This window comes from Homarus americanus, unplaced genomic scaffold (assembly GCF_018991925.1).
Source record: "Homarus americanus isolate GMGI-L3 unplaced genomic scaffold, GMGI_Hamer_2.0 scaffold34921, whole genome shotgun sequence".
In the NCBI taxonomy this organism is placed as follows: Eukaryota; Metazoa; Arthropoda; class Malacostraca; order Decapoda; family Nephropidae; genus Homarus; species Homarus americanus.
The window spans coordinates 17,539,186-17,661,296 of NW_024741901.1; the positions used below are offsets into that span (position 1 = coordinate 17,539,186).

At 45.7% G+C, this 122,111-nt stretch overlaps 2 protein-coding genes across 2 annotated transcripts; one reads left to right on the plus strand and one right to left on the minus strand.

Annotated features, from left to right (window-relative positions):
• Positions 1–19,966: 19,966 nt before the first annotated feature.
• Positions 19,967–72,660, minus strand: LOC121876137 (mRNA decay activator protein ZFP36L3-like). The gene is made up of 3 exons (XM_042381074.1): positions 72,511–72,660; positions 36,472–36,771; positions 19,967–20,644 (listed from the first exon to the last, which is right to left on the minus strand). Exons 1-3 carry the CDS (start codon positions 72,658–72,660, stop codon positions 19,967–19,969), a joined length of 1,128 nt encoding a protein of 375 aa, XP_042237008.1.
• An 18,767-nt stretch (positions 72,661–91,427) lies between these two features.
• Positions 91,428–102,218, plus strand: LOC121876139 (cell wall protein DAN4-like). The gene is given in 7 exon segments (XM_042381075.1): positions 91,428–91,448; positions 92,655–92,755; positions 100,061–100,133; positions 100,390–100,587; positions 101,415–101,738; positions 101,740–101,943; positions 102,075–102,218. Coding segments are annotated over 7 exon segments (1,065 nt in total).
• Positions 102,219–122,111: the final 19,893 nt, after the last annotated feature.

The following is a 122,111-nucleotide window of genomic DNA, read 5'->3' on the forward strand; positions in this document are numbered from 1 at the left end:
CCAGGTGGCGAGGAAGGTTAGGGGCAGGTGGCGAGGGAAGGTTAAATAGGTGTGAGGAAGGTTAAATTGCAGTATGAGGGTTAACAGGTGTGAGGGAAGGTTGGGGGTCAGGTAAGAGGAGAAGTTAAATAGGTGGTGAGGAAGGTTAAATAGGTGGGTAGAGGGGAAGGTTAGGGCCAGGTGAAGAGGAAGGTTGGAACAGGTGGTGAGGGAAGGTTAAAGGTGGCGAGGGAAGGTTGGGGTCAGGTAGGAGGGGAAGGTTGGGGTCAGGTGGTGAGGGAAGGTTGGGGCCAGGTGTGAGGAGAAGTTAGCCAGGGTGAGGAGAAGAATGGGTGGTGAGGGATGTGGGCCAGGTGGCGAGGAGAAGTTGGGGGTCAGGTGGTGAGAGAAGTTAGTCAGGTGGTGAGGGAAGGTTAAATAGGTGGTGAGGGAAGGTTAAATAGGTGGTGAGGGAAGGTTGGGGTCAGGTGGTGAGGGAAGGTTAGCCAGGTGGTGAGGGGAAGTTAGGGCCAGGTGGTGAGGGAAGGTTAAATAGGTGGTGAGGAAGGTTGGGGCCAGGTGAGGGAAGGTTAGCCAGGTGGTGAGGGATGTTGGGGTCAGGTGGGAAGAGGGAAGGTTGGGGCCAGGTGGTGAGGGAAGGTTGGGGCCAGGTAAGAGGGGAAGGGGCCAGGTGGTGAGGAAGGTTGGAATAGGTGGTGAGGGGAAGGTTGGGGCCAGGTGGTAGGGAAGGTTGGGGGCCAGGTATGAGGGAAGTTAAACAGGTGGTGAGGGAAGTTAAATAGGTTGAGGGAAGACAATGGGGTGGGAGGGAAGGTTGGGGCCAGGTAGGAGGGAAGGTTAAATAGGTGGTGAGGGAGAAGTTGGGGCCAGGTGGTGAGGAGAAGTTGGGGGTCAGGTAGAGGGGAAGGAAGGAAAGTCAGGTGGCGAGGAGAAGTTGGGGGTCAGGGGTGAGAGGAGAAGTTGGGGTCAGGTGGTGAGGGAAGGTTGGGGCCAGGTGAGGAGGGAAGGGTTAAACAGGTGGTGAGGGAAGGTTGGGGCCAGGTGGTGAGGGAAGGTTGGGGCCAGGTGGTGAGAGGGGAAGGTTGGGGCCAGGTGGTGAGGGAAGGTTGGGGCCAGGTGGTGAGGGAAGGTTGGGGCCAGGTGGTGAGGAAGGTTAAAACAGGTGGTGAGGGAAGGTTAAATAGGTGAGGAAGGTTAAATAGGTATGAGGAATAAGTTGGCAGGTAGGGAAGGTTGGGGCAGGTGGCAGGGAAGGTTAAATAGGTGGTGAGGAAGGTTGTTGGGCCAGGTGGTGAGGGAAGGTTGAAATAGGTATGAGGGAAGGTTAAATAGGTGTGAGGAAGGTTAAATAGGTGGTGAGGGAAGGGTTAAATAGGTGGTGAGGGAATAAGTTAACAGGTGGTGAGGAAAGGTTAAATAGGTGGTGAGGGAAGGTTAAATAGGTAGGAGAAGGTTGGGGCCAGGTGGTGAGGGAAGTTAGGCAGGTGGTGAGGGTTAGAGCCAGGTGGTGAGGGAAGGTTGGGGCCAGGTGTGAGGGAAGGTGTAGGGGCCAGGTGAGGGAAGGTTGGGCCAGGTAGAGGGAAGGTTGGCCAGGGGTTAAATAGGTGGTGAGGGAAGGTTGGGGCCAGGTGGATGAGGGAAGGTTAAATAGGTGGTAGAGGAAGATTGGGGTGGGTGGTGAGGAAGGTTAAATAGGTGGTGAGGGGAAGGTTGGGGCCAGGTGGTGAGGGGAAGGTTGAGGCCAGGTGGTGAGGGAAGTTAGACAGGTGGTGAGGGAAGGTTGGGGCCAGGTGGTGAGGGAAGGTTGGAACAGGTGGTGAGGAAGGTTAGCCAGGTGGTGAGGGAATAAATAGGCAGGAGGGTGTTGGGGCTAGGTGGTGAGGGAAGGTTAACAGGTGGTGAGGGAAGGTTGGGGCCAGGTGGGAGGGGGGTTAAAAGGTGAGGGAAGGTTAGGACCAGGTGTGAGGAAGGTTAAATAGGTGGTGAGGGAAGTTAAATAGTGTGAGGGGAAGGTTGGGGCCAGGTGGTGAGAGAAGTTGGGGTCAGGTGGGAGAGAAGTTGGGGTCAGGTGGCGAGGGAAGGTTAGGGCCAGGTAGTGAGGGAGATCATTTACTAAGGGATCAACAAGAGTCCCAAACACAATACGTAACAAAGGTGCCACAGACAGCATCAATTATATTATCCTACAAAGAACAACAAAGGTGTGTCAGACAGAGGGGGACGAACGAAGCCCTCATCCGTGTACCTGTAACAAGATAACTTCACACCTGGCTACATCATAAGGCCAGGAGAACTTTCCCAGGGTCAGATACCATGATGCCACACCTCCCATGGGTCCTACCATACACTTAATAACTCACAGGGGGAAGCTTACTTTCAGAACGGAAAATAAATGTAATGCGTCTTGGACATACAGGTATTAGTATACATAATTTGTTCGGATCATATGAAGATTAGCCCCCTAGCTTATTTCATCTAAAGATTAACCTCCTTAGCACTACAGTAATTTAACGTAACCGAATCTAATCTAACACAATCAACCTAACTCTCCAAGCAGCATTAGGGTTTTCATTCATCAAGTGATAACGACTGGGGGTCTAATCTTCATGTGATCAATTTCTTATTATTCCGAACTGAAGGAAACATCAACAAAACACCCTCCCCCCCTCCTCCCACCCACAAAACCTGACTCATATGTGTTCCAGGGCAGTATTCCAGCCCTGACTTGACCCTGATACAAGGGTTTTATGCGACTCTGCACAAGACTTTCTCACTTATCTCTTTTCCCCTTCTGGTGTCCTGTGCTGTCAACCCGGATTTATTGTCGGTGTCAGGGTCATATCCCAGCTCGTCCGTCAAGTTTAAGTGTCATCGAGAGAGCGTGCTTGAGTTATCGAGGGCAGCCACACACGTCCACACAGACACAAATACGATGGTAAGGTTTCCTATCCACCCACCCCCACCACTTCCCTCCAAAACACGTACGTATATGCACGGGGTGTACGTACGTGTACACTTAAGTCTTTGCCGTAAATAAACGTGTAAATTAACGAAAACACGACACACCTTTTTTTTTCAACATAAGAAGTACACTACACTAACTGACCGACAGATACAACTTCACCTGTCAGTGTTACCTCTTAATCTACTTCCTCTTCAGTGCTGCCCTCTTCTTTACGTCTATACTTATCACGTCTACTGTACTTCTCTCACACCGCCCCAGGACCTCCACCAGGCGGGTCTCAGATGGTCGTCAGGGGGTGTTATCAGGGGAGATCCTCTTGAGTGATGCTGGCCTTTTACTGGCGTGAAAGGGACACATGGCACTAGCGTTAAGGGGCCACCACCGCTCAGCAACACCACCGCTCAGCAACACCACCTCTCTCCAACACCACCTCTCTCCAACACCACCTCTCTCCAACACCACCTCTCTCCAACACCACTCTCTCTAACACCATCTCCATCATCACCTCTCCAACACCACTTCACCTGCTCACCCGGCCGGACCATGCCATCGTACCTGTAACAACAAAGCGTACATTAATACTGAACACTGAGGTATACATAAAGATATATACAACCAAACTATGTATATTATTGTCATACTTATACATTATAATGATAGTCTGTATAATTTGTGAATTTATACATTTAAGAGTACATGCTGAAAGACCTCAGTTATTGGGAGACAAATAGAAACAAATAAAACACAAACATCTTGGTTTCTCACACAAAAAATAAACACAAGCACACACAAACATGTACCTTAGCTGTTGGGACACAAGCACACACAAACATGTACCTTAGCTGTTGGGACACAAGCACACACAAACATGTACCTTAGCTGTTGGGACACAAGCACACACAAACATGTACCTTAGCTGTTGGGACACAAGCACACACAAACATGTACCTTAGCTGTTGGGACACAAGCACACACACATAAACAAACACAATAACAAGAACAAACAAATTTATTTTACTTTTATTTGCGCCCCACAGGTGAACAGGTGACACGCTAAAAATTAATAACCGGAACTCACTCAGCGTCCAGTAGAACCGCTGTCTCGCTCAGTGGTTGACATTTAGCGACGGCCACAGAGACCATTGGACTGTACTCTTTTTTCACGGAGAGAGAGAGAGAGAGAGAGAGAGAGAGAGAGAGAGAGAGAGAGAGAGAGAGAGATGAGTAAAGCGAAAAAGAAAAATCAGAAAAAGGAATAAAAGATTAAAGAGGACGACTGGAACGAAAGAGTGTGGTAGAGGGAAACAGCTGACCGGAAGCTTGGGAGAATGTTCCTCTAAGTCAGTCAGCCAGTCAGTAAATCAGTCAGTCAATCCACCAACCACGGAAGCATGGGAGAATCGGTGGTGGGCTTGGGAGAGGCAGGGGGACGTACGGGAGTCATGGCGGGCGTGGGAGAGGCGCGGCGGGCGTGGAGAGGCGCGGCGGGCGTGGGAGAGGGGGGGGCGGGGAGAGGAGTAGGTATTCCGCTATTTGGTACATAGAGGAGTAAGACGAACGAGGTTGTTTGCTTGAGGGACGATGACTAGGTGGTGTGGAGAGGGCACACACTGACCTAGGGGTGAGGGGCAGTGACAGGGGTGAGAGGAAGAGGGGCAGTGACAGGGTGAGAGGGAAGAGGGGCAGTGACAGGGTGAGAGGGAAGAGGAGGGGCAGAGGGGTGAGGGGGAAAAATGGGCAGTGACAGGTGAGAGAGGGAAGAGGGGCAGTGGCAGGTTGAGAGGGGAGAGGGCAGTGACAGGGTGAGGGGGGAAGAGGAGCAGGACAGGGTGAGGGAGAGAGGGCAGTGACAGGGGTGAGGGGGAAGAGGGCAGTGACAGATTAGAGGAGGAGAGGGCAGTGACAGGGTAGAGGGAAAATGGGCAGTGACAGAGTGAGAGGGAAGAGGGGCAGTGGCGAGGTGAGGAGGGAAGAGACAGTGATGAGGAGGGAGGGAAGAGGGCAGTGACAGGGTGAGGGGAAGAGGGGCAGTGGCAGGGTGAGAGGGAAGAGGGGCAGTGACAGGGTGAGGAAGAGGGGCAGTGACAGGGTGAGGGGAAGAGGGCAGTGACAGGATGAGAGGGAATAGGGGCAGTGACAGGGTGAGAGGAAGAGGGGCAGTGACAGATTGAGAGGAAGAGGGGCAGTGGCAGGGTGAGAGGAAGACGGGCAGTGAAGGGTGAGAGGGAAGGGGGTAGTGACAGGGTGAGAGGAGAGGGCAGTGACAGAGTGAGAAGGGAAAATGGGGCAGTGACACAGTGAGAGGAAGAGGGGCAGTGACAGGGTGAGAGGAGCAGTGACAGGTGGGGAGAGGAGTGGGGGAGAGGTTAGGTTAGATTATGGATTGGTAAGGTTAGTTAAATTAGTTCACGAGGTTAGGTTTGGGTTAGTAACAAGGTGGATTAAAGAGCATTACCTTGGATCTGGTCAATGTCAGGTCAGGTCGAGGTCGGAGTAGAGCCAGTCCCCCTCCCGTCTCCGCTGCCAACTCTCTCCAACTCATAATTACCCCAAAGATCCGCCGACGTGTGCTATCACCTCCTTGGCTGAGAACCACGTCTTTGGGTCCCCTCTATAGCGCTTGTAGGAGCTGGCAACTTTCTCGAGAGACTTTCTTCTTTTTTTTTTTTGGCCACGAGGGAATTTGAAAAGTCTTCCCCGGCTTCAATGGTTTCTATAACCCGGCAGCTTAAGACTCGGCAGCAAACTCGGATCAACTCCAAAACTACCGACTTGGGCAGAAACTTAACCTAATGGAGACAGTGTGTAACTGACTCTTGGTGTTGGTGAGAGACGTCAGGTGTGTTGTTACCCTTTTCTCATTGGCCACATTCAACCCCATCCTCCTCCCATTGGATGCTTTAACTCATTAACCTCAAACCCTCCTCCCATTGGTCACATTCAACCTCATCCCTCATCCCATTGGATACTTCAAACCTCTCAATCACAAACCCTCCTCCCATTATTCACATTCAACCTCATCCCTCCTCCCATTGGATACTTCAAACCTCTCAATCACAAACCCTCCTCCCATTGGTCACATTCAACCTCATCCCTCCTCCCATTGGATACTTCAAGCCTCTCAATCACAAACCCTCCTCCCATTATTCACATTCAACCTCATCCCTCCTCCCATTGGATACTTCAAACCTCTCAATCACAAACCCTCCTCCCATTGGTTACATTCAACATCGTCCTTCCTCTTATTTAATTATTTTTCATCCTAAGGGGCCATTTCCACTCCCCGAACCCTGACCCCCCTAACCCCTCATCCTGACCCTCTAACCCCTCACCCTGGACTCCTAAGCCCCTCACCCTGGCCTCCTACAACCTCTTACCTCGGCCTCATAATCCCTCACCCTGACTCCCACTCCACCCTTACCCTGGCCTCATAACCCCTCACCCTGACCCTCTAGCACTTTCACTTTAACTTTACCTGACAAATAATTATATACTGAACTCCCCTTTTTCCCTCTTCTTCGCTAGAGTATTCCCCTCTTTTATCATCTTTCCTTCCCCTCAACCACTACGTCGTCAGTCACCCGTTTCCCCACTTACTTGTCCTAAGGTTTTAAGGCTGCCGTGTCTCCCCTCTCCATGTCAGTGACCTCCTTCCCTCATCCGCGTTCCTCTCTCTCTCTCTCTCTCTCTCTCTCTCTCTCTCTCTCTCTCTCTCTCTCTCTCTCTCTCTCTCTCTCTATACCATTTATTTTTCCTCCCCTTCCTTCACATCTTCTTGATCCTTCTCATCATTAGCTTCTTTTACTTCGTTTTACTTTCATTCCACGATCTTCCCCTTCTTCCTCCTCCTCTTTCGTGTCAGAGTTTTCTTCGTCTTTATCCTCCTACTCTTCTTCTTTCTTTCTATTATTATATTTCTCCCTTCCTCTTCATCTTACTTCTTCCCCTCTGTTACATTTTTTCTTCTTCATTCTCCTCTTCTTTCTCCTTCATCTTCGCCATCCTCTTCCTTCTTTTCTTTTCCTTCTTCTTCGTCTCATCATGTGGGTAATGTCACATGATGGGACGATATATAGTGTCAATGAATATGATGCATTTCTTTGTGTATGAACCTCTGTCCTGCGTGGCAGTGAACAGTGACATTACCCATATGAATCTGACCTCTATACATTTATAGCTGTTAATGAATATGATGTATTTCTTTGTGTATGAACCTCTGTCCTGCGTGGCAGTGAGAAGTGATACCACCCTCAGTGTCAAGACCTGACTGAATTACTCAGAATAGACAAACTGTACTCCAAGCTTTGTCAATAAATTTGTTAAACTAAACTTCGTCCCATTTTCTATGTAAACTTCCTCAACCCACTGAAAGTCATCATTCACTCTTCTTATTCCTCCTCTTCTTCCTCTTCCTCCTCTCACCTTTTCCTCTTCCTCCTCTCACCTTTTCCTCTTCCTCCTCCTCCCACTTCCTCCTCTGTCTCTTTCCTCTCCCTCCTCTTCCTTTGTCTTTCTTCTTCCTCCCCTTCCTCTTTCTTCTCATACTCCTTCTCTTCCTCCTCTCACTTTTCCTCTTCCTTCTCCTCACACTTTCCCCTTTACCTCCTCCTCTTCTCTCTCTTTCTTTTCCCTCCTAGTCATCCTCCCTCTCTCTTTCCTCTCCATCCTCCCCCTCTTCTCTCATGCATCCACTCATCCATTTCCCTCTCCCCACCTCTCGGCTCCATTTCCCCTTCCTTATTTCTGCCCCCACTCTTCCCCTCTTCCGTTTAATAGATCCTCATTTGTTTCCCCTTTACCATCTCCCCTTTTCATCAGGTAGTGAGGGCAGGTAGCCATCACCCCCCCCTCCCTCTTGTCCAGACCTTGGTATCACTGTCAGAGTCAATTACAGAAGAATAGTCTACTTTCCCTGTCATGCTTCCTGTCATGAGCTGTCTGTTTAACCTCACTGGGACGACATGAAGAGAGAGAGAGAGAGAGAGAGAGAGAGATTCTTCCAAGCGACCAACGTATCCACACACACACACACACACACACACACACACACACACACACACACTCTCCCTCAACCTTATTAACTCTCACCTCTCCTCCCTTAATGTTCTTCTCACTTACTCCCTCTCTCTCTCTCTCCTCCCGTCTCTCCCTCTCATCATTTTTCTTCCCTCTTTAATGAACTCTTACCTCACTTGTGCCCTCCTTCTCCTCCTCCTTCCGTCCATCCCCATTTTATTATCCTTCTGTCCATTTCTTGTTTCACTATTCTCTACCCTATTTCTTCCTTCCTCCTTTTCCTCCTCAAATTCTTCCTGACCCCTTCTACTACTACTCCTCTTCGCTTCCCCTTACTTATCTGTCTCCTCATCTCCTCTCTCGTCCCCTCTTTTACCGCTACCCCCTCACCCCACCCGTTCTCTTTTCCTCCTCCCTCTTCCTCTTTTCCTCCTGCTCCCCTCGCTACCTACCAGCCCACTCTCCCCTCTCCACCTCCCCTCTTCACCTACCTGTCCACCTCCCCTCTCCACCTACCTGCCCACTCCCCCTCCTCTGCTAATCACATGTCAGCGGTATGGTTGTCTCCCCGGCCACCTGGGTGACACTCCCTTCACTCTCCTCTCATCCCTCGCTCTCCATCCTCCTTCCTTCTCTCTTCCTCCCTCGCTCTCCCTGCCTCCCTTGGTCACCCTTCATCTCTCACTCTTCCTTCCTCCTTCACTCCCCTCCTTCCTCAGTATCCCCTCCTTCTTCACTCTCCCTTCTTCCATCGCTCTCCCTTCCACCCTCCTTTCCTTTCTTTCCTCACCTTCCCTCCTGTCCTCCTCTTTCCTTCCTTCTTCTTCTTCTTCTTCATTTTCCACTCATACACCCAGTTTTTAATTGTCTCCTGTGGTCTAAAAAGCTGACAGTTCTTGAACCATATGAAGATTTATCACCCACACGCTATCTGGGGAGTTGGTTAGGTTAGGTTTGCGAGGAAAAAATGCGTAATATAACAAAAACAAGTAAGAGCAATATAAAGGATTTTTTTAACGCAATTTCAAATTTTTTGCCAAACAGTACACAAATATTTTTAAGTCATATATCAGCGTATTATCCACGCGCGCGCGCGCACACACACACACACATACACACTTCGTACCTCATAACACCATCTGTGAGGGAATTTTACACCACGTCAGGCCCCACATAACACCATCTGTGAGGGAGTTACTACACTACATGTCTGCTGTTCAACCCTCAGCGAGGGAGTTACTACATGATCTACGTGACCTGCTGTAAACATTAATCTGTATGTTCACTGTATGTTCCTTTACCTTTCTCTAATGAAGGCTTTTGTTAAACCACCAATGTATGTAATAAGTCATTTATGTCCAATGTATATTTTCAGCCTTCGGGCTGCAGAAATTTATCAATAAACCGTTAATTAATTATTATTATTATTATTATTATTATTATTGTTATTATTACACACACACACACACACAAAGTGAGGGGGTACAATAAAACTCGTCACGTTAAAGAAATTTGAGTACAAACAAAATTTGAATTAAATTTGTTCGTAACAGTCACCCCTCCCCCTCCCCCCCCCCAAAAAAAATGTACGTAATAAACCAAAAATGTGTAGATTGAAAAAAAAATGTACTGGTAATGTTTTTGGTTAATATAAATCACGCTACTACATGTTACGTCATTAATAAATTGTCTCCCAATAAAAATAATAAATCAAGATTTAAAATAATACAAACAACAACAACAACAACAACAATAATAATAATAATAATAATAATAATAATAATAATAATAACAATAATAATCTTAATAGTAGTAATAATAATAATAATAATAATAATAATAATAATAATAATAATAATAATAATAATAATAATAGTAATAATAATAATAATAATAATAATAATAATAATAATAATAATAATAATAATAATAATAATAATAATAATCAGCAGAAAAATAACCTTTATAATAATATATAAGAACAATTAAAATAACAATAAATAACATAACAAATAAAAACATCAATAAAACAAATGACAAAACAAAAACAGGACATGATAATAAAAACAAACGTAATAAGGACAAACCAACAGATGGCGACCATTCCCGGCCGTAATGAGCAGCGAGGGGTTTAATAAACACAAATAAAATAAAAGGAAAGTTCCCCTTTTTAAGCCAGTGTGAGGGCAGGGAATGTGTGGTAACGCGGGGACGAGGGGAGACACACGCCACTATTATTGCATGGTATGGTGAGGGTGAGGGGAGGTAGGTGAGGTGTGGGTGAGATGAGGTGAGGGGGAGGTGAGGGCAGGGTGATGGGAAGGTGATGGGAGGGTGAGGGGAATCCCCCCTACAAAACCCACGCTCCCTGCAACCATCCAGGTGCACTATACCAAGCACGACCCCTACACTCTCCCATGCCCCCAACCCTACACCCTACCCTCCCATGGTATGGTGAGGATGAAGGGAGGAAAGGGTAATGTGATGGGAGGGTGAGGGGACTCCACGCCCCCTACAGCTCCTCACCCATAACCCCCTCCACCTCCCCACCTACGCCCCCTCCACCTCCTCACACCACGCCCCCTCCACCTCCCACCCACGCCCCTACACAGCTCCCCCACCCACGCCCTTCCTACAGCTCCCCACCCACGCCTCCTACAGCTCCCCACCCAACCCCCGAGCAGCTCCCCACCCACGCCCCCATACAGCTCCCCACCCACGCCCCCACAGCCCCCACACGCCCCCACAGCCCCTCACCCACGCCCCCCACAGCCCCCACCCACGCCCCCCTACAGCTCCCCCCACCCACGTCCACCACAGCCCCCACCCACGCCCCCCCACAGCTCCCCCCCACCCACGCTCCCTTGCCAGCCCCCATCCACGCCTCCCTACAGTTCCCCCCCACCCACGCCCCCCCCCCCCACAGCTACCCACCCACGCCCCCACAGCTCCCCACCCACGCCCTGGCCAGCCTCAACTCCACGTCCTCATACAGCTCCACCACCCACGCCCCCTACAGCCTCCCCCACCCACGCCCCCTACAGCCCCCCCAATCCACGTCCCCCACAGCCCACCAACGCACGCCCCTCTACAGCCCCCCACACCCACGCTCCTACAGCCTCAACCCACGCCCCCACAGCCCCCCCACCCACGTCCCCACAGCTCCACCACACCCACGCCCCCACAGCTCCCCAACCACGTCCCTACAGCCCAATTCACCCACGCCCCCCAAGGCCCCCCAACGACGCCCCCACAGCCCCCAATCCACGCGTCTCCCGCTGTTCCCCAACCACGTCCTCACAGTCTAATTCAACTAATCGTCCTCTACAGCTCCACCACACCCACGTCTTCCCCACAGCTCCCCACCCACGTGCCTACAGCTCCACTCCACCCACGCACCCTACAACTCTCACCAACGCCTTCCCTACAACCCACACCTCCACCTCCCACCCACGCCCTCCACCTCCCTGACCCACGCTCTCCTTACAGCTCTCATCATCGCTCCTCTTCCACCTCCCCCACCCAACGTCTCTAGACTCCACCTCCCCACCAACGCCCCCTACAGCCACTAATAAGAACTGAAACTAATTCTGGTAAGATCCGGCGATCACTGAGGAGGGCCGCCTTGATGATGGGTACGGAGGCCACGTGTGTACACTCTCACGTACATGAGTATTATTTGTACACACACGCACACGCACACACACACACACACACGCACACACATTTGCATTCCCAGTTCACATACACACACTTGAGAGAGAGAGAGAGAGAGAGAGAGAGAGAGAGAGAGAGAGAGAGCATACACCACATCATCTTCTAGTTCCTCCTCCCTCCCTCCCACCAATAAAAATAATAATAATAATAAACATCGATAATAATTCAAAACAGGACACTGAAATTCGATGTTTATTAACGAGATATGAAGTGTTGTCGCTGGCCAGTAATTCACGATGATGGCGCCATTAACTAACCAATTTATGGACTCGTGGACGGTGATTAAATAGAAAAAGGAGACAAATTATATTATTTATGTTATATTTATTTGATGTATAGTAGTCATGTAAAGGAAGATGATGGCGGGAGGAGGGAGGAGGAGGAGGAGGAGGAGGAGGAGGACGACGAAGGAGGAGGAAGAGGAGGAGGAGGAGGAGGAGGAGGAGGAGGAGGAGGAGGAGGAGGAGGAGGAGGAGGAGGAGGAGGAGGAGGCATTGAAGAGGAGGAAGAGGAGGGAGGAGGAGGAAGGGAGGAGGAGGAGGAGGAGGAGGAGGAGGAGGAGGAGGAGGAGGAGGAGGAGGAGGAGGAGGAGGAGGAGGAGGAGGAGGAGGAGGAGGAGGAGGAGGAGGAGGAGGAGGAGGAGGAGGAGGAAGAGGAGGAGGAGGAGGAGGAGGAGGAGGAGGAGGAGGAGGAGGAGGAGGACGACGAAGAGGAGGAAGGAGGAGGAGGAGGAGGAGGAGGAGGAGGAGGAGGAGGAGGAGGAGGACGACGAGAGGAGGAAGAGGGAGGGAGGAGGAGGAGGACGAGGGAGGAGGAAGAGGGAGGAAGAGGAGGGGGAGGAGGAGGGAGGAGGAGGAAGGAGGACGAAAGAAGGAGGGGAGGAGGGGAGGGAGGAGGAGGACGAGGAGGAGGAAGAGGAGGAAGGGAGGAGGAGGAGGAGGAGGAGGAGATGATGGTGGCAGAAGGAAGAGGAGGTAGGAGACGAGCGGTGAGAAAGAAAAAAAGAAGAGAATGAAACCAAACGAAGAATAACAATAAGACTTATAAAAGAAATCAGGAAACTTATTACCGAACAGACAGAACTTATTACGAACACACCCGAAACTATTACGAACCGCCAAAACTTATTACGAACACACGAAACTTATCATGAACTCACGAAACTTATTACGAACACATGAAACTTATTACGAATACATGAAACTTATTACGAACACACGAAACTTATTACGAACACACGAAACTTATTACGAACACATGAAACTTATTACGAATACATGAAACTTATTACGAACACACGAAACTTATTACGAACACATGAAACTTATTACGAACACACGAAACTTATTACGAACACATGAAACTTATTACGAATACATGAAACTTATTACGAACACATGAAACTTATTACGAACACATGAAACTTATTACGAATACACGAAACTTATTACGAACACACGAAACTTATTACGAACACATGAAACTTATTATGAACACACGAAACTTATTACGAACACATGAAACTTATTACGAACACATGAAACTTATTACGAACACATGAAACTTATTACGAACACATGAAACTTATTACGAACACATGAAACTTATTATGAACACACGAAACTTATTACGAACACATGAAACTTATTACGAACACATGAAACTTATTACGAACACATGAAACTTATTACGAACACATGAAACTTATTACGAACACATGAAACTTATTACGAACACACGAAACTTATTACGAACACACGAAACTTATTACGAACACACGAAACTTATTACGAACACACGAAACTTATCATGAACTCACGAAACTTATTACGAACACACGAAACTTATCATGAACTCACGAAACTTATTACGAATTCCTCACGAAACTTATTACGAAAACACGAAACAAATTAGGAACTCCCGAAACGTATTACAAACTCAGGAAACTTATTACGAGCCCCTCACGAAACTTATAATGCACACACAAACTTATTACAAGCACACGAAACTTATTACGAACTCCCCACGAAACTTATTATGAACTCACGAAACTTATTATGAACTCACGAAACTTATTACAAACTCACGAAACTTGTTACGAACTCACGAAACTTATTACGAACTCCCGAAACTTATTACGAACTCCTCACGAAACTTATTACGCACTCACGAAACTTATTACGCACTCACGAAACTTATTACGAACACATGAAACTTATTACGAACACACGAAACTTATTATTTAGCCGGAACCCTCGACGTCCAACTCCCTTCCAATCATCATTCTCTTCTCCCCTCTTCTCTTCTCCTTCCCCCATTTCTCCCTCACTATTTCCCCTCTTCCTTTTCTCCCTGCCCCTCCACTTGTCATTAAGGAAGGATTACTTTTAATGAACGAAACAATTTGCGATTCTGGGGAGTGAGTGAGTGAGCGCGTTCCAGTGTTCACCTTAGTTTTATCTGGATACTGTAGTGTTCGAGTGTTCACCTCCGTTTTACCTGGGTGGTGTTCACGTGTTTCAGTGTTCTCAGTTTTACCTGAATTCTGCTCTATAGATTTTCCCAGACACTCATAACTCCTGTTGTCTGATAAAGGTATTCGCTCGTATAAAAAAAAAAAAAAAATAATAATAATAATAATAATAATAATAATAATAAAGTAGAACTAAAAAAAATGATAAGTTGGAAAGAGAAGAAAAGATATTGAACTAATATGGTGTTCACGAGAAGAGGAGCCCAGGTAGGTATATGTGTGGGAGTAGTGAAGTTTACAAATATTTACACTCGAGTCGACCACAACAGCCTCGGGTGTGGACAAATGTTAGTGTGGCCAGAACAGCTCACTCCTCAACACCTGTATCTCCTCACCTAGCCCTCTCACACCTGTTCTGGCCTCTCTACCCACACACCTGTTCTGGCCTCTCAACCCTCACAACTGTTCTGGCCTCTCTACCCTCACACCTGTCCTGGCCTCTCTACCCTCACCTGTTCTGGCCTCTCTATCCCCACACCTGTCCTGGCCTCTCTACCCTCACCTGTTCTGGCCTCTCTATCCTTACACCTGTCCTGGCCTCTCTACCCCCACACACCTGCCTGGCCTCCCCCCACACCTGTCCTCCCTCTATCTCACACCTGTTCTGGGCCCCTCACCACACCTGTCCTGGCCTCTCCACCCTCACCTGTTCTGGCCTCTATCCCACACCTGTCCTGGCCTCTCTACCCTCACACCTGTCCTGGCCTCTCTACCCACACACACCTGTTCTGGCCTCAACCTCACAAACTGTTCTGGCCTCTCTACCCTCACACCTGTCCTGGCCTCATCTCTGTTCTGGCCTCTCTACCCTCACCTGTTCTGGCCCCTCATCCTACACCTGTCCTGGCCTCTCTACCCTCACCTCCTGGCCTCTCTCCCCACACCTGTCCTGGCCTCTCTACCCTCACACCTGTCCTGGCTCTCTACCCTCACACACCTGTCCTACCCCTCACACCTGTCCTGGCATCTGTTCTCTCTATCCCTCACACCTGTCCTGGCCTCTCTACCTGTTCTCTATCCTTACACCTGTCCTGGCCTCTCTACCCTCACACCTGTCCTGGCCTCTCTACCCTCACACCTGTTCTGGCCTCTCTACCCTCCATTATTATTCTACCCTCAGCCATTATCCTCATCTCACCCATTACCCTTCCTGTACCCTCCTCCGACAGAACCAGACAATGTGATGTAGTCGTGGCCAGAATTAGGCTAGGATACAGACACATCTGGCAAGTTAGTAACGCTGTACCCATACCGGAACACTCAGCATGTAAACTTTGTGATAAACCTTTAAAGCATACACTTGAACACTATATTATTGAATGTGACACTGTCAAAGACTTCAGGCCACCTGACTTATTGTATCATGAACTTTGTAATTAATACATTGAATCAGGGTTGCTTGGGGAAATTCTTGCTGTTTATCCCCAAATTTGCTAGCCCACACTGATTAGTCTTCAATTAGAACATGACTCCTAATGTACATGAACCACTGTCCTGCATGGCAATGAACAGCGACATCAACCCACACGAATCTAACCTATATATACTGTTAATGAATAAAATATATTTCTTTGTGTATGAACCTCTGTCCTGCGTGGCAGTGAGAAGTGATACCACCCTCAGTGTCAAGACCTGACTGAATTACTCAGAATAGACAAACTGTACTACAAGCTTTGTCAATAAATTTGTTAAACTAAAAAACTCTCCCCTCGTCCCTCTACCTTCTGTGTCCACTCGACCACTACGCATCTTTTCCAAATCTCCTCTCCTCTGCCCTCTTCCACAAGCCCCTTCCTCCCCATCACTTACCTCAGGTGACCCCCCTACTCCTCCCTTTCCTGTCGTCTCCCCACGCCATCACCACCACTACCACCACCTATAATAATAATTACAAACCACCAACAACAACTACATGAACATCAACTCTACCAAACACCTCCACTACTATTACCACCCCCTCAACGACCATATCCATCCCTACCAACACCATCACTACCAACACCATCACTACCAACAACAATAACAACAACAATACAACACCACCACCATCAACAACTACCATTACCACCCCCTTCACAATCACCACAACCACCATCTCTCTCCCTACCACCACTACCACCATCTCCATCCCTACCACCACTACCACCATCTCCCTCCCTACCACCACTACCACTTGTTGAACCTCAGAGTCGTAAAGTTAAAAAGTTGAGGAGGTGACCATTAAATATAGCCAGAGCTCGACGTTAAGGGTAAGACCTCTAAATATCACTGCAAAAATTCCTCTCTTTCACACACGCACACACACACACACACACACACACACACACACACACACACACACACACACACCTTAAGCGGCCTTTACGTCATAACCGTAGGTAAGAGGACAGAGTTAACTACAAATAATATCTATTATGAGACTAAATTTTCCTGTTCTCAGTAACAAGTACAGACTTTTATGAGTTACAGGTATAATTCCAGGTAAGATTAATTACAGGTACAGTTAAGATTAATTGCATGTACAGGTAAGATTAATTAGAGGTACAGGTAAATTTTGTCTATATGTATAATTACAGGTACGATTTCAGGTGCAAGTACTACATGTAAAATCTGTCTAAAATTCGTTAATGTTCCAATATATCTCTTAATTTATCCTCAGTCACTATTATGTTCCAAAAAGTAAATAAACGTATACAGTTAGTCAATAATAAACATATGGGACAAATATCCTATCACTTTAAGATCATCAGTAAAGTCAGGAGGGAGTGGCAGGAACACCGCCTTGGTCACTTTCTATAAACATACACGACACCAACGCTGACCCGACCAGACCAGACCAGGAAAGTATGCTGGGTATGACACCACAAACCCGGAAGTCACGACTGGTATGCCCCGTAGGTCGCATACCTCAGCCACAGTATGCCAACGGGTCAAATACAATCTCACTAACGGTGTATATTTACTCGCATACAACTTCGCCCAGAGTATGCAACTACACATAACTCACATACCTCCTGGACAGTATAATAATAATGGTTGCCCCTCGTGTTCGAGGATGGCCGGCCCAAGGGCCACCTAGGCGTGAATTTGTTTAAGTTGGAGAAGCTGTCGCCAACGCGACAACCACACCCTGAGTTATCAAGTTGCATGACCCAGTGTCAAGGAATAGTCCGAGAAGACCGGACAACTTGCCAACTGCACTGGTTAACCTTTACCCCGGAATACGATCCGCAAATCGATTAACATCCAGGTCCCCAATTACTTCTGGGTAGACAAAGGCAAATGGCGTAAGAAACTTGCAGATAGTTTCACCTTGTCAGGGTATCGAACCCGGGTCCACTCGCTTACGAGGTGAGCATGCTGAACGTTACAATACACAATATACTCAACCTAACGCACACACAACACCTCCTAAGAATATACTCAACCTGAAACATAAAATAATGAAGACAAATGAAGTTGTCTTCCTTTATCACTTCTATCTAACGGTGAGTGTGTGTGTGTGTGTGTGTGTGTGTGTGTGTGTGTGTGTGTGTGTGTGTGTGTGTGTGTGTGTGTGTGTGTGTGTGAAGTGTGTAGTGTGCCAGTGTGTGTGTGTGTGTGTGTGTGTGTCACCAATACCCCAAGTTGTAATTCTTCTCGCCCCTTAATGTCCTGATAAAGACCAATAAAAATTCTTAAAAGTAACTGCGAAATTCTACTCTCTCTCTCTCTCTCTCTCTCTCTCTCTCTCTCTCTCTCTCTTTCTCTCTCTCTCTCATCTGCGTCCATTTTTCTTGTTCTTTCACTTTTATTCTTTCCCCTCTACATCTGCACTCTATCTACCTTTCCACACCTGTTGAAATAACCTCAAACACCCTGTCCACCTGACCTCACACACCTGTCCACCTGACCTCACACAGTCTTTCACCTGGCCTCACATACCTGTTCACTTGACCTCAAACACCTATCCACCTAACCTCACACAACCTGTCCACTTGCCCTCAAACATTTGTCCACCTGACCTCACACACCTGTCCACCCACACTTGTTCACCTGACCTCAAACACCTGTCCACACACCTGTTCACCTGCCCTCAAACACATGTTCACCTGGCCTCACAAACCTGTCCACCTAACAACACACCTGTCCACCTGTCCTCAAACACCTGACTACCTAACCACACCTGTTCACCTGGCTTCACACACCCTGTTCCTTGGCCTCCACACACCTGTTTCACCTGGCCTCCACACACCTGTTCACCTAGCCCACACACACATACACACACGCACACACACACACACACACACTTGTTCACCCTAGCCCTCACACACCTATTCACCTGGCCTCACACAGCTGTCCACTTGGCCCCCAAGCACCTGTTCCACCTGGCCTCCACACCTGTCCACCTGGCCTCACACCTGTTTACCTGGCCTCACACATCTGTCCACCTGGCCTCCACACACCTGTTTACCTGGCCTCCACACATCATCCCCACCTATTTACACACCTTCCTTTTCACCTGGCCCCTCACATCTGTCCACCTGTCCCCACCTTTCACCTGGCCTCACACACCTGTCCACCTGGCCTCCACACACCTCATTTACCTGGCCTCACACATCTGTCCACCTGACCCCCACCTTTTCACCTGGCCTCACATCCTGTCCACTGGCCTCCACACATCTGTCCACCTGACCCCCCACACCTTTTCACCTGGCCTCACACATCTGTCCACCTGGCCCCACACACCTCTTTACCTGGCCTCTACATCTGTCCACCCCTGGCCTCCTGTTTACCTGGCCTCCACATCTGTCCCTGGCCTCACACACCTGTTACCTGCCTCACACATCTGTCCACCTGACCCCACACACCTTTTCACCTGGCCTCCCACATCTGTCCACCTGGCCTCACACATCTATCCACAGCCCCACACCTTTTCACCTGGCCTCACACATCTGTCCCACCTGGCCCACACACCTTTACCTGGCCTAACACATCTGTCCACCTGGCCTCACACCTGTTTACCTGGCCTCACATCTGTCCTGGCCTCACATCTGTCCACCTGGCCCCACACACCTTTTCACCTGGCCTCACACATCTGTTCACCTAGCTTCATATACCTCTTTGCCGAACACAAAACCTCTCATTCCTCTCATTAGTTCACCGGCGCCACAGCTCCATCTGGCGCCACAGCTCCATCTGGCGCCACAGCTCCACCTGGCGCCACAGCTCCACCTGGCGCCACAGCTCCACCTGGCGCCACAGCTTCACCTGGCGCCACAGTTCCATCTGGCGCCACAGCTCCACCTGGCGCCACAGCTCCACCTGGCGCCACAGCTCCACCTGGCGCCACAGCTCCTGGCGCCACAGTTTTCATCTGGCATACAGCTCCTGGCGCCACAGCTCACCCCGGCGCCACAGCTCCCATCTGGCGCCACAGCAGCTCACACCTGGCGCCACAGCTCACCTGGCGCCACAGCTTCACCTGGCGCCACATCTCCTGGCGCCACAGCTCCAGCTGGCGCCACCAGCTCATCTGGCCTGGTTCCACCTGGCGCCACAGCTCCACCTGGTGCCACAGCTCCACCTGTCGCCACAGCTCCACCTGGCGCCTGGCTCACCTGGCGCCACAGCAGCTCCTGGCGCCACAGCTCCATCAGCGCCACAGCTCTGTCTGGCGCCACAGCTCCATCTGCCGCCACAGCTCCACACTGGCGCCACAGCAGCCACCTGGCGCCCACAGCTCTACCTGGCTTTTAGTTCCATCTGGTGCCTGGCTCTACCCAGCGCCTGGCTCCACCTGGCGCCACAGCTCCACCTGGTGCCACAGCTCCACCTGTCGCCACAGCTCCACCTGGCGCCACAGCTCCACCTGGCGCCACAGCTCCACCTGGCGCCACAGCTCCATCTGGCGCCACAGCTCCATCTGGCGCCACAGCTCCATCTGCCGCCACAGCTCCACCTGGCGCCACAGCTACACCTGGCGCCACAGCTCCACCTGGCACCACAGTTCCATCTGGTGCCACAGCTCCACCTGGCGCCACAGCTCCACCTGGCGCCACAGCTCCACCTGGCACCACAGCTCCACCTGGCACCACAGCTCCATCTGGCGCCACAGCTCTATCTGGCGCCACAGCTCCATCTGGCGCCTCAGCTCCATCTGGCGCCACAGCTCCATCTGGCGCCACAGCTCCATCTGCCGCCACAGCTCCACCTGGCGCCACAGCTCCACCTGGCGCCACAGCTACACCTGGCGCCACAGCTCCACCTGGCACCACAGTTCCATCTGGTGCCACAGCTCCACCTGGCACCACAGTTCCATCTGTCGCCACAGCTCCACCTGGCGCCACAGCTCCATCTGGCGCCTGAGCTCCACCTGGCACCACAGTTCCATCTGGCGCCACAGCTCCACCTGGCGCCACAACCCTCCACACCTAGCCAGCCGAGTCTTCAAGAATTATCAGCAGGCGGCGTGGGAGGAGGAGCAGGAGGAGGAGGGTACTTAACAGTCACAACAGCCAGCCATAGAGCACAGAAATAGCAAGTATGGGCCTTCCACTCCAAGTTCCTCCTACCCCTTACCACTATCCCCTTCCCCTACCCCCTCCTGCTTAACCCTCAGCTAATCTTTTTCTTCTTAACCCTTCTCTCTCCCGCTCTCTCTCTCCTCCCCTGGATCCGCTTAACTCTCCTCTCTCCCCTTTTTCCGTTTCACCCTCCCCTCTCTCTCTTTCTCTCCTCCGCCCCTTCTTCTTAACCCGTCTCTCTATATCTGGTCCTTCGTTTAACCCTTCTCCTCTTCTGTTTAATCCTCCACCTCTTCCTCCCAGCTCTTCTCTCGTCTTCCACTTAACGCTCCTCACTTCCTCTTTTTCATCTTCGCCCTTCTCTCCTATTCCTCCTTTTCTTTTTAACCCTACTCTCTCTCTCCTCATCCTCCTCCTCTCTCCCTTTCTCTTCTGTGGGCTCATTTATTCACTGTCATTTCTTGCCCCGTCCGTGTGACTCTTACTTCATCTGCCAGACAGTTTACCTGGCGCCGACTGCAGGAGTTTGCTGCCATATTTTCCGGCTGATAACATGATTCACCAGACTGTTGGCGCCAGCAACCTGAAGGCCAAGTATGATAGCTAAGAAGGGTGCAGTGTGAAGGAACATGTCAACTTTTCTTTTCAAAACCTCTATTGGCTCCCCTGCTATTTTTTTTTTAATATATGTTGGTACTGTCAAGGAAAGGTGTTATAATATCCGTAGTTACGATACGTATCATGCATGAATCCATATCCATATACGATTGAAAGGGATGACTCAAAGCGCGATCCATTACTCATAAGTCGAATCTTCATTCATCTCCTCTTCTGTTTGAGTTATATACTGAACCTCTTACGTATCTTTTTATGTATATACCGTATTATAACTAATGCGTCTGTGTTCCAACAAGGAGTACACAATGACCAGCTGAACTTAACTGATGTTTTAGATTTTAAGAACTTCGTCTGTCTCTTTACTTCAGACTTGTTGCTCCCTCCTTTAGGTCACATAAGGACGCTGAAGTAAACTACAACACCAATGATCTTCGAATTTTTAACCATTTTCCTCCTCAACATCCATTCCATCTCCCCCAATACCTATTCTTATTCCCTACGTGCTCCAATAACCCAACCCCTCATGGTCCCCACGCCCTTCCCCCAGCATACACAACTCTTTTTCCCGTTCACCAAAACACCTTCGTCTCCTTCCTCCTCCTCCGCCTTCCTCCTGCCCTTCCTGATGGCTGTGTCAACCACTCGTGACCAGGATAACTTCCGCTGCCACCCTCACTCCTCTCCTACCTCCCCTCGCTCATTATTCCTCTCCCCCTCCCCCCTTTCACACACACACACACACACCGGCCAACAGCTTCCTCATGCCTCACCCCATCAGGACACTTCCTCACTACCACACCCCGCCACATACCCTCCACCCCCTCCTTCCCTACACATCCCCCAACATCTTTCCCCATCGCTGCCCTCTTATCATCGCTCTTCTTTATCACTAGACATCTCTCCCAACCACATCCTCCTTCCCCACTCTTTCCTTCCTTATTCCCCAGTTCTCTCTCCCCATCACATTCTCCTCCTCCCCCCATCACATAACCTTCCCTTTCCAAAACATATTTTACTCCCCACCTCACATCACTCCCCACCTCACATCACTCCCCAACATTATGTTCTTCCTTTTCCCAGAGCGCACTTTATTTTCCCTCCTCATCACCCACCCACACGCCTCTCACACCCACCCCACGCCTCTCACACCACCACGCCTCTCCACCCACCCCCATGCCTCACCCACCACACGCCCTCCTCCACACCCACCCACCGCCTCTCCACCCACCCACACGCCTCTCACACCCACCGCCTCTCCCACATCCCAACCCCCGCCTCTCGCACCCCACACCCATGCCTCCACACCCCACACCCCGCCTCTCACACACCCCACACCTGACTCTCTCACCCACACCCATGCCTCACCCCCCTCTACGCCCTTTCGCCACCCACCCCCACGCCTCTCTCATCCACCCCACACCTCTCTCACCCACCCCCGCCTCTCATCACCCCCACCTCTCTCTCACCCCACCCCACACCTCTCCACCCACCCCCACGCCTCTCACCCCACCCCCGCCTCTCACCCCACCCCCCCACGCCTCTCCTCACCCACCCCCACCTCTCTCACCCACCCCGCCCACTCCCGCCTCTCACCCACCCCCGCCTTTCACCCACTCCCACACCTCTCTCACCCACCCCCACGCCTCTGTCACCCACCCCTCCCCGCCTTGTTTCCGGTATAGGTCAGGAATTTTAAATTACTCGGCCAGTTGGGTCACCCCTTGAAGTTTGTGTTGTGGAAGAAGAAGAAGAAGAAGAAAGAAGAAAGAAGAAAGAAGAAAAAGAAAAGGGAAAAGGAAGGGAAAGAAGAGAAGAAGAGGAAGAGGTCGGATATACAATTATAGCAAGTGGATGAGAGAAAACAGATAGAGAAGAAGAAACAAGAGGAAGTAAACAAGAGGAAAAGGAGAGAGGAGGAAACAAAGAAAAGGAAGGAAGGAAGGAAGGAAGGAAGGAAGGAAGGAGACACAGATCAACACCAGACTTAGTGGCGGCCCTCTCCTCCACCTTGACTGTGTATATCTGTAGGTATTATAATATATCAACAACAATCTATATGTCTTTAACTTTTACGATGAGCACTGAGCATTAGGACACGGCTAACATATCACACACACACACACACACGCAGACACACACGCAGACACACACGCACGCACGCACGCACAAAAGACAACCACAACCATAGACCAAAATAACGAGAGGGAACAACAGCCTGGAGCCAACCATAACAAGAGTTACCACCATCCCTACTACTACTGCCACCACCACCATCAGTACTACTTCTGCCACCACTTACACCACCACTACTACTACTACTACTACTACTAGCACCACCACCACCACCACCACTACCACCACCTCCAACACCACTAGTACTACCCACTAACATTATGGCAGGGACATCAAGTTTCTGCGATGCTTAATTTATTCTTCACATTAAGACAGAAACTGTGTGTGTGTGTGTGTGTGTGTGTGTGTGTGTGTGTGTCTGTGTGTGTGTGTGTGTGTGTGTGTGTGTCTGTGTGTGTGTGTGTGTGTGTGTGTGTGTGTGTCTCTGTGTGTGTGTGTGTGTGTGTGTGTGTGTGTGTGTGTGTAAAAATAATAATAATAATAATAATAATAATAATAATAATAATAATAATAATAATAATAATAATAATAATAATAATTAACGGTTTATTGAAAAAGTTCTGCAGCCCGAAGGCTGAAAATATACATTGGACATAAAAGACTTATTACATACATTGGTGGTTTAAGAAATGCCTTCATTAGAGAAAGGTAAAGGAACATACAGATTAATGTAGGTGTTGAACAGCAAACATGCAGTGTAGTAACTCCCTTAAAGATGGTGTTATGAGGGACCTCACGTGGTGTAGTAATTCCATCACAGATGATGTTATGAGGGACCTCACGTGGTGTAGTAATTCCCTCACAGATGGTGTTATGAGGGACCTCACGTGGTGTAGTAGTTCCCTAACAGATGGTGTTATGAGGGACCTCACGTGGTGTAGTAATTCCCTCACAGATGGTGTTATGAGGACCTCCGTGGTGTAGTAATTCCCTCACAGATGGTGTTATGAGGGGACCTCCGTGGTGTAGTAGTTCCTCCACAGATGGTGTTATGAGGGACCTCGTGGTGTAATGTTCCTCACAGACGGTGTTATGACCCGGGCATCGCGTGTGCAGTAATTCCCTCACAGATGGTGTTATGGGGACTGCCTCATGTGGTGTAATGGTTCCTCTCAGATGGTGTTATGAGGACCTCACGTGGTGTAGTAATTCCCTCACAGATGGTGTTATGAGGGGCCTCACGTGGTGTGGTAATTCCTCACAGATGGTGTTATGAGGAACCTCACGTGGTGTAGTAATTCCCTCACAGATGGTGTTATGAGGGACCTCACGTGGTGTAGTAATTCCCTCACAGATGGTGTTATGAGGGGCATCGCGTGGTGCAGTAATTCCCTCACAGATGGTATTATGAGGGACCTCACGTGGTGTAGTAGTTCCCTCACAGATGGTGTTATGAGGGACATGACGTGGTGTAGTAATTCCCTCACAGATGGTGTTATGAGGGACCTCACGTGGTGTGGTAATTCCCTCACAGACGGTGTTATGAGGGGCCTCACGTGGTGTGGTAATTCCCTCACAGACGGTGTTATGAGGGGCCTGATGTGGTGTAGTAATTCCCTCACAGACGGTGTTATGAGGGGCCTGACGTGGTGGAGTAATTCCCTCACAGATGGTGTTATGAGGGCCTGACGGCTGGTGTAGTAATTCCTCACAGACGGTATTATAGAGGCCTCACGTGATGTAGTAATTCCCTCACAGACGGTGTTATTATGGGGGCCTCACGTGTGTAGTAATTCCCTCACAGATGGTGTTATGAGGGCCTTACGTGATGTAGTAATTCCCTCACAGACGGTGTTATGAGGGGCCTCACGTGTGTGTAGTAATTCCCTCACAGATGGTGTTATGAGGGGCCTCACGTGATGTAGTAATTCCCTCACAGACGGTGTTATGAGGGGCCTCACGTGGTGTGGTAATTCCCTCACAGACGGTGTTATGAGGGGCCTTACGTGGTGTAGTATGCGTGTGTAACTCTGACCTTCGTCTCTGGCGGACCTCTGCCGTAGATATCATAATACAACAGTTATCACCCAGCTCTTTGATGACAACACTGTCAGCAAGTTCATAGATGCCAACACTGTCAGCAAACCTATCTCTCCGCTACGAGGGATAACACAACACACATCTTTAGGGAAGAGTCTCAGTGCAATTCTACGCTACTGTTGCCGCTATAGATGAATGTGCTGTGCTGCAGATGGCTGTCTGGGCAACGGAGATGTATGTTTCCTATCAACAATCAGAATTAATGTTTTTATTTTCTAAGTCTATCGGAATATATGATACAATTAGGTTACTAAATAAGCCTTGGGTGCATTGATCAAATTAGTGGTTGTGTACTTTTCATTTGCTTGAAATCTCTTATGTATGTACGTGTTTCTGTACGTAGGATGTCGTTTTTGAACCAATGTTATGAAACTAAATGATTAATGTTCGAATCTGTGTGTGTGCATCCGGCCCCTGCAAGAGAGATGGTGCGTGGGGTGAAAGTGTGGCTGTCTCCCCCAGGGCCCGTAAACTGTGTAGGGGCGTTTGAGGCTGTGAGGAACTATACTGTAGCATCTCTCTCTCTCTCTCTCTCTCTCTCTCTCTCTCTCTCTCTCTCTCTCTCTCTCTCTCTCTCACCCTGATCAACCAGATTGTTGTAGTGATGCAACACTTGTGGACTGCTGGCAACAACATACAGGTGTATCAGGTGGTCGCTGCCAGGTGAGCTCAGCGGCAGACGAAGGTGCAGGGCAGGAGGAAAAGGCCCTGGCGTCACCACAGGTAAAGTTCATCTTCTTCAGAATCTACACTCTTTATGTATCTACCTACACTCTAATTTATATCTCTACACCACAATATATCTATCTACACCTTAATTTACCTAATTTATCTAGCTATGCTTTAGTGTATCTATCTACACCCTAATCTCGATCTATACTGTAATGTATCTATCTACACCCTTATCTATATCTTCACCCTAATATATATAGTCGCACCCTAATCTATATCTACACCCTAACGTATCTATCTACACCCTAACGTATCTATCTACACCCTAATGTATCTATCTACACTCTTACCTATCTGCACCCTAACCTATCTATCTACACAGTAATCTATCTATCTACATCCTAATATACCTATCTACACCTTAATCTAACTATCTATACCCTAACCCAACTATCTACACTGTAATCTATCTACCTTCCACCCTAAAATATATATTTACACCCTAATCTATCTACCTACACTCTAATGTATCTATCTACAATCACTACACCCTTGTTTAATAACTCTACACCTACCCTACACCCTCACCTAGCCACCTACACCCAACCTCACCTACACTACACCAGCACCTAGCTACCTTGTACCCTCACCTACTCACCAACGTCGGGGTTCAAAACAGCAGTATGGAGGGAAGAAGAAGGAGGAGGAGAGTTACAGACGTCGGAAACCAAAGCCAAACGGTATAAGAGGCACTTCTGACCTCCTGCTGCTGGCGGTGAGGGTGGTGAGGGCGGTGAGGGTGGTGGTGGTGGTGGCGGCGGTGGGTGGGTGAATTCTGAGCCGCGGTGTATTCATGTATTCATGTGGTAATTAGTAAAGTTTTGCTGAGGTAAACATAAGCAAACAGACAGCTCGGGGAGGGTACGGGGCGGGTACGGGGAGGGTACGGGGAGGGTACGGGGAGGGTACGGGGCGGATACGGGGAGGTGAGGTGAGGTGAGGTTGCGGGGATGCCAAACCCTGATAACTTCACCCCGAGTCACAAGTTTTGGTCGGTGTGCCTGGGGGGACGGGGTCTGAATTGAGTGCGACCCGACCTGTGTGGTTTGGCTTCAACGCACTCTAACTCGTCACAGGGTACGTATACAACACACACACTGCAGCATACGTCACACTTGCCGCAACACACAACACACCTTCTCTGAACTGAACTCTTTGCAACATACAATATACTCTCTGCAACATACAACACAACCTTTGCAATATATAACACACTCTACAACATACAACACTCTACAACACATAACACTCTCTGCAACATGCAACATACACTCTGTAATATACGAGACTCTCTGCAACATACAATGCACTGCAACATACAATACACTGCAACATACAACACTCTGCAACATACAACACACTCTGCAACATACAACACACTCTGCAACATACAACACTCTTTGTAAAATACAACACTCTTTGTAACATACAACTCTCTCTGTAACACACAACACACTCTGCAACATACAACACACTCTGCAAAATACAACACTCTTTGTAACATACAACTCTCTCTGTAACACACAACACACTCACTGCAACATACAACATATTTGTCTGAAATATACTCAACTAAACTGACAAAATAAAAACATGGAATGCAAGACGAACGAGTTCTAAAAAAAAATAGTAATGCTGAAGATAACTGTTATCAAAATTTAAAAGAAAAATTAAAATTACCTGCCAAAATAAATTAATTACCTTCACATCGAAAGCAAAATGACTGAGAATCAAGACAAAGTTACACACACACACACACCTACTACTACTTTGCTGTCACTCGGAATCGAGTATGACGATCATCCAGCTATGATACAATGATATGAGTAATTAGGGATGTCACCTTCATTGGGGAATTTTAAGGTGACTAAAGAGGCCAATACGAGACCCGCAGAGTTGTTCACAGATGTTGCACATGTGGAGGGCTACATCAAGTGCGGGAGGGAGGTGGCAGCGTTTTTCCAGCGTTGGCGCTTGTCTGCCTCGGTTTGCAGTCGGGCTAACTCGAAAGTATTGACACCTTCTCGTGTGGTGCTCCTCCAAGCGTTACGACGTAGAGTAATCGACTCCCAGGTGAGGGGGTCGACTTGACACTTTGTCAGGTTTGTCTTAAGACTATCCTTAGAATGTACCTTTTCAGTTGCCCGACGGCGTTACGTTTACTATCCGTTAGGTGACTGTAAAGTAGCTGCTTTAGCAGTCTACTGTCGTCCATGCGGGTAACCTGGCCAGTCCAGCGTAGTTGTTCATGTATAATGGTATCCTCGATGCTCCTACAGTTGGTGTCAGCAAAGATGCTGGAATTTGTTCTCTTGTCTTCCCAGCGAACTCGGAGGATGGAACGTAGACTACGTTGGTGGAAGTTTTCAAGGGCCTTGAGGTGCCTCCTGTATGTAACCTATGTATCACTGCCACATAGCACGGTGTGGAGGACAACTGCTCGATATACAGTACGTGTAACTTTGTAGAGAATTTCAGTTCCCAACAGCTGAAAACACGGTTTCTGAGTCTGCCAAAGGCTTGAGATGCACATCTGATCCGATGCTGAATCTCTTCATCGATGTCCGCGGTGGTGAACAGGTGGGAGCTGAGATACCGAAAGTGAGTAACATTAGAGAGAGTAGTACCGTTAAGATGGATGGATGGATGATGGGGGTGTGTCTGAGACAGGACCAAGTTGAAAGAGAATCTGAGTCTTACGTACATTCACCTCAAGGCCGAAGTGTGCATACGCATCTGCGAAGGTTTTCAGGATCTCCTGTAGGTCGCGTTCAGTGTGAGCAACAAGAGTGAGGTCGTCTGCATACTGAAGTTCAGTAATGGAAGCTGCCGACACCTTTGTTCTTGCCTGGAGTCGTCTTATGTTGAAAAGACCCCCCTTCACCCGGTACTCGATGTCCACCCCGCCGGTCTAAATTGGCACTGGCACGAGTAAGGAAGGCAGGCAAGAAAATGGAAAAAAAGAGTTGGTACCAGTACACACCCTTGTTTAACCCCCATTTGGATGGGAAAGAACTCAAAATGGGTGCCATTGTGAAGGACACTCCCGTTCATGCCATCGTGGAGTTGCCTCACAATGGCGATGAATTTTAGGGGGCAGCCAAAGAGGCTAAGGGTCCACCAGAGGGCTTCCCTGTTGACCGAATCGAAGGCCTTGGTTAGGTCGATGAAAGCCAAGTGCAGGTCACGACGTTGTTCTCTGCACTTTTCCTGTATCTGGCGGGCAGCAAAGATCATGTTAGTGGTGCCATTTGATGGTCTAAAGCCACATTGAGAGTCTGGGAGGAAGTTTTCCGCCTCAGGAAAAAGTCTGTTTAGGAGGACTCTGGGAAAACTCTTGCCAGCTACGGACAGCAGCGAGATCTCGCGGTTGTTGCCACAGTTTTATTCATATAAATATTGAGAGCTTGGGGGAATTTCCCTCTTTTCCCATATATTCTCCAAGAGAGAGTGGAGACAGCTGGTAAGCAGAGGTCCTCCTGTTTTATACACCTCGGCTGGGATTCCATCAGGCCCTGAGGCTTTATTATTTTCCATCTACTTGATGGCAATAGCTACCTCATCCAGGGATGGAGGAAAAACTGAGATGGGTCAGCTCTGGATGATGAGGGACTTGCTGGATAGTCAGGACATCCACAACAGTGTTTCGGTCGAGCAGTGAATGGTAGTGCTCTTTCCAGCGATGAAGGAGGCCTTCATCTTCTTTTATTATGGAGTCACACACACACACACACACCTCAGTGACCTCCACCACCAAGCACTGGAAGGGTTTGGCAGTGGACTACTGCACCACCCTCGTCATCGCCACCTTCTGCCACCTGCAGCCCCCCACCCAACTCGCGCAGTCCGCCACTACAACAAAATTCAGCCCATAAGAGCCCTCACCGATAGACATAAGAATAGCACCATCCCATCTATTGTTAAAATAATAAACAACTCCTGATTTATGTACTGTACAGCCCTGTAAATGTATTCAATGCATATTATATCATTATGTCTAAACCAAATGTAAGTCTGTATATTTTCAGCCACCGGCTGCAACTCTATTGATAAACCGTTTATTATTATTATTATTATTATTATTATTATTATTATTACACACACAAAGGTAAATAAGCTCCATTTCGTTACCTGTGCGATTACAAATTCATGTAAGATTTTTTGGCACTTTATATTCAAGCCGCAGCTCGATAACTTCTGTGGGAGTAAACAACCTCAAGGAAGGAAGGAAGGACGCACCTCAAGAATATACTTTCACGTGTAATAATAATAACAATGACAGACAGAGGACGTTAAAGGTATTACCACTATACTACACTCTAATCCCTTAACGCTAAACTAACCTAAGTTAAACAAACCAGACTAAACAACATAACATAACTTGACCTGGAGGAGGGGAGATTAATCTTCAGGTGATCCATACATTTTATAACCTGAGTCACCCACATGTACTCATCTAATTCTTCGTGAATAGTGTGTCAGTATCCCTCCCGGTAACCTTCCTCCCTCGAACTATAAAGAGCGTGATACAAGCACACTGATCACATGCACAACCCTCACGCTTGTATGAAAATGGCTATGTTTTTGTTTTTTTCTGGAGAGACATGTGGGTGGGTGGTGAGGTCATGGGTTAGTGATGAGGGCTATCGGTGGGTGGTGAGGATCGTAGGTGGTTAGTGATAGCTATCGGTGGGTGGTGAGGATTGTAGGTGGGGAGGAGAGTGGGTGGGTGGGTGGGGAAGAGCGTGGGGTGAGTGGTGGTGAGGGACGTGGGTGGGTGGTGGTGAGGAGCGTGGGTGGGTGGTGGTGAGGGGCGGGGTGGGTGGTGGGTGAGGGGTGGGGTGGTGGTGGTGAGGGGCGGGTAAGTGGTGGTGAGGGGCGGGTGAGGTGGTGAGGGACGTGGGTGTGGGTGGTGAGGGGGTGGGGTGGGTGGTGGTGAGGGGTGGGTGGGTGGTGGTGAGGGGCGGGGTGGGTGGTGGTGAGGGGCGTGGGTGGGTGGTGGTGAGGGGCGTGGGGTGGGTGGTGAGGGCTGTGGGTGGATAGGTGGACGGTGCTTGGGTGGGTAGTAGGGTCTTGGGTGGGTGGTGAGGGACGTGGGTGAGTGGTGGAGGGGTGTGGGGTGGAGTGGTGGGTGGGAGGGGGAGTGGGTGGTGAGGGGCGGGGGGGTGGTGTGGAGGAGTGTGGGGTGGGTGGTGGTGAGGGGCGTGGGGTGAGTGGTGGTGAGGGGCGGGGTGGGTGGTGGTGAGGGGCGTGGGTGGGTGGTGGTGAGGGGCGTCGGTGGGTGGTGGAGGGCTGTGGGTGGATAGGTGGTACGGTGTGCTTGGGTGGGAAGTAAGGGTCTTGGGTGGGTGGTGAGGGGCGTGGGTGGAGTGGTGGGTGAGTGGTGGTGAGGGCGGTGGTGGAGGGGCGTGGGTGGTGGTGAGAGACGTGGGTGGGTGGTGGTGAGAGACGGGGTGGGTGGTGGTGAGAGACGGGGTGGGTGGTGGTGAGGGGCGTGGGGTGGGTGGTGGTGGGAGGGGCGGGGTGGGTGGTGGTGAGGGGCGTGGTGGGTGGTGGAGGGGCGTGGTGGTGGTGGTGGGAGGGCGGTGGGTGGGTGGTGAGGGCGGGTGGGTGGTGAGGGGTCGTGGGTTGATATAATAGAGAGTCTCTCACTCTCTCTACGAGGAGACAGAGTTCACCCCGCCATACCTCTCACGGCTACCTCAACTCTCCAAACTCTGTACACATCTCCTAACTTTTCCACGTCATATACACACATATCTGTCTCTGCCTCTACACACACACATATCTCTCTTTCTTCTAAACACAATAACGATCAAATAAGACTGACAGGATGGGGTAGTAATCTGTAATTAGATAAAAAGCAGATTATCGAACTTATGTGAGGTCTTGTCGAAACACATCCACCAACCAAGCTTCGTCGAAATCCATCAACAATGGCTCAAGTTATCGCGTGGACAAGATCCCCGAATCGACAGACGGACGGACGGACGGACGGACGGACGGATGCAAGCACAACCACACCCAGACAGACGCGCGGGTTTTAGATCCATATACCCGATGGAGGCGACGGGCACTAGCGACGGTATTGTAGGGAGGGGGGTTAGGGGCGGGGTTAGGGAGTTGGGGTAAACGGTACTGGGGATTGGAGAGAAAAGTATTGGGAAATGGGGAGAGGAGGTAGAAGGAATTGAGGGATGATGGGGAGGGAGGACAATATCCCCTCCAGGCAAAACTGACAGAAAGGTTTAACTTAATAAAGAAAACCAAAAAAGCTACAACAAAAAACTGGGTTATTTTTCAGAGCCTCGACTTCCAGTGCACTTTACCTGTACTAAATATTTAGACACCCATTTGTTGTTGTGAGGTTGTTGTTGTTGGTATGGTGGGTGGTGGTTTTGCTTGGTTGTTGTTGTTGTGGTTGTTGCTGTTGGTGGTGGTTGTGGTGGTGTGTGGTGTTGTTGTTAGTAGTGTGGTGTTGCTATGCGGGTGGTGCGCTGTCTGTAGTGGTGGGTAGTGCTGGTGGAGGTGTCATCTGGTTTGGTGGTGTGTTTTGTGTTGGGTTTTGGTGGTGGTTGTCGGCTTGCTGCGTGTGTTGTTGTTGATGGTGTTGTTGTTGCTTGGTGGTGTGGTGGTGTCGTTTGTGTTGGGTGCTGTTGCTGTTGAGGTTGGTTGTTGTGTGGCGGTGTGTGTGGTTTTGTTGTTGCTGTGTGGTGGTGTTGTTTTGTTGGTGTTGTTGTTGTTGATGGCGTTGTTGCTGGTGGTGGTGGTGGTAGAGCGTTGTTGTTAAGGATGTTGTTGTTGATTTTGCTTTGTTGGTTGGTGTGTGGTTGTTTGGTTATTATTTTGTTTTGGTTTTGTTGTTGTGATGGTGTTGTTGTGTTGTTTGCGTGTTGTTGTTATGAAGTTTGTGTTATTGTTTGGCGTGTGTTGTGTTGTGTTATTGTGTGTCGTGTCGTTGTTGGTTGTTGGTGGGTGTTTGTTGTTGGATTTGTGGCGGCTGTTGCTGGTGGCGGTGTTGTTGTGTATGGTGGTTTGGCTTGTCGTTGTTGTTGGTGGGTGTTGTCTGTTTTTGTTTGTTGTTGTTATGTGGTGTGGTGTTGTTATGGTGTTGTTGTTGGATATGTTGTGTTGTTGTTATGTGGCGGTGTTGTTGTTGTTTTTATAAAGTGCTGTTGTTGATGTTGGCGTATGTTGTTATGTTGGTGTTGTTGTTATTGGGCGTTGTTGTTATTGGTGGCGGTGTTAGTTATTGGTGTTTTGTTGTTGTTGATGGTGATGGTGGTGGTGGCGGCGGTGTTGTTGTTATTGGTGGCGGTGTTGTTGTTGGTGGGTGTTGTTGTTATTGGTGGCGGTGTTGTAGTTATTGGTGTTGTGTTGTTGTTGATGGTGATGGTGGTGGTGGGCGGCGGTGTTGTTGTTATTGGTGGCGTTGTAGTGGTGTTGTTGTTGATGGTGAGTGATGGTGGTGGTGGCGGCGGTGTTGTTGTTATTGGTGGCGGTGATGGTAGTGGTTCACGTACACACATTTGGATACGTCAACTTCTTCCATCAGGTTTCTCTCATTATTCTTTCTGCTCTTACATTATTATCTCTGCCTTCAGTATCTTATTCTTTCTCACTATCTACCGTGTATTATAATTATTTAGATGTACATTGTTTTGGTCTCTCTCTCTCTCTCTCTCTCTACTTAATAAACTCTACCTAATTACCTCCTTCTCTCCCTTTCTCACTGTTTATCTGTATACCTATGTAGTCCCTCCCCACTCCCCCCATTCTTCCATCCCCATCCATCAGAACACTCAAAATGTTCATACGTAAATTCCTTCCTCCCCGCCCAGTCCCGCCCCGCCCCCACAGATAACTGAACACATCCAGTTAAAGTAAAGACTCAGCGTAATTTCGACTCCCATCTTATTCACTACGTTTTATGTTAGGTATGAAAGCAGTCAGCGAGGTGTGGTCTTTGAATCGGCAGGCGAGAGGCAAAGAGATGCAGCGGGTAGTCTTGAATAGGTGTATCGAGGATCTCACTTGAAGTAACACATCTCTTCAATCTGGTTCCAATTTAGTGTGATTGAGTCGAGTCTTCAAGTGGTGGAGATTTTGGGTTGCGATTCGACATTTTTTTTTTTTTTATCGGCGTTTTGGGTAGAGTGACGGAGATGAGTTACCAGAGAGTACAGATTACTCATATCAATATTCATCACACGAGTAACAAAGTTAGTAATTAGTTGTCAGTTATAGCGTTCAGATGCGATTAAACAAAAATATTAGCCAGGTTAAGATGAGTGAAAATCGGACCTGACTAAACGTAGCTCAAAACTCATCACATACCTAGCAAGTCTACTACTGGGCTAAATCTTATTTGGGTACTAATAATGACCTTGACCTTTGAACTGACCCCAATACCAAAAGACATATGACCCCGAACGCAGAAGGAACAGAACTCGCGTTACATGTTGACAACCCGTGAGGACGAAGGTAAAGCCGTGACCCGCCCAGGAACTACGTGGACCAGGTACAACAACCACACGAGGTGAGGCACTGTGTTGACACCTACCAGGCCAGGTGACACGCTCCCCTTCCTGGCTCACGGGTACAGTACTGCCAACACCTACCTGAAAAAAGAAAGACAAAATCAGTAAACAAATAACAATATATACAAGTAAATAAATAATTAAATAAACCGTTGCAGGAATAAATACATTAATGATATAAACTGTTATATGAATCTAAATAACACACAAGTAACCCAAAATTACCCAGTACAGACATTAATCTTAAAAAAACATCCTCAAATGGAAAAATAATATTCAGTAAGGCAGTAAAGTAAGGAAAGCACGGTACTGAACTGACTAACTCAGTCAAAATAAATCAGTACAAAAAGTAAAAGGTAAATATAAATACCCAAGAAAATATTTTGGTTCCCCCACGACAGGTGACTCAACACGGCCTGGGGGAGGGTCGCCCGAGACTTACAACCAAGTTAAATTAAACCCAACTTTGTTTTGAGAGTGTATGTGTGTGTGTGTGTGTGTGTGTGTGTACTATCAACCGTCACCGCGCGCACACACACACACACACACACACACCACACCACACCACACACACACACACACACCACACACACACACACACCACACCACACCACACCACACCACACCACACACACACACACACACCTGTCAAGAAACATTCCAGGTCGCTGAGTTGCCCCAGCTTACCGCCTACGACACAATGGTAATGAACATAGGGAGGCAAGGGAGATGGTGTGGAGGTAGGGTGGTAGACGGTGTGGTGGGAGATGGTGTGGAGGTAGGGTGGTAGACAATGTGGTGGGAGATGGTGTGGTGATATGGTGGTAGACGGTGTGATGGGAGATGGTGTGGTGGGTTGGTGGTAGACGGTGTGGTGGGTTGGTGGTAGACGGTGTGGTGGGAGATGGTGTGGTGATATGGTGGCAGGCGGTGTGATGGGAGATGGTGTGGTGGGTTGGTGGTAGACGGTGTGGTGGGTTGGTGGTAGACGGTGTGGTGGGTTGGTGGTAGACGGTGTGGTGGGTTGGTAGTAGACGGTGTGGTGGGAGATGGTGGTAGACGGTGAGGTGGCATGGATAATGATAATAATAATGATAATAATAATAATAATAATAATAAAAACTAAATAAAGATAGCATGATGTTTCTAGCTGCCCCAAATCCATTACAGAGGAGTTTTAATTAAAAATGTTAGCGCGAGGGGAACTACATGTGTGTGTGTGTGTGTTATTAAAGTAAGTTAATTCTTCAAGAGGGAACTCCAGCAAGTATGCCAACATTGTCTACCCACTGGAGCTCCTAGCCACTCAAGTGTCTACCTTCGGGCTAACCTGCACAGTCTAGACTAAATTATCCTAACTAAAGCTCGCCTAACCTATGAAACAAACTGACCTGGAGCCTAGCCTAAACAATTCTATTTCTAACTAAAGCTAAGCTACCCGCCTCACCTAACCTAACCTAACCTAACCTAACCTAAGTAAACCAAACCCTAACTAGGCTTAACCCTAATCCATCCTATCACCCTTAACTTACTCTTAACTAAACCTAACCTAAACTAATCTACCCCTAACCAAGGCTAACCTAACCTATCCAGCCCACAAACCTAACCTTCCCTATTCTTAACTTAGCCTGCTCCTAACCTAACCTAACCTAACCTATGAAACCCTAATACTAGACGAATATTGAGCGGGTCGGGATACGGGCCGTATCGGGATACGGGCCGTGTCGGGATACGGGCCGTGTCGGGATACGGGCCGGGTCGGGATACGGCCGGTCGGGATACAGGCCGGGTCGGGATACGGGCCGGGTCGGGATACCTGGCCAGGTCCGGGATACAGGGGCCGGAGTCGGGATACAGGCGGGTCGGGATGGGCCGGATCGGGATACGGGCCAGGTCGGGATACAGGCCGGGTCGGGATACGGGCCAGGTCGGGATACGGGCCGGAGTCGGGATACAGGCCAGGTCAGGATCCTGAACCAGGTCAGGATACAGGCCGGGTCAGGATGCGAGCCAGGTCAGGATACAGGCCGGGTCAGGATACAGGCCAGGTCAGGATACAGGCCAGGTCAGGTCAGGACTCCTGGTAGATCAGGATACGGGCCGGGTCGGGATACGGGCCGGGTCGGGATACGGGCCGGGTCGGGATACGGGCCGGGTCGGGATACGGGCCGGGTCGGGATACGGGCCGGGTCGGGATAAGATTAACATTTTCGTTCTGTCCCCTCCATGCTTTGTTGAGCTGTGTTAGTCTGATATTTTTACTTGCCATTATTAATTTGGTGTGATAGCAGGTTAAGCACGTGCACACTCACTCACTCACTCACTCACGTGTCTTCACTCATATCTCCACTACAGTATCTCTCTCTTCCTCACTCTCTTACCCTTCCTACCAACATCTCTCTCTCTCTCTTCTTTTCCTTATCAAAACTCTCTCGCTTCCTCTCCACCTCTCCCTCCCTCTCCTGCTCACCCTGCCACCTTCCAACCTTCACTTCATTCGTCTCTTTATCATCCTCTCTCTGCTGTCTCTCAATAGAACCATTACCTGTGCCTCGAGGATTCTGCCTCAAGTCCCACCTCAGAGCTTCAAGGACCACTCCAAGGGTAAACGTATTTTCATAATTATAACCCATAGATGTCAACCTTGATGCTAACAACTATAATGTATTTTCTCTCACAAAAAAAGGGAACATGCAGCAATACTTTCATGACGTAGCAGTGATGACATCAAGGGTATCAGTGACGTCATCAAGGGTAACAGTGACGTCATCAAAGGAAAAAAGATGACTGTTATCCATAATTCATCCTAGAAATAAATCCTGTTTTATAATACCAATCTCCATGTGCTGAAGGTAATCATAATACAAGACACCCAAGGTGCAGTTAGTTTAAATTAAAAACTGCTATTTAAATTATGTTATCAAATTATAGTGAATTTTTTTTCTTCATATTAGACGATGTAACTTGGAGCCAAAAATTAGTTTAATACTTTGTCCAAGAATAATATTACAGCGTACGTTTTTTTTTTTTTTTTTAACTTTCTATCGTTCATTAATAACACACTTGACTACTACTGCATATAGATCGTATAAAGTTACTATAATTAAATGTTGATCTTTAACTAAACTGAAGTTCGACGTAAAAGAAAAAAATACGTTATTTATATTCTTGTCCAGGGAAAAGGATCAATGTATTACAGAACAATTTTCAAGTCTTCAAAACTAACCAATTCAACGAAGCTTCGAAACATTACAGCTTTAGTCTCCCATTTTCACCCAAAGATCTTAAAACATTAACCAGAATGAGGTGTTTAACATTTAAATGAGCTCTTCTTACGTTTTAGCCTCAAGCTACAGTTTCCTCACTCACACATCTTAAACGGTAACCAGTATTAGAGTGTTCATGTAAAAAAATTTAATAGCCAACAAGAAGCTTTTCATCCTGACGTCTAAGATCTTCACCAAAATTAAGGTTAAATTTCCCCCACAAAGGAATAAACCCTTAATAAAACATTTGTCAATAACCTAAAGTACTTCCTAAATACGAAAACAAAAATATTAGTAGTTTAATCTAAGTTTTCGATAATCAGTAAGAACCTTGAACACAAACCTGATGTCTGGCCACACACTCGATGTTCTTATAGACGAACTAATTTATTTTTATAGAAGATAAAATAAACAAAATCTTAGGGACTCTACTTACTGTCTCAGCTTCAATCTCCAGCGACAACTAATATACTGCCTGGAACCAACCTGCCTGGAGCCAACTTGTCTGGAACCTACGTACCTGGAACCTACCTGCCTGGAGCATACCTGCCTGGAACATACCTGCCTGGAACCTACCTGCCTGGAACCTACCTGCCTGGAGCCAACCTGTCTGGAACCTACCTGCCTGGAACCCACCTGCACAGACCTACCTGCCTGGAACCTACCTGCCTGGGACCTACCTGCCTGAGACCTACCTGCCTGGAACCTACCTGCCTGGGACCTACCTGCCTGAGACCTACCTGCCTGAGACCTACCTGCCTGAGACCTACCTGCCTGGAACCTGATCGACAAAATCCACTCCCAACAGGAACCGATTGAAATTTTCGCCTCCAACCACTTCTCCTCCAGCCATTTCACCTCCAGCCTCTTCTCCTTCAACCACTCCTCCTCCAGCCTCTTCTCCTCCAGCCTCTTCACCTCCAGCCTCTTCTCCTTCAACCACTCCTCCTCCAGTCTCTTCACCTCCAGATTATCCTCCTCCAACTACTCCACTCCAACCGCCCCCAACTATCATTTCCGCCTTCAGCCACTCCTCCAACCTCTTCTTCTCCAGCTTCTCCTCCTTCAACCACTCCTGCTCCAATATCTCCGCTTTCAGCCACTCATTAATTCACGACTTCCATTTACGGGAGCGGACGTCTCTGTTCCGGAAAGTCTCGGCTACAGGACGGACCTGTGCAAAGTCCCACCTCGGACGTACAGGGTTTCGAGAGAGTGTGTATGTGTGTAAATAAATAATAATAATAATAATAATAATAATAATAATAATAATAATAATAACAATAATAATAAAAATAATAATAATAATAATAATAATAATAATAATAATTATAATAATAATAATAATAATAATAATAATAATAATAATAATAATAATAATAAATAATAATAATAATAATTATTAACGGTTTATTGAAAGAGCATGGCAGCCGGAAGGTTGAAAATATACAGTTACATAATTTACAAATAATATACAAGTAACATAAGTGATATAAATATGATATATAATAACTAGGTGGGGAGAAGCTCAAACTACAGGGCATTTCAACATAGTGACAGTGCAAAAAGTAAGATTGAATGGGAGTAAGTACACTGGTTGATTACAAGTTATAAATAATTTTTACAATGATTAGGACTGAACTGTTCTTATAGCGATCAGTTCATGCCCGTATGGGCTGGATGCGGTTGTGGTGTCGAACAGTAATTTTCGGACGAGGGATCTCGGGTGGTAGTAGGAGCCGGTGTCGAGGATGGTGCAGAAGCTTCTCACCAAATTTGCAGATGAGGTCGTGGTGATGGACAGTGAGAGCCGAGAGAGTCGGTGTGTTGAGCGCTTCTTGATATGTGGAGTAGGAAGGGGAGAGAATAAACTGGCATGCCCACTTTTGCACATTTTCTAGGTGTATACGTTGTGTGGCATTTAGGGAGGAAGACCAGGTAGGGGAGGAATAGGTGAGCTTGGGAAGTATGAATGTTGAGTAAACACTGAGGAGCTCGGGTGCAGGAACTCCGAGGGACTTGAGTCGGCGGAGAAGGTGGAGACGGAAACTGGAGGATTTGACAACTTCACTGACGTGTGGTTTCCAATTTAGTTTGTTGTCTATGGTGACGCCGAGGAGCTTAGTGGAATCTATAACCTGGAGTGTGTTGGGACCTAAAGTAATGGAAGGGGGTGGGACAACGTCGGGGGAGAGGTTGATGTGCATAACCATGGTCTTGGTATGGTTGATGGTGACGTGGTTGTTGGTTGCCCAGTTTGTGTGTGTGTAGGGGGGTTGTTCTTCAGATTTATGCGTGGTTAAGCAAGTGAGCCATGTACTCGAGGTCCCGTTTTCTGCTGTGACTGCCTCTGGGTTACCTGTGGCTGATCCTGGGGTTAATTAGTAAAGGGGGTAGTACCTGGACTCAATGTTTACTGAGCTGTTTGTATTTATCCACTTGTTATGGCAGATAGATAGTGGGGAGGGAGGGGATGGGGACGGTCCTATTAAGTTCAACTAACCTTTAGAATTGGGTCAAGACTAATGGCGTCAGTCGTAAGAAAAACTCATTTTATAAGACTTTCATCCTTGGGGGCTCCGTAATAATGAAGAGGAGAGGAGAGATTAAGTAACACTAAATTCTAAGATGATTACTTACTATTCGATTGATTTAAATTCCATCAATCTTGAGAGAGAGAGAGAGATGATGATGATGATGATGATGATGATGATGAATGAGAATGAAGAAGAGAATGAGACAGTGAAAGTGAGAGATTGAGAAAATTATAATGAGAGAGAGAGAGAGAGAGAGAGAGAGAGAGACTCGCCCTATTTTGCCACAACAGAAGGTGAACGAACGGCTGTGGCGGACGTGCCTTGAGTTCAGTAGTTTATGGATTTTTCTGTGTCTGTGTATGGCTCTTGTTAGTGTGTGTATGGCTCTTGTTAGTGTGTGTATGGCTCTTGTTAGTCTGTGTATGGCCCTTGTTAGTCTGTGTATGGCTCTTGTTAGTGTGTGTATGGCTCTTGTTAGTGTGTGTATGGCTCTTGTTAGTGTGTGTATGGCTCTTGTTAGTGTGTGTATGGCTCTTGTTAGTGTCTGTGTATGTGCTCTTGTTGAGTGGCTCTTGTTGTGTCTGTGTATGACTTTATGTGTCTGTGTATGGCTCTTGTTAGTGTCTGTGTATGGTGTCTGTGTATGGCTCTTGTTAGTCTGTGTATGGCTCTTGTTAGTGTCTGTCTCTTGTGTGTCTGTGTATGGCTCTTGTTAGTGTCTGTGTATGGCTCTTGTTAGTGTCTGTGTGTGACTTTATGTGTCTGTGTATGGCTCTTGTTAGTCTGTGTATGGCTCTTGTTAGTGTCTGTGTAGTCTGTATGGCTCTTGTTAGTGTCTGTGTATGACTTTATGTGGCTCTGTTAGTCTGTGTATGGCTCTTGTTGGTGTCTGTGTATGGCTCTTGTTAGTGTCTGTGTGACTTTATGTGTCTGTGTATGGCTCTTAGTCTGTGTGGCTCTTGTTAGTGTCTGTGTATGACTTTGCTCTCTGTTAGTCTGTGTATCTGTGTATGGCTCTCTTGTTAGTGTGTGTATGGCTCTTGTTAGTGTGTGTATGGCTCTTGTTAGTGTGTGTGTATGGCTCTTGTTAGTGTGTGTATGGCTCTTGTTGTGTGTGTGTATGGCTCTTGTTAGTGTGTGTATGGCTCTTGTTAGTCTGTGTATGGCTCTTGTTAGTCTGTGTATGGCTCTTGTTGTGTGTGTATGGCTCTTGTTAGTCTGTGTATGGCTCTTGTTGTGTGTGTATGGCTCTTGTTAGTCTGTGTATGGCTCTTGTTGCTCTTGTTAGTGTGTGTATGGCTCTTGTTGTGTGTATGGCTCTTGTTGTCTCTTGTTATCTGTGTATGGCTCTTGTTAGTCTGTGTATGGCTCTTGTTTAGTCTGTGTATGGCTCTTGTTAGTCTGTGTATGGCTCTTAGTCTGTATGGCTCTTGTTGGTGTCTGTGTATGACTTTATGTGTCTGTGTATGGCTCTTGTTAGTCTGTGTATGGCTCTTGTTAGTGTCTGTGTATGGCTCTTGTTAGTGTGTGTATGGCTCTTGTTAGTGTGTGTATGCTCTTGTCTGTGTATGGCTCTTGTTAGTGTGTGTGGCTCTTGTTAGTGTGTGTATGGCTCTTAGTCTGTGTATGGCTCTGTTGGTGTCTGTGTATGACTTTGCTGTGTATGGCTCTTGTTAGTGTGTGTATGGCTCTTGTTGTGTGTGTATGGCTCTTAGGCTCTTGGCTTTATGTGTCTGTGTTATGTCTGTGTATACTTGTGTGTCTGTGTATGGCTCTTGTTAGTCTGTGTATGGCTCTTGTTAGTGTGTGTATGGCTCTTAGTCTGTGTGGCTCTTGTGTCTGTGTATAACTTTATGTGTCTGTCTCTTGTTAGTGTCTGTGTATAACTTTATGTGTCTTGTGTATGGCTCTTGTTAGTGTGTGTATGGCTCTTGTTAGTGTGTGTATGGCTCTTGTTAGTGTGTGTATGGCTCTTGTTAGTGTCTGTGTATGACTTTACGTGTCTGTGTATGGCTCAGTTAATGTGTCTATATGGCTCTGTCATTGTTTGTATGTTTCAATATAATAAGACCATATAAACAATTATTTGACATGTGCACATCATCACTCATCTACAGAACAGACACAAAACGGCCGACGACGTGTGTGTGTGTGTGTGTGTGTGTGTGTGTGTGTGTGTGTGTGTGTGTACCTTCTTGAGATAAATGATGGCGGAATGTTGATGTAGAGACCAGACCTCCCTCCCTCCCTCCCTCTCCCCACGTCACCAGGGACACAAAATATGCGGGCTATATCCTGCCTTAGTCTCGTTTATTTACATCCTTCTCTACATCCTATTCCTCTTTTTCCTATTCTATCCTTCCTGTTTATAGACTATCCCTTATTATTCTTCGTCTCTTCATTACTAAACCATCAGCCTATTATCTCATTCGTCCTTACGTTTCTTCTTTATCATCATCTATCCATTCATTTCTCTCATGCTTCTTATTCCACCTATTTTTATTTCCCTCCCCTTATATTCCTGTGTTTATTCTTATTATTCCATTTCCTTCCTTTATGGCTTATTCATCATCTTGCATTAGTCTTCTATCCGCTTCTCTATCCTCTTTCATACCTCTATTCTCTTCCTTAATCCACTATCCTTCCCTTATTATCTATTAACCTTGGTATTATTCTATATTCTATCCCCCCATTCCTTCTATTCTTATTCCAACGTGTTTACTGCCTATCCCCTGTTCCATGCGTCTCTCATATCATCTTTTCTCCCTACCTCCTCTTCCGTTTATCTTCATCTTCCTTCTCTTCTTCCTCTTCCATCTATATATAGCTACATCTTTTTTTATCTTCTTCCTTTCTCCCTTTTCCATTTTCTCCTAAACAACTTCCACCTCCCCCCCCCCCCCCAACTTCCCAGTGTGACCAGCTGACTCGGTGTCAACAAACCGCCTGGACGCTCCATCTGTCACTGACATGTTTGGTCGTGTTTGGTGGTGTTTGGACATGTGTCGTGGCTGCAGTCTGCTTGTGTTTGCATGTACGAGTTTGTGTTGTGTCTGTACGGGTCACTCCTTTGTAGTGTGTTACGGTCTCTTTACATGTGTTTGTTGTTGTTTGTTTGTGTTCTTGTTGTTGTTTGTGTGTGTTTGCTGTTTGTTTGTGGCTGTTGTTGTTTGTATGCTTTTGTTGTTGTTATATGTATGGGTTTGTTTGTGTTTGTTGTTGTTTGTTTGTGTTCTTGTTGTTGTTTGTGTGTGTTTGCTGTTTGTTTGTGGCTGTTGTTGTTTGTATGCTTTTGTTGTTGTTATATGTATGGGTTTGTTTGTGTTTGTTGTTGTTTGAATATTTTTGTTATTGTATAATACAAGTAAAGTCAGCCTGAGCCAATATGTACTAATTAGGCACAGTTTACCTTGATTAGTATGCATTATCTAATATTGGGGATAGATCACTATCCTCTAACTACCGCCCAATCAGCCTAGCATCAATAGTAGGTAAATTACTTGAATCAATTATTTCAAACTCTATTCGAAACCACCTGGAGAAGCACAAGATGCTCAATGATTCCCAACATGGCTTCACAAGCGGGCGTTCATGTCTAACTAATCTATTAACATTCTTTTCATCAGTTTCCGAATCGGTGGACGAGGGGCACAATTATGATGTGGTATATCTCGACTTGAGCAAAGCCTTCGACAGAGTCCCCCACGAAAGACTAATTAGAAAGGTAGAAGTGCATGGCATCAAAGGTAATATCCTTAAATGGATTACGGCGTGGTTACAGGACAGGAAACAGCGAGTGAGCATAAACGGCACAAAATTGCATCGGAGCAACGTCACTAGTGGAGTTCCCCAAGGCTCAGTACTTGGACCATTATTATTTATTATATACATAAACGACATAGATATCGGCATAGACAGCAACATAAGTAAATTTGCTGATGACACTAAAATAGGACGTGTTATTAAATCTGACGAGGACTCTGCAAATCTACAGGAAGATCTAAACAAATTTTTCGAATGGTCGGAAAAATGACAGATGAAATTCAATGTGGACAAATGTAAAGTACTCAGTATAGGAGATGTAAACAGGGAAACCAGTTACCAGATGAACAACGATGCCATTGTGGAATCCGACTGCGAGAGAGATTTAGGAGTAATGATAAGTAGGAATCTTAAGCCAAGTAAACAATGTGTTTTTGCTCGTAACAAGGCCAATAAAGTACTTGGGTTCATACAAAGGAGTGTTAGTTACAAGACTAGCGAGGTCATCTTAAAATTATATCTAGCGCTTGTGAGACCACACCTGGATTACGCAGTTCAGTTCTGGTCACCGTAGTACAGAATGGATATAGAATCCTTGGAAAGAATCCAGGGAGAATGACAAAGACTAATCGGGCATTAGGAACTGGCCAGATACCGAGACAGGTTAAAGCATCTTAATTGCACTCCTCAGCGAGGAACGTAGAGTGAAGAACGACATGATAGGAATTAATATAAATGAAGTCAGGGTTAAACTAGGGGGACATTACAAAGGTATAAAACAATCCAAGCAAACGAACTCATCAGCTAACAGTTTTAGAAGATTAGACAAATTTAGATTTCGGCGTGAAATTGGTAAACACTGGTTTGGAAACAGAGTAGTGGATGAATGGAACAAGTTACCAAATATCATCATTAACTCGAATACGCTGGATAGCTTCAAACATAGGTTGGATGCTTATATGAGCAATAGGGGTTGGGTGTAAACGGGACTGCCCAGTATGGGTCAATAGACCCGCTGCAGTTTCCTCCATTCTTATGTTCTTATTGGTGATCTAGTTCAATCTATATTTACACCTGTATATCTCATTTAATTACCCTCAATTAACTACCCTAATTTAACTACCCGCCCTTAACTACCCTCAATTAACTACCCTAATTTAATACTCTTAATCCATCACCAAAACAACTGACATATATCGTTGAGGTAAAGGAGGTTCTCTGGTGAACCAATTGGTTGACTAATTGCGGTGTCAGGATTGTGTGGTTGTTGGTCGTGAATTACTCAGTGTTATGCTATCCTAACTATATATATCATTATGTAGTAGTTATGTCACTTATACAACTATTTTCAAGTTAGAAGAATATTTAACAAGGTTACCAAGAAAATCTCAGATCTATCTTGGGTAAATTTAAAGCTAACAATACAAGATTACTTATTGCAATTGGTAAATAGCCAAATATTCCAAGAGAAGAGAGAACTCGTATTAAACGTGGTTATAATGCTATTGGGGAAGAATATCATGTAATTCTAGAGTGTAATAATCAAGACATCAAGGAAAAGATGCCAAGATTTTAAAGAAGTCATCCAAGTCGTTTGAAATTTGCCAAATGAATGTAACAGACTAATGTAAGAACCATCCGTAACCTGGCTGTGTATGTCAAGTTTGTTACAGATATGTTTAGGTAGATAATGAGATACAGTACTCTAGTTCATATCAACATGTGTAAGAAATTACTCAAATATTTATAATAATTTCTGATAATGTAAATGTATTGATTGTAAATTATTTTGATATGTGATTGTTGTGATAAGGACTTATGCTCTATACTTTATAAAAGTTTGAGTCAAATAAATTGTCTGTCTGTCTGTCTACCACTACTATCACCCACCCGTCACTAACCCACTAACTCCCTCACCCATCACTCACCCACCAACTACTACACGTCACTTGTTAAACTTCAGTTGTCAGGCAGCAGAAGCATGGGTTGTGGTCCTCCCCCAACACCATCACCTGCAGGTGTTGTGGGCAGCCTCTAGTCAATACAAAGTGAGTTACAAAGTCCCTTCCCGCACGCTAACGCCCCCCCTCCCCCTCACCCCTTAGAAGACATCCTATATGTATGGTACAAACAAAGGGTACACTGACAAAAACTCTCTTGGACAAAAACTCACCTGGCAGATTAAATGTCACAATAATAACTTTAGGTTAGGATACTTTAGTTCGGTGAGTTTTTGTCCTAGTCCCCAGATAAAGACGCCTCATAGAACACACAAGCTATACTCGTTACAACTCATGTAAGAAAGAAAGAAAGAAAGAAAGAAAGAAAGAAAGAAAGAAAGAAAGAAAGAAAGACACACACACACACACACACACACACACACACACACACACACACACACACACACACACACACACACACACACACACACACACACACACACACACACACACACACACACACTAAAATTTCTGGCAGTCAACCATCACAACGCCTGGATAACGTCAACATAGGTCACGTGATCAAGACAAAACTCCATTATTTGTGCTCGTTGTAAAGCTACACAAGAGTCCGCTCCCAAACCTCCGTAACTGTTCTCCGCCATGTTTACATTTACCTGAGGTTGGCGTCACTACTCAGGTGTTCAGCTCAAACTTCACCTGATGATGTTAGTCTTACACATTGACTTACTCGAGTGAGTTACAACTATTCTTTAAGTGACAAATACATGAGATAAAATAAGTGTGGTGAAAAGTGACGAGTGTTTTATAAGTGTGGTGAAAAGTGTGACTGGTGTTTTATAAGTGCGGTGAAAGGATTGATGTGTTTTATAAGTGTGGTGAAAGAAGTTACTGGTGTTTTATAAGTGTGGTGAAAAGTGACTGGTGTTTTAAAAGTGTGGTGAAAGAAGTTGATGTGTTTTTATAGAATTAATGGTGAAAAGAGAAGTTACTGGTGTTTTATAAGTGTGGTGAAAAGTGACTGGTGTTTTAAAAGTGTGGTGAAAAGTATTTGGTGTTTTATAAGTGTGGTGAAAAGTGACTGGTGTTTTAAAAGTGTGGTGATAAGTGACTGGTGTTTTATAAGTGTGGTGAAAAGTTTATAAATATGTCTCAGTCATGTACTGTACGTATCTTAAGGTGACAAGACTTAACATGTCTCCGCAGAACGAAGGCGTCACCCAAACATATCCACGCTAACGGTACTAAAGCGTTAGTGACACATCAACAACATACAGTATAATACACATGATAACGACTCGGTATATAGCTGTTCAGTACATTACTCTGAACGGTATCTACCTATAGTTACAACCTACAGGTAGTAGGTATTAGGCAGCTACCAAACAAGGAGGTCCTACCGCCTGGGAAGATATTGGAAGCATAATGTGTTGTCTAATGGTAGACCCTGCTGCCATATGGCATCACGAAAATTGTGACCCAGTCCCAGGTTGTTGATCTGACTTTCTGCCTCATTTACACACAATTGCAGGGTCTCAATTGTTTCTCTTAATATTGACAACACAACATACTGTACATATATCGTTTCTCACTATTGATCTTTTTTTAATTTTTTATAACTTTATGGTTCTTTTTTATTATTATTATTATTATTATTATTATTATTATTATTATTATCAGTGTTATTATTGATATTAATTATTTTTTAATTTTGTATTTATTATAAATTTTAAATACTTTGAACTTATTATTATTATTATTGTAATTATTATTACGTTTTCGCCCCCTAGACCCCGATGTGGGTCAGTGACCTGTGCTCGGGTGGGCTAATCCCTGTAAAAAAAATAAATAAATAAAAAATAAATAAATAAATAAATAAATATTGTAATCCGCTGTAGCTGTATCTATGTTATTATTTCGGTATAATAAAGTGTAATTAAATAGCATTGTGTGATAGAGAACTTCACCTTGTGGTTTATTACAGAATTATATCTGTTGTCCTCGAACCTGGACCACCAAGGTAGCCAAATTTAGATAGTAAGATAGGGATTGAGGAAGGAAGACAGAGGAGGGTAACAGAATGAAAGATAAAAACGGAAGGAATAAAAGGAAACACGAAAAATTGAGGATTAAAGTGTTATAAAAGGGAGGATGGGATTGAAAGAAAACGGAGGAAGGGACAGAATAAAAGAGAACAGTTTTTAGACATGATTTTTGTTATGTCTCCCACAGGGCGTCTGACCCACACATATAGTGAACACCGTCACGGCAGGTAAAACTGTTCTCCACACCTGGTGGCTGACAAAACAAAAACTCCATCATGAAAAATTTAATTGTGAAAAAAAAATACGTTTGTAAAAAAATACTTTGTAAATACATTACGTTATGGTCGGCACAGCGTGGGTTATAATGTGGCTGGTTAAATGGGCCCCAGACCTAACGGACCCCAGTCATCATTATTCGGGACCCTACCTAACCATTAGCATTGGAGCCAACTCTTCACGAGGCCCTACACCTGATGGCCCGCGATCCTAATAGAAACATTGCTAATTAGTAGCTCAGGGCCCCTTATATATATATATATATATATATATATATATATATATATATATATATATATATATATATATATATATATATATATATATATATATATATATATATATATATATATATAACTTGTACAGTAAATCGGACAGCCATGAACGAGTGCCACAGTAACTTAGCCAGTGTTGAAATATTACCGTATTAATTATCATATTAGCCTAATTTGTATGAAATATATTAACGCCGCTGTCCTGCCTAATTCAATTAACACGGCGTTGTTGGGCGGAGCTGTTTAGTTGTTGTTACTGTTCATGTTTGTAGTACTGTTGCTGTTGTTATTGTCCTGTTGATATTATTATTACTGTTGTTGCCACTTGTGGTGGTTATGTTATTGACTAATGCAATTGTTATTGTTTTTGCTACTTCCCGTTATTACTTACACTGTTGTTTTTGCTACGTCTCCTGTTCCTGGTACTGTACTGTACTGTACTGTACTGTACTGTGCTGTGCTGTACTGTACTGTACTGTACTGTACTGTACTGTACTGTACTGTACTCCTGCTGACCTTTGAACCAGCTAAGTAAACTTCCATGCACTTAACTAAACAAACAGTGTATTGGAAATACTCTATAACACTAAACGCCACTGTATCCTGGCCACTGGGGTCTGATAAACACCCATTGTGGCCTCTGTCTGTAATCCTTTCTGCCCTACCGCTTACAGAAGGAGAGTGGGGTGCACAGTAAACTAGCTGCTGTCTGCGGCCTAAAAGAAAATCAATTACTATGAAGGAAAATTGGCCATCCTGCTATTCCTTGTTACATCCTGCTACTCCTGTTTATATCCTGCTACTCCTTGTTACATCCTGCCTCCTTGTTACATCCTGCTACTCCTTGTTACATTCTCTACTCCCTGTTACATCCTGCTACTCCTGTTACATCCTGCTAACTCCCTATTATATCCTGCTACTCCTTGTTACATCCTGCTACTCCCTGTTACATCCTGCTACTCTCTGTTACATCCTGCTACTCCCTGTTACATCCTGTTACTCCTGTTACATCCTGCTAACTCCCTGTTATATCCTGCTACTCCTTGTTACATCCTCAAACTCCTGTTACATCCTGCTAACTCCTACTACATATCTTTCTCCTACTACATCCTGCTACTCCCTACTACATCCTCTCTCCCTACTACACCTTCTACCCTACATCCTTCCTTCTCCCTGTTACATCTGCTAACTCCCTGTTACATCTCTCCTTGTTTACATCCTGCAAACTCCCTGTTACATCCTGCTACTCCCTGTTACATCCTGCTACTCCCTGTTACATCCTTAACTCCCTACTACATCTCTCTCCCTACATCCTGCTACTCCCTACTCATCCTGCTACTCCCCTACCTCCTGCTACTCCCTCATGCCCTACTACATCCTCTCTCCCTCACCATCCTGCTATCTGCTCCTCCCCTCTACATCTGCTTCCTCCCCTACTACATCCTGCTACTCCCCACAACATCCTGCTTCTCCTACTACATCCTGCTCTCCCCACAACATCCTGCCTCCCCTACTACATCCTGCTACTCCCACAACATCCTGCTACTCCCTACTACATCCTGCTTTCTCTCTCTACATCCTGCTACTCTCCCATCCTGCTCTCTCTACATCCTGCTACTCTCTACCATCCTGCTACTCCCTACTACATCCTGCTACTCCCTACTACATCCTACTGCTCTCTACTACATCCTACTCTCTCTACTACATCCTGCTATCACACATCCTTCTGCTCCCTACTACATCCTGATACTCCCTACTATATCCTGCTACTCTCATCCTGCTACTTCCTCTACATCCTGCTACTCCCTACTACATCCTGCTACTCCCTACATCCTGCTACTCCCTACTACATCCTGCTACTCCCTACTCCATCCTTCTACTCCACAATTAATCTTATGAGTGAGGGAACCAGTACCCCTTAAGGATGTTGGTCCGAGTGAAAATAGGACCCCAAATTGACAACTAGGATAAGGGTCCATTGGGAGTGAAGGACTCGTATGGATAAGGCGTGTTAGGATAAGGCGTATTAGGATAAGGCGTGTTAGGATAAGGGCGTGTTAGGATAAGGGCGTGTTAGGATAAGGGCGTGTAGGATAAGGGCGTGTTAGGATAAGGGCGTGTTAGGATAAGGGCGTATTAGGATAAGGGCGTATTAGGACAAAGGCATGTTAGGATAAGGGCCAATCAATTTACAGATTAGGTTGGGTTTGGTTTGGATGTGTTGGGTTGGGCTGAACAAATTGGTAATGGGCCCCAGGTATAATAGGTTACGTTTGGGGCCCATTAGGATTGGTTATGTTAGGTTTGGGGCCCATCTGAGCGGTCAACCCTCCTTTAACACCACCAAGGTATCGCACAATGCCGTCTGTTGTTATGTGAAGTAACGGTGTACCAGACCGGCCCAGCACACCCGAGTAACATCACTGCCTCCCAGTACCCCGACACCACCAGGCCGGACGGACGGACGGACGGACGGACTCATCCATTGTTTTTATTATTACTATTCGTAGTAGTAGTAGTAGTAAAGCCCGGATGTTTAGGTTCTTGAAATCGTGAATAAGGGCAGGAAAATATATAAGACAGACACAGAAATAGGTCTAAATAGGTTAAAAATAATAATTTAAATATTATTATACCAAAATTATACACATTATTACAGGAAGATAGATTAATAGCTAAACAATCAATTTGCTTCAAATATGATGTTTCTCCAAGGCAAAACGTGGGCTTTAATACCATAACCAGAAAGTATTACTTGGTATTATTGTTATAAATATTCATCAGTATTAATTATAAAAGTAACACCGAAAATTAAAATATTTTATTAAAGCCTAATAATAATAATAAAATAATAATAATAATAATAATAATAATAATAATAATAATAATAATAATAAATTATAATTATAATAATAATAATAATAATAATAACAATAATAATAATAATAATAATAATAACAATAATAATGACAGTAATAATAATAACAATAATAATAATAATAATAATAATAATAATAATAATAATAATAATAATAATAATAATAACAATAATGACTAATAATAATAACAATAATAATAATAATAATAATAATAATAATAATAATAATAATAATATAATTTACAACATTGTTATTATTATTATTTAATAATATTAAAGTGAGGAAGATTCATTAGATAATGTAATAGTAAAAGATATAAAAAGAAAGCACACGGGTCTAGAGTGGAGGGGGTGAGAGAGACTGCTACGGAAGAAAGAAAATGAAAGAAATATTGGTTTTCAAAGTATTAAATACAAACTTTTCTCAAAACTACACCAAAATATATGGAAAAATTTTAATTTTTTAACCTAAAACACCCTCCTCCACGCCAACACCACCTCCACGCACCCCTCCACGCTACCAACACCACCTCCACGCTACCAACACCACCCTCCCTCTCCACGCTACCAACACCACCCTCCTCCACGCTACCACCACCCTCCACGCTACCAACACCACCCACCCTCCACGCTACCAACACCACCCTCCCGCTACCAACACCACCCTCCCTCCACGCTACCAACACCACCCCCTCCACGCCAACACCACCCTCCACACTACCAACACCACCTCCTCCACGCTACCAACACCACCCACCCTCCACTACTCAACACCACCTCCCTCCACACACCAACCCTCCCCTCCCACCTACCAACACCACCCTCCCTCCCACGCTACCAACACCACCCACCCTCCACGCCACCACCACCCTCCTCCACGCTACCAACACCACCCTCCCTCCACGCTACCAACACCACCCTCCTCCACGCTACCAACACCACCCTCCTCCACGCTACCAACACCACCCTCCCTCTCCACGCACAACACCACCCACCTACCAACACCACCCTCCCTCCACGCTACCAACACCACCTCTCCACGCTACCAACACCACCTCCACGCTAACCAACACCACCTCCCCTCCACGCTACCAACACCACCCTCCCTCCACGCTACCAACACCACCTCCCCTCCACGCTACCAACACCACCCTCCCTCTCCACGCCACAACACCACCCTCCCTCCACGCTACCAACACCACCCTCCCTCCACGCTACCAACACCATTCCCCACCAACACCACCCTCCCTCCACGCTACCAACACCACCTCCACGCCACCAACACCACCCTCCCTCCACGCTACCAACACCACCCTCCCTCCACGCTACCAACACCACCCTCCCTCTCCACGCTACCAACACCACCCTCCCTCCACGCTACCAACACCACCCACCCTCCACGCTACCAACACCACCCTCCCCTCCACGCTACCAACACCACCCTCCACGCTACCAACACCACCCTCCTCCCTCCACGCTACCAACACCACCCTCCCTCCACGCTACCAACACCACCCTCCCTCCACGCTACCAACACCACCCTCCCTCCACGCTACCAACACCACCCTCTCTCCACGCTGCCAACACAACACTCTAACGTTTCAAAGCCAGCACACGACACTACACCCTTGCAATTTTTAACCGGAATTTACAAATAATGTGATCTAGGGTCCTTGTGCCGAGGAGGGTGTCCTTTGTGACTCGAGTGAAGTACACACCTGGTCAAGTGAGGCCAGGTGAGTCGCTCTATAATTCAAGAGTCATTACAGTACACGAGTTTACAAATAATACAACATTACTATGAATTATATAACCCATGTAAAATATAGTAATTGTCATTATTGGGTGTATATTTCTGTATTAATTGTTATATATATAGCTTATAGTCGTCTTGTAAACAGAAAATAATTTACATCATCATTTACAGTAATAAAAAAAAAATACCGTAAGTAAACAAACTCCAATTATATTTACCAAGGCAATAATTCCCTCCCACCTGTGACATTTTAACAATAAATAAAAAAGTATGTTAGAGAAGTATTCCTTACATATGTATATCAGACACCAATTATAACTAATGACTAGATTCTCAATTTCCCCACACACACATCCCCCCACACACACACATACCCCCCCACACACACACATACCCCCACACACACATTTCCAGACCCACATTCCCACACACACACATACCCCCCACACACATACATTCCCCACACACACATTTCCAGACTCACACATTCACACACACACCACACACACATACATTCCCCACACACACATTCTGACTCACACATTCCCCCACACACACATCTCCCCACACCCTCCCCACACACACATTCCCCACACACATTACCCCCACACACACATTCCCCACACACACATTCCCGACCCACATTCCCCCCACACACACATCTCCCCACACCCCCACACACATCTTCCCACACACACACATCCCCACACCCCCACACACACATACCCCCCACACAACACCCCCACATACATCCCCCCACACACATCTCATCCCCACACATTCCACACACACACATTCCCCCACACACACACACACACATTCCCTCCCACACACACTACTATACCCCAACCACACCATAGTATAAAAATCACATATATAATATCCTCATTAGAAAAAAAAACTCATTTCCTAACTAAAATAAACACAAATGTCCTATAAACACACAACAAAAACATCCATTGGAACACAAAATATCCACTGGAACACAAACAAAAACATCCACTGGAACACAAATCAAAAACATCCACTGGGCCTCATAAACAAACACATACATTACAAATACTAAAGGTTCAAGGTGTAACCATTTCACCTGTCCTTAATTAACCCCCCCAACAAACACGTCTCACCTGTCCAACTTAATGATAAATCAATTAACAGTAAAAACAATCCTGAATAAACTACCTAATGATTTATATTATATTTCCCCTTAATGGCGATATTTTCCTCCCACTTTTTCCTCGTATTATTTATCGATAATTAACAGGAAAAATGAAGGAGGAAAAATTATTCTCCTCATCTGGAGTAGAAATGACTTGACTGTGTTTATATTTCCCTTGTATAATTTATAAACGAACACACACACACACACACACACACACACACACACACACACACACACACACACACACACACACACACACACACACACACTTATATCCCATTAAAATAACAACTCTGGCTAGGCGTCCTCCCACCTCCCTCAGACGCCATAAGTTATAAGGATCTACACTTACAATTCTTTTTAAACCCGGCAGCTTTTAGGTTTCCCAAAGTGAATTATATTTAAGCTATGTTTTACGAGGACCCACAATTACGCTCCATTTGTGGGGAATACAGGGGGGCTGAGGGGCCGGGGGGTGTGGGGCTCAGGGGTGTGAGGCCAGGGGTGCTATGGGGACCGGGGGTTAACGGGGCTGGAAGCTAAGGGCCGATAAGCTAGGGGGAGGGAGTAGGGGCCGAAGCCTAAAGGAGGATTCGTGTTCTTTTGGGGGTAGGGCTCTGAAATATTCTAGTTATTTCCGAGCTGTTGTGGGGCGAGGTTGGAGGAGGAGGAGGAGGAAGGAGGAGGAGGGGGGATTCAGTGGCACTTGGCGGCCTCTTAAATAATATTAAATCTTTCCTTTCTTTTTGTCGAGGCGAACCAGCTGTAACTTACTGAGGGGCCTAGGAAGAAGAGTGGGTGGAGGAAAAGTGGCTGGAGGAGGAGGAAGAGTGGCTGGAGGGAGGAGGAGGGGAGGGAGAAGCTGGAGGATGAAGAGGAAAGGAGGGTGCAGAGGAGGAAGAGGAGGTGAATGGGGAGGAACAAAGGTGAGGAGGAGAAGGGAGGTGAGAAGGGAAGGGGTGGGAAGTATGAAAAGAGAACGTGAGAGATGTTTTATACTACTGAGAAGAAAAAACAAAAAATTCAATAATTCTAATAATCTTCAACATATTTTTTGAGAACTGACAAAAAATCGGTCTCCAAATCCTTAAATCGTTCCTCCAAATTATAAATAAAGTCACTTTAAGATATTTAGAGAGACCCGGATGTGGGCCAGTGCAAACTCAAGTAACCCCGCGAGAGAAATTACCTAATTATTACTTCACTCTGTCACCTCAACACCTGTCACGAGGAGTTGAAAAGATTTTGAGGGTTTTCTCGTGTGTTTGAACCTATCTACACCTTCAGGTTTTTTGTCGTGTTTTAACCTATCTACGCCTTCAGATTTTTGTCGTGTTTTAACCTCTCTACACCTTTAGGTTTTTTGCCTTGTGTTTTAACCCCTCTACACCTTCAGGTTTTTAGTCGTGTTTTAACCTATCTACACCTTCAGGTTTTTTTTCGTGTGTTTTAACCTCTCTACACCTTCAGGTTTTTTGTCGTGTTTTAAACTCTCTACACCTTTAGGTTTTTTGCCTTGTGTTTTAACCCCTCTACACCTTCAGGTTTTTGTCGTGTTTTAATCTCTCTACACCTTCAGGTATTTTGTCGTGTTTTAACCTCTCTACACCTTCAGGTTTTTGTCGTGTTTTAACCTATCTACACCTTCAGGTTTTTTGTCGCGCGTTTTAACCTCTCTACACCTTTAGGTTTTTTGTCGTGTGTTTTAACCTCTCTACACCTTCAGGTTTTTGTCGTGTGTTTTAACCACTCTACACCTTCAGGTTTTTAGTCGTGTTTTAACCATTTCCTTCTTCACTTTCAGCTGTCAGTGACTTATTAATATAGAGAGGTGTTATATAGCCACTACTTCAAGGTGTTTCTTGTACTGTATTGGCTGACAGTAAGTCGCTAGGTCGAGGTATGTAGAGTCTCTGAGGGTTGGCGACCATGGCCCTCCACTCTTTACCAACCCTTCGATCCGACATTATCACAGCTTTAAATGTCAGTCACCCATCCCTGTTTCTTTCTTCCCCTGATACCTCCTCTCCTTATACCTGATTACATGACCCTTATACCTCATTTTCTTTAAGTTAAGTCTCTTATTTGACAGAATATTTATCTTTGTGTGCACCTTAAGGTCAGATAATCAAGTGGTAGTTAACATGTGTCAGCGTCTATATTGTGGCCAGTTAAGTTATTGCCTCCAAGTTACTGACATTGAGATCATAACAATGTCCATCGGTCTGCCTCCTGTATGTATCTATTTAGACTGGGGGAGAGAGGACCAGTTACTTAGTCCCTCAAACTTTCACCGTAGAGACTGTCATGTTCAGACTGTCGTGTTCAGACTGTCGTGTTCAGACTGTCGTGTCGTGGCCAGATTACTCCGTTTTTTCTCCCAGTTGTCTTCCCACAGTTCAATAAAAGACTGTCTTGTCCATCTGAGTCCCGTGTAGGTAGGTGTTCAGGGTGTCGTGCTAAGGCCAGATTACTTCACTTGAGTTACTGGGTGAGGTGAAGAGGCTGGTGTGAGCCTCTTGTGTGCCGGGGGTAAGAGTCTTTATGGCTGGGTCAGGCTAGTTGGGTGGCTGGCAGCTGGGACCTCCTCCACATTACATATTTATGCTGATGGTCAGGTCCACGGGTTGTCACGCCCTCTGTTCTGGGTGTCTCTAGTGTGGTCACCTCTTGTAACTTTTATTTGGGGTTTCTTTTTCCCTCTATTATTATTTTCTGTTTGTGTTCTTCTGGGGAGTGTTTCTGTGATTTAAGATTTTTCGTTTGTTTCTCTACAGTATATGGAGGTTTTCTGCACGCACGCACGCACACTATATGGAGAGACAACAGTTCTCCACCACAAATACTAATCCACCTTACCATAGTACAACCACCAACCTCAACACCTCATACTGATAAACCACATTTACCTGCCCTCCTTACCTCCTACGTGTCAAGACCTGACTGAATTACTCGGAATAGGCAAACTGTACTCCAGGATTTGTCAATAAATTTGTTAAACTAAACTAAAAAACCCCACCCTGAACCCCTCCCCTTCTTTTCTCCCTATTTCTCCTCCCCATCTTTCCCCCATACCTCCCTTTCACTTACCGATGTCTCCTCCCTGAACCCCCTCCTCTCCTCTCCCCTCCCTACCCTATTACTTACCTCTCCCCTTCTTGCCTCTCTAACACTTCCCAATCACCGCTGACTGTGTGACTCAGGGCGGATGGACGGACGGTCACAGATACATACATACACATATACTGTATATAACACATATCCTCACTATACTTCTTGTTAAGTCTTTAAGGAAATACTGAAGGTCAGGAGACAAGTACTATACAACTTTATACAACTTACTCGACTGATATTAATGTATATATTGTAATGTGAGATGAAGTGTAATATGAATTAAATTCCCCGTTATCATCATCATCATCACTGTCCACTTTCAGTTACACACACACACACACACACACACACACACACACACATACACAGATCCCTAGCCCGAGAATTGCTGTTCGACACCACAACCGCATCCAGCCCATACGTGCACAGAACTGATCGCTATAAGAACAGCCCAGTCCCAACCATTGTAAAAATTATCAATGCATAATAAACCAGTGTATTCACTCCCAGTAAATACTACTTCTTGCACTGTCACTATGTTGAAATGCCCTGTAGTTTGAGCTTTTCCCCATCTAGTTATTATATATCTTATTAATATCACTTATGTTATTTGTATATTATTTGTAATTCGAAACCCATTCCCCAATTATGTAACTGTATATTTTCAGCCTTCTGGCTGCCAAGCTCTTTCAATAAACCGTTAATTATTATTATTATTATTATTATTATTATTATTATTATTATTATTATTATTATTATTACACACGCTGGTTTGTGACACATACCTGACATTTATGTTTGATTTTTGTCAGCAGAACGCCGTCAGTCATATCTATCAACACAAGCTGACACCACGATCGCGATCAAAGGAAATCTATCTATATAAAACAACTAGCGGAATCGCCGCCCTCTGGGCGGCTCTTTCGCTAGGCCACGGTAGGACGCCACCCTCCGGGAGGCTCCACATTGTCTCACTGTAGTGCATTAAGGTAGACCACATTTTTGGTTTTGAAATTAGCAGCAAGTATGTACAGATTTTTGCCAGTTCCCACTCTGGAGCATCCAACATAGAACTGTCCATGAGAGAAGCAAGGAAACACCAGGTTTAGGCCAACCATCTTTAGGGACTGTCCCTGGCTTTTGTAGATGGTCATGGCAAAGCTCACTTTAACCGGGAACTGAAGTCACTTGAACTCAAATGGCAGGTCAGTGGTGATGAGAGGTATTATCTAAACACTGGTACTATTATCTATGCACTGACACTGTATCTATGCACTGGCACTATTATCTATGCACCTGGCACTATTATCTATGCACTGGCACTATTATCTATGCTGACACTGTATCTATGCACTGACACTATTATCTATACACTGGCACTATTATCTATGCACCCAGCACTGTATCTATGCACTGGCACTATTATCTATGCACAGGCACTTTGTATCTATGCTGGCACTATTATCTATACACTGGCACTATTATCTATACACTGGCACTATCATCTGCACTGACACTATTATCTATGCGCAGCACTGTGTCTATGCACTTGGCACTGTATCTATGCTGGCACTATTAGCTATGCACTGGCACTGTATCTGTGCTGACACTGTATCTGTGCACTGACACTGTATCTCTATACACTGGCACTGTATCTGTACTGACACTGTATCTATGCTGACACTGTATCTATGCACTGGCACTGTATCTATGCACTGGCACTGTATCTATGCACTGGCACTATTATCTATACACTGGCACTATTATCTATGCATATTATCTGTGCACTGACACTGTATCTATGCAGCACTGTATCTATTCACTGCATATTATCTATACACTGACACTATATCCTATACTGACACTATTATCTATACACTGTACTATTATCTATACGCGACACTATTATCTATGCACCCGGCACTGTTATACACTGACACTGTATCTATGCACTGGCACTGTATCTATGCACTGACACTGTGTCTATGCACTTTGACACTGTTATCTATGCACTGACACTGTATCTATCACACTGACACTATTATCTATACACTGGCACTATTATCTATGCACTGGCACTAGTATCTGCTTACTGGCATTATATGCACTGACACTGTATCTATGCACTGACACTATGATCTGCTACACTGGCACTGTATCTATACACTGTATTTATTATCATACACTGGCACTATTATCTATACATAGCATTATTATCTATACACTGGCACTATTATCTATACACTGGCACTGTATCTATACTAGCACTATTATATACACTGTGTGTATCTATACACTGGCACACTGTATCTATACACTGGCATTATTATCTATGCACTTTCTTATCTATACAGTGTACTATTATCTATACACTGCTATTATCTATACACTGGCACTATTATCTATACACTGACACTGTATCTATACACTGGCATTATTATCTATACTGACACTATTATCTGTGCACTGACACTACTGATCTATGCACTGGCACTGTATCTATACACTGTCTAGCCATCTATACACTGACACTATTATCTATATACACTGGCATTATTATCTATACACTGACACTATTATCTATACACTGACACTGTGTCTATGCACTGACACATAGTCTATACACTGACACTATTTATCTATACACTGGCATTATTATCTATACACTGACACTATTATCTGTACTGACACTACAGTCTATACACTGGCACTGTATCTATACACTGACACTAGTATCTATACACTGACTGTATCTATACACTGACACTGTATCTATACACACTGGCACTATTATCTATACACTGGCATTGTGTCTATACACTGGCACTGTATCTATACACTGGCATTATTATCTATACACTGGCACTGTATCTATACACTGGCGTGTATCACATACACTGGCACTGTATCTATACACTGACTGTATCTGTGCACTTTATTTTCCATATCTATACACTGCTTTTCAGTAATCCTATACACCAGCTCCTGTATCCTATGCACTGTGTATCTCTATACACTGGCACTATTATCTATACACTGGCATTATTATCTATACTGTACTATTATCTATACACTGGCACTGTATCTATACACTGGCATTATTATCTATACACTGGCATTGTCTATACTGCACTATTTATCTATACACTGTACTGTATCTATACACTTTAGCATTGTATCTGCTACACTAGCACTGTATCTATACACTGGCTCTATTATCTATGCACTGTGTATCTATGCTGACACTGTATCTATACACTAGTGTATCTATGCACTGGCACTGGCTTCATCCCCCACCATGCACTGGCATTATTATCTATGCACTGGCACTATTATCTATACTGCTGTATATGTCTATACTGGCCACTGTATCTATGCACTGGCATTATTATCTATACACTGGCACTATTATCTATCCTGGCATTATTATCTATACACTGACACTGTATCTATATACTGGCACTATTATCTATACACTGGCACTGTATCTATACACTGGCACTGTATCTATACACTGGCACTGTATCTATACACTGACACTGTCTATACACTGCACTGTATCATACACTGTATCTATACACTGCTTCTATACACTAGCATTGTATCTATGCACTGTATCTATACACTGTACTATTATCTATACACTGGCATTATTATCTATACACTGTACTGTATCTATACACTGGCATTGCTATTATCTATACACTGTACTATTATCTATACACTGGCACTATTATCTGCTTTTACTGGCACTATTATCTATACACTGGCACTGTATCTATACACTGGCACTGTATCTATGCACTGGCACTGTATCTATGCACTGGCACTGTATGCATACACTGACACTATTATCTATGCACTGACACTATTATCTATGCACTGACACTATTATCTATACACTGCACTATTATCTGCACTGGCACTATTATCTATACTGTGCTATTATCTATACACAACTTTATTATCTATACTGGCACTGTATCTATACACTGCTATGTCTATGCACTGGCACTATTATCTATACACTGGCACTGTATCTATACTGGCACTATTATCTATACACTGCTTTATTATCTATACACTGGCACTATTATCTATACACTGACACTGTATCTATGCACACAGCACTATTATCTATACACAGCACTAGTTATCTATGCACTTTGACACTATCTATGCACTGGCACTATTATCTATACACTGTACTGTATCTATACACTGACACTGTATCTATACACTGACACTGTATCTATACACTGGCACTAATATCTATACACTGACACTATTATCTATACACTGACACTAGTATCTATACACTGCTTTACTATATCTATACACAGCATATCTATACTGGCACTATATCTATACACTGACACTATGATCTATACACTGTACTATTATCTATACACTGGCATTATTATCTATACACTGGCATATTATCTATACACTGGCACTGTATCTATACTAGCACTATTATCTATACACACTGCTGTATCTATACACTGTGTACACTGTGTATGCTGACTTTATTATCTATACACTGCACTATTATCTATACACTGGCACTATTGTATACACTGGCACTTATCTATACACTGTAATCTATACTGAATATTATCTATGCACTGGCGTTATTGTCTATACACTGACACTGTATCTATACGCAGCACTGTTATATACACTGGCACTGTATCTATACACTGGCATTATTATCTATACACTGTACTATTATCTATACACTGGCTGTATCTATACTGACACTGTATCTATGCACTGGCATTATTATCTATACACTGGCACTATTATCCTATACACTGGCATTATTATCTATACACTGACTCTATTATCTATACACTGCTATTATCTATACACTGCATTAGTATCTATACACTGGCACTATTATCTATACACTAGCTATTATCTATACACTGTACTATTATCTATACACTGTGTATCTATACACTGTATCTATACACTGGCATTATTATCTATACTGACACTGTATCTATACACTGGCACTATTATCTATATACACTTTGGCATTATTATCTATACACTGGCACTGTGTCACCATGCACTGGCATTATTATCTATGCACTGACACTGTATCTGCACTGGCACTATTATCTATACTGGCACTATTATCTATGCACTTTGGCACTGTGTATCTATACTGGCACTGTATCTATACACTGGCACTATTATCTATACACTGGCACTGTATCTATACACTGACACTATTATCTATACACTGACACTGTATCTATACACTGGCATATTATCTATACACTGGCACTATTATCTATACACTGGCACTATTATCTATACACTGGCACTATTATCTATACACTGCTTTATCTATACAGCACTATTATCTATACACTGGCACTGTGTCTATACACCAGCGCAGCCATACTGTTACTGTATCTATACTACTTTAGCTATTATCTATACACTGGCACTATCTATACACTGCTTTATTATCTATACTGGCACTATTATCTATACACTGACACTATTATCCTATGCACTGGCACTGTATCTATGCACTGGCTGTATCTATGCACTGACACTATTATCTATACACTGGCACTATTATCTATACACAGCACTGTATCTATACACTGCACTGTATCTATGCACTGTATATACACTGGCACTGTATCTATACACACTGTATCTATACACTGACACTGTGTCTATGCACTGTACTATTATCTGCCTGACACTATTATCTATACACTATTATCTATACACTTTAACTGTATCTATACACTGACATATGATCTATACGCAGCTTTGTGTCTATACACTGGCATTATTATCTATACACTGGCACTGTGTCTATGCACTAGCACTATTATCTGCACACTGGCACTATTATCTATACACTGGCACTGTGTCCCATGCACTGACACTGTGTCTATACACTGGCACTGTGTGTGCACACTTTTCAGCCCATATGCACTGGCACTGTATCTATGCACTGGCTGCTATTATCTGCCATGGCTCTGTTATCTATGCACTGGCATTATTATCTGCTCATGACACTGTGTCCTATACACTGGCACTATTATACACTGGCACTATTATCTATACACTGGCATTATTATCTATACACTGGCACTATTATCTATACACTGGCACTATTATCTATACACTGGCACTATTATCTATACACTGGCATTATTATCTATACACTGGCACTATTATCTATACACTGGCATTATTATCTATACACTGACACTATTATCTATACACTGACACTATTATCTATACACTGGCACTATTATCTATACACTGGCACTATTATCTATACACTGGCACTATCATCTATACACTGACACTATTATCTATACACTGGCACTATTATCTATGCACTGACACTATTATCTATACACTGACACTATTATCTATACACTGGCACTATTATCTATACACTGGCACTATTATCTATACACTGGCATTATTATCTATACACTGACACTGTATCTATACACTGGCATTATTGCTATCTATACACTGGCATTATTATCTATACACTGTGCTATTATCTATACACTGGCTCTGTATCTATACACTGGCACTATTATCTATACACTGTATTATTATCTATACACTGACACTATTATCTATACACTGGCACTATTATCTATACACTGGCACTATTATCCTATACACTGATGGGTGGTGTTATATGTAGTGATGATGGATGGTGTTATGTGTAGTGATGATGGGTGGTATTATATGTAGTGATGATGGATGGTGTTATATGTAGTGATGATGGATGGTGTTATGTGTAGTGATGATGGATGGTGTTATATGTAGTGGTGATGGATGGTGTTATATGTAGTGATGATGGATGATGTTATATGTGGTGATGATGGATGATGTTATATGTAGTGATGATGGATGGTGTTATGTGTAGTGATGATGGATGGTGTTATATGTAGTGATGATGGATGGTGTTATATGTAGTGATGATGGATGGTGTTATATGTAGTGATGATGGATGGTTTTATATGTAGTGATGATGGATGGTGTTATATGTAGTGATGATGGATGGTGTTATGTGTAGTGATGATGGATGGCATTATATGTAGTGATGATGGATGGTGTAATGTGTAGTGATGATGGATGGTGTTATATGTAGTGATGATGGGTGGTGTTATATGTAGTGATGATGGATGGTGTTATATGTAGTGATGATGGATGGTGTTATATGTAGTGATGATGGGTGGTGTTATATGTAGTGATGATGAATGGTGTTATATGTAGTGATGATGGATGGTGTTATATGTAGTGATGATGAATGGTGTTATATGTAGTGATGATGAATGGTGTTATATGTAGTGATGACGGATGGTGTTATATGTAGTGATGATGAATGGTGTTATATGTAGTGATGATGGATGGTGTTATATGTAGTGATGATGAATGGTGTTATATGTAGTAATGATGGATGATGTTATATGTAGTGATGATGGATGGTATCATATGTAGTGATGATGGATAATGTATATGTAGTGATGATGGATGGTGTTATATGTAGTAACGATGGATGGTGTTATATGTAGTGACGATGGAGTGGTATAATATGTAATGACGATGTGGATGGTGTTATATGTAGTGATGATGGATGGTGTTATATGTAGTGATGATGGATAGTGTTATATGTAGTGATGATGGATAGTGTTATATGTAGTAATGATAGATAGTGTTATATGTAGTAATGATGAATAGTGTTATATGTAGTGCTGATGGATGGTGTTATATGTAGTGATGATGGATGGTGTTATATGTAGTGATGATGGATGGTGTTATATGTAGTGATGATGGATGGTGTTATAGGTAGTGATGATGGATGGTGTTATATGTAGTGATGATGGATGGTATTATATGTAGTGATGATGGATGGTGTTATATGTAGTGATGATGGATGATGTTATATGTAGTGATGATGGATGGTGTTATATGTAGTGGTGATGGATGATGTTATATGTAGTGATGATGGATGATGTTATATGTATTGATGATGGGTGGTGTTATATGTAGTGATGATGGATGATGTTATATGTAGTGATGATGGGCGGTGTTATATGTAGTGATGATGGTTGGTGTTATATGTAGTGATGATGGTTGGTGTTATATGTAGTGATGATGGATGGTGATATATGTAGTGATGATGGGTGGTGTTATATGTAGTGATGATGGATAGTGTTATATGTAGTGATGATGGATGGTGTTACATGTAGTGATGATGGATGGTGTTATATGTAGTAATGATGGATAGTATTATATGTAGTGATGATAGATGTGTTATATGTACAGATGATGGGTGGTGTTATATGTAGTGATGATGGGTGGTATTATATGTAGTGATGATAGATGCGTTATATGTAGAGATGATGGATGGTGTTATATGTAGTGATGATGGATGATGTTATATGTAGTGATGATGGATGGTGTTATATGTATTGATGATGGATGGTGTTATATGTAGTGATGGATGATGTTATATGTAGTGATGATGGATGGTGTTTTGTAGTGATGATGGATGGTGTTATATGTAGTGATGGATGGTGTTATATGTAGTGATGATGGATGGTGTAATATGTAGTGATGATGGATGGTGTTACATGTAGTGATGGTGGATGGTGTTATATGTAGTGATGATGGATGGTATTATATGCAGTGATGATAGATGTGTTATATGTAGTGATGATGGATGGTGTTATATGTAGTGATGATGGATGGTGTTATATGTAGCGATGATGGATGGTATTATATGTAGTGATGATGCGTGGTGTTATATGTAGTGATGATGGATGGTGTTATATGTAGTGATGATGGATGGTGTTATATGTAGTGATGATGGATGGTGTTATATGTAGTGATGATGGATGGTGTTATATGTAGTGATGATGGATGGTGTTATATGTAGTGATGATGGATGGTGTTATATGTAGTGATGATGGATGGTGTTACATGTAGTGATGATGGATGGTGTTATATATAGTGATGATGGATGGTATTATATGTAGTGATGATGGATGATGTTATATGTAGTGATGATGGATGATGTTACATATAGTGATGATGGATGGTGTTATATGCAGTGATGATGGGTGGTGTTATATGTAGTGATGATGGATGGTGTTATATGTAGTGATGATGGATGGTATTATATGTAGTGATGATGGATGATGTTACATATAGTGATGATGGATGGTGTCATATGTAGTGATGATGGATGGTGTTCTGTCTTAGTGATGGTGGATGGTGTTATATGTAATGATGATGGATGGTGTTATATGTAGTGATGGCATATGCTGGCAAATTTGAGGTTATAGTGAATCTGGCAAAATGTCACTTCTTAACTCAGGTCATCAGGAAAGAGGCCGTCAAGGTCCTCTGTGTGATGTGACAGTCCTTGGTCATGGGTCAACCTGTCTGTGGGACCAAATATACTGTTATACCCACGATAGATGTTATTTGATGCAGCGCATGATGAAGATTCACACTAGCATTTCCCGTTTTTTCTGAGAGTAAGAAATTTGTTGTTTTAGTTTATAAGTTTGGCAACAGGACCCATTGTGTGTGTGTGTGTGTTTGTGTGTGTGTGTGTGTGTGTGTGGGCGAGCGAACTGAATATTCTGTGTTGTAATCTATTTCGGCAGGTTACTCTTCACGGATGATCGTGAAGTTTACTTCCGAAAACCATTATAAGGTGTTGGCTGGTAGGGTTAAGACCGAGATAAGAAAAGCGAAAAGGAATAATGAGCTGAGGATAGCAAGGGAGGCGAAGTCAAACCCCAAGGGATTCTATCAAATGTATCAATCTAAAACACAAGGAAAGATTGGACCAATACGGTCAGACTCCGGCGAGCTCACTGATAACGACGGAGAAATGAGCAATAATCTGAATAAATATTTTTCAACAGTTTTCACCACCGAAAATTTAAACATGACACCCGAGGCACCGACTCTATACAGAGATAGTGATGAAAACAAATTAAGCGAGATAGTAGTGATTTGTAACGATGTTAGTAAGCAAATAGACAAACTAAAGCCTAATAAGTCACCTGGTCCTAATGATATATTTGCCAGAGTATTAAAGGAATGTAAGGAAGAGATTAGTATGCCCTTAGCAAAGTTGTTTAATATGTCCTTAAAAACAGGTGTAGTACCAGAATCCTGGAGGATAGCGAATGTAATACTGATTTTCAAGAAGGAAGATAGATCACTATCCTCTAACGACCGTCCAATCAGTCTAACATCAATTGTAGGCAAATTACTGGAAGCAATCATTTCAAACTCTATTCAAAATCACCTGGAGACGCAAAAGTTGATCAATGATTCCCAGCATGGCTTCACAAGCGGGCGTTCATGTCTAACTAATCTATTAACATTCTTTTCATCAGTTTTCGACTCGGTGGACGAGGGGCACAATTACGATGTGGTATATCTCGACTTTAGCAAAGCCTTCGACAGAGTCCCCCACAAAAGACTAAGAAGAAAGGTGGAGGCTCATGGCATTAAAGGTGATATTTTAAAATGGATTAGGGCGTGGTTACAGGACAGTAAACAGCGAGTGAGCATTAACGGCACTACATCCCATTGGAGTAACGTCACTAGTGGTGTTCCCAAAGGCTCAGTACTTGGACCATTATTATTTATTATATACAAAAACAACATGAATATCGGCTTTCACAGCAACATAAGTAAATTTGCTGATGACACAATTGGGCCTGTAATTAAATCTGACAATGGATGGTGTTATATGTAGTGATGATGGGTGGTGTTATATGTAGTGATGATGGGTGGTGTTATATATAGTGATGGGTGGTGTTATATGTACAGTAGTGATGATGGATGGTGTTATATGTAGTGATGATGGCTGGTGTTATATGTAGTGATGATGGATGGTGTTATATGTAGTGATGATGAATGATGTTATATGTAGTGATGATGGATGGTATTATATGTAGTGATGATGGATGGTGTTATTTGTAGTGATGATGGATAGTGTTATGTGTAGTGATGATGGATGGTGTTACAAGTAGTGATGATGGATGCTGTTATATGTAGTGATGATGGATGCTGTTATATGTAGTGATGATGGATGGTGTCATATGTAGTGATGATGGATGGTGTTCTATGTAGTGATGGTGGATGGTGTTATATGTAATGATGATGGATGGTGTTATATGTAGTGATGGCATGTACTGTAGGTGAGGTTATGGTGAATCTGCTTAAATGTCACTTCTTAACTCAGGTCATCAGGAAAGAGACCGTCAAGGTCCTCTCTGTGTGATGTGACAGTCATGGTCATGGGTCAGCCTGTCTTTGGGACCAAATATACTGTTATACACGATAGATGTTGTTTACAGTGCGCGCATGATGAAGATTCACACTAACATTTCCCACGTTTTGTTGAGAGTAAGGAAATTTGTTGTTTAGTTTTATAAGTTTGGCAACGAGACCCATTTTGTGTGTGTGTGTGTGTGTGTGGGCGAGCGAACACAGATATTCTGTGTATTGTAATCTATTTCAGCAGGTTACTCTTCACGGATGATCGTGAAGTTTACTTCCGAGATTATTATAAGGTATTGGCTGGTAGAGTTAAGACCGAGATAAAAAAAACAAAGAAGAATAATGAACTGAGGATAGCAAGGGAGGCGAAGTCAAACCCCAAGGGATTCTATCATTTGTATCAAACTAAAACACGAGAAAAGATTCGACCAATACAGTCAGATACCGGCAAGCTAACTGATAACGACGGAGAAATGAGCAATAATCTGAATAAATATTTTTCAACAGTTTTCACCACCGAAAATTTAAACATGATACCCGAGGAACCGACTCTATACAGAGACAGTGAGGAAAACAAATTAAGCGAGATAATAGTGACTAGCAACGATGTTAGTAAGCAAATAGACAAACTAAAGCCTAATAAGTCACCTGATCCCGATGAGATATTTGCCAGAGTATTAAAGGAATGTAAGGAAGAGCTTGGTATGCCCTTAGCAAAGTTGTTTAACATGTCCTTAAAAACAGGTGTAGTACCAGAATCCTGGAGGATAGCGAATGTAATACCGATTTTCAAGAAGGGAGATACATCACTCTCCTCTAACTACCGTCCAATCAGTCTAACATCAATTGTAGGCAAATTACTGGAAGCAATCATTTCAAACTATTCGAAATCAACTGGAGAAGCACAAGATGCTCAATGATTCCCAGCACGGCTTCACAAGCGGGCGTTCATGTCTAACTTAATCTATTAACATTCTTTTCATCAGTTTTCGAATCGGTGGACGAGGGGCACAATTACGATGTGGTATATCTCGACTTTAGCAAAGCCTTCGACAGAGTCCCCCACGAAAGACTAATTAGAAAGGTAGAAGCTCATGGCATCAAAGGTGACATCCTTAAATGGATTAGGGCGTGGTTACAGGACAGGAAACAGCTAGTGAGCATTAATGGCACTATGTCCCATTGGAGCAACGTCACAAGTGGAGTTCCCCAAGGCTCAGTACTTGGACCATTATTATTTATTATATACATAAACGACATAGATATCGGCATAGATAGCAACATAAGTAAATTTGCTGATGACACGAAATTGGGCCTGTAATTAAATATGACGATGAATGGTGTTATATGTAGTGATGATGGGTGGTGTTATATGTAGTGATGATGGATGGAATTATATGTAGTGATGATGGATGGAATTATATGTAGTGATGACGGATGGAATTATATGTAGTGATGACGGATGGTGTTGTATGTAGTGATGATGGATGGTGTTATATGTAGAGATGATGGATGGTATTATATGTAGTAATGATGGATGGTGTTATATGTAGTGATGATGGATGGTGTTATATGTAGTGATGATGAATGGTGTTATATGTAATGATGATAAATGGTGTTATATGTAGTGATGATGAGTGGTGTTATATGTAGTGATGACTAGACAATAAAATAATAACAGTTTAATGCGAAAAAAATATACAGTACTTTGCTGTACCGTTGTAGTGAAAAACATGGTGGAACTTACATACACCGTTAATGAACTATTGATGGAAGAAGAAGTTTTGGGACTGAACAGTGAGAGAAAGAGAGAGATAAGAAACTTCCCATTTCTCCTCCTCTCTCCCCCCCTCCCTCCCTCCCTCCCTCCACACGTGTACTATATAAAGTTTTTAAGAATGAAATATTTAGAGGTGTGGAGGCGAGTATATGAGGGTCACTTTTCCACCCACCTCAGTGTTCACGGGTCCCAATAGTTCTCAGCCTAACTTAATGCATAGGACAGGCAATCAGTGGAAACTATTTGGTCTGGGTTCTGTTAGGTCTGGGGGGCCTGTTAGGTCTGGGGGGGCCTATTAGGTCTAGGGGCCTATTAGGTCTGGTGACAATTAGGTCTGGAGCCTATTATAACTGGCTCCCATTTGACCAGTCACCTCGACGAGGGTCCCTTACCAGGTAGTCTTAAAGGATTTGTCAATTAAGTACAGTATGTTGTGAAGAGCCCTAGTGTTTATTAATGTTAGTTTTATTTATAAACATTTCCCCAGGCGTGATCTCTCTCTCTCTCTCTCTCTCTCTCTCTCTCTCTCTCTCTCTCTCTCTCTCTCTCTCTCTCTCTCTAAGGAACCCAACATAGACCATTAAATACACTAACACCTTTATCAAACGAGCAGACAGGCAGGACCATTCAACAGACAGACAGACAGAAACACCCAACAAACAGACAGACAGAGGGTAACGTTCAAGACATACTCGGCAGACCTCTACTCCCGCCCTTTGGACCCAACAAGCATAAAATGACAGTGAGAGGGAGAGACTGTGATCACCTGAGACTTAAATATGGTGACGCTAACGACCCTCTAACTTGTCCATGGCACTCTCCCTGGCACTGCCCTATACTCTTCCTCCTTGGCACTGTCCTATACTATCCTTCCCTGGCACTGTCCTATACTCTAGATCCCTGGCTGGCACTGTCCTATACTATCCTTCCCTGGCACTGTCCTATACTATCCTTCCCTGGCACTGTCCTACACTATCCTTCCCGGGCACTGTCCTATACTCTTCCTCCCTGGCACTGTTCTATTCTCTCCCTCCCTGGCACTGCCCTATACTAACCTTCCCGGCACTGTCCCCTATACTCTTCCTCCCTGGCACTGTTCTCTCTCTCCTCCTTGGCACTGTCCTATACTATCCATCCCTGGTACTGTCCCATACCATCCTTCCCTGGCACTGTCCTATACTATCCTTCCCGGCACTGTCCCATACTCTTCCCTCCCTGGCACTGTCCTATACTCTTCCTCCCTGGCACTGTTCTATTCTCTCCCTCCCTGGCACTGTCCTATACTCTAGATCCCTGGCTGGCACTGTCCTATACTATTCCCTGGCACTGTCCCATACTATCCCTCCCTGCACTGCCCTATACTCTAGTTCCCCTCTGGCACTGCCCTACTCTCTCACCCTCCTGGCACTGTCCTACACTCTCCCTCCCTGGCACTGTCCTACACCCTCCCTCCTGGCACTGTCCTACACCCCTCCTCCTGGCACTGTCCCATACCTCCCTGGCACTGTCCTAAACTATCCCTTCCTGGCACTGCCCTCCACTCTAGCTCCTTCCCTGGCAAATTTCCATCCCCTGGTACCCTCCTGGCACTGTCCCTATCACTCGCACTCTGGTATTGTTCTTTCCTCTCACACCCTGACACTGTCCCTTCATCTTGCAGGTTGGCACTGTCCCTCATCTCGCACCCTAGCACTGTCCCTTCATCTTGCAGGTTGGCACTGTCCCTCATCTGCACCCTGTCACTGTCCCTACCTCTCGCACCCTGGCACTGTCCCTACCTCTCGCACCTTGGCACTGTCCCTCCATCTCGCAACCTGGCACTTGTCCTCCATTTCGCACCTTGGCACTGTCCTTACCTCTCGCATCCTGGCGCTACCCCTCCCTCTCGCGCACTGACACTGTCCCTCTCTCTCGCACCCTGGCACTGTCCCCACCTCTCGCACACTGACACTGTCTTCACTGAAACCTCAACACCATTAGGTAACACTATAATAACACGCACTTACTTTCCCTCACTTTCCTGGGATTCTAGACACTTTGACACCTCTTGACGATTCCCGACACTTTCTTCACCACTTCCTGACACTTTCTTCATACTTCCTGGCACTTCGAGACACTTTCAGATACTCACATGACACTTTGAGACACTTCCTGATACTTTCTTACTTTTATGGCGGTTCTTGACGATTCTTGACACTTCCTGATACTTTCTTGGCACGTTACCTCCCCAGATGACAATACGTCAAGGTCCATCCTCTCATCCTGTACAGCTTATGGGCCATCTGAGCAAGGCACACACACACACACACACACACACACACGGACCCAACTCAAAAGAAACAGTTCAGCAACTCAAACAGTCCTACGTGGAAGGTCTTAATTCCTAGCCAACTCTCTCCAAGATGACTTATTCTGACTCTCTCCTCCTCCAACAAAACCAAAAACTTCTACTTCTTTTCCTCTAAACTTTCCCTCATAAAGACTCTCTACGAAACACTGAATCAAAGTAAAGTACTTGTGTTCGTTTATCTACTGTCCGTGATTTCAAGTACAGTAGGTATTCTACAAGTGGTATCTCTTCCGTAAGTTCCACTATATGATTAGCGTTCAGAGATTCACTGATTCGAAGGTTCACGGATCCGAAACTTCATTGGGTCCAAGGGTTCACTGCTTTAAGATTCACGGGTTCAAAAGTCCATCTTCGAAGGTTTACTGATACTCATTATTGTATTCTACTTTCATAACTCACAACACCCTCTTCACCATGGCCAGGTTAGGTTATGAACGAACATAACCTAACCTAACCCTCCTCACCAGGTCAATATACTGTACACCATCATCTTCGTTAATTAAAAAAAAAAATCCTCATAATTATAGTTCGTCTCTTGATTAATTCCGTCGGTAAATAACAACAATGACTCATGGTTTAGTAATATCAATAAACAAAAACAACAGTACAGGTTATTGATTTGTTAAGCATAATGGCGATTTGTATGTTTCAGTAAATGTTGTGAATGTGAAGATGAAAATAATGAGAGATTTTGTAGTCTGTTGTGAATGATGGAAAATGAAACTAGTTGGAAAGTTTGTTGTTGTGGTTGTTTTTGTTGTATGAATGAAATGTTGTAATGTGAAAATAAATATAAGGCAGACTCACAACTTCACATCATCAAGGTGGTCAAGAAGGATCAATTCAACTAACACAGGAGGTTCAATTTTCCATCATATGCAGGGATGGTCATCTTCTTGGAGGGTCACACAGGTAAAGGCGAGGTGGGGGGATCAGGTGTGAGGGGGATCAGGTGGGGCGGGGGGGGTGGGGATCAGGTGGGTATGGGGGATGAGGTGGGTGGGGGTGATGAGGTGGGGGGTGATCAGGTGGGTAGGGGTGATCAGGTGGGTGGGGGGTGAGGGTGGCAGGGTCAGGGTGGGTATGGGGGTGATAGTGGGGTGGGGGGTGACTAGGTGGGTAGGGGGGTGATCAGGTGGGTATGGGGGGGTGATCAGGTGGGGGGGGGTGATGGGGGGTGATCAGGTGGGTATGGGGGTGATCAGGTGGGTATGGAAGGTGATCAGGTGGGTAGGGGTGATGGTGGGTAGGGGGTGATCAGGGGTGGTGGAGGTGGGGGGGGATGGGGGGGTGGTGTAGGGGGTGGGGTATCAGGTGGGTAAAGGTAGGTGTAGGGGGGGATTGGGTAGGGGGTGATCAGGTGGGTAATGTTGGACCAGGTGGGGACCAGGTCCTCCCCTCAGTGGTGGTGGTTGTTGGACCATCTCTGTTAATGCCTCCCTCCCCTGTTCCTCTCCCCATTTCTCCCCCTCATTCCTCCTTCCCCCTACTCACTTACCCTTTCCTCTCCATTCCTTTACCCTTCCCTCCCCTCTCATCTTCCTTTTCCTCCCCGTATACTCACATCTCCTCTCCCTCCCCTTTCATCTCATTCCTCCCCTCCTTACCTTTCCCTTTCATTTCCCTCCCTCCCCTTCCCTTACCTCCCCTACCGTTCCCCTCCCCTCTCCTGTCTGACATCTAAAGGAAACTCCGCTATCTTCTGGTTAATGGTGGTGGTGACCGTCTCTTTTATCTTCGTTATCGGTTTTTCGCCCCCTTCTCCCACCTGCCCTCACCCCCCATACCCAATACTTGCGCTATCTTTCTCCAGTGAGTGGGAAGTACATCTATATTATCGGCCTTCCTCCCCGCCCCCCCGAACCCGTGCTGATATTAGAGGTGCACTATCTTCCTGTGGTCAGTGGTGTTGGGTCTCCTCTTTTGTCTTCGTTATCGGCCTTCTCTTACCCGATAACTGATAACTGGAGGAAAATGCGCTATCATCCAATCTGGTTGGTGGTACTGGACATCTGACGGTCTTCGGGTTGGATAAGTATCGTATCATGTTGTTATCTGTTAAAAAGGTTGAATCATCTTCACAAGAGGAATACATTACTGCTCTTGGCCAGTGTACATATACAATAGAAAGAGACAATTTAAGTTACACAGCTACAGTATATCTCCTCAAACTGATGGGACCTACCAAGGCCATATGGGATAACGAACGGGGCCGTATACCACTGAACAGCTTCACATGACGCCGTATACCACTGAACTACTTCACATAACTCACCGGATTTGGGAGTCTCATATACTCGTACGATAAAAATTTCCCCCATTTAGACAAAAGACCTGAATACGGGTCAAGTCTCAGGTGTAATTTCGAAGCCATTTTTTATAACATATCTTTCTGTTATAGTCTAATTTAGCCATTAAGGGACGATTTAATGTCTACAGTTTCTAAGGACATTTATGGTGCGAGACTTTGGTATAATCCAACACTAGCCAGGCCACCATGACACCCGTGGACGCCTCGCTGCTACACCTCACTTTATCACCTCCATCACTGAGGCAAAATCCATAAACTTCTCAATGAAGTGAGGGAAGCCACGGGAGAACGAACCTTCCCCCTCTCTACACCTCCCCCATTAATGAAAACGAACCTTTATAACACGAACGAACCTTTAGGGGTTATGATTCTCCCCTACCTCACCCCCTTCACCACACCCAACCCATTGCCTACCATGGTGAGATGTATCAACATATATTTGAAGTAAGACTAAGATTAGTACTGCATATAAGTACCTCTGGTACTATGACCCTCAAGCGGATGTGAACAACACAAAATGCAAAGTGTGCGGTCAGACATGTTTACGCACTCCAACTCTACCTCCAAGGGACAGATCTAAGTATACCGTGCACAGTGACACAGCACTTCATCTCTGATGGTAAGATAGCCGATATATTAAGGCTGTATCCTCATTTTGCACCTGCTAGCAAATTAAACTCCAGCGTACTAAACTAAACGAACGATGTCTTGGAAATATTCCGTAACTTTCAACGCCACAATATCCTGATCATTTGAGTCTGTTCAGCACCCTTCAGTTGTGACTACTCTAACCCTGTATGTTCTACCGTTCACAGGGTAAGTATAAGAGAGCTCAGGCTCTCAGTTGGCTCAGCCATGTCAATATTGTTATTATTATCCACTCTGTATCTGTATTTTTCTGGCTAAATAAACTGTTTCAATGTCAATATCCGGATTGAGTGTACAATAAACTAGCTGCTGTCCGCAATAAATTTAAAAAATCAACTCCACCCTATCTCTCTCATCCCACCCCATCCCTCTCATCCCACCCCATCCCTTTCCCCCACTCCATCCCTCTCCCCAACTCTATTCATCTTACCCTTCCCTATTCATCTTACTCCACTCCATCCCTCTCCCCCACCCCTCTCTTTTGTTGTAGTTTTTAATATCCTCGACGAGAAGACAACAAAAGATCTTAATCATCAAAAGCACACACAAAAATATTGACAAAATAGAAGCGAACTGTCAGTCACTGTTGTGGTGCGTCCTGGGGGAGGGGCACCGGCTGAAGACTGGACAGTACTCAGTCTTAAGTCTTGCTCCTTAACACCTGCAAACTGTACAGGTAACCAACACAATGATTTAAATGGCATGCAACTCTATGGATTGTTTATCTTTACACTCCGTCAGCTTGGTGTACAGAAGAGAGTTTCATCAAAGAATTAATTCAAAGGAAACCTCTACGAAAAAACAACGATTTCCAATTATATTACAAAGGAGTATCACACGCGCTTCTTGTTTGAAGAAAACGAAAAAGAAAAGGAAAAGGGAGAAGGTATTGGAATCTCTTAATTAAATCGATATATCTATTTGTCTCACAAATGAAATAAAATGCATCAGTAAAAAAATAATAATAATTTGGTAAAAAAAAAGACACGGACACACAAAAGAGTTTCATTCTCCAACAATCTTCAACGAAAAAAAAAAAGTTTAATTTGCACTTCATTTTCAATCCGAGATCCCCATCTTGTTCGGGTGGACCATAGAAAAGATATAGACGCTTATATCACAGAATTTTATGGCGGTGATCGAGGGAAAGAGAGTGAGTTAGTACCAGGACCCCCACCCTCTGGATGAAGCCCCCTCCCCCGTCCCCCCACCAGTAGTACTAGTTCTTCGGCAGGAGATTATGGGGCGGCATTAAAGGATGTCTTACAGCCGATATTACGAGAGTCATAATGCACGCAGGCACACACTTTAGGGGCGGCTCACACGACTGATATAATGAGAGTCCTTCAATAGATATCCTTAGGAATTTCAAAAACTGATATTGAGAGGTCTTAAAGAACACTCACAGCTGATATTATTAGGATCCTACAGTAGTCCTTTATAAACCTATATAAAGTCCTACAGCGGCTCTTAAGGGTTGTAAGAGTCCTGCGAGTCCTACGGGCGATATTTTCAGCTCCTAAACCACAATGACAAAACATTTATGGATAAGTATAAAAAAAAAGGTGATAAGACTGGCGATATTTTGGGGGGCTGAGGGGTGGAGATGGGGAGAAGGGGTGGAGACGGGGAGAAGGAGGAGACGGGGAGAAGGGGGGAGAGTAGGGGATAAAGAAGGTAGGAGGAGATGTGGGTAAGTGTGTATAAGTAGTAGGTAAGTGGAGTGGTGGTAGGGGGTGTAGGGGGTGGGGTGTAAGGGGTAGGTAGTAGAGGTAAGGGAGTAAGGAAATGGGGATGAGGAAGTAAGGAGACATACGGGGGTAGGAAGTAGGGGTGATGGGGTAGGGAGTAGGAGTAAGGGGCTAGGGGGTAGTAGGAGTAAGGGGCTAGGGGGTAGTGAGTAAGGGGCTTGGGGCTATGGAGTAGGGGATGAGTAGGTGGTGAGCAGGTGGTAGGGGTATGGTAAGAAGGGGTACAGATAAGGAGGTAAGCGACAAGAGGTAGGTGATAGATAGGTGGTAGGGGAGAAGGGGTGAGGAAGTTAGGTGGTAGGGGAAAGGGAGATTGAGGAGGATCTTACGGTCGAAATTTAAGAGATCTCACGGCCGATAATTAGAGATTAGGGAATGACATTATAACACTCTTTATGGGCGACATTTATGGCACGAATTTACTAGTTTTTAGGGAGGAAGATTTTTTTTTAAGAGGTGGTTTTTATTTGTTTTTGCAGGGTAATATCGTATGGGGGGTGATTTTGGGGTTCTTCTTCTGGGGGATGAGTGATTTTGGGGGTGAATTTTTTGAGGGTCGATTTTTTTTTTTTTACCTTAAGACATTCTTCGGCAGACTAAAAGGTCATAATATAGAGATGTAGGACGATTTTGGGTGAGGGGGGAGTCTTATTGGTTATATTATGGGAGTCTTACTGGCTATATTATGGGAGTCTTACTGGCTATATTATGGGAGTCTTACTGGCTATATTATGGGAGTCTTATTGGTTACATTAAAGGGTCTTCCTGGCTATATTATAGGGTCTTACTGGCTATATTATAGGGTCTTACTGGCAATATTAAAGGGTCTTCCTGGCTATATTAAAGGGTCTTCCTGGCAGGGATATTATAGGGTCTTACTGGCTATATTATAGGGTCTTACTGGCTATATTAAAGGGTCTTCCTGGCTATATTATAGGGTCTTACTGGCTATATTAAGGATTTTCTTGGCTATATTAACGGGTCTTCCTGGCAGGGATATTATGGGGATCTTTCATGGGGTCCTCAAGTAGGTCGAAGTAGAAGGATCCCTCATAAAGGTCGGGGGGAGACACCTATCTAAGCCTCCGACCTAACATGAGGGAGAGAGGGAGAGAACGAGATGGGGAAGGGAGGGAGAGAACGAGATGGGGAAGGGAGGGAGAGAACGAGATAGTGAGAGAAAGAGATGGAAGGGAGATGAACGAGATGAGGATGAGAAGGATATGAGTAGAAGGAAGAGAATGAGATGGATAGATGGAGAACAAGATGGAGAGACAACGGAATGGGGGGAGAAGGAGGGAGAAAAGGAGATATGAGAGAGAGAGAGAGAGAGAGAGACATAAGCCCCCTGGTTTTACCAAAGACTGAGTCCAGGCTATTGATGGAAGGCTAAAAATACTATTGGATGATGTACTGGCTGCAATATGGGTGCAGGGAGGACCATGGTTGATTACTTAGTGATTAACGAAACAGTATGGGGTGGGAGGGAGGATTGGGGGAGAAGAGAGGGAAGGAGGGAAGGAGGGAGTGAGGGGAGGAGGAGGATAGTAGGGAGTGAAAGGGAAGAGAGGAGGGTGGGAAGTTGGGAGGGAGTGAAAGCGAGAGGAGGGAAAGAGGGCGTGAGGAGAGGAGGAGGATGGTAGGGAGTGAAAAGGAGAGGAGGGAGGGAGTGAGGAGGAGAGAGATGGGGGAGGAAGTGAGTAAAGGGAAGAGAGTGAAAGAAAGGAGGATGGGAGGGAGGAAGTGGGGAGAAGAGGATGATAGGAGGATGAGAGGGAGTGAGGGGAGACAAAAAGGAGGATGGAAGGGAGTGAGGGATGGGAGTAAGAGGAGGAATGAAGGAAGTGAGTGAAGGGGAGAGATGACGAAAGGAGGGAGTGAATGAGGGGAAGAGGGAACAGGAGGGAAGGGAGTAAGGGGGGAGTGAGGAGAATGGGAAGATGAGAGGGAAAGAGAGAGGAGGAAGGAAGGAAGGAAGGGAGTAAGTGGGAGAGAGAGAGGATAAATAAAGATAAGGAAGTAAAGGAGGAGGAGAGTAAATCATGGGAATGGAAGAATGGGAAAAGGTAGAAGAGATAGAAAAAGACAGACACAGACAGACAGACACAGACAGACAGACAAACAGACAGACAGACACAGTAACGTCCCCTCCAACACAAGTAACTAACTCCCAGTGCCTCACAATGGTCTGGTCTGGCTCTACACTTCCATTAACCATGACTTAAAAACTGTCCAGCCAGCTTCCACCAACACCAATACAGGGGTCCCACACTCACTACCTACAACACACAAAACAAATGAAACACTTTTGCATGCAACTAGGTAAAAGAAACAAAATTATTACTGTACTGCAAAATTAAATGATATAATTAAGTTTTTTCAATATTGCAAGATGCATTTGAATATTTTTTTTTCTTTCCTTGATATATATTTTATTATTTTTTTTATTAATTCAACGTTGCTGGATGTATTCATGTTAAATTAGAGCCAAGTGCATGATCAAATTACACTCGCCTGTTATTTTATTTCACGTTATGTTTCCTAATTGTAAGAAACCTAATCATCAAACTGGGTTATATTTCTTCATTGACGCTGCAAAGATATGTACAGTAATTTTACTTTTTTTTTCACCAATATCTCTTACCATTGTTTAACTTCGACTATAAAAAAAAGGGGGGTATGTGTGGGGTATGTGGGAGGTGTGTGTGGGAGTGTGTGGAGGTGTGTGTGGGGTGTGTGGAAGTGTGTGTGGAGGTGAGGTGTGTGTGGAGGGAGTGGAGGTGTGTGTGTGTGTGTGTGTGTGTGGGGTGTGTGTCCGGGTGGCAGGGTGTGTGTGGGGGAGTGTGGGGGAGTGTGGAGGTGTGTGGGGGTGTGTGGAGGAGTGGAGGTGTGTGGGGGGTGTGTGGAGGTGTGTCAGGTGTGGGAGTGTGGAGGTGTGTAGGTGTGGAGGTGTGTGTCAGGTGTGTGGGGTGCTGGAGGTGTGTGGGGGTGTGTGGAGGTGTGTGTGAGGGTGTGTGTGAGTGTGGGGGTGTGGAGGTGTGTGTGAGGTATGTGGAGTGTGTGGGAGTGTGTGGGGGAGTGTGGAGGTGGTGGGGGTGTGTGGAGGGAGGTGGAGGTGTGTGTGTGTGTGTGTGTGTGTGTGAGGTGTGTGTGTGTGTGTGTGAGAGGTGTGTGTGTGTGTGTGTGTGTGAGGTTTGTGGAGGTGTGTGTGGAGTGTGAGGAGTGTGTGGGGGGGAGTGTAGCCGGGGGTGTGTGTGGGGAGGTGTGGGGTGTAGGAGGGTGTGGGGAGGGGGTGTGTGGAGGTGTGTGGAGGTGGAGGTGTGTGTGGGGGGTGTGGAGGTGTGTGTGTATGTGAGGTGTGTGGAGGTGTGTGTGTGTGAGGGTGTGTGGAGGTGTGTGTGTGTGGGTGTGTGGAGGTGTGTGGGTGGGGGTGTGTGGTGGGGGGTGTGTGTGGGTGGAGTGGGTGGGTGGGTGGGGGGGCTTGATGTGTGGGTGGGGTGAGGCGGCTGGAGTGGGTGGGTGGGTGGGGGTGTGTGTGGGTGGGTGGTGGGGGTGTGTGTGGGTGGAGTGGGGGTGTGTGTGGGTGGGTGGGTGGGTGGGTGGGGGGTGTGTGGGTGGGTGGGTGGGTGGGTGTGTTTGTGTGTGTGGGTGGGTGGGTGGGTGTGTTTGTGTGTGTGGGTGGGTGGCGGCCAGATGTTGGAATGAGTCTCGACGCCGCTCAAGCAAGTACTAAAATGTTGAAACCAATTACTAAGGCCTGTTCAAAAGTTAAATTAAGACCACAGAGTGAGGCCTCGTGCCCTTCTCCTCCTCCTCCTGCTGGTCTTTCAGGGAGTCTTTTTTATCCTAAACTCTCTCTCTCTCTCTCTCTCTCAGGAGGCAGCGAGAACTTGGCCGAGGAAGTTCCTGTCGACTATTTGTACAAGAGAAACATGTGTGGGGAAATAAGACGGGGAGAGAGATTTACTACACGGAGAGTCTGGGAGGGAGAAGGAAGGAAGAAGGGAAAAGAGGAAGAAAGAGGAAAAGGGAAAGAGGAGGAGGAGAAGATAGAGTCTGGTCTGGCCCTAAACCCTCATTTACACAATGGTCTGGTCTGGTCTGGTCCTACACTCTCACCTACACAATGGCCTGCTCTGGTCTCACACTAAAAGACATTCACATATTGTCGTCGACCAACTTCCATTACCACGACTATAAAAAAGTGTCCCACCACAGCCACCAACATTCACTACCTGCAACATATATACAGTACATCAACCTGCATGCAACACGGTACAGAAAAAAGCATTAGATGTGGAATGTATTAAATTCTGCGCGTATATGTGCATTGTATACCTTTCAATCCTCGAGAGTCCATTTTAAATATATTTCCATACATGAGAATATATTTTAACCTTACGTATGTATTGTTAATATGTTTCAATACTTGTAAATATATGATGAACACCTTGAGAGTACTAGTCAATGCCAGTAATTATTAGATATAACAAGAGAGATATGAGAGAGATAACAGCACAAACAACAACACTGGTAGAGACAAGAGAGAGATATATAAGACAACAACACAGGTAAACAAGAGATATATGAGAGAGATAACAACAAAAAACATAATCTAGGAACAATTTAAGTCATTACGTCAAATCATCATGTTTGTTATGGCCAGCACACGAGGCCTCTAATCTACCAAATTCAATTCACATGTAAATTCTTGGTCATTTGCACGAAGGGAAATATTCACATTAATATATTTCTTTATTTTGCGAGCTACACAACATAGCTGGCATTATTATTCTACACCCTAAGTTACACAGTTGCTCCTTCCTCACTGTAAGCTATATAACACATTAATTCTTTTCAGTAGCATTTTAAAGATTATCTTAACGTCGTTCTTCTTCAATACAAGTTGCACCACGTTATGCTTCATCATTGCAAGGTAGACTATATATTTCCATTTTTCACAGAATGTTGCCTTAATTGCAAATTGCACGATATATTCACGTCATTCATCTTCATTGTAAGGTAGACGATATATCTGCATTATTTCTCCTATGGTATATTGTCTTCATTGCAAATTGCACAATATATTCATCTCACTGTCCTTCATTGCAAGTTACACTATATATTCATGTAATCTTCCCCATGGTAATGTATCCACTGCAAGTTACATGATTTATGCATTATTCTCACACAATATCATTTTTTCCGTCACTTCAAAGCTGCCACACACACACATACACACACACACACACACACACACACACACACACACACACACACACCATCTCTCTTCATCCACAAACCATTTTACTCAGGTGTTCACCCTAACACCGCTCAGACAAGTAATAAATATTTAAAACAATTTCCAAGAGCTGTTCATAAGTTAAATTAAGACCAAAGTGTTGAGAGGGAAGGAGGTGGGTAGTGAGGAGAGAGAAGGGAGGAGAGAAGGGGAGAGAGTGAGGGAGAGAGAGAAGAGAAGAAGGGAGGGGGGGGTGAGTGAGGGGAGAGAGAGAGAAGGAGGGAGGGGGGGTGAGTGAGGGAGAAAGAGAAGAGGGGGAGGGAGGGGTGAGTAGGGAAGATAAGAGAGAGAGAATGGGAGAGGATTTTGAGTCAACTCTTCTGAGCTAAGTTTTCTAATTCTTTTTTATCTCTCTCTCTCTTTCTATCTCTCTCTCTCTCTCTCTCTCTCTCTCTCTCTCTCTCAGGAGGCAGCGAGAACTTGGCCGAGGAAGTTCCTGTCGACTATTTGTACAAGAAAAGAATGTGTGGGGAAATAAGACGGGGAGAGAGATTTACTACACGGAGAGTCTGGGAGGGAGAAGGGAGGAAGGAAGAGGGCAGAGAAGAGACACAAACGAAGGGAAGAAAAAGATGGAGGGGGAGAGGGAAGGAGAGCTAGAGGGCGAACGATGAGAAGAAAGAAAGAAAAAGTTTAAATATTAATGTGTGTGTGTGTGTGTGTGTGTGTGTGTGTGTGTGTGTGTGTGTCAACCTCAGCCTTGTGTATCCTGTAAGTGGTGACCCAATTTGGGTATAATTATATACTCGACAATGTCCACAAGTGTCCGGACTCACGTCGCCTTTTCTGCTAGTTGTGGATATCGTTTTAGGCAAGAGCCGTGGAAGTCGTTTTTGCCAAGTGTCGTGTAGGTCAGTTATGCCAGAGTCGTGGAGGTCAGTTATGCCAAGAGTCGTTGAGGTCATTTTTGCAAAGAGTCATTGAGGTCGTTTTTGCCAAGAGTCATTGAGGTCGTTTTTGCCAGGAGTCGTAGAGGTCGGTTTTGCCAAGAGCCGTGGAGGTCGTTTTGAGGCAAGAGCCGTGGAGGTCGTTTTAGGCAAGAGCCGTGGAGGTCGTTTTAGGCAAGAGCAGTGGAGGTCGTTTTAGGCAGGAGTCGTGGAAGCCGTTTTGCCAAGAGTCGTGAAGGTCATTTTTGCCAAGAGTCGTAGAATTCGTTTTACCAATTAAATCCCTTAAAATATCCATTTCCCTCCTCTCCCCCTTACCTGGTTACGAGGAAGCATCTAGTTATGATAGTCTCAGTGCAATATAGACGACATAGCTACATCTAAATAATACAATACACGTGTCGTAGCTTAAGTGAACCTGTGAGTTACGTAGTCATAATCTGCAGCTTGTAGGGGAAAAGATTTTTAAAACAGAGACTTTGACAATCTAGGTCAAGTCTACCAGTCCTAAAATTCACCAACATTCGTCGATTAAATCTTAAATCCTCGTTGTAACTGGAGATAAAGAGAACGTATCTCATTTATTTCGCGGCCACTATGTCACCCACACTAACTAGAGACTCTACCTTAACTCAAAAGTGGTTTCTTATGGCTATTAAAGGCAAGGAGAGTTACCGGGAAGGCGAGAGAGAGGTGGTCATATTTTCACCATCTTAACGATATTACTCCATAAAGTGTTACAAAAATACAGTTTACGGCGGGCGACTATTTATCAGAGATTTTTAGCACTCTCCGCTGTTCCTTATTTTATATCAATATTTCTACTAAAGTTTGTGTTTTCTCAAGATTAATGAAAATGACTGCACGTTTTAGTTACACTTTATTATTTTTGTCTTTCAGGTGAGAAGGTGACTCGTGTGTGTGTGTGTGTGTGTGTGTGTGTGTGTGTGTGTGTGTGTGTGTGTGTGTGTGTGTGCGCGCGCGCGCACGGTGGTGTTATGCGTCTAGTGTGGCAGCATTATGTTAGTGTTAAGGTGAAAGCACTGCTTGCTTCCTCTCGCTTTCAGCTACCGCCGCTGGCTAGCCCTCGTGGCGAACAGGGAAGCAACTTGCATAAGTCTTCCCCTGTCAGTACACAGCCTCTTCACCATCAAGACTCCTGCTGTGCCTCCTCATGGCAACCCATGGTAATTGGGTGCTTTGTAAGCCCAGGCTAGACCAGCAGGGGATTTCGGAGTAGCTGTGGGCCCCAGAGGGACTGCGCATAGGCCCACTGGCTTGTGGACACGTCCTGGCACCTACCAATCACTAATCCCAACAAACTGGGCTATCGGTAGTCCATTTTAACTCTGCCTCTACCCCAGTCGTTGCAACACTTGCACCACTGGAACAGAAAAAGGGAGAGCCAAGACGTGTGGCTGCAGTCTACGCTCCTGCCTCACCACATACAGTAAATCAACTCATCCCCAGCCATCATCCAGCTCATCATACCTCTCATCATCATCAAAACTCCTATACCCCCAAAAGTCTATGGCGACGGACGAGTGGCGACGGGGACAGGCAGAGACGACTCCCGGGAGTCTCTATCACAACTCTGCACATGGGCGGCACAGATAAGATGGTCGTTTATGCACTGGGATCTAGGCAGGCAGGAGTGTAATCTGGTCCTATCTGTGCGACTGAGCAGCCCTTTCGAGGAACGACTCTGCTTACCCCACAGGGGGAGGGGCTAAACATAGCCTGCCTAAAGAACTAGCCTGACTGAGCAACCGCACCAGTAAGGTCATCCTTATGCAGTCGAAATCAATTATAATTACAGATCAGAACAAAAGCAAACTATACAACCTCTTATGGTCGTTGCATGGAATGTCAGGACCCTTCTGGATACTGTCACAAATGAGCGTCCTGAAAGAAGAACTGCCCTTGTGGCAAAAGAGCTTACTAGGTATATAACATTGATATAGCAGCCATTAGTGAGTTCCGGCTCCCAGACTAGGGTCAACTCACAGAAAGGGGGTCTGGCTATACCTTCCTCTGGAAGGGTAAGCCTGCTGAGGAGAGACACCGCATTTATGGAGTTGGCTTTGCTACCCGCCAGTGCATCCTACACAGGCTAACGGAAATGCCTATTGGAATAAACGAGCATCTCATGACGCTCAGAGTCCCACTGAATCACTCACGTCATGATTTTTTTATCAATGCATACGCCCCAACACTGGAAGCAGAGGATGACATCAAGGAGGTCTTTTATGCCGACCTCGACAGAGTGCTAACCTCTGTCCCCAGAGAAGATAAGGTTGTGCTCCGTGGTGACTTAAGTGCCAGAGTTGGCAAAGATGCTGACATTTGGCAGGGAACCATAGGGAGAAAATAATGGACTAGGCAAGTATAATCGCAACGGCCTACTCCTCTTCAGCAAGTGTGCTGCACACAACCTCGCTACCACCAATACCTTGGTTAGGCAGGCTGACAAGTTCAAGGGTTCGTGGCAACACGCCCGATCCAAACACTGACATCTCATTGACTACATCACTGTTAGAGAAAGAGGTCGCCGAGATGTCCTCATCACCCGTGCCATCAGTGGCTCGTCAGAGCCAAGCTCTCACTTCACGTCACCCCAAAATGGCGAAGGCAGCAAGCCTCCGGAAGAGGTTTTCACACTAAGCATCTGGAGGATCCAGTGGTAGTACATACTTTCAGAGAGCAGCTCGAACATGGGCTGATAAACAACCCAACAACAAACAACCCTAATCCCAGTGCCGAATGGGATATTCTTGATACTATCATGCCAAATATCTGCAAAGACCCTCACAGCCAGATCGAAAGAATACACCAGAACTTGTTTGATAAAAATGACCCGGAAATTAATGTACTTGTCGATAACAAACGTGTTGCTTTAACTGACTGGCAGAACCACCTTCAGTCTCGGACCAAAGCTGATACCTTCTGCAAGAACAAAGTGGTGGCCCAGAGTGAACTTCACAAACTAAAGAACGACTGATATAAAAATAAAGAATTTGAAACACAAAAACTTGCATATCAACACAAGATGCACTAATTTTTCAATTTCACTAAAATATTTTATGGTCAAATCACTCATGGCGCAGCACCCATCCCTCATCCAACGGTAACTCCCTAATTAAAGACGAAGAAGGAAGCCTTCAGCACTGGAAAGAGCACTACCATTTGCTGCTCAATCAAAACACCGATGTGGATGTCCTGACTACCCAGCAGGTCCCTCAGCATTCAGAGCTGACCCACCTCGGCTATCCTCCATCCCTGGATGAGGTAGCTACTGCCATCAAACAGATGAAAAATAACAAAGCCTCAGGGCCTGATGGAATCCCAGCCGAGGTGTATAAAGCAGGAGGACCTCTGCTTACTATCCGTCCCCACTCTCTCTTGGAGAATATATGGGAAAAAGAGGAAATCCCCCAAGCTCTTAAAGAAGTGCGCCTCTCTCTCTCTCTCTCTCTCTCTCTCTCTCTCTCTCTCTCTCTCTCTCTCTCTCTCTCTCTCTCTCTCTCTCTCTCTCTCTCTATATATATATATAATAAAGAAGTATGTCTGTGCGTTTGTTTGTGTGTGTGTGTGTGTCCGCACGAGAATCTCGGAAACTACTTTACCGATCTGTAGTGATGAAGGATGGTGTTATATGTAGTGATGATGGATGGTGCTATATGTAGGGATGATGGATGATGACGTTATATGTAGTGATGATGGATGTTGTTAAATGTAGTGATGATGGGTGGTGTTATATGTAGTGATGATGGGTGGTGTTATATGTAGTGTTGATGGATGGTGTTATATGTAGTGATGATGGGTGGTGTTATATGTAGTGTTGATGGATGGTGTTATATGTAGTGATGATGGATGATGTTATATGTAATGATGATGGGTGGTGTTATATGTAATGATGATGGATGAGGTTATATGTTATATAATACCATCCATCATCACTACAGATCGGTAAAGTAGTTTCCGAGATTCTCGTGCGGACACACACACACACACACTTCTTTAGTTATATATATATATATATATATATATATATATATATATATATATATATATATATATATATATATATATATATATATATATATATATATTACGGTGCCTTTCGTTCCTATATTATTTTGCCACAAGATTAAAATATATCTGACAAAGTATATTATTATCATGAAATATATTTCGTTGTTGAGGTACATGGGAGGAGGAAGAGGATAGAAGTAAGGAATGATTAGGAAGATAAAGAGGAGCGAAGGAAGGAATGAGTGGTAGGAGAAAGAAGAAAGAGAAAGGAATGGGAAGAAGTGAAAAATAAGTAATGATGGTTGAGATTTTGTCTCCACCTGGAAGTACTGATCACTGTAGGACGGTCTCCACCCACTCACTGGGGAGGTCGTCCGGTTCTACCCATCGTCTGGGAGTTCCCTGCAGCAGGGAAGCTCCTCAGACAGCCGGCGGTCCTCGACTACGACGCCAGGAGCCTCCTCCTGGTCGTGAGGGACCTCCCTGCTTCACCTCGGCAGGGACCTCCTGCTGCACCTCGGCAGGGACCTCCTGCTGCACCTGAGCATTGCCCCGGGATTTCGCGACCTTATACTCGATAAGTAAGCACATGGTCATGAAGGTGACGATGGCCAAACATTTCGCTTCAAAGGATGGCCATAAGGGCTCCTCCTCCCGGGGAACCCGCCCGTGCTTCAGAATCTCCTCCCGGATCCCCTCTATGGTTGACAGGTGTTTTAACCCTAACGTTAGCGAGCCAATGAATTTTAGTTTAACAAATTTATTGGCAGAGCTTGTAGTACAGTTTGCCTATTCTGAGTAATTCAGTCAGGTCTTGACACTGAGGGTGGTATCACTTCTCACTGCCACGCAGGACAGAGGTTCATACACAAAGAAATACATCATATTCATTAACAGCTATAAATGTATAGAGGTCAGATTCATATGGGTAATGTCACTGTTCACTGCTATGCAGGACAGAGGTTCATACACAAAGAAATACATCATATTCATTAACAGCTATAAATGTATAGAGGTCAGATTCATATGGGTAATGTCACTGTTCACTGCCATGCAGGACAGAGGTTCATACACAAAGAAATACATCATATTCATTAACAGCTATAAATGTATAGAGGTCAGATTCATATGGGGAATGTCACTGTTCACTGCCATGCAGGACAGAGGTTCGTACACAAAGAGATGCATCATACTCATTGACAGTACATATACATATATGTACACACACACATACACATACATATACACATATACATGCACATATACATGTACATATATATACACATATGCACACACACACACATACATACATACATATACGTCGGTCAGATTCATGTGGGTAATGTCACTCTTCACTGCCACACAGGACAGAAGTTCGTACACAAAGAACGCATCATATTCATTGACACTATATATAGGTCATATTCATGTGGGTAATGCCACTGTTCACTGCCATGCAGGACAGAGGTTCGTACACAAAGAAGGAAATACATCATATTCATTAGCAGTATATATAGGTCAGTGGGTCACATACATTGGAGTCATATTCTAATTGAAGACTAATCAGTGTGGGCTAGCAAATTTGGGATAAACAGCAAGAATGTCCTCAAGCACACCTGATTCAATGAAGTATTCACATAGTTCAAGCTACAATAAGTGAGGTGGCCTGAAGTCTTTGACAGTGTCACATTCAAGTGTTTGCTTTAAAGGTTTATCACAAAGTTTACATGCCGAGTGTTCCGGTACGGGTACAGCGTTACTAACTTGCCAGATGTGTCTGTATCCTAGCCTAATTCTGGCCACGACTACATGACATTGTCTGGTTCTGTCCTTATGCTGGCCATACCGGTACCTCTTGTCACAAAATTTGTCATATTTACTAATGCTACAACTGTCAGGTCTCTCTGCATTTCTCACTTCTTCTAGATCAGAGTTCATGATTCTGACTTGAATGTTTTTAATTACAGCATTGGACAGGCCAAGGTCACGGTCAACATTTTCTTTCTTACATGCCTCATTGGCCAGTCTATCAGCACGGTCATGATACCTCATTCCAACATGGGACGGAATCCACACAAATTCGATACGAAAGTTGTTCTCATTGGCAGTTATAACATTCCTTTTGATATCACATTCAACTTTAGACATAGAGCCTGACGGGCTGTTCATTGATTTCAAAGCACTTTGAGAGTCACAGAATATCACCCCACCTCCATTTTCTTTGAGGTAGTCTGTGGCTAAGTAGATTCCAGTTAGTTCAGTTTGTGTTGTACTGGCCCAGTTGTTCAGCCTTTGCTTGTTTGACACTATCATCTCTTTTTCCTTATATATTACAATTGCACAGCCTGTTCTACCTGTGTTTGTCTGCACAGAACCATCAGTAAAAGCAAAACATTCACTTGATTTAATACTCTCTATGTGTCTGTTAATAGTTTCTAGTGTGACACATCTCACCACATCGGTGTTTAACATTTGCTTACTACCAACAGGAGTGTAATTAATAGGAACTGATATGTCCAGCCAAGGAGGAATGGCATTAATAGGTTCGTCTGGGGTGATTGGGACATTCAGTTTCAAGAGATCTGCAACACTTTTATGAAGCCACGCCCCAAAGAGAGTCTTTTGTGGAAGGTTGGCGAGATGGTCGGGATTACTTAGATAGAACATCAACTCAGTTTGAGCTGTAGTTTGAGAACCATTGTTCTTCAAAACTTTGACACAAAACATGGTATTAAGTAGAGCTATCCTCTCAGATAGGGAGGGCAGTCCGAGCTCTTTCCTCATGTTTACAATTCTGGTTGATTTTGGGCAACCTAGGATGATGCGCATGGCTTCATTTTGCACTACCTCAAGGCTGTTGAGTTGTTTAGGCGGAATAGTCACAAGATGGAGAGCATGATAGTCAACTACAGAACGAATGAAGTGAAGATAGAAAGTACGAGCATAGGTGATGTTAATTCCATAGCCCTTGCCAACAAGGGTTCTGAGGGGTTTAATGCGCTGCATTAGTTTGTCACGAAGGTTGCTGACAAAGTTTGCATCATTCACACAAATTCCAAGATATTTATAGGAGCTACATAGTTCCAAGGGCATGCTGTTAATGTTATAGTCAAGAGGCAGAGGGTGAGCAGGACGAGGATTGAGGACCCTCGTCTTGTCAACAGATATTATGAGACCACACTCAACAGTTCTCCGAGCAAATAAAATCCAGCATGGCTTGGAGCCTGAGTTTGGTTAGTGTCATAATGCAGATATCATCAGCATAGCATATTACGGCTTCGTTTGGCTGAACTGGAATGTCAGCAATAAGCTTGTGCATCAGTATATTAAAGAGCATAGGACTTAACACTCCTCCCCGAGGCGTGCCAAGCTCAAATGATCTCATTCTGGTACTTTTAACTCCCCTAAACAGAACACTGGCATACCTGTTGGACAGATAACCCTTTATCCATATCAGAAGGTTACCTTGGATGCCAAAATTAGCTAGTTGCTCAAGTATAATGTCTCTATTAGCTACATCAAAGGCTGATTTAAGGTCTATGAAGGCTGTTTGTGTCTTATCTTTTGAGTGAACAAGATATTCTGCAAAGCATGTCTGTGTGCTACGCCCGGGCATGAAGCCGTACAGATTAGGGGCGAGTTTGTCTTTGACTTGAAACATGAGACGGTTTAGAACAACTCTTTCAAAGACTTTACACATACAGGATGTGAGTGAAATTGGCCTGAAGTTTGGAGAATTAGCTTTAGGGATTGGAACTATGTTTCCATGAGTCCATGCCTTAGGCAGAATATCCTGTGTGAGGCTCATTTGATACAGGTCAAGCAGTGGATGGTTAGGGATCTCATTCAACAATCTCAGGGTGTTATAGGTTATGCCATCCTCACCAGGGGAGGATGACTCACCTTTCATTAGTGCTGTTGTTAGTTCTTGGTGCGTTATAGGAAACTGGTCGGTAAGGTCTGGTGAGGAACAGGCTATTTCAATATTGAAACCCCTATTAATGTGTGAGGTGTTAAGATATTGTTGTATGTCAGGAAGCAGGGAAGTGATTTGTGACACACTAGACCATTGGTCTAATAGCATGTCAGCATATTCTGCAGGGCTGTGATGAAGCTGGACTGGGGTGGGTGACTTGGTAATGGCTCTTATTTTGTTCCACACTTCTGCTAGAGTGGTTGTTCTATTAATCCCCTTTAAGAATTGTTCCCAATAGGTGTTTCTCACCTGACCTTTGAGTTCACGAAATTCTCTTTTAGCTTTGAGGAATGCCAAGAGGTTATCACTAGTTTTATTTTGCTTTTAAGTGTTGGCAAGCTGTTTTACATTCTCTCCTTCTTTGGTGAGGATGGGGTCATGTGTCCATTGTTGTGAGGTCGTCGTCCACCATCAGGGAGAGGTCAGCTCCCTGAGGGAGCTCAATGACCCATATCTTTGACAGGATCCTCCTGCACCAAGGGACGTCTTGGAGGTCGTGCTCAGTCTCGAGCAGCTGGTGCCGCAAATTGGCTACCTGTCCAGCATTGATCGTGCACCCGCTCGGTGGCCAGCCGCCACAAGGAGAGCAAGCAGAGAGTCACAAATATAATTTTATTAATCATATTAATACTTGAAGTTAAGTTTTATAATTAATAGTGTGTATATATATATATATATATATATATATATATATATATATATATATATATATATATATATATACGAAGATTGAACAAGAGAAAGTATGGCACGTACATATTATCATTCTTTAATTTGCCTGTGTATATATTTCCTGTATTAGTTATTAGTATTAGCGTTGTTGTGACTCAGCCAAGGTGTTGATGGTATGTGACGCAACCAAGGTGTTGATGGGGAATGTGTGACCCAGCCAAGGTGTTGATGGAATGTGACCCAGCCAAGGTGTTGATGGGAGTGTGTGACCCAGCCAAGGTGTGTTGGATGGTAGGTGACCCAGCCAGTGTTATGGTAGTACGTGACCCAACAAGGTGTTGATGGTAGCGGAGCCAGCCAAGGTGTTGATGGTAGTGTGACCCAGCTAAGGTGTTGATGGTAGTGAGTGACCCAGCCAAGGTGTTGATGGTAGTGCAGATCCAGTTAAGGTGTTGATGGTAGTGTGTGAGCCAGCCAAGGTGTTGATGGTAATATGTGACCCAGCCAAGGTGTTGATGGCAATATGTGACCGAGCCAAGGTGTTGATGGTAGTGTGTGCCCCAGCCAAGGTGTTGATGGTAGTGTGTGCCCCAGCCAAGGTGTTGATGGTAGTGTGTGCCCCAGCCAAGGTGTTGATGGTAGTTTATGACCCAGCCAAGGTGTTGATGGTAGTTTTTTTTTTGCACAGGTCAGCAACCTACATCGGGGTCGGGGAGGCGATGAAAAAAATATATTGAACGATAAATAAATATATAAATGGAAAAAAAATATGTTACAACCCTCTAGTTCCTTTGATCAATTAATCAGGAGGACCCTGAAATATCAGCCTTGGTTAACAGTGAAATACGTAGACTCTGATTACGTACCATAGACCGACCATCACCAAAAAGCTGTTCTCTGCACTTTTCCTGTATCTGGCTGGCAGCAAAGATCATGTCACTGGTGCGACGTAATGTTCTAATCTAAAGGCACATTGTGATTCTGGGGGGAAGTTATCCGCCTCAGGAAGAAGTCTTGTTTAGGAGGACGCCGGTGATAATCTTGCCAGCCACGGACAGCAGCGAAATCCCACTGTAGTTACCACAGTCTGGCCGGTCTCCCTTGTTCTTATAAATAGTGAAGGATGTTGTTATATGTAGTGATGATGGGTGGTGTTATATGTAGTAGTGATGATGGATGGTGTTATAAGTAGTGATGATGGATGGTGTTATATGTAGTGATGATGGATGGTGTTATATGTAGTGATGATGGATGATGTTATATGTAGTGATGATGGGTGGTGTTATATGTAGTGATGATGGGTGGTGTTATATATAGTGATGATGGGTGGTGTTATATATAGTGATGATGGGTGGTGTTATATGTAGCGATGATGGATGATGTTATATGTAGTGATGATGGATGCTGTTATATGTAGTGATGATGGATAGTGTTATGTGTAGTGATGATGGGTGGTGTTATATGTAGTGATGATGGATGTTGTTATATGTAGTGATGGATGGATGATGTTATGGTGATGATGGATGGTGTTATATATAGTGATGATGGATGGTGATATATGTAGTGATGATGGATGATGTTATATGTGGTGATGATGGGTAAGTATATATAGTGATGATGGTGGTGTTATATGTAGATGATGGGTGGTGTTATATATAGTGATGATGGATGATGTTATATGTAGTGATGATGGATGTTGTTATATGTTATATGGGTGGTCCCCTACAATCCTCTTTTGAATAACGCATCCAATGCGCACATCAATGTGGAGTTCAGTAATTCAGTCAAGTCCATCAAGTATGTTTGCAGATACGTCAACAAAGGCACTGACCAAGCGATCTTTGCATTGGAAAAGGATGGAAATCATGCTGAGGTGACACAGTTTCAGCAGGGCCGTTATATATGCAGCAATGAAGCCCTATGGAGAATTTTTAGTTTTCCCATACACGAACGATGTCCAACAGTAGTTCATCTGGCTGTTTACCTGGAAAATGGACAAAGAGTATACTTCACAGAAGAGTCTCTACAAAATCAAATGGCACATCCTGCTGATACGACTCTCACTGCATTCTTTAAGCTTTCACAGGAAGATGAGTTTGCTCAAATACTCCTGTATGTTGAAGTACCCAAGTTCTACATATGGCAGGCTTCAATGAAAAAGTTCAGAGAATAGCTCAAGGAGCCGATGTTGAAGGATATCCAGGGATAAAGTCAGGCAATGCTTTGGGACGTGTCTGCACGGTTCACCCCAACAACTTTGAATGCTATTGTTTGAGACTACTTTTGCACCACATCCGTGGCCCAACATCATATGCAGCACTCAAGACAGTGAATGGACAAGTCTGCAGAACCTATCAGGAAGCGTGCAATCTCCTTGGCCTACTGGAAGATGATGGTCACTGGAATGACACATTAGAAGAGGCAGCAGCTACTCAATCGCCAATGAGAATGAGGAACCTGTTTGCCATCATGATTGCTACATGTGGACTTTCCAACCCAAGTCAGCTCTGGAAAAACCACCAAGAAAGTCTTTTAGAGGATCTGCTTCATCAAGCAAAAAGAGAACATCCTGGTCAAGAGATTGAGTTCATGGATGACATGTTCAACAGGGCTCTGATCATGCTGGAAGACAAAGTGATGGAGCTATGCGGAAAAAACCTGACTGATTTTGGATTGCCTTCCCCAAACCGAGAAAGAACCAGTAGCAGCGTAGGGGTTGCTCAGAGACAGACTACTCAGATGAAGTGCTGGTGAATTTTGTTGAAGAAAATGACCTCACCTGGTGGCTTGTCATGAATAGATCTTGCAAGCTTCAAGCGAGCAGGGAGGGATGATCTTTCTTGATGCACCTGGCGGGACAGGAAAAACATTCTTGATCAACCTTCTGTTGGCCAAACTACGTCATCAGGAAAATTGCTCTTGCTGTGGCATCCTCAGGCATTGCTGCCTTTTCTAGAAGAGGACGTACTGCACACTCAACTTTAAACTGCCTCTCAACCTCCTTCACATGAGGAACCAGTGTGCAGCATCAAAAAGGATCGGCAAAGGCAAAACTCTTTGAAAATGCAGCTCATAGTCTGGGATGAATGCACAATGTCTCACAAGTTAGCGTTTGAAACATTGGAAAGGACCTTGAACATCGGAAAATGACCAGCTCATTGCTGGAGACTTTCGCCAGACCCTACCTGTCATTACTCAAGCACTCCAGCTGATGAACTGAATGCGTGCCTCAAGGTGATCAGGAATGCCCCTACACACCTCACTCTCAAGATTGAAACCCCTATAATGCTCTTAAAAATCTTGAACCACCAATCTTCTGCAATGGCACAAGACTGGTGGTGAAGAACAATGCCGCTGGCTTCTAATACTGACGGAAAAAAGCTAAGGAGGACGTTTTTATACCAAGGATATCTCATCACCACTGACCTGCCATTTGAGTTCAGCAACTTCAGTTCCGGTTAAAGTGAGCTTTTGCAATACCATCTACAAAATCAAGGACAGTCCTGGGTGGTTTACTTAAACCATTGTTTCCTTGCTTGTCTTATGGACGTTCTATGGATGCTCCAGAGTGAAATGGCAAAAGTCTGTACATACTTGCTGCTAATGGGAAACCAATGTGTGGTCTCACCTTAATACTACAGTGAGATACTGTGGACTCCCAGAGACTTCTGTAACTAGTTCAAAAGAGCCTTGGGAGGGTATGATTTCCCTGTAATCGTCATTTATGAGGGAGACCTTCAGACTGTGACTTCATGGATCATTGAGCTTCATCGTTTTTAATGATTATTGTCGTGGGTTCAAGGACTTCTGAGGGGACCTCTGATTCGTGTTCAAGAACATCTATGTATCATTGACGCAGTCTTGCCCAGCAGTACAGGAAGAACTGGAGAAATTGGCTATATGACTGTACATTTAAATGTATTTACTGATATCAGGGACAGCTATCCTTTCTCGTGGGCCTTCCCACACACGGTCAAACACCTTGTTATCTTAACTTTGACTTGGCGGACCAGTACCAACCTCTCTTCCAGTATCCAATCGGGTGAGCACAATTATCAGTGTCTGGTCTGCTGCCACCCTCCAAGTACAGAGACCCTACATCAAGACCTACGAGGATTACTGACTTGCATGCCTCTTTTTGGACAGTGGATGTTCACTATCCTGGACTGAAGTACCAGAGACCCTACATCAATTTCTGGGCCGATTACTGACTCTGCAGTACGCCTCTCTTTGGACAGTGGATAGTTCACTATCCCTGGACTGAAATGCACTCAGCGTGGATGACGTGGAAACCAAATGGATAAATTATACCCAACACCACCGCAAAGCTCACCACCACTTCTTCCCCGAGAAGTCCGTCAGATCTCACCCAGCTGACTTGCCCTGGATCACACCTCGGATCAAAAGACTTATGCAACAGAAGAGACAGAGCCTTTCATCTCAGCCAGCCACATCCGCTGGTCCACTCCGCCAACAGAGTCATCCGCCGTCGCACTGCAAAAGAAGTCCCACTACTTAGCAAATTACAACACCTGAAGCAGACCAACATCAGTCAATGGTATGGTAAGCAAGAACTCTGTGGACTAAACAATATGACACATCCTCCTTCCTCCAGCCATCCTCACTAATGTTGACGCAGCTGAGCAAACAAATAACACCATTTTGCTTTACTATATGCTGCCCAGACGCTCCACGGCTTGACACAACCACTCTCCTGTACCTACCAGCCCCCTTCCACTGACTTAGTAGAGGTGACGTAGCAAAACGCCTGGACAAACTAAAATTAAAACGCTCTACCACCCCCCATTGACTTACCGTGAAACTATTAAGGAGTTCTCCCCGGGCACTAAACCCTCTGCTCCATCATCAATGCTTCTCTCAGTCGAAGCCAGATGCCCAGCTGACTGGAAGACCTCTTATGTCACCAGTGCCCAAGTCAGCAGCCCACAATCCTTAAATCGCTACGACCCTATTGCAATCGCACCCAATACCCAGCCCTAATCTGTGAAAGTTTTGTGTTTGACAGGGCTTATGCTGATATTGCAGGAGTCGTAGACCCTCAACAATTGGCAACATAAAGCTTCCTCCACCACTCACTGTCTTGTCAGCTTTCTCGATTACATATACCGCCATCTCGAGAGCGAAAAACGTCTAGCCAGCTGTCACCTTCATTGATTTCACTAAAGCGTTCGACCTAGTCGACCACAATATAATCATAAACAAAGCTATTGACCTCGGGCTTCGGAGAAATCTCATACCATGGCTTACAGACTTCCTCAGTGACCGACGCCAAGGTGTATGCGCTTCCGAGGGGCTGTCTCCACCTTTCAGTCACTCACCTGTGGCGTCCCCAAGAACACCAGATGGGACCACTCTGCTTCCTTGTGCTCCATCAATGATGCCCTAAAGAGAAACCCCTGCTCGCTGGAAATGTGTCGACAGGCTCACCATTGGGATCAGCGTCAACAGATTCTGCTCCCAGCTATACCGCCGCACAAAGTTTTATTGAACAGTCTCCACTTCAGGCCACCAACAACCATGTCTGCATCAACCTTTTAAGACCATGGTTATGCACATCAACCTCTCCTCCGACATTGTCCACACTCCCTCCATTACACAAATTCAAAGGCACTTCCAGGTTGTAGATTCACAGCTCCTCGGCGTCACCATAGACAACAAACTAAGTGGAAACCACACGTCCAGTGAGGGTTTGTCCAAATCCTCCGGTTCCATCCTCTCCTCATGACTCCAGTCCTCAACGAGTTCCGCTGGCTCCTCAGTGTATACACAACTTCACTTCCCAAGCTCACCTATGCCTCCCCACCTGGTCTTCCCTCTCTAAATGCCACACAACATGCTTACCTAGAAAAAGTGCAAAGAGGGCATGCAAAGTTACTTCCTCTCTAAGTGCCACTGGCATGGCACACCTAGAAAAGTGCAAAGGGCATGCAAGATTATTCTCTCCCTTCCTACCACACATATCAAGCGCTCAACACCCTTTCGACTCTACTGACCATCGCACATCATCTGCAAGTTGGCTTCTACCATCCCCCATTTCACTACCACCTGAGATCTGTCAAAATTGTGTTCATTACCTTACACATCCAGCCCATCATTTAGACTAATATAATAGAACAGCCCAGTCCAACCATTGTAAAATTATCAATAATCTGATTAAGTGTATTCCTCCCAGTAAACACTGCTCCTACACTGTCACTATGTTGAAATAGAGCTGTAGTTTGAGCTGATCCCCATCTAAATTACTATATGTCTTTTTGTGTCACTTATGTCCTTGTATATTTTATTTGTAATTCACATTCTTAAATATGTAACTGTATATTTTCAGCCTTCTGGCTGCCAGCTCTTTCAATAAGCAGTTAATTGTTATTATTATTGTTTTATTACATAGCTGTCGACTAACAGGCCTTCGACCGAGGTAACCCGAAGCCCTCTGGTGGACCCTCAGCGTTTTTTAGCTTGCCCTGCAAATTCATCGCCTCTTCCGCACCGCCAGCAGACAGCGGTGTCTGCACAACAGGACCGGTCAATTCTTTCCCCAGCAAATGGGGTAAAACAGAATGTGTTACTGCCGCAACTTTCTTTTCCATTTTCTTAGCTGCTTTAGCCTCGTGCCAGTGCCAATTCGGCCGGTGGGTGGACATCAGTACCAGGATGAAGGAATTGTGCGCAACCACAGAACGACTCCAAGCAGGAACAAAAGGTGTCGGCGGCTTCCATCACTGAGGAAATTATTCTGCACCTCACTATATCGCTCACACTAGACGCGACCTCCAGGAGATACTGAACACTTGCAGATGCGTCACACTTCACTTTGGCCTTGAGATAAATGTACACTGCAGACTCAGATTTTCTTTCAAACTACCCTGGTTCAGCACATCTACCTGCATCCATCCAGCTTAACGGTACCCGCCCTCTCTAATGTTACCGCACCAAGTATCGGCTCACCTGTCCGCAATGCGGACATCGTGAAGATTCAAAATCGGATCAGATGAAACACCAAGCCTTCGCTTAGACACCATACCCTCTCTTCTGCTGGCAGAGGCTAAAATTATATCTGGCATATCGAGAGGAGGTCCTCCTCACCGTGCTTCTATATGGCGAGACATGGGTCATACAGGAGAACACCTCAAAACGCCAGCTTTCACCAATGTGATCTATATTTCCATGCCTCTACAGGTTCGCTGGGAGAGACAAGAGAATAAATGCCAGTATTCTTGCTGACACCAACTGTGAAGACATTGAAGGCTACGTATCCATGAACAACCAATGGATTGGCTGTTACCCGCATGGACGTCAATGGAGCTGCAAAAGTTGCTATAGTCGCCTAATGGGCTAGTAAATACTATAATAACGATAGCGAGCAATTGAAAAGGTAGGATTTTCTCTCAAGTAAGCCTGAAAGATTCCGTCGAAACCCTTCACCTGGGAGACAAAATTGCTCCACCGTAACTGGGAGGAGCACCACACAAGTGTTAATGTTTTTAAATTTATTGCGACTGCGGCAGAGCAGACAAGCTCCAGCGCAGGAAGGTGTTGTTACTGACCCTTCCGCACTAGATGTAGCCCTCCATGCGATAAACCCTGCGATCCCCATAACAACCTCTTTAGTCACGCAGAATTCCACCAACGTAGGTGACATCATTCCTGCTCCTGCTGCATACTGGCTGGATGATCCGTCGCCTGCTCGATTCAGTGACCTTAAAGTAATGGCCGTCAGCCGGCTGTGTATTATTATTATTGTGCGCGCGCGCGTATGTAGTAAATGGGGAGTCTCTTAGCTACATCATTCCTCACCGGTGAAGCCAGGTAGCAGTAGTCTACCAGGTCACCATTGATTGTATTTTAATGACCTGTTATGACCTGTCTGGCGTGACCCTGCAGAATAAAATGGTTCTGTGAGAACCATACTGAGAACCACATTGGTCAGCTTAAGAGACATTAAAATATATCATCTTGGTAGGAATATTATATCCATTCTCTGAGCTTTACGTTGGTTATTAAGTGTAGCGGCGTCAGAATATAGTTCATCTTGGTAAAAAAAAAAAAGTTCGCAATACTGGGAATTTTGTTTTGTCACCTGGGTTGCTGAACGTAGCGGCATCAAAGATAAATTTGGCACACTGGAAAAAAAAAAGTATTTTCATTTCTTTTCCCACCCGGGTTGAATTGCATTGAATTGAAAAAGTTTATTTAGCCAGAAAAACACAGATACAGAGTGAATAGCAATAACAATATTAACATGGCTGAGCCAGTTGAGAAACTGAGCTCTCTTTTAGGCACCTCATATATACTATACATTTATCTCAAGGAAGTATTATGTAACATTTAGTATCATTTGGAATAGTACAATAGCGGAGTCTTCCTCGTTAAGAGAGTAGGAAAGTAAAGTGTTTGTTTGTTTTTTAAAGCCCGCGTGTTGTTCACTATTTGTGGTGTTGAGGGAGAGTAGCGAGATGGGAGAGGAGGAGGAAAGGGGGAGGGAGGAGAGAGGAGGTGGGCAGGGGGGGTGGGAGGAGGAGGAAAGGAAGAAAGGTCGTCGGTGGTCATTACGGCCAGCATCTCTAACACCAACATCTCCTCAACGTTAACATCTCCCTCAACACCAACATCTCCCTCAAGTCTCCTCACACCAACATCTTCGTCAACACCAACATCTCCATCGACGCCAACATCTCCATCGATGCCAACATCTCCCTCAACGCCAACGTCTCCCTCAACACCAACATCTTCGTCAAACAACATCCCCAACACCAACGTCTCCCTCAACACCAACATCTCCTCAACACCAACATATTCGTCAACACCAACATCTCCCTCAACACCAACATCTCCCTCAACACCAACATATTCGTCCCAACACCAACGTCTCCCTCAACACCAACATCTCCTCAACACCAACATCTTCGTCAACACCAACTTCTCCCTCAACACCAACGTCTCCCTCAACACCAACGTCTCCCTCAACACCAACATCTCCCTCAACACCAACGTCTCCTCACACCAACATCTCCATCGACGCCAACATCTCCATCGACGCCAACATCTCCCTCAACGCCAACGTCTAGAAGTCAACACCAATATCTCCCTCAACACCAACATCTTCGTCAACACCAACATCTCCTCAACACCAACGTCTCCCTCAACACCAACATCTCCCCAACACCATCATCTCCCTCAACACCAACGTCTCCTCAACACCAACGTCTCCCCTCAACGCCAACGTCTCCCTCAACCAACGTCTCCCTCAACCCCTCTCAACACCAACGTCTCCTCAACGCCAACATCTTCGTCAACACCAACGTCTCCCTCAACACCAACGTCTCCCTCTCCCTGACACCAACGTCTCCCTCAACAAACACCAACACCAACGTCTCCCTCAACGCCAACATCTTCAACCACCAACGTCTCCCTCACCCCTCTCCCAACACCAACATCTCCCTCCAACACCAACATCTCCCTCACCAACGTCTCCTCAACACCAACATCTCCCTCAACAAACAACATCTCTCCCTCAACAACATCTCCCTCAACACCAACATCTCCCTCAACACCAACATCTCCCTCAACACCAACATCTTTAACGTCTCCTCAACCAACATCTCCTCCAACACAACAACACCAACATCTCCTCAACACCAACATCTCCCTCAACACCAACATCTCCCTCAACACCAACATCTCCCTCAACACGTCAACATCTCCCTCAACCAAATCTCCCCAACACCAACGTCTCCCTCAACGTCAACATCTCCCTCAACGTCAACATCTCCCTCAACGTCAACATCTCCCTCAAACATCCAACATCTCCCTCAACACCACCTCCCTCAACGTCTCCCTCCAACACCAACGTCTCCCTCAACACCAACGTCTCCTCAACGTCTCAACGCCAACGTCTCAACGCCAACGTCTCCCTCAACGCCAACGTCTCCCCATCGCCAACGTCTCCCCAACGCCAACGTCTCCCTCAACACCAACATCTCTCTCAACACCAACATCTCTCAACGCCAACGTCTCCCTCAACACCAACGTCTCCCTCAACACCAACATCTCCCTCCAACGTCAACATCTCCCTCAACACCAAATCTCCCTCAACACCAACGTCTCCCTCAACGTCAACATCTCCTCCAACGTCAACATCTCAACATCTCCTCAACACCAACGTCTCAACATCTCTCAACGCCAACGTCTCATCTCTCCCTCAACACCAACGTCTCCCTCAACACCAACGTCTCCCTCAACACCAACGTCTCCCTCAACACCAACATCTCCCTCAACGCCAACATCTCCCTCAACGCCAACGTCTCCCTCAACGCCAACATCTCCCTCAACGCCAACATCTCCCTCAACGCCAAAGCTCTTTTCCGACCACAACACAATTGTCACACTCTTTTGTCCTGGACTCCCCACCCCCCTTTCGTTCATCTCCTCCTGTCCTACTTATGATCATTTTCTAATTCTCTTCCTTCTTATCTCCCTCTTTCGTTCAACATCCTTTTCTTTTACTTCCTTCTGCCGCCTCCTTCCCCTCCTTTTTTCGTCCATCTTTTTTCCTTTTCTTCTTTTTTTCTCTCCTTCCTCCACTCTTTTCTTTTTGCAATTTTCCTTCCTTCTCCTTCTCTTCCTCTCCCCCTTCAAACCTTTTCCCGTTCCTTCTTGTTCTCCTTCTCCTGCTGCTCTCTCTTCTTCAAAGCACCTTCTCAATCCTTCATTCGTTCTTTCCTTCCAATTTATTTTCCTTCTTCATCTTGTTTCTTGAATTCCATCTACTCACCAACCCAACTCCTCTTCTGTCCATTTTCCCCACTGCCCAATCCTTCTTTCCCTCCCTCCCTTCCTCCTCAACCTAACCTGTCACAATCTACCTCCTCTTTCCTTCCTGTCATACTATACCTCCTCTTCCTTCTTTCCCTCCCCACCTCTTCTTCTTTCCCTCCCCTACCCCCTCTTTCTTTCCTCCTTCCTTAACCTCCCAGCCATACTCTGCCTCCTCTTCCGGCTGTATTGCACTTTAAAGAATCCTCTCTCTCTCTCTCTCTCTCTCTCTCTCTCTCATACACACACACACACACATTACCTTAATCTTCTCCCTTTGTGGAATAAATTTGTAATAGATAAGACGATATTAAATCACTCGCCTCAAGATGGTGGCCGCTGGGTTGGGTTTCCTCCAAGGAATTATTTTCCCTCGCACTTTCTACTGAAAACTTCCCTTGGCGGGCTTTACCGTAATTGACTCCCGGTATTTCCCTCTACGAATGTGAGTTTAAATTAACTTCTTCTCTGTATCAAATATGGTGACGGTAATTTGTTAAAGATGATGTACTGGTCGAGATTCCCAATGGACGACTCATTTGTGCTTGATGGTGGGTGGGTGGATGTGTTTTGTGTGTGTGTGTGTGTGTGTGTGTGTGTGTGTGTGTGTGTGTGTGTGTGTGTGAGTGTGTGTGTTAAGAACACAGACACTGCACTATTACACCTTTGGTAATTCCATAAATTTTTTCAGTTTATTAATTCAGACATTAACTTGCAGGAACAGGTAAGAGAATCCGTAAAGAGAATTAAATATTACAATTCTTGGATTCAATTGAAGATTAATCAAATCTAACCTAACCTAACCTAACCTAACTTAAATTCTTCAGGGAACACTTGAGCGGTTAATCTTCATGTGAAATAAGCTGGTGGGAGGTGGAGGGGTCTTCAAGTAATCCTCCGTCTTTGACTTCTTTCCTCCCACGGCACGGGGTGGCCGAGGTGAAGAACGACGAAGATTCTCCCTCATTCCTTTTTTTCCAACCGTGTGTTCTGCTGCTGGTCAAAACACAACTGCTGATATCATAACACAACGCCTACAAGTCACCACGAGCGCCTAACGTCCTCTTCTCTCTACCACAGGAGTGTCAAACATAAGGCCTGTCGAACGCTTTCCTCCGAACCGCATCATTTTGTGCCGAAAAAATGTCTGTCTGTCTATCTATCTATCTATCTATCTATCTATCTATCTATATATCTATCTATCTATCTATCTATCTATCTATTTATCTGTCTATCTGCCTATCCGATTGTTTAGTCACTTCCTGCACAATCTTCCCACGCCTTTTATTGAACAGCATGGTAAGAGTTCAGCATCCGGGGTCAGTCACTGGGCAGTCAGCTAAAATGGGAGAGTTGCAAACAGATGTATTGTATTGGGAATTCTTCCCCCAAACACTCATCCTGTCACTATATGTAACTTATCGACATAATCCATGGCCCTTCAGGTACTTTAGCCCTGAAATGCATGAATCGAGAAGGCAAACATGAACTCCGCAGGCTTCCCTGTTGAGCGCTGTAAACGCTTTTGCGCTTTTCCTTGCACAGGATCCAAGGGTGCCCAATAAACTAGTACCCTCTAACGTGAAAACCTGAAGCCATGTGATGTGACTTATTGATTAACTGATTGGTATTTAGTCAGCAAAATCATCATATAAGTTTACGATCGGTTTGGTATGTATACTGACAATGCAAGTATGAAGTTCAACACTCATAATTATAGGCAACGCAGGTATACAGTACAGGTACACAAACAATGGTAAACAGTAAGGACATTTTGACCAATGATTCCCAGCAAAGCCACCAGACGCTTGGTTAATAAGCTGTGACAGTAAATATACAAGAATAAAAGTGTAGAGAGCTGCTGTACTCAAAAGGCTCAGTCATGTCAATATTATTGTTGTTGTTCTCATAGTTTCTGTAATATTCTGGCTAAATTCTCAAATTCCCCTCAAACACCTCTCCCACCCCCTTTTCTCTCCCTCCACCTCCTTCGTCCCCTCACCAGGGTCGAGGGTCAAGGGACCTCATTCCCCTCTCGGCAGCCAGCCCCACATAGGGGACAGTGTGACCCTGTTCTCTCTACCACCACCCGCTCTGCCTCTAACAACACCACCACTACTACCCGCCAAGCCTCTGCCAACACTACACCACCAATACCTGTCATTTTGGCCTCCATCAATGCTTCCAACTAATACCTGCCCACCTCTATCACCAACACTACCTGCCCACACCTCTATCACCAACACTACCACCACCATCCACTCTGCCTCTACCACAACCACTAACACCAACAATACCCGCCAGCCAGCACTACCCACCCAGCCTCTATCACCAACACTACCACCAACAGTCCAACTATCACTTACCGACTCAAAACCTCCAAACCACTTCCTACTTCCCCCCTACCTCTCATCTCCCCCCTACCGCTCATTCTTTCCTCTCCTCCCCTCCCTATCCTCTCACATCTCCTCTCCCCTAATCTGTAACCTATAGCCCTTAATATATCCTCCCTCCTTCCTCACATCTCTCCTCCCTTCTCCCTACCCTCTCATCTCTCCCTCCCCTCCCCTCCTCTCGTCCTCCCCTCTCATCTCCTCCCCTCCCCTCTCTCTCTCCTCCCTCCCCTCTCATCTCCTCCTTCCTCCCCTACCTCCCCCTCCCCTCCCTTCCTCCACCTTCTCATCTCTCCTCCCTTCTCCCTCCCCTCCCATCCCTCCTCCCCTCCCCTACCTCTCCCCTCCTGTCTCTCCTCCTCCCCTCTCATCTCTCCTTCCCCCTGTCCTCTCCTACCCTCATCTCTCTCCCCAACCTCACCTCTCTCCCTCTCATCTCTCTCCCTTCCCTCCCCCACCCTCACCTCCTCTTCCCTCCCTCTCCTCCCCTCCCCTCTCATCTCTCCTCCCCATCCCTCCCATACCACCCCAAAGTTCAGTCATGTAGCAGACCTTCAATCCCGTCCGCCCATCATCCAAGTAAACAGGCATGACCTCCGTATCCTTCTCTGTTGGCCGCTGTACTTCTCCTCTCTGCCTGACACAACGACGTGAAGAGGTGCAACTATGAGACTGCTGACATGACTGGGTGTTTTGAGTGTTGCTGTAGCTATTTTGAAGGTACCTGATAAATAATCTAAAGAAAATGATGCTTACACTTTATTCTAAACTGCTGGTCAAGATTGATATTTCAAATTTGTTAAGGATAATATCTCTCTGCCCTGTGTGGCGGTAATCAGTAACTTTCTCTTTTCATCCTTCACTCCCTATCCTTCCTTCATACATTTCATCCTTCTTTCCCTCTCCTTCCTTTCCTCTTTCTCTCCCTATCCTTTCTTTTATCCTTCTCTCCCTCGCCTTCCTTTCCTCTTTCCCTCCCTATCCTTTATTTCATCCTTCTCTTCCCAATATTCCTTTCTCCCTTGCCTTCCCTCTCTTCCTATTCCTCTCCTTACCCACACTCCTCCTCTCTCTACCTCCCATAATCACCCTCTCACAGTTTTTGACGGTTGTTCAATTAAGTTAATACCTTTATTAACAAGATATGAGTAGGCCTACATATTTCACCTAATCCAAGTAATAATTCGGGACTTGGCAGGCACTGAGGGTCGTGTTTACCGCTACGTTGTTCAGACATTAAGAGAAAATAATAAAACTAATCATAGAAAACATGAAAAATAATCATCACCAAAGAAAACGCGGCAAAGAAAAAATTATCAAAGAAAACGTGAACAAAATCAGTATGGAGGACAAACTTAGGATAAAAAGTCATAGGAATCAATGAAGTAAAGTGATAAAATTGATAAAACACAGGCCAGGAGGTGTGAATTCTCTTAACATCACCACAGTCAATAATGATAACGTCCAGGAGTTTGTTTTTAAAAGTTTATTACAAAGATTTACATGTTGAGTGTACCGCCATGGGCAAAGGGAGGAGGAAAGGGACGGAAGGGGTCTGAGAGTGGAAGATGGGGGTAAAGAGGAAAGGGGGAAAGAAACGAAGAGAGAATAGAATGCGGAAGGATAAGAACAGGAAGGGAAGGGGAGGAAAGGACAAACAATACTGCAGAGGTGAAGGAGTTACTGAAGGAGAAAGAAGCGAGATAGGTGAGGGTAAAAAGGGGTGATAGAGAGAGAAAGATAGAGAAGGAAGAGGATAAAACGACACGTGGTAAAGGAATTAAGAAAGGTGTGAGTAAAGGGAGGAAAATGGAAAAAAAAAAGAGGCGAGGAATATATACCCAACCCGGAAGCGAGGAGATTCTCTACACAACACGGAACTAGGAAAGCTGTCTATTAGTGTCACAGTCGCCTCTGAGGACAGCCAGCAGGAACAACTAAACCAAACAAACATCAACAAACAAACAACACACAAACATTAAACTCAACAATACACATAATCAATATAATTCCAGGCCATTATCTCACACACACACACACACACACACACACACACACACACACACACACACACACGCACACACACACACACACACACACACACACATACCACACACACACACACACACACATATACACACACACACACGCACACACACACACACACACACACACACACACACACACACACACACACACACACACACACACACAGCACACACACACACACACATACACACACACACACACACACACACACACACACACACACACACACACACACACACACACACACACACACACACACACACACACACACATACACACACACCACCACACACACACACACACACACATGACACACACACACACACACACCAGTCCAGTCCAGGCCCAGGCCATCAACTGTAAATTATAATAATTTGTATGTTCAATTCACGTTCCTTCTTCTTTTAGTAATGAAGGCTTTTGTTAAACGACCCACCCACCCCATGTCTTTGTATGTAGTAAGTCATTTATGTCCAATGTATATGTTCAGCCTTCAGGCTGCCGAACTTTTTCAATAAACCGTTAATTATTATTATTATTATTATTATTATTATTATTATTATTATTATTAATGCACACACACACACACACACACACCCTCCCAATACTTCAACTTACACACTGTTTCTCATTTTCTTCTTCCTCTGAAGTTGTTTCACTTCCTTTTTTCCCTACGAGAAACGGTTCCCCGACATGACCACTTCTAAAGCAACGGCGGGAGGAGGAGTAGGAAGAGGAAGGGAAGGAAGAGGAGGAGAAGAGGAGGAAGAGGAAGAAGAGGAGGAAGGGGAAGAGGGTGGGGGGATCACAGCAAGTCAAATGGGCCACTGTCCTACCAAGCCTCACCTCACTTCATCTTGCACCACGGCCCAGCCTATCTTAACACAACTTTACCTAATCATTAAGACTGGAGCTCTACCCTCAAGAGCAAGGTGTTCTTTCTTGGCAATACAACTCTGTACATGCCCCAAAGTCTTTTAAACCCTTTAAGAACTGTGGATGTTTCAACCCTTTGAGTACGACGTTTTAACGCTTTGAGGGCGAATATTAACACTTTGAGGACGACGATTAACCCTTTGAGTACGAAGCTTAAACCCTTTGAGGACTATATTTTAACCCATTGAATATAATATTAACCCTTCAAGGAGGTTGTTAAACCCTTTGAAGGTAATAATAAGTCAGTGGCAATATTTAGCTGTCATCAACCAGCTCTGGATGACTCGTGCGAGAACTTTTTTTGACCCCACCCAAGACGCTTGGCCCCGATGACGCAGCTTAAGACTAATTCTTGGCCTCACTTGTTTATGGTGACGTGGGTGACGGACGTACTCACGTGCATCACTCTGGCTGGTGGCGTACCCTGCCCCTCACTGTCACCTGTTGACTCACCTGCGGGGATCACAAATAGATTGGTTAATGATAAGTAACAACATCAATATATACCTACAATTACTGCTGCTACTACTACTATAAAATAATAATAATAATAATAATAATAATAATAATAATAATAATAATAATAATAGTAATAGTAATAATAATAATAATAATAATAATAATAATAATAATAATAATAATAATAATAATCACTAAATTTCAGAGGTATCCATATAAGGTATACGAGTACATAAACAGTGTTTTGGTCATGCAGGAACACACCAGGTAACACTAGTCTTGGTCATGCAGGAACACACCAGGTAACACTAGTCTTGGTCATGCAAGAACACACCAGGTAACACTAGTCTTGGTCATGCAGGAACACACCAGGTAACACTAGTCTTGGCCATGGAGGAACACACCAGGCAACACTAGTCTTGGCCATGCAGGAACACACCAGGTAACACTAGCTCCCATGAACACACCAGGTAACACTAGTCTTTATCATGCAGGAACACACCAGGTAACACTAGTCTTGGCCATGCAGGAACACACCAGGTAACACTTAGTCTTACCATTATGAACACACACCAGGTAATACCTGTCTTGGTCATGCAAGAACACACCAGGTAACACTCTCTTGTCTTGGTCATGCAGGAACACACCAGGTAACACTAAGTCTTGGTCATGCAGGAGCAAACCAGGTAACACTAGTCTTGGCTCATGCAGGAACACACCAGGTAACACTCGTCTTGGTCATGCAGGAACACACCCAGGTAACACTCTGTCTTGGCATGCAGGCACACACCAGGTAACATACTAGTCTTGGTCATGCAGGAGCAAACCAGGTAACACTAGTCTTGGTCATGCAGGAACACACCAGGTAACACTAGTCTTGGCTATGCAGGAATGAACACACCAGGTAATACTGTCTTGCAAGAACACACCAGGTAACACTCTGTCTTGGCCATGCAGGAACACACCAGGTAACACTAGTCTTGGTCATGCAGGAACACACCAGGTAACACTAGTCTTGGTCATGCAGGAACACACCAGGTAACACTAGTCTTGGTCATGCAGGAACACACCAGGTAACACTAGTCTTGGCCATGCAGGAACACACCAGGTAACACTAGTCTTGGCCATGCAGGAACACACCAGGTAACCCTAGTCTTGGTCATGCAGGAACACACCAGGTAGGAGGAGGCTGGATGAGTTTCCCCTAATATTCAGGAGAGTTGGTGTACCTGGGGCCGTGATCCACCTGCTAATGCTGCAGATCAATCATAGCGCCTTCCCTCCTTCTCTCCTGCCTGCCCTTCCTCTCTCCTGCCTGCCCTTCCTCCCTCCTGCCCTTCCTTCCTCCCTCCTCTTCCTCCCTCTAGCCGTCTCTCCCTGTCCTCCCACCCCCCCACCCTCCCTCCTGCCGTCTCTCCCTGTCCCATCACCCTTCCTTCCTCCCTTCTTCCCTCTTCCCACCCACCCTTCCTTCCTCCCTCCTGCCTTCTTCCTCTTCTCCTGAATGACCCCATCCTTTATCTTCCCAACACAGCTATTTGCTTTTCTCGTCTACATAAGGCCTTAGTTCTTCCTCTCGATATCTTGTTTGTCCATGCGATACACTCCTCAAATACACATTCCATTGGTACACAGACCTCTACACAACTACATATACACAGACATACATAAGTACACAGATTCGATTAACACACCCTGTTCTAGTCATCCTACACCCTGTTCTAGTCATCCTACACCCTGTTCTAGTCATCCAACACCTTGTTCTAGTCATCCTACACCCTGTTCTAGACACCCTACACCCTGTTCTAGTCATCCTACACCTTGTTCTAGTCATCCTACACCTTGTTCTAGTCATCCTACACCTTGTTCTAGTCACCCTACACCCTGTTCTAGTCATCCTACACCTTGTTCTAGTCATCCTACACCTTGTTCTAGTCATCCCACACCCTGTTCTAGCCATCCCACACCTCACCAGCCATCCCACACCTTGTCTCTAGCCATCCCACACCCCTGTTCAGCCTAGTCATCCCACACCTTGTTCTAGTCACCCTGGTTAACCCTGTTCCCAGTCATCCCACACCCTGTTCTAGCCACCCCACACCTTGTTCTAGTCACCCCAAGTACCTGGTTCAATGCTCCCACATTCTGTTCTAGTAAGGCACCCCACACCTTGCTCTAGGACACCCCATACCCTGCTGTTCTGTCACCTCCTGGTTAACTTGGTTCTAGTCATCCCACACCTTGTTCTCAGTCATCCCACACCATGTTCCAGTCATCCTCATGGCCTTGTTCTGTAGTCATCCCACACCTTATGTTCTGTGGTAGTCACTCCCACACCCTGTTCTAGTCACCCTACACCAGTTCCCAGACACCCCATACCCCTGTTCTAGTCACTCCCACACCCTGTTCTGCGCTATCCCACACCTTGTTCAGCCAAATATCCCACACCTTGTTCAGTCACCCCACACCCTGTTCTAGCCATCTCCCACACCTTGTTCCCTAGTCATCCCACACCTTGTCTCTAGTCATCCCACACCCTGTCTCTAGTCACTCCTACACCCCTGTTTTGGCCACCTACACTTGTCTTTAGACACCCCATACCCTGTTCTAGTCACCCCACACTGTTCTGTCATCCCCACACCTGTCTCTAGTCATCCCACACCTTATTTTAGTCACCCTGGTTAATTGTCTAGTCATCCCATAATTTTGTTCTAGTCATCCTACACCTTGTTCTAGTCACCCTGCACCCTGTTCTAGTCATCCTACACCCTTGTTCTGTTTTCTCATCCCAATAATCTTTGTTCTAGACACCCCACACCTTGTTCTAGTCACCCCACACCCCTGTTCTAGTCATCTCACACCTTGCTCCCAGCCACCCCACACCTTGTTCTAGTCACCCCACACCCCTGTCTCTAGTCATCCCCACACCTGTTCCCCAGTCATCCCACACCTTGTTCTAGACACCCTACACCTGTTCTAGTCACCTCCTATGCCCTGTTCTAGTCATCCCACACCTTGTCTCTAGTCACCCCACACCTTGTCTCCTAGCTCCCCACACCCTGTTCTGAGCCACCCCACACCCTGTTCTAGTCACCCCATCTGTTCTAGCCACCCACACCCTGTTCTAGTCATCCCACACCTTGTTCTAGTCATCCCACACCCTGTTCTAGTCATCCACACCCTGTTCTAGCCATCTCACACCTGTTCCAGTCATCCTACACCTTGTTCTAGTTCACCCCTGCACACCCTTGCTCCCTAGGGGCCAATTCCCCACACCTTGTTCTAGTCATCTCACACCTTTGTTCTAGCTACTCCACATCCCTGCTCCCCAGTCATCCTACACCTTGTGCTCCCAGTCACTCACACCTTGTTCTATAGGGGGTCACCCACACCTGTTCTATTGCCCCATGGCCTTGTTCTAGCTCAGTCCCACACCTTGTTCTAGCCACCCTACACCTTTTGTTCTAGTCACCCACACCTTGTTCTAGTTCACACCCCTGTTCTAGTCATCCCACACCTTGTTCTAGCTGGTCTCACACCTTGTTCTAGCCACCCCACACCCTGTTCTAGTCATCCCACACCTTGCCCCAGTAACTGGCCCCTGTTCCTTGTTCTAAGTCACCCCACACCTGTTCTGGTAGTCATCCCACACCTTGTTCAGTCATCCCACACCCACTCCCAGCCATCCACACCTGTTCTAGCTCACCCTGCTGTTCCTGTTCTAGGATGATCTACACCTTGTTCCCAGCCTACCCTCATCTGTTCTATTTGTGCTTTCATCCCATACCTTGTTCTATTATCCTACACCTTGTTCTAGTCACCCCACACCTTGTTCTCTAGCCACCCTACCCCTGTTCTAGTCAAATTCTACACCCCATTCTAGGCCATCCCACACCCTGTTCTAGCCACCCTACACCTTGTTCTAGGCCACCCCACACCCTGTTCTAGCCACCCCACACCTTGTTCTAGCCATCCCACACCCTTGCCTCTAGCCACCCTACACCCTGTTCCCAGTCACCCCACACCTTGTTCTAGTCACCCCACACCCTTGTTCCAGTGATCCCACACCTGTTCTAGTCATCCCACACCCTGCTCCAGTCATCCCACACACCTTGTTCAGCCTCCCCACACCTTGCCACGAAGCCATCCCCACACCTTGTCTCTGTAGTCACCCCACACCTGTTCTAGGCCATCCCACACCCTGCTCCAGCCATCCCCACACCCTGTTCTCTAGTGATCCCACATGCACCTGTTCTAGTCACCCCACACCTTGTTCTAGTCTCCCCACACCTTGTTCTCAGTCATCCCCACACCTTGTTCTGAGTGACCCTACACCTTGTTCTCTAGTCATCCTGCCAATTCTGCTCTAGTCATCCACACCTTGTTCTAGTCACCCCTGCGCCTTGTTCTAGTCACCCCACACCTTGTTCTAGTCATCATACCTGTCTCCAGTGATCTCACACCTTGTCTCTAGTCATCCCACACCTCGCTTCAGCTATCCTACACCTTGTCTTCTAGTCTCCCCACACCTTTGTTCTAGTCATCCCATACCTGTTCTAGACACCCCACACCTTGTCTCTAGTCCCCACACCTTTGTTCCTAGGGGCCAGTCCCACACCTGCTCTGTAGTCATCTGCACTGTCTTAGTCTCCCCACACCTTGTCTCTAGTCATCCCAACTTGTCTCAGTCACCCCACACCTTGCTCCCCAGTCATCCCACAATCTCTGTTCAGCCATCCCCACACCTGTTCCCAGCTCAGTCCCACACCCTTGTTCCAGCCATCCCCACACCCCTGCTCTAGTCATCCTACACCCTGCTCCTAGTCTCCCTACACCCCTGTTCTAGTCACCTTCACACCTTGCTCCCAGTCTCCCCCACACCTTGTTCTAGCCATCTCCACACCTGTTCTGCCTAGTCACTCCCACACCTGTTCTAGCCATCCCACAATCTCTGTCTCCAGTCATCCCACACCTTGTCTCTAGCCATCCCACACCTTGTTCTAGTCATCCCACACCCCTGCCCCAGTCATCCCACACCCTGTCTCCCCAGTCTCCCACACCCTGTCTCTAGTCACCCCACACCCTGTTCTAGTCTCCCCACACCCTGTTCTAGTCACCCACACCTTGTACTAGTCATCCCACACCTGTCTCTAGTCTCCCACACCCTGCTCCCCAGTCATCTCTGCACCTGTTCTAGTCAATCTACACCTTGTTCTAGTCACCCTATTATCTTGTTCTAGTCTCCCTCATGTCTACTTCTAGCTTTATCCTACACCTCTCTGCTTCTCAGTCATCTCATACCTTGTTCTTAGTCTCCTACACCTTGCTCCCTAGCCATCCTACACCTTGTTCCCAGCTTCACCCAACACCTGTTCTAGCTATCCTGCAAATTCTGTTCTAGCTCATCCCACACTTGTTCTAGTCATCCCACACCTTGTTCTGTACCATCCTTCACCCTGCTCTAGCCACTCCCACACCTTGTCTCTAGTCATCTCTACACCCTTGCTCTGGGGTCATCCCACACCCTGTTCTAGGGCCATCCCACACCTTGTTCAGTCATCCCACACCTGTTCTAGCCATCCTGCACCTTGTTCTAGTCTCCCATACCCCTGCTCCCCAGTATCATCCTACATCCTGTTCTAGCTATCCCACACCCTGCCCAGTCATCCCACACCCCTGTTCTAGTCTCCCCACACCCTGTTCTAGTCACCCCACACCCTGTTCTAGTCTCCCGGCACCTGTTCTAGCTTGCATCTCACACTTGTACTAGTCATCCCACACCCTGTTCTAGTCTCCTCACACCCTGTCTCATAGTCATCTCTTGCCACCTTGTTCTAGTCACCCACACCTTGTTCTATGTCACTCCCACACCCTCTGTTCTAGTCATCTCTCACACCTTGTTCTAGGGCCATCCAAATTGCCCAGACAATCTTGCACCTTTTTCTAGTCACTCCACCTGTTCTAGTGATCCCACACCTTGTTCTGTCATCTCACACCCTGCTCTAGTCATCCCACATCTTTGTTCTAGTCTCCCCACACCTTGTTCTAGTCATCCTACACTTGTTCCCAGTCACCCACACCTTTGTTCTCAGTCATCCTACACCATGTCGGTAGTCATCTCAGTTCTGCCTAGTGATCCCACCTGTTCCAGAAGGCTATCCCACACCTGTATGTTTCAGTCACTCCTACACCTTGTTCTAGGCCCTTTACACCTTTGTTCTAACATTCCTACACCTTTGTTCTTAGCTATCCCACACTCCAAGTTCTAGTCATCCTACACCCTGCTCCCAGTCATCTCACCCTTGTTCTAGTCACCCTGCCACCTTGTTCTAGTCACCCTACACCTTGTTCTAGCCATCCCACACCTGTTCTGCAGTGATCCCACACTCTGTTCTGCAGTCATCCCACACCCCTGCTCAGTCATCCCACACCCTTGTTCTAGTCCCCACACCTTGTTCCTAGCCATCCACACCTGTTCTAGTCACCCACACCTTGTTCTAGTCTCCCCACACCTGTTCTAGCTATCCCACACCCTGCTCTAGTCATCCTACACACCTTGTTCCTAGTCTCCCTACACCCTGCCCAGCTATCCCACACTTTGTTCTAGTCAGCCCTGGTTAACCTTGTTCTGCAGTCATCCTGCTGTCTCTATTCTAGTCATCCCACACCTTGTCTCTAGTCATCCTGGCTAATCTTGTTCTAGTCATCCACACCCCTGCTCTAGTCATCCTGGCACACACCTGTTCTAGTCTCCCCACACCCCAGGTCGTAGTCACCTGTTAATCTTGTTCAGTCTCCTATAACTTGTCCATCTTGTCCCAAATTCACATCTTCAAATTGTGTTTATCCTATGTTCTGTTCTGAAATATCTCACCTTGTTCTAGCTATCCTAATACCTTGTTCTAGTTATCCCACACCCTGTCTCTAGTCATCCCACACCCTGTTCTAGTCTCCTACACCCTGTCTTTAGTCACCCCACACCCTGTTCTAGTCTCCCCACACCCTGTAGCTTGGCCCCACATTCCTTGCATGGTCATTCCACACCCTGTCTCTAGCCCCCTACACCTGCTCCTAGTCATCCCACCTTGTTCTAGTCATCCTGACACCTTGTTCTAGTCACCCTGCACACCTTGCTCCCCAGTCTCCCCACACCTTGTCTCTAGCTCACTCCCACACCCAAGCCCCCAGTCATCCCACACCTTGTTCCCCAGTCTCCCACACCTTGTCTCTAGCCATCCCACACCTGTTCTAGTCACCCCACACCTTGTCTCTAGTCATCCCACACCCCTGTCTCTCAGTCATCCTACACCCTTGTTCCTAGCCTACACCCTTGTTCTAGTCATCTCACACCTGCTTGAGTCATCTCACACCTTGTTCTAGTCACCCTACACCTTGTTCTAGCCACCCCACACCTTGTGCTCAGCCATCCCACACCCTGGTTCTCTAGCCATCCCACACCTGTTCTAGTCATCCCCACACCTTGTTCTAGCCATCCCACACCTGTTCTAGGTCTCCCCACACCCTCTGCTCTAGGGTCATCCCACACCTGTTCCCAGCTCATCCCACAATCTCTGCCTCCAGCTCATCCCACACCCCTGTTCCAGTCCCCACACCCTGTTCTAGCCACCCTCTCACACCCCTGTCTTCTCCTGCCCTGTTCAGCCGTCACCCCACACCTTGTACTAGTCATCCTACACCCTGTTCTAGTCTCCCTGGTTGTTCCCTGCTCTAGCCATCCCACACCTTGTTCTTGTAGTCTCCCGCACCTTGTCTTGTGCTACCCCACACCCTTGTTCTTAGCTGCCCCACACCCTGTTCTAGCCACCCCACACCTGCCCCAGTCATCCCACACCCCTGTTCTAGCCACTCCTACACCTTGTTCTAGCCATCCCACACCCCTGCTCTAGTCACCCACATCTTGTTCTGTACACCCACACCTTGTTCTAGTCGCCCCACACCCCAGTCGCCCCACACCCCACGAATATCCCACACCTTGTCTCAGTCACCCCACACCCTGTTCCCATTTCTCACCCCACACCCTTGCTCCAGCCATCCCACACCTTGTTCTAGCTCACCTTACAATTCCCTGTCTGAGCCATCCCACATCTTGCCTAGTCACCCTACACCTTGTTCTAGTCTCCCTACACCTTGGGTTCTGAGTCACCCCACACCTTAGTCACCATACATCTTGTGGTTCTGCAGGCCATCCCACACACCTTGTTCCCCAGTAGTCACCCCACACCTGTCTCAGCCATCCCACACCTTGTTCTAGCCATCTCTACACCTTGTCTTCAGTCGCCCCACACCCTGTTCTAGTCACCCCACACCCCTGTTCCAGCTATCCCACACCTTGTTCAGTCACCTACACCCTGTTCTAGTGTCGCCCCACACCCTGCTCCCTAGTCACCCCACACCCTGTTCTAGGCCATCCCACACCCTGTTCCCAGTCATCCCACACCTTGTTCCTAGTCACCCCACATCTTTGTTCCCCAGACACCCCTACACCCTGCTCCCTAGTTTCACCACACCTGTTCTAGTCACCCTACACCTTGTTCTAGTCACCTACACCTTGTTCTAGTCATCCCACACCCCTGTCTCCCCAGTCATCCTCCACACCTGTTCCCAGCCACCCCACACCCTGTTCTAGCTTTCACCATGCCCCTGCTCCTAGCCATCCCACACCTTTGCTCTAGCCATCCCACACCTTGTTCTAGCCATCCCACACCTGCAGTCATCTCATGACCCTGTTCTGTCTCCCTACACCCCATCTCTAGTCACCCCACACCCCTGTTCCCATCTCCCCACACCCTGCTCCCCAGTCACCCCACACCTTTGTACTAGGCCATCATCCCACACCTGTTCTAGTCTCCCCACACTCCCTGCTCCCCAGTCATCATCCTACACCTTGTTCTAGCTATCCCACACCTTGTTCTAGTCATCTTTGCACCTTTGATCTAGTCTCCCACCTTGTTCTAGCCATCCCACACCCTGCTCTAGTCATCCCACACCTTGTCTCTAGTCTCCCCACACCTTGTTCCCAGTCATCCCACACCTTGTTCTGCCCAGCCACCTCACACCTGCCTGTAGCTTATCCTGCACCCTGTTCTGAGCCATCCCACACCCTGTTCTAGCTATCCCACACCTGTTCCAGCCATCCCACACCCTGCTCTAGTCACCCTACACCCTTGTGTTCCCCAGTCACCCCACACCCTGCTCCCTAGTCACCCTCAATAATCTTGTTCTAGCCATCCCAATTCTGTCTCTAGCCATCCCACACCTTGTTCAGCCCATCCACACCTTGTTCTAGCCATCCTACACCCTGTTCTAGTCTTCCCTACACCCTGCTCTAGTCATCTTACACTCTGTTCCAGTCATCCCACAATTCTGCCTTCAGCCATCCCACACTCTGTTCTAGCCCCCCCACACCCTGTTCTAGTCACCCCACACCCTGTCTTAGGGGGCCCCCACACCCTGTTCTAGTCACCCACTGTACTGAACATTCCACACCCTGTTCTGGTGCCCCTACACCCTGCTGCTCTGAGCCATTCCCACACCTTGTTCTAGGCTACTCCCATGACCCTGGTCTGTCACCTGTACACTGCCCCCAGCCATCCACACCTTGTTCTAGTCATCCTACACCTTGTCTTGTATATCCCTTGTTACCTGCCTGAGTCACCTCACCAAGTTCTGCATCCTGCAATTTGTCTTGAAATATCCCACCCTGCTCAGAATATCCCACACCTTTGTTCCTCAGTCTTCCTACACCTTGTTTCAGTCATCCCAACGTGTTCAGCCTGCTAATTTTGTTCTGGTTATCCTACACTGCCTGAAATAGCCCACACACCCCTGTTCTGGAAGTGATCCTGTACCTTGCCCAACACCCCACACCCTTTGTTCTAGTCACTCCCCACACCCTGGTTTCAGCCTCCTGCACCTGTCTGTAGCCATCCCACACTCCTATTCCCAGTGATCCTACACCTTGTTTTCAGCCATCCCACCTTGCCTAAGTCATCCCACAATCTTGTCTCTGAATGCCCCACACCTGCCCAGTTTGCTCCTGCCACCTTGTTCTAGCTATCCCACACTCACTCCCAGAGTCATCCCATAATCTGTTCAGTCATCCCACACCCCTGCTCCAGTCATCCCCACACCTTGTTCTAGTCTCCCACACCTTGTTTCAGTCATCCTGTACCAGTTCTGCAGTCACCTGCACACCTTGTTCTAGTCCCCTCACACCTTAATTTGGCCATCCCCACACCCCTGTCGCAGTCATCCTACACCTTGTTCTAGTCTCCCTACACCTGTTCTAGCCATATCCAAGCACCTGCCCCTGTCACCCACACCTGTTCCCAGTCATCCCACACCCTATTCCTAGCTATCCCACACCCTGTCTGGGGCCATTCCCACACCTTGCCCAGCCATCCCACACCTGCTCTAGCCATCCCCACACCCTGTTCTAGTCTCCCCACACCCTTGCTCCCAGCTTCACCCCACACCTGCCCCAGCCTTGCACCTTTGTTCCCCAGCCAACTTTACACCTTTGTTCTAGCCACCTGCACCCTTGATCTAGTCATCCCAGCACCCTGTCTCTAGTCATCCCACATCTTGGTTCTAGTAATCCCACAATCTTTGTCTCTAGCCAATGTCCCACACCCCTGCCTTCCAGTCATCCCACAATCTCTGTTCCAGTCTCCTACACCCTCACACCCAAATACCCCTACACCTGTTCTAGTCTCCCCACACCCTGTTCTAGGGGCCACCCCACCAAAGAATAACCCACACCTGCCCCTACACCTTGTTCTAGTCATCCTACACCCTGTTCTACTCACCCTACACCTTGTTCTAGTCACCCTACACCTTGTTCTAGTCATCCTACACCTTGTTCTAGTCATCCTACACCTTGTTCTAGTCACCCTACACCCTGTTCTAGTCACCCTACACCTTGTTCTAGTCACCCTACACCTTGTTCTAGTCACCCTACACCTTGTTCTAGTCATCCTACACCTTGTTCTAGTCATCCTACACCTTGTTCTAGTCACCCTACACCTTGTTCTAGTCATCCTACACCTAGTTCTAGTCATCCTACACCTTGTTCTAGTCATCCTGCACCTTGTTCTAGTCATCCTACACCTTGTTCTAGTCACCCTACACCTTGTTCTAGTCATCCTACACCTTGTTCTAGTCACCCTACACCTTGTTCTAGTCACCCTACACCCTGTTCTAGTCAAATTCACACCCTTTCGTTCTAGTCATCCTACACTTGTTCTAGTCATCCTACACCTTGTTCTAGTCATCCTACACCTTGCTCCCAGTCATCCCACACCTTGCTCTAGTCACCCTACACTCCTGTTCTAGTCATCCACACCTTGTTCTTAGTCATCCTACACCTTGTTCTAGTCATCCTACACCTTGTTCTAGCTCATCCTACACCTTGTTCTAGTCAATCTTACACCTTGTTCTAGCCATCCTACACCCTGTTCTAGTCACCCCACACCTTGTTCTAGTCACCCACCCTGTTCTAGTCATTTATTATCCTGCTCAGGTCATCCACCTTGTTCTAGTCGTCCTACACCCTGTTCTTAGTCACCCTACACCTTGTTCTAGTCACCCTACACCTTGTTCTAGTCATCCTACACCTTGTTCTAGTCACCCTACACCTTGTTCTAGTCATCCTACACCTTGTTCTAGTCACCCTACACCCTGTTCTAGTCACCCTACACCCTGTTCTAGTCATCCTACACCTTGTACTAGTCAGCCTACACCTTGTTCTAGTCACCCTACACCTTGTTCTAGTCATCCTACACCTTGTTCTAGTCATCCTACACCTTGTACTAGTCATCCTACACCTTGTTCTAGTCACCCTACACCTTGTTCTAGACACCCTACACCTTGTTCTAGTCACCCTACACCCTGTTCTAGTCATCCTACACCCTGTTCTAGTCACCCTCACACCTTGTTCTAGTCATCCCACACCCTGTTCCTAGTCACTCCCACACCTTGTTCTAGTCACCCCACACCCTGTTCTAGTCATCCTACACCCTGTTCCAGTCATCCCACACCTTGTTCTAGCTCATCCCACACCTTGTTCTAGTCACCCCACACCCTGTTCTAGTCACCCCACACCCTGTTCTAGTCATCCCACACCTTGTTCTAGTCATCCCACACCTTGTTCTAGTCATCCCACACCTTGTTCTAGTCCACCCCACACCCTGTTCTAGCCATCCCACACCTTGTCTCTAGCTCATCCCACACCCTTGTTCTAGTCACCCCACACCCTGTTCCTCCCAGATCCCACACCTTGTTCTAGTCATCCCACACCTTGTTCTAGTCATCCCACACCCTGTTCTAGCTCATCCCACACCCTGTTCTAGTCACCCCACACCCTGTTCCAGTCATCCCACACCTGTTCTAGTCATCCCACACCTTGTTCTAGTCACTCCCACACCCTTTTCACCTCACCTGTTCTAGTCATCCCACACCCTGTTCTAGTCATCCCACACCTTGTTCTAGTCACCCCACACCCCTTGTTCTAGTCATCCCACACCTTGTTCTAGTCACCCCACACCCTGTTCTAGTCA

Coding starts and splice junctions, on each gene's coding strand:
- LOC121876137 (XM_042381074.1), bottom strand. CDS start 72,660: ATGAGGGACAGTGCCAACCTGCAAGATGAAGGGACAGTGCTAGGGTGC. Junction 36,772..72,510: donor ATAGGGACAGTGCCAGGAGG/GTACCAGGGGAT, acceptor GACCTGGTTCAG/GATCCTGACCTGGCCTGTAT. Junction 20,645..36,471: donor ACCCGCTCAATATTCGTCTA/GTATTAGGGTTT, acceptor TCGGCTGGCTAG/GTGTGGAGGGTTGTGGCGCC.